The sequence below is a fragment of the Leucoraja erinacea genome, chromosome 18 (assembly GCF_028641065.1).
Source record: "Leucoraja erinacea ecotype New England chromosome 18, Leri_hhj_1, whole genome shotgun sequence".
Lineage (NCBI taxonomy): Eukaryota > Metazoa > Chordata > Chondrichthyes > Rajiformes > Rajidae > Leucoraja > Leucoraja erinaceus.
The window spans coordinates 20,988,148-21,115,419 of NC_073394.1; the positions used below are offsets into that span (position 1 = coordinate 20,988,148).

General features: G+C 44.8%; 1 protein-coding gene across 2 annotated transcripts; it reads left to right on the forward strand.

The window, feature by feature from the left end:
- Window positions 1-27,500: 27,500 nt before the first annotated feature.
- Window positions 27,501-116,375, forward strand: lsp1a (lymphocyte specific protein 1 a). Of its 2 annotated transcripts, XM_055649526.1 has the most exons (14): window positions 27,502-27,904; window positions 48,412-48,576; window positions 52,075-52,507; window positions 54,443-54,582; window positions 68,441-68,687; window positions 70,184-70,324; window positions 78,729-78,770; window positions 82,146-82,189; window positions 85,900-85,981; window positions 89,227-89,358; window positions 91,955-92,053; window positions 98,336-98,428; window positions 100,208-100,310; window positions 113,763-116,375. In XM_055649526.1, the coding sequence occupies exons 1-13, from the start codon at window positions 27,846-27,848 to the stop codon at window positions 100,304-100,306; spliced, it is 1,776 nt and encodes a 591-aa protein (XP_055505501.1). In that variant the 5' UTR covers window positions 27,502-27,845; the 3' UTR covers window positions 100,307-100,310; window positions 113,763-116,375. The 2 variants fall into 2 exon arrangements, with proteins under 2 accessions (XP_055505502.1, XP_055505501.1); XM_055649527.1 differs by lacking the exon at window positions 91,955-92,053 and having other exon boundaries at window positions 27,501-27,904.
- Window positions 116,376-127,272: the final 10,897 nt, after the last annotated feature.

Genomic DNA, 127,272 nt, shown 5'->3' on the forward strand with positions numbered 1-127,272 from the left:
ACCTCCAGGTTCAGGGACAGCATATTTCCAGCTGTTATCAGGCAACTGAATCATCCTATCATCTGACCTCTCATCTACCCCATAGGATGGACTATCTTTAATCAGAGCTTACTGGACTTTATCTTGCTCTGAATATTACACCTTTTATCCTGTATCTGTGCACTGTGGGTGGCTTGATTGTATTCATGTTTCAGTCTTTCCGCTGATTGGATAGCATGCAACAAAAAAGGCTTTTCACCTATATACGTGACAATAATAAGCGAAAACTAATAAATCAGTGGCAGGCAGCTGAGGCATTTGCATGTGAATTTTCAGTGACGTGTATCACATGTGAGTCCAATCCTTCCTTTGCCACCGTCCTTGCATGTCCAGTTAACGCCTGAGGTCAGACAAGTACAAGTGAGATAGGAACTCTGCTATTTGGTTTCCTAGCTAGAGGCATTGCATCACACAACCGCTGCCCCACTCTCTCTCTCTCACTCACTCACACACTCTCTCTCTCTCTCTCTCTCTCCCCACATTCTCTCTTTCTCTCTCTCTCCCTCGTCTAATGCTGCTCCTATGACATGAACATGAACTTATCATTGGGAAGATTAAAATGGCTGCCTGCCATGAAAATATTTGCAACCACTGAGTAAAGACAATGGACAGCCAACTCATGCTTGAATTCTGATAACATTGAGTGCTAATATATTCTAATCGCTTTAGGCACCATAGAATTTACACTGCAGTGTAAATAATTCTGAAGTAAACTCTTCTATAGTGAAAGTTAAACAAGGACAGGACGTTCACAGTGAACAGCAGGGCCATGGGGAGTGTTGTAGAGCAGAGGGATCTAGGAGTACAAGTTCATTGATGGTGGTGTGATGAAGAAGGCTTTTGCCATACTGGCCTTCATCCATCAGGAGATTGAGTGTAGATGTTGACATGTTATGTTACAATTGTACAAGATGATGCCTGACACCGCACTTGGAGTATTGTATTCAATTTTGGTCGCCCTGCTATAGGGAAGGATGGAAAGAGTGCGGAGACTATTTACGAGGAAGTTGCCACAACGTGAGGACCTGCGCTAGCTATTAGGAGAAGTTAGGCAGGCTAGGGCTTTATTCCTTGGAGCACAGGAGGATGAGGAGTAATCTTATTCAGATTCAGATACAGATTCAATTTTAATTGTCATTGTCAGTGTACAGCACAGAGACAACGAAATATAGCGGTGTATAAAATCATGAGGAGAATAGATAGGGTGAATGCAGAGAATCGTTTTCCCAGAGTCGGGGAAATCAAGAACCAGAAGACGTAGGTTTAAGGAGAGAGGAAAAATATTTAGTAGTAACAAGATTGCAATTTTTTCACACAGAGAGTGGTGGGTGTATGGAACGAGCTGCCAGATGAGGGAGTTGAGGCAGGCACATTAGCAACATTTAAAAGATATTTGGTACATGGATAGGATAGGTATAGAGGAATATGGACCAAATACGGGCAAAGGGGATTAGCGTAGATGAGTAGATCGTGGTCGGCATGCATGTGTTGGGCCGAAGGGCATGTTTCCGTGCTGTATGACTCTGATCCTAACTTACACTCCGGAGCATCAGGAGCTCTAGTAGTTTACTGAATGGCTGCAAAATGGAATAGGAAGGAACTGCAGATGCTGGTTTCAACCGCAGATAGACACGAAAAGCTGGAGTAACTCAACAGGTCAGGCAGCATCTCTGGAGAAAAGGAATAGGTGACATTTCGGGTCGAGATGCCTGGAAAAGGGTCACCCATTTCTTCTCTCCAGAGATGCTGCCTGTCCCGCTGAGTTAAATCCCTGTCTCATGGTGCGAGCTGACCCACGAGGTACCCTGTGTTTAAAACAAATTTTACTCGTGTTAATCACGTACAATTAACTCTAGCTTTCTGTGTCTATCTTCAACTGCAAAGTGGAAGCAGACCCGCGCATAAAAGAAGCCATTAGTTTTTCACTGGTAATGAATCTGCAGAGATTGCTATAACAAATGCATTTTGTGGAAAAAAAGACACATTTGTTTGGCTCAATGTGAAAATTTCCAAAACTGATGCACTTTGCAACTCTGACTGGAAATTAGTCATTTGAGACAGTTTTACGTCAATAGCTGGGTTTGAAAAGGTCAACTAGGATAGAGAACAGTGAATGTGTGGCTATTTCTCTACACTGGCCGGGTGATGCCCCATTAGTAGCTCTCGTCCTAGAAATTGGCAGCATTCAAGTACAACCAATGAAGTCAATTCACACTCTATTATAATGTTACTTTTGAGTAGAGCACTTATTAATCTTGGTGAAGCTCAACAATCAGTTGGATATGAAGTCCTGCGTTCAAACAAAAGGAACGAACATGCAGGAAATAAATGCCATAAAATTTTATCGCTGAAGAAAATAATTAGGTGGGTTCTAAAGCACTTTAGTTTAATTTAAAGCTGTTCGAATAATTTTGATTATTTTCTTCAGCCAGAAGTATGAAGGGTCCTGGAATCTTTCCATGGACTTCTTGGCAGTCTTAATGAATAAATACGGCCAACATCTGGAATTGATGAAAGGCAACTGAACAGCTTCCTTTCTTATTTAGTCTACAACTGTAGCCGAACATTGTCTGTCACCCTTACCCCCCGTAATAAATTCGCATTTCTACTTGCGCTCACTCCCAAGGGATTTGTAGACTTGGATGAAGTGTTCTCAAGATGGCCGCACAGCGCCCAGCATCCCTCCCCTCTCCCCTCCAACATTTACTAGCTATCTTCTACCAGGTTAGAGTTGAGGCAAGGGACCTTCATGTTCTTTCAAAGTTTCAAACCACTACTCCACGTATTCGCTGGGGTAAAATCATTAAAGAGGCAACTTCTTTACACAGAAAGGTGGTAGGTGTACAGAACGAGCTGCCGAAGGAAGTAGTTGAGGCAGGTACTGTTGACTTTAGACATTAGACTTAGACACAGCGGCTCAGCGAGTTCAGGCGAACCAGCGATGCCCCCCCATACATCAACACTATCCTACACTCTAGGGATAATTTACAATTTTTCCCGAAGCCAATTAACCTACAAACCTGCACGCCTCTGGAGTGTGGGAGGCAACTGGAACACCCGGAGAAAACCCATGCAATCACAGGGAAAACGTCCAAACTCCATACAGACAGTACCCATAGTCAGAATCAAACCCGGTATATGGTGCTGGGGAATGTTGGGCAGAAGTGCCTGTTTCCACACTGTATGACTCTATGACTCCGTGACTCTATCTGCAGTTCCATGTGTCTAAGACTGGTCTTGGGTGCTGTCCAATTGTAGAGTTTGCACGTTCTCCCTGTGACTGCGTGGGCTTTCTTCAGGCGCTCCCATTTCTACAACACTTCAAATACATGCAGGTATGTAATTTAATTGGCTTCTGTAAATTATCCCTAGTGCGTAAGATAAAATGGGTGATTATTGGCTGGAGCAGACTCGGTGGACCGAAAGGCCTGTTTCCATGCTGTTTCTGTAAACTAAACCAAATTAATCTGAACTAAACTAAACTAAACTAAACTGAACTAAATTGAACGAAACTAAACTGAACTAAACTGAAGTCCGTACAGCTACCTCCAATCAACCTCTGTATCTAATGTCTACTCAAATAGACACAGACCATCTGGTCCATGCTGGTTCCCAGAGGAACAATCCCAGAGGTCCCATCCCACCTCTCCTTATTTCACTGAACTCCTGCATCTTTCTCTCACACATGCCCTTCGTTCCCCTTTTTCATTCTTTCTGTCATTCACCTCCACTGAAGAGTAATTTACGGTGGCCCGTTAACCTACCAGCACGTCGTTGGGTCTGGGAGGAAATTGGAATACTCTGAGGAAACTGAAGCTGTCACGGAGAGAATGTGGTGCTTACAACTGAATGTTTGTGTTGCCATAAATAAGCAGGGTCGCTGAATCATACTGCACGAGAACAGCCCCTTTGGCCCAACTCGTTCATGCCGACCAAGATGCCACGTCTAAGCTGGTCTCATTTCCCCATGTTCTGTCCTTATCCTTCTGAACCTCAGATAGCCACAGCGTCTATGTTTAAAAATGACCGGCGGCGTTTCGAGTCGGGACCCTTCTTCAGACTTTTTCACCAGGGTGTGAGACTGACATCTTAGAACAGCTCACCCATTAGAAAACCTGTCGCCACAAGGAACTACAGATGCTGGCGTCTTGCATAGAACCCAAAGAGCTGGAGTAATTCAGCGGGTCCGACAGCATCTGTGAAGAACATGGATCGGCGAAGAACTGGAGTACAGCGTAGGTTCACGAGATGAATTCTCAGGATGGCGGGACTGTCATATGATGAAAGAATAGTGCGACTGGGCTTGAATTCACTGGAATTTAGAAGGATGAAAGGGAATCTTACAGAAGCATTTAAAATTATTAAGGGATTTGGACACGCTAGATGCAGGAAACATGTTCTCGATGTTGGGGGAGTCCAGAACCAGGGGCCACAGTTTAAGAATAAGGGGTAGGCCATTTAGAACTGAGATGAGGAAAAACTTTTTCACCCAGAGAGTTGTGAAGTTGTGGAATTCTCTGCCTCAGAAGGCAGTGGAGGCCGATTCACTGGATGCATTCAAAAGAGAGTTAGATAGAGCTCTTAGGGCAAGCGGAATCAAGGGGTATGGGGAGGAGGCAGGGTCGGGTACTGATTGTGGATGATCACATTGAATGGCGGTGCTGGCTCGAAGGGCCAAATAGCCTACCTATTGTCCTATTGTCAATATATTGCACCTATTGTCTATGTATCTATGCGACCATCCCATCCTCATCTGCCAGTCCAAAAACTCTTCATTTCAGGGCTATACGTTCCCACTCCCATCCACCTATCACTTGACAGGATAGACACTAAATGCTGGAGTAACTCAGGTGGGACAGGCAGAATCTCTGGAGAAAAGGAATAGGTGCCATTTTGGGTCAAGGCCTTTCTTCAGACTGGAGTCTCAACCCGAAACATCACCCATCCCTTCTCTCCAGAGATGCTGCCTGTACCACTGAGTTACTCCAGCATTTAGTGTCTATCTTCGGTGTAAACAGGCATCTGCAGTTCCTTCCTATCACTTACCAGTCTTTGTCCTGCCCCCACCTCTCTTCCAGCTTTCACTTCTTCCCCACAGAGTCAGTTTGGAAAAGAGCTTCCACCTAAAATGTCACCTACCCATGTCCTCCAAACATGCTTAAACAGGGAACTACAAGGAACTGGTTAACAAAAGATGACTCAAAGTGCTGGAGTAACTCAGCAAGTCAAGCAGCATATCTGGAAAACATGGATAGATTACGTTTTGGGTCGGGACCCTTCTTCGGACTGAAGCAACACTTTGTGTCTTCCTCCAGAGATGTTGCCTGACCCACTGAGTTACTCCAGCTCTTTGCGTTCTACCCATGATAAAAAAAAACTGTTCATTTTTCTTCACCGGGATGAAGTGACATCACCAACAACTCAATCCTCAGCAAATGGAAGGAGGTCACCGATTACGGAGGAGTTGACTGACTTTGCCCAGCAAAGACAAACAAGAATTGTCTTTGCTACTATAAACTTGCTATACAGGAATAGTCATGTTTTATGAGACCCTCACTTTACATGACATTCGATACCCTTCCATTAGAAGTCTGGCTGACCCACGCAAACCAAGCTTGTCCCTTGCTTCCCTCCCAAACAGATGCTCTTGTCTTGGACTTACAAAGCATTTGAAACAGCTTGAAGCAGATTTAAAGGTTTCTTTAGAAAGGAAATGTTTTCCCTGCAATGTATTTAATGTAATATGCCCCAGGTGAAGTGCTATTCAATTGTCTCCTTTTGCTTGGTATTAATCCATCATTACATTTGTGCTAAAGTCTGCTTTCACTCGCGATCCTTGCTCAAATTCCAGCAGCTGTTTTTATTAAGGGTTTAGTCTGGCTTCCCCTAACATTACTATTTAGTTTTAGAGATACAGCATGGAAGCAGGCACCCACTGAGTCCACACCGATCATTGATCATCTGTTCACACGGGTTCTATGTTATGCCACGTTCTCATCCACTCCCTGCACACTAGGGGGCAACTTACGGAAGGCCAATTAACCTACAAACCCACACTCTTTGGGATGTGCAGGTTGGTAGGTTAATTGGCCCCTCTGTAAATTGCCCCCTAGTGTGTAGGGGTGTGTGAGGAAACCAGAGTACCCGGACTAAACCCACACGGTCACAGGGAGAATGTGCAAACTCCGCACAATCAGCACATGAGTTCAGGATCCAACCCGGGTCTCTGGCGCTGTGAGGCAGTGGCTTTACAAAGTTATGCCTCTGTGCCATTTCATATTCTATAACAGAATGTATCCCTACGACTGAATCCAAAAGTACAGCAGTAATGAGGTCCTGTCCACCAATATCCAAGTGGTGTCAGGAATATAAATCATTCAACATCTGTGTAGTGGACTAATGGCTGTATATAGATCCACACAATGGGTTCTTACTGACTGGACTCAGCACAGGAACAGGCTCCCTCGACCCACCATTGAAACATAGAAACATAGAAAATAGGTGCAGGAGTAGACCATTCGGCCCTTCGAGCCAGCAGCACCATTCAATATGATCATAGCTGATCATCTAAAATCAGTACCCGTTCCTGCTTTTTCCCCATATCCCTTGATTCCATTAGCCCTAAGAGCTAAATCCATCTAGTAAATTGGCCTCCACTGCCTTCTGTAACAGAGAATTCCACAGATTCACAACTCTGGATGAAAATATTTTTCCTCATCTCAGTCTTAGATGGCCTACCCATTATTCTTAAATGGTGTCCATTCCGAACATGATGCCAAGTTAAAATAAGAATATAGACACAAAATCCTGGAGTAACTCAGCAGGACAGGCAGCATCACTGGAGAGAAGGAATGGATGACGTTTCAGGTCGAGACCCTTCTTCAGAAGTACCCTTTCTTCAGAAATAATCTCCTCTGCATGTTCGTATGTGATCAATATCCCTTCATTCCCTGTATATCCACATGCCTATCTAAAATGTTGTAAATAACACTTCCTATAGTCCATCACGGGCACACAGAGTCTCTGCTTCATAAAGGCAGCCAGCATCATCAGAGAATCACACCACCCTGGCCACACTCTCATTTCACTTCTGCCATCAGGAAGAAGGTACATGAGCCTGAAAACTGTTAACGTCCAGGTTCAGGAGCAGCTTCTTCCCTACAACCATCAGGCTATTAAACACTACAACTTGCAAATAGGCTCCAAAGTATATAGACTTGGGGGCGTTGTTGTGCTGTTGCAAGTAAGAATTTACACTCTTGACTATCGTATCTGCCTCCACCACCACTCCAGGCAACACATTCTAGGCAATCACCACCACTGTAAAAGGACTTGCCCCACACAACTCCGTTAAACTTTTCCCCCCTCTTCACTTTGAAGCTGTGCTCTCTAGTCTTTGACATTTTCACCCTGGGAAAAAGGGTTCTGACTGTCTACCCTATCTATGCCTCTCATAATCTCTATATTTCTATCAGTGCTGCATTGTTCTATGTTCTATGTTCTGTATCCAACTATCACTTTCCAGGCTTTGTCACACCCCACTCCTCCAACCTCTTGTAGCTTTTCCCCCCATATGAAGATGGGTCACCGACCTAAAACGTTATCTATCCATTCCCTTCACAGGTGCTGCCTGACCTGCTGAGTTCCTCCAGAACTTTGTGTTTCGCTCAAGATTCCAGCATCTGCAGTTCTTCAAGTACTCATATGGTTCAAGATTTAGCTGCTGATATTTGTCAAGAATATATAGTTAGGGATTATGATTGAGGGGGTGGCACAGTGGCATAGCAGTAGAGTTGCTGACCAGCGATCACCCTGTCCACCAACACTATCCAACACACTAGGCACAATTTTACAACTTAACGAGTCTAATTAACCTACAAACCGGTGCGTGGGAGGAAACCAGAGGACCTAGAGAAAGCCCACACGGTCACAGGGAGAGTGTGCAAATTCCACACAGACATGGTCAGGATCGAACCGGGGTCTCTGGCGCCATGAGGCAGCAACTCTACCGCTGCGCCACGGTGCCACCCTAAGTTAATATATACTCTCAGGAGAAAAAAATAGATTCCCAATGAAGTGAAGACTCATTTGTCATTGAAGATGATTTATACCAATGGGAAGAGCATTATGTTCTTGTTGCGGTTTACAAGAGAGGCAAGTGGAGATATGGTGTTGGAAAAGAGAGGACAGTAATCAGAAAGTTCATGTCAGGGTTAGCTGTTTGAGAAGATAAAGCTGTGACTGAATGCATTTGTGGCAGGAATGTGAATCAGTTCAATCCTTTGAAAATAAATGAGCAGGATTTTGGTCTGTGACAAACAAGGAAAGTGTAAATTGGCTCTGGCTCAGTGTTTACATGAACATCGGTCACAGGATAATCCATTTTTAAAGCAGGAATTTGGTGGTGATTATATTACGTAATGTATCTGAGGACAGAAAGGTGACATCATTGAAAATATATGCAATTAAATCAAGATGTAGAAATAAGGAACTGCAGATGCACATTGACAAAAAAAAGACACAACGTGCTAGAGTAACTCAGCAGGTCAGGCAACATCTCTGGAGAACATGGATAGGTGACCTTTCAGGTCTGGACCCTTCTAAAACTTGGCATTACATTGGAATTGTGGGCTGAAGGGCCTGTTCCTGTGCTGTACTGTTCTATATGCACTCTAAATTTGAAATAAAACATGATAAAGTTTTTAGCTCAAAAGTCTTTTACCCCAGACACATCAAAAACATCAGAAACATCAAACGTATGGGATCAAGAAATATGGGGAGAAAGCAGTAACGGAGTACTGATTTTGGATGATCAGCCATGATCATATTGAATGGCAGTGCTGACTCGTAGGGCCAAATGGCCTACGCCTGCACCTATTTTCTATGTTTCTATGAATGGGTTAAAATTGGGTTAACATATGATGAATTTTTGAGATTGGGTAAACATATGATAAGTGTTGGACGGCACTGAGCCTGTACTCGTTGGAGTTTAAAAGGATGAGGGGCCCCCTCATTGAGACTTACCAAATAATGAAAGGCCTGGATAGAATGGATGTGGAGAAGATGTTTCTACTAGTGGGAGAGTCTAGGACCAGAGGCCATAGTCTCAGAATAAAAGGACATGCCCTTAGAAAGATAAGGAGGAATTTCTTTAGTCAGAGGATGGTGAATCTGTGGAATCCATTTTCACAGAAGGCTGTGGAGACCAAGTCAATGGATATTTTTAAGGCTTTGACAGCACTGGGCCTCTACTCACTGGAGTTTAGAAGGTTGATGGGGGACCTCATTGAAACTTACAGAATAATGAAAGGCATAGATAGAGTGGATGTGGAAAGGATGTTTCCACCGGTAGGAAAGTCTAGGATCAGAGGTCATAACCTCAGAATTAAGGGGGCGCTCATTTAGAAAGGAGGTGAGGAGGACCTTATTTAGTCAGAGGGTAGTTAATCTGTGGAACTCATTGCCACAGAATGCTGTGGAGGCCAAGTCAATGGATATTTTTAAGACAGAGAGTGACAAATTATTGATAAGATGGGAGTAATGTCGGGGGTTTTGGGGAGAAGGCAGGAGAATGGGGTTAATAGGAAAAGTAGATCAGCCATGATTGAATGGCGGAGTAGACTTTATTTTATATCTGTGCACTGTGGATGGCTTGATTTAGTCAGGTATAGTCATTCTGCTCACTGGATAACGCGCGACAAAGGGTTTTCACTGTACCTCGGTACCCGTGTCAATAACGCAAACTAAACTAAAGGAAGAACAAAAGTTATCTAAAATAAACCCTCCTGCTGTATTAATGTTTGTGCTGGCAGTTGACGCCATTCTGCAGTAGCAAGATGGCGGATAAGATCTTTATTGAATCGTCAATCACAAATTCATTCTCTGGAGGAAGCAAAGATTTACAGTGCATTTGAGTTCGAACTAAGCTTCATTTCATGGGATGACTTTATCATTATTATCTATCCCAGATGTGCGTTGATTGTGTGGTAGCTCCCCGCTTGTTCATACAAGTCAGCTATGTTTTGATGTATCCCCCCCTTGTCTGCTCTTGGACGGTGATGCTATCTGTCTTCCCCAGTACATGACATCGGTACTTCAAGTAGTCCAGTTGCTGGCTAAGAAGTGAGTTCAGGTTAATCCAGCTTTAATTTTAAATATCTTTCATCTTCCATAGTTTAGAGTCATAGAGTCATACGGTGTGGAAACAGGCCCTTTGGCACAAGGTGACCATGCTGACCAAAATGTTCCATCTACACTCGTCCCACCTGCCTGCATTGGGCCCATATCTTTCTAAACTTATCCTATCCATGAACCTGTATATGAAGGAACTGCAGATATTGGTTTAAACTGAAGATAGACACAAAATGCTGGAGTAAATCAGCAGGACAGGCAGTATCTCCGGAGAGAAGGAATGGGTGACGTTTCGGGTTGAGAGGGGCATTTCGTGCAGTTTGCGTTGCCCTCTTATTGGAAGGGTGTTGAAGTTTTGGAGCGGATATATATTTAGATAGACACAAAATGCTGGAGTCTGAAGAAGGGTCTCAGCATTTGGTGTCTATTTATCCATGTACCTATCTGAATGCTTCTTAATCCTTGATAGCACCAACCTCAACTACCTCCTCCGGCAGCTCGTTTCATACCCCGTGTCGAAAATAAGTTGCCCCTCAGGTTCCTATTAAAACTAGTTTGTTTATTATTGTCACATGGACCGAGGTTCAGTGAAAAGGTTTTTAATTGCGTGCTATCCAGTCAGCAAAAAGACTATGCATGAATTCCAATCAAGCAGTCCACAGTGTACAGACACAGGATAAAGGGAATAATGTTTAGTGCAAGATAAAGTCCAACAAAGTCCAGGATAGTTCAGTTGCCTGATTATATATGAGAAGAAACTGTCCCTGAATCTGGAGTTGTGTCATGAACACTGACAAAGGGTGGGGTTTGACAGGATGTTACCAGGCTTCTGAATGGTCCTTCCATAAGCAAACGTACTGTCCAAAGCACCTCAACCCTTTGTGGGCTTTGGAGTGTCAAAGGCCTGTCCCACGAGCATGCGCCTGCATGCAGCAAGCGTGACCAAACCAGAAGCGGGGGCCGCACGGAGGTCGAGTGAGTGACATGAAGTTCTAGCCAAGTCCGCGGGAAGTTAGCGCGTGACGTACGGCGTCGAGGCGGCTGCGGGCCGGCAGGCCATTGTCGCGCAGAATTTTTGAACACGGTCAGTTTTTCGGAGCCCCGCGCGATGTCGGGACCAGCTCCACACAACTCCATACGGCTCCGGCGATCAAAGTGGGACCGGCCCCACGAGGCCGTATGGCTCAAGCGACCACGTTAGGTATGCTTGCCGCATGCAGGCGCATGCTGGTGGGACCAGCCCTTTAGGTCGTGCTTGCCGCATGGATTCGCATGTTCGTGGGACAGGCCCTTAAGGACAGCACTTCACATTGTTATTAAACCATGACTTGTTTTCCTCTTAAGTATAATGTAAATATTGACAGTCTTTTCCAATGTGAGGACATAAAAGCCCGATCTTAACCCACATCCACTTATTCTGGAAGTGACCCTTTGATTGATTTTTGCCTCACAGAACCAATTATCGATACAATTTCACTGCCAACCCTAAGATTATCTCACAGTACAAAATAGTAACCGAGGCATACAGCACAGAAACAGGCCCTTCGACCCAACTCACCCATGCCGACCAAAATAGAGTGGATGCAGAGAGGATGCTTCCACTAGTGGGAGAGTCTCTGACCAGAGGGCACAGCCTCAGAATAAATGGAGGTACCTTTCAAAAAAAGTTGAGGAGGAATTTTTTAGTCAGAGGGTGGCAAATCTGTGGAATTCATTGCAACCTATGGCTGTGGAGACCAAGTCAATGGGTAATTTTTAGGCAGAGATTGACATATTCTTGTGGGTGTCAAGGGTTACGAGGAGAAGGCAGGGGAATGAGGTTCAGAGGCAAAGATAGATCAGCCATGATTCAATTGCAGAGTTGACTTGATGGGCCAAATGGCCTAATTCTGCTCCTATGCCCTACAAACGTATACCAATCTAGTACACAGAACTAAACTGGTCAGTCTGCCTTACAACACGATGCCACTAAACCATGAGTGGGCTTGTTTTATTGGATTTGTTTTACTGAGAAGCCAAGCTGTTCCATTATTCTGTGTCAGAAACAGTCCAGGGGGCACATCAAGGTGTGTCACCCTCCCAGTCAAAAATAATATGAGCTCCATGAGTTATTTAAAGCCTCTTAAACGCTACTATTCTATCTGTCCCCACCAAAACAGCAGCAGTGGTGCAGCGGGTAGAGTTGCTGTCTTACAGCGCCGAAGACCCGGGTTCGATCCTGACTATGGGTGCTGTCTGTACGGAGTTTGCACGTTCTTCCTGTGACCACGTGGGTTTTCTCTCGAGTGCTCCGGTTTCCTCCCACGCTCCAAAGACGTGCAGGTTTGTAGTTAATTGGCTTTGGTAAAAATGGAAAATTGTCTGTAGTGTGTAGGATAGTGCTAGTGTACGGGGTGGTCGCTGGTCAATGTGGACTCAGTGGGCAGAAGGGCCTGTTTCAGCGCTGCATCTTTAAACTAAATCCATTGCTGCCTATGATGATTAACAGGGCCTCATTCTCGAACAATTTGGGCTTTCCGCGCTGGTAGTGGGGTTTCTAATTTATTGATTTCTCTTTGTTTATAATCTTATCTATGAATATTGCGTTTATAGGCGTCTTATGTTGCTGCTAGAACAAAGTTTATTGTTCCGTTGTCGATACACATGACAATTAAACACCTCCTGGCTCTTTTGGCTCTCAATTACTCTTGAATACCGTATTAAAAATAACTCAGTCCAAAGCATTGAAGAACACATCAATATTGTGCCCATTTAGTCATGCATGGTCGGGTATTCGCTCTTCAGACAGGCACCATTGGGAAGATGGATGAGCCCCCTGGAAAGGCCTAATCATCCATCAGAGAAACCCACACAAGCGGCTGAGGTGATATTTGATTAGTTTGTCCTCGGGTCCCCTGTTAGCAGTCAAGGGGCAGCCTTTATCTCATTAATCCTGGGCCTGGAGGCGACTGCTAAGCGTATAGCCATCATGTGCGGGGCTCAGGTAACAAGGTCTGACTGTGTTTCTGCTCTCTGCATGAGGTTTTCCCCTTGCATTCGTGGAAGCCGCTTTGTTTACATTATCAGGGTTTAGCAGCAATGAGCCCACCCGAGAACAGGCACAGGGTAAAGTTCAAGGAACATTAACCAAATAGTCCAGGCAGCATTCGGGCAAGAATGTCATGGCACCACGCTGTGCCTTTTTGAGGATAAATACAGCTAAGCAATTCTCCTAATAACAAGGGTGCAGCTGGTAGAGCCACTGTCTCACAGAGCCAGAGAACCAGGTTCGATCCTGACCTCGGGTGCTGTCTGTGAGTGTGGAGTTTGCACGGTCTCCCTGTGATCGCGTGGGTTTCCTCCGGGTGCTTCAGTTTCCTCCCACATCCCAAAGACGTGTGAGTTTGTAGATTAATTGGCCCTCTGCAAACCACCCCTAGTGCATAGGGAGTGGATGAGTTAACGGGATAACATAGAACTAGTGTGTGAACAGTTAATCAGTGGACTCGGTGGGCCGATGGACCTGGTTCCAACCTGTATCTTTCAAATTCAAATTTAAATGTATTGAATTTTTAGACTTTATTTCCAGCAATGGTCGTCAAGGACTCAGCGGATCAAAGGACCTGTTGCCATGCTGTATCCCTAAATTGAAGTAAAACTGAAACTTTAAGGAACTGTTTTTTGAACTATGATTGGACAAATCTCTGTATGGTTTTGGTCAAGCAACATCCTATTTCTGCAATGTGTTTTTACTTTAAATCCTTACATTTGTTATGCACATCCTAGTGAACATTACACTGAATGGAAATGGTTAAGTACAGGAAACATTTTTCCTCTAAAATGTAACTTGATCTCAAAGTAATGCTCATTTCAAACAAAAAGCCTGGATGTTATTGAAGGATCGTTCATTCATGGTCATGCTCCTAAATACCGAATTTGATCATGTTTAAGCATTCTTTCATATCTGAACTGGTGGGTAAATAAAACATTACGACTAGTGACCAGGGAGGGCATCGCAATGGCGCAGCGGGTAGACCCGCTGTTTCTCGGCGCCACAGATCTGGGTTCTATCGTGATCCCGGGTCCTGTCTGTGTGTGTGGAGTTTGCACGTTGTCCTTGTGACAGCGTTGGTTTCTTCCAGGTGCTCCGGTTTCCTCCCACATCCCAAAGACATGCGTGTTTTTGTAGGTTAGTTGACCTTGGTTCAGGTCTTGTTTGTCAGCAGGGGGCTGGAATTTGGTCAAATGACCATTTTACACACTGCCTGGCCATGTGCATGACGTTGGTGAGGCCACACTTGGAGTATTGTGTTCAGTTTTAGTCACCCAGATATAAGAAGGATGGCATTAAGCAGGAAAGGGCGCGGAGAAAATTTACAAGAATGTTGCCAGGGCTTGAGGGTTTGAGCTACAGCGTGAGGTTGGGCAGGATAGGACTTTATTTCTTGGAGCGCAGGAGGACGATGGGTGATTCTACAGAGGTGTATAAGTTCAGGAGGGGAATAGATAATGTCAATGCACAGTCTTTTCCCCAGGGCAGGGGAATCATAAACAAGATGATATAGGTTTAAGGTGAGAGGGGAAAGATTTATGGGATCCTGAGGGTGTAACATTTTTACACAAAGGGTGGTGGGTGTATGGAACAAGCTGCCGGAGGAGACAACTATGCCAACTTTTAAGAAACAATTAGACTGGTACATGGATTGGGCGGGATTAGAGGAATATGGGCCAAATGCAGGCAGGTGGAACTAGTGTAGATGGGGCATGTTGGTCAGTATGGGCAAGTTGGCACAAAGGGCCTGCTTCCACGCTGTATGACTCTATGACTCCATGACTCTAGGAGGTAGTTGCCACAGATGAACTCTATAGCTGACTTCATTAAAGGTGTGACATCTAAAGAGTATTTTGTTTGTGTATTTGATTCTTCAGTATAACTCTCCAAACCCCACTCATACACAGGGATTCCCTGCACATTTCGTCATCTGAGAACTGATGTATAAATAACATCAGAACGTAGACCTATCCCACCAGAAGCATTTAATGAATGACCACAGTAAGGAGTTTGTCTCTCAGTAATTGGGTCTGATGTTGTGGGAAGTAAGGGGCGGGCACTGTGTGCAGCTGGTAGAGCTGCTGCCTCACACCGCCAGTGGTCCACTTCCTTCCTGACCTCGGGTGCTATCAGCGTGTGGAGATTGCACGTTCTCCCTGTGACCACGTGGGTTTCCTCCAGGTGCTCCGTGGGTTTCCTCCCACATCCCAAAGACGTGCAGGTTTGTAGGCTACTTGGCCTCTGTAAATTGCCCCCTAGTGTGTAGGCTTCTTGGCCTCTGTAAATTGCCCCCTAGTGTGTAGGAGTGGTTGAATCTGGGGGGAATAGATGCTGATACGGAGAGGAAAAAGGTGGATCAGGTTAGTGTAGGATTAGTATAAATGGGTATTGATAGTCATTGTGGATTCCATGCTGTATGCCTCTATAAAATTGGCAGACATGTGAAGAGTAGTGTGCAAGTGGTCACTTGGATTTCCTGGAAAGCTTATAAGCAATAGAATCAAAGAACTGCAGATGCTGGTTTACAAAGAAAAAAGAAGCAAAACGCTGGAGTAACTCAGCGGGTCAGGCAGCATCTATGACGACTATGGATAGGTGACGTTTTGAGTCGAGACCTATCGTCAGTTATGTTTTGGAAAGGCAGCCAAACACAATTTTTTTATTCTCTACCTCCCATAGCCTCGCAGTTAATACCGTTTCCAGCAATTCCCCTTCAAAAGCTAGCACTAAATTTATGCCCATCAGCCTTAAGATAACACTCTTTGATATTATTCCGAAATGAGTATGTACTTAAATCTCTGAGTGGTACTTGAAAATAAAACCTCCTTTCTCAAGTGCTGAGATTATTTTAAACTGCCATTTAGAATAAATGGACTTCCTATATTTCATTGAGCCAGAAGGTTGCTTGCAAAATTTACCATAAGATGTTTAGTCTCAGATTCTATTCAGTATTTCTTCCCAGGACAGATGAATGCTTAATTAAACCTTACAACACATTGGAATAACTAAATTGTTCTAGCTATCCAGTTTGCTATTGCTGCATATTTCTACCTCACAGCATCAGAGTCCCAGGTTCTACGGGTGCTGTCTGTACAGAATTTGAACATTCTCCCTATGACGGTGTGGGTTTTCTCCGGGTGCTCCGGTTCTCACCCACATCCCAAAGACGTGCGGGTTTGTAGGTAAATTGGCATCTGTAAATTGTCAGAAGCGTGTAGGATAGAACCAGGATGTGAACGTGTAATCGCTGGCCAGCACAGACTCGGCGGGCAGAATGGCCTGTTTCCACACTGTATATATAAACTAAACTGAGAAGAGTCTCAACCCGAAATGTCACCCATTCCTTCTCTCCAGAGATGCTGCCTGTCCTGCCGAGTTACTCCAGCATTTTGAGTCTATCTTCAGTCTAAAATAATTTGAACTAAACTAAATTATATAAATGTCAGGAACAAAAAAGACCTGAAGGGATTGGAAGAAAAGTAGGCGGCGCGACTCTCGTCAGCTGCCGGTGGGCGGCGCGACTCTCGTCAGCTGCGGCCTCTGCAGCCCGTCTGCGTTTTTATTATTTTTTGTCTATGTTTCTATGTAGTTTTTTGTTATTTTTTGTGGGGGTGTGTGGTGGGGGTGGGGTGGGAGGGAGGGGGTAACTTTTAAATCTCTCCCTGCACGGGAGACCTGACCCTTTCTTGTCGGGTCTCCGTTGTCGTTGGGGCTGCAACGAGGAGCGGCCTCCAACAGGAGAAGTCCGGGGACTCTGGTGCCGAGGACTCACCTCACCGTCGCGGAGCTGGCCGAGTCCAGAGCGGGTGGAGCGGTGGTGGAGCGTTGCTGCTGCTGCTGCTGCGGCCCGACCTCTGGAGATTCGGAGGCTGCAACTGCAGGTCTGGCGGACGGCGGCTCCGGGAGCTCGCGGGTCCCTGGAGGGAGACCGCTTTTCAAGGCTCTCGCAACGGAGACTTCACCCGCCCGAGTTGCGGGGTCGAAGAGCTCCTGGAGCGGGGCCTGACATCACCGCCCCGCGCGGCTTGGAATGGCCACAGTACTCTGCCGGGGGCTCTAACACCAAGACCCGGTATGCGACCTCGCACCACCCGACGTGGCTTTAATGGCCGCGGGACAATCGCCATCGCCAGCCGGGGGCTTTGACTTTGACTCTGAGATCGGGGGGGGGGGGGAGAGTGCAGTGGAGAGATAAGTTTTTTTGGCCTTCCATCACAGCGATGTGATGGATGTTTATGTAAATTATGTTGTGTCTTGGGTCTATTTGTTTGTAATGTATGGCTGCAGAAACGGCATTTCGTTTGGACCTCAAGGGATCCAAATGACAATTAAATTAAATTAAATTGAATTGAATTGAATTGAATTGAGATTGAAATTGAAATGGGTGTTACAATTTTTATTATACCAAAATATGGAAATATACTTTCTGAAGAATGGTCTCAATTTGAAAATCTGCCCAACCATGTTCTCCATCAAAGCCCTTCAAAACAGACCTTTAAACAGGTTAAAATAACTCACTCACAAACCATCTGCCTATAAAACAAATCCCTCACCTGTATTAACCTATCACTCGCCAGGCTTTTGGGGTCAAGACCCTTCTAAAGACTGATGTGTTACTCCAGCACTGTGTCTCTTTTTGTAAACCAGCATCTGCAGTTCCTTGTTTCTCCTGTTAAACATGTATATCAAAACTATAACTACTAATCATTAATTTTACATCTAAAGCAACATTTTCTACAATTGTACTGTGGGGGTGGGGCTTCTCACTCGTGGGAATCAAAGTGTCCCATAAACTGCACTTACAGTCTGTAGTCCACCAAGACATTTTACGAGCTACATCCGATAATTTGACATGGGTCACTTATTTCAGTTGAGACAAATAACTGGTACTTAGTGTTCAAGAGAAATAAAAGCACACACACGCATACACGCACACACGTACACGCACACACGTACATGCACATACACACTCTGACACCCACACTCACACTCATGCATACCACTCACATACGCGCGCACACACATACATGCACACACACAACATACGCACACACACAGATGCATATACACACTCACATGCACAAGCGAGCACACACACTTGTACACACACATGCACGCACATGCCCTCACACACACACATACACACACCCACATACATGCCCACACACATACACAAACACACGCACGCAAATTCACACATTCTCTCACACACACACAGACGCACACAGACACACACACACACACACACACACACACACACACACACACACACACACACACACACACACACACACACACACACCACACACACACACACACACACACACACACACACACACACACACACACACCACACACACACACACACATGACCAAGTATGAGAAAATCAAACATTGCTGCACACTCTTAAAGTTTTCTATTCTTGAATAGAATAGATTTGGACATTTATTTTACAACAGTTTGTATTTGATGTTCAAGTAACTTTATGTAAAGAGTTTAAACATTTCATCATATGTTTGTTTCGATTGATTGAAAGTTACAGCTTGGAAACAGGCCTTCAGCCAACTGAGTCCACACTGACCATCGATCACCCATTCACATTAGTTCTATGTTATTCCACTTTCTCATCCACTCCCGCACACCAGAGGCCAATTAACCTACAAACCTGCACATCTTTGGGGTGCGGGAGGAAACCGGAGCACTCGGAGGAAACCCATCTGGTCACAGGGAGAACGTGCAAACTCTGCACACAGACGGCAGCCAAGGTCAGGATCTAACCTGGGTCTCTGGCGCTGTGAGGCAGTAATTCTACCAGCTGTACCACTGTGTTCTTAAAGTGAAAGCAGTTGGTATTTTCCCACTGTGCTTTTAACCAGGTAAATGAACAAAGTAAATGGTGGGAGACAGGACCTTTGAATGAATGCACTTTTAAGAAATCTTCTTATGAATGGGCTTCATTGTACTTGTGAATCTTTCTTTGGCTACAAGCCAGGAGGACAGTATCAAATTTAAAATTCCACGCATTCCTTATCGCTGTTAAAGAGACTTATTGCAATCTATTAGGAGAGTTTGCAGGTAGATTCATTGCACGGACATATAAAGGCACGGTCTCAGTTCAGAGTTTTTGGGATTGAGTTAGGGTCTATTAAAGAAGCATTTTTGTCTCATTAGAAAGTTTCAGTCTTGGCATACTTCCAGTGAAATGTGCAGACTGAAGACGATGCCACAGAGGTTTAGAGGGAGTTGATCCGGTAAAAGTCTCCATTCATTGGGGGATCTTAGATCAATTCAGTTCCTGTTCAAGAGAGGGTCCCAGGCGAGTTAGGAAATTTTTAGAGCTATTTTGTTCCTACCGAGAGGCCAGGATCATCTCAAGGGAGATTTTGAAAAAGAGCATTCAGCTCTTACCTAACCGTCAGTTTACGATGAGAGTGAATCCAAAAGGATCATGAAGCAGTCATTTTCTAAATAAAAATTCTTCAATGTCCAAATAAAAAGAAATAGGGAGGAATTACATTGTGGTTACTTTTATATGTTCAAGATGTCAGAAAGTCACCAGAATAATCCCAGGAATGATTGGGTTAACATATATTGAGCATTTGACTGCTCTGGGTCTGTACTCGCTGTTGTTTAGAAGGATGAGGGTGGACCTCATTGAAACTCACCGTATAGTGAAAGGCTTGGATAGAATGGATGTGGAGAAGATGTGTCCACCAGTGGGAGTATTTAGGACCAGTGGCCATTGCCTCAGAATAAAAGGACGTACCTTTAGAAAGGAGATGAGGAGGTATTTCTTTAGCCAGAGGGTGGTGATTCTATGGAATTAATTGTCACAGACGGCTGCAAGGGCCAACTCATTGCGTATTTTTGAGGCAGAAATTGACAGATTCTTAATTAGTAAGGGTGTCGGGGGTTATGGGGAGAAGGTAGAAGAATGGGATTGAGGGGAAGATACAGTAAGTCAGCTATGATTGAATGGCAGAGTAGACTTGATGTCCAAATGGCCTAATTCTGTTCCTATGAACTTATGAACTTATGAAAGTCGTTGACATGCAGTAAAGTACTTTTAAGGCAAAGACTCACAAACTTTTTCCAACACCAGGAACTGCAGATGTTAATTTAGTTTAGTTTATTATTGTCATGTGTACCGAGGTTCAGTGAAAAGATTTTTGTTGCGTGCTAACCAGCCAGTCAGAAGAAAGATTACACATGATTCAAATCAAGCCGTCCATATTGTACAGATACATGATAAAGGGAATAACATTCAGTGCAAGATAAAGTCCAGTAAAGTCCGATTAAAGAAAGTTGCTGGAGCCTCCGGAGCTCAGAGGCTCCAGCAACGCAGCTTCTGTGGACTGTGATATCGGGAGCTCGCGGGTCCGGGTGGGAGGCCGCTTTCCGGAGCTCCCGCAACGCAACTTCTCCAGCCCGTGTCGCGGGGTTGGAACGACCCGGAGCGGGGCCGTACATTAATGGCCCCATCGCCCGGCGCGGCTTTAATGGCCGCGGGACATTCCAGCACCCGCCAAGGACCTCCAACTTTGTGACTTTTGGGCCTGGAGCGGGGCCGTACATCGCCCGGCACGGCCTAAAACGGCCGTGGGACTTACCATCGCCCGCCTGGGGCTTCAACATAGGGCTTCAACATCGGGAGAAAAATGGAGAGCAGGGGAGAGAAAAGACTTTGCCTTCCATCACAGTGAACCTCCTCCTCACTGTGATGGATGTTTGTGTGTCTGTGTGTCTATTGGTTGTGTGTCTAGTAGGAATTGTTTTTTGTTTGTATGGCTGTAGAAACAGAGTTTCATTTGAGCCTCACTGAGGTTCAAATGACAATAAATATTGTATTGTATTATTGTATTATTGTATTGTATTGTAAGTCGGAGGGTCTCCAATCTGGTGGATGGGAGGTCAGGACCGTTCTCTAGTTGGCGAGAGGATGGTTCAGTTGCTTGACAATAGCTGGGAAAATAACCGTTCCCAAAATAAAACAAAAAGTGCTGGTGTAACTTAGCAGGTCGGGCACCATCTTTGGAAAACATGGATAGGTAACGTTTCATCAGAAGAAGGACCCCAACCCAATTCGTCACCCATCCATGTCCACCGGAGGTGCTGCCTGACCCGCTGCGTTACTCCAGCACTGTGTATTTTATTTCCCCAAACTTTCTCATCCGTGGCTGAAAACTGATCAGATATTTGCACTTGGAGCCCATATTCAAGGGTCAGGATGGTTTTATTTTCATATGTTCCTGGCAGGACAATAAAATTTTTACGTAGCAGTACAACAGAATATGTAAACATGGTACCCTGTAAACTATATAATGAACTAAAAGAAAAAGTTCAGTGTATAGCTGTAAAAGACATCGAGCCAAATTAATTGTTAATTCTGTCAAAATTATTCGAGTTTTCAAAATCTTTTTTTTTGCAGTTTATTAAATCACAAAATTAAAGCATGAAATTCAAAGCAAATTAAATTGAAAACAAAAGTAAAGCATGGAAGGACAGAGTCAAGATGAATATTGTGATGGCATTGAATGCTCATATTCACCTGTCCCTTGCACGCTGATACTTGCTGCAAGGCAGCGTGTCCAAAAGGAACTGCAGATGCTGGTTTTTAAAAAAAGGACACAAGTGCTGGAGTAACTCAGTAAGTCAGATAGTATAAGGTACTAAGTTCATATTATGGACTGTGGACTCCTGTGGACTCCTATACTATATATCAGCGAGACCTCGGCGATAAGCGCAAGCTCGGGGATCATTTCACTGAACACCTCCACTCCATCTGACTAAATCTACATGATCACCCGGTTGCTAAACACTTTAACTCCCCCTCCCATTTCCATACTGATGTTTCTGTTCTGGGCTCCCTTCACTGTCAGAGTGAGGCCCATTGCAATTTGGAGGAACAGCACCTCATATTTCACTTGGACAGCTTACACCCCAATGGTATGAATATTAACTTCAAGTAACTCCTGTATTCCCTCTCTCCATCCTTCCCCCAACCTAGTTCTCTGACCAGCCTGACTGTCCTCCTGATTAAATGTTATCTATGTATGCTTTATTGTCACTGTCCCCTAGCTAGCAATGATCTATTCTACGTTTTCTTTGAACTTAGATGTCTCGTTTTCACACCTTATCTTTCCATATCTCTGTCTCCCGCTCCCCTGACTCAGAAAGAAGAAGGGTCTCGACCTGAAACATCACCCATTCCTTCTATCTGGAGTTGCTGTCTGTCCAGCTGAGTTACCAGCATTCTGTGTCTATCTTCACAGTATACACACACACACAGGATAAAGGAAATGCTTAGTGCAAGATAAAGTCCAGTAAAGTCCGATTAGAGATAGCCTAAAGGTCTCCAATGAGGTAGATGGTAGGTCAGGACTGTTAGGATCATTCATTACCTGATAACAGCTGGGAAGAAACCGTCGCTGAATCCGGAGGTGTGCGTTTTCACACTTCTGTACCTCTTGTTTGATGGAAGTGGGGAGGAGAGGGAGTGATCAGGGTGAGACTGGTCCTTGATGATGCTGGTGGCCTTGCCGAGGCAGCATGAGGTGTAGATGGAATCAGCTGAAGATAAAGTACTGCGGGTCATGCAGCATCTTTGGAGGGCATGGGACTAGCTGAGATGGGGCATCTTGGTCAGCATGGGTGAGTAGGGCCGAAGGGCTTGTTTCTATGCTGTATGAATCCATGGCTATGATTTTCTGTTGAACAAGGCTGAACCAGGAAACACACGAAAGAAATAAATAAACCTCAAATGTCACAAATGTTGGGAAGGAAAGATATAATTTTTTTGTTGATTCAGTATATTTGCACAGTGGTTCAGGGATCAATGTTACAATCTAACGGAACATTTTAGGGATTTTATAGCACAATTTAACAGCCCAACTGCAGTTTAAAAATAATGTTTTATTCCAAAACAAAGGCCGGCACAGAAGCGCAGCAGTAAGCAGTAAACCTCATGCTTTACAGCGCTGGACACCCAGGTTTGATCCTGACCTCGGGTGCTGTCCGTGCGGAGTTTTTACGTTCCCCCTTTAACCCCTGTGGATTTTCTTCAGGTGCTTCGGTTTCCGCCCACTCTCCAAACATGTGCAGGTTTGTAGGTTAATTGGCTTTGGTAAAAACTGTAAATTGTCCATAGTGTGCAGGATAGTGCGAGTGTATCGCTGGTCAGCATGGACTCAGTGGGCTGAAGGGCCAGTCTCCATGCAGTATCTCTAAACTAATCTAAACTAAACAAAACTAAACAAAAGAAATCTGGAGAGTGCAGTAAAGAAAAATACGACTCTGGAATGTGCCGTGACTGACCCAATAGATCCTGTGGTCTGATAAGACTCACATTCTTACTGTGAAGACTCAAGACACCCTTGTGGGTAATTAGGTAATTATTGATCCTGTAGTGCACCCCCTGTCTCACAAACATAACCCCCTCCATTCAGAAAAGTCAATTTGATGAAATCAATCCCTTCTGATGGGGTGAGGAAAACTACATCCAGTTTCTCTTTCTTTGGAAAATAGTTATGTTTAGTTTAGAGAAACAGTATGGTAACAAGCCCTTTAGCTCACCGAATCTACGACCATCAATCACCCCATACACTAGTTCTGTCACCCCATACAATTTACAGAGAGCCACTTAATCTACAAAACCGCACGTCTTCGGAATGTGGGAGGAATCCGGAGCACCCGGAGAAAACTCACGCGGTCACAGAGAGAACGAGCAAACTCTATGCAGACAGCAGCAACAGTCAGGATCGGACCCAGGTCTCTTGTGTTGTAAGGCAGCAACTCCATCACTGCACCATTGTGCCGCCCACAAATAATCCATGAATATTTCTCCTCTGAAAATTGTGCATGAGCCATAAAGCAGTCTAACAGCACTGGATAGGTTGTTTCTAGCTTTAAATGACAGCTATTCCTGCTGAGAGATGGATGTTATGATTCTCTATGATGAGATACAGTCATAGGTCCAGTTATAGAGTTATACATCACACAAACAGGCACTTCGGCCCAACTCTTCCATGCCAACCTAGATGCCCGTTTGCCCGCATTGACTCATACCCCATTAAATCATTGCCCGCGTTTGGCCCTTGTAACCACATGTTGTATTAGTCCTAGGCAAACAAGATGGAGAAGATATAGCATGGAAACAGGCTCTTCAACCCACCAAATCAAAGGCCGACCATCGATCACCCGTTCACACTAGTTCTATGTTATCCCACTTTCTTATCCACTCCCTGCACACCAGGGGGCAATTTACAGAGGACCAATCAATCTACATACCCGCACATCATTGGGATGTGGGAGGAAACCAGAGCATTCAGAGGAAGCTCATACGATCCCAGGGAGAACGTGCAAACTCCAAACACAGAGAGTACCCGAGATCAGGACTGAAACCGGGTCGCTGGCGCTGTGAGGCAGCAACTCTACCGCTGTGCCAGCATGCCACCCTTTGTGTATATATATATATATATATAAGAAACCTTTGTATCAGTTTGAAGAAGGGTCTTGACCCGAAACGTCACCCATTCCAAGGTATAGCGAAGTGTGAGATCATGGAGGAGGTTGTGTGAAGGGGGTAAATCCCCAATCTATCTCAGTGCAAGATACTGAGTTGGATGATCAGCCATGATCATATTGATGGCGGTGCAGGCTCGAAGGGCCGAATGGCCTACTCCTGCACCTATTTTCTATGTTTCTATGTTTCTCTCCAGAGATGCTGCTTTTCTCACCGAGTTACTCCAGCTTTTTGTTTCTATCGTGTGTGTGTGTGTGTGTGTGTATGTGTATGTGTGTGTGTGTATATATATATATATATATACACAAACAAATAAACAAACAATAGTGGTGCGTCAATGTACTTTGGAGCCTATTTGGATGTTGTAGTGTTTAATAGGCTGATGGCTGTATGGAAGAACCCAGGTCTCTGGTGTTTTGAGGCAGCGACTCTACCAGCTGTGCCACTGGGCCAATGACCCAGGTCACGACCTTCCTGAGCTGGACATCGAGCCACCGATGGTGCCTCCATCCTGGATTTGGTCTCCCTCTCCTCAGGCACCTTGACAAACGTATCCAACGCTATTTCTTTGTATGTTCACATACTTGGCTAATAAATTAATTACAATTACAATTATTAGACTGCTCTAAAAAGTTACGACACACGCACGATTTTCAGCAGAGAAATATATGTGAATTATTTTCCAAAGAAAGAAAAAAAACGATGTAATTTTCTGAGCTGAACTGAATCATCATAAGGGCCTCTCCCCAGAGATCAGAGCTGCCAACATCATCGGGCTGGAGAAGAAAAATATATTATTGAACAAAACAACAAAAATCACAAGGCTTTTTAAAATACTTTAATCTCGGCAGGATTTCCTGCATTTTGTGCTTCTTTAGTTAGGAACAAGAGTGATTGACATCAGTCCTCTTGTCTTTCCTTATTTTCCTTATACAAAAGCTGCATGTCGGTAAGGTAATTACACCTTAAGTCTTAACGGAACGAACCAAACTTGGAGAGGGGATGAGAAGCTAATGATGCAGATGCAGGAAAGCTGCAATGAAAACAATCAAAATGCTGGAAATGCTCGACAGGTTCATATGGTCACAAGTGATAGGAGCTGAATGAGGCCATTCGGCCCATCAAGTCTACCCTGCCATTCAATCATGGCTGATCTATCTCTCCTTCCTAAACCCATTCTCCTGTCTTCTCCCCATAACCCCTGACACCCGAACTAATCGAAAATCTGTCAAATCTCTGCCTTAAAAATATCGATCGACTTGGCCTCCACAGCCTTCTGTGGCAAAGAATTCCACAGATTCCCCACCCTCTGACGAAAGAAATTCCTCCTCATCGCCTTCCTAAAGGAATATCTGTTAATTCTGAGGCTATGACATCTGGCCCTAGACTCTCCCACTGGTGGAAACATCCTCTCCATATCCACTCTATCCAAGGTTAGGCCGCATTTGCAGAGTAAATGCAGAATTAATATTTCAGGTTAACTCATTCAAAACGAGGACGTTGCCAGGACTCGAGGACCTGAGCTGTCGAGAAAGGTTGGGCAGGATGGGACTTTATTCCTTGGAGCGCAGGAGGCTGAAGGGTGATCTTATAGAGGTGCATAAAACCAATCGATAGGGTGAATCCACAGTCTTTTACTCTTCTGGTTTGGAAACACTGAATTAGGCTGTTTGCCGCAAGCAGCGTTCATCGCCATTCATCCTGCAATAATTTTCAGGGCAACGTGCTACATTCAAGTAAATTACTCAAATCGATCCAAGAGAAGGGTAATCAAAAATCAGAGGGCATAGATTTCAGGTGAGAGGGAAAAGATTTAATGGGAATCCGAGGTGTGGCTCTTTCCCTCAGAGGGTGGTATGAATACAGAACGAGCTGCCAGAGGAGGTAGTTGAGGCAGGTTCTATCACAACATTTAAAATACATTTGGATGGGTACATGGATAGGAAAGGATTTACAGGGATATGGACCAAATGTGGGCAGGTAGGACCAGCGTAGATGGGGGATTGTGGTCAGTATGGGCAAGTTCAGCCGAAGGGCGTGTTTCCTTGCTGTGTGGATTTAATAAGAACTGGGAAAAAAATTAGTAATGAGAGAGTTTTCAGTTAGAGTCATAGTCATAGTCAGAGTCTTAGAGTGTGAAAACAGGCCCATACCGGCCAACGTGTCCCATCTACACGTCCCACCTGCCTGTATTTGACATATATATATATATATATATATATACATATGTGTGTGTGTGTGTGTGTGTCTACTGCATGTGTGTGTGTGTGTGTGTATATGTGTGTGTGTGTGTGTGTGTGTATGTGTGTATATATATATATATATATGTGTGTGTGTATATATATATATATATATATATATATATATTTACACATATATATACACACACACACACACATATGGGATATATATATATATATACACACACATATATTATTTACACATATACACACACACACATATATATACACCTACACACACACACACACACACTTATATATATAAACAAACAATAGTAATGCAAATGAAACTGCCCAGTCGATGTAGTTCAGATCCAATTTGGAGGTTGTAGTTTACACAAAAAAGCTGGAGAAACTCAGCGGGTGCAGCAGCATGTAGTGTTTAGTAGCCTGATGGTTGTAGGGAAGAAGCTGTTCCTGAACCTGGACCTTACAGTGTGAAATTAAAGCCATTTTTTCATTGTCTCCAATATTAGGAGGAATGTGGTATTGGCTGGGAGTTTTTTTTCTGTCTCCCTTTCCATGAGGAAGGTCACATGGGCTATGGAGTGTGTGGATTTGGTTGACGGGAGGGAGGGAAGCGATGCAATGTGTGTGAACAGTGTGGAATGAGAAACACATTGTGCAGGACGGAGTGTGGCGTTGCTCAGCCTGTCTGACTGCGGGACTGCGCAGAGAGAGAGCTGAAGGGATTAAAACCAAACAGAAACCTAACCCAACCAGAGGTAGACCTGCAATTGTTTTTATTTTAAAGAAGCCATTCACTGAACTTTCGAGCCACAAGGCTTGGGGTTAGAAGGAGACGCATCTATACCAAGCCAAGGAACAGGCAGAAGACCTTTTTTCCTTTGTGTTGTGCTTGTATGAATTACACTGACGAACATGAGCAGCGCAGTTTTTAGGCGAGGATCCAGCAAAGAAAGTCTGAAAAACCTCTTACGGTAAGTGAAAATATTCCTGAAAGATTTAGAGCAGTCTGCCCTCGCTGGGATTGTGAATGGAGTATTTGAGCGATATTAAATACAGCAAATGTGTTTTATCTGTTCAGTAATTTGCAATATACTGCAGTTTACTGTGACTTTCTAATGTAGATGTGCTTACATTATATTGCAGCGATTCGCAGTATTTTAACGGATGCTAGTACTTCTGGTCCACACAGATTGCTTATGTTCTTCCATGATATTAAAAGTCGTTTCAAATTATTATATATTTTTTGAAAGGGATTGATTCGAAGTGCCAGAGTTTTTACTTTTCCCTGTTGTCCAACTGGTTAACAATACACTGAGTCAAAGTTGCTTCCTAAACGGGGGATTCCTTTCCTGAATCCAAGTTAGATTTAGTTCTGCTTTTAAACCGTGGAACATAGACAGGGATTTGACTGGATCACTGTCGCCTCTGCTTCACACACTTTCAGAACGTTTGATCTGAAGGGGCCACTATGAATGGAAGCTTTTACATTCATTTATGATACTTGATATCATTTACATGAAAGTACATGATGATATCGCATGAACCATCGGAACAAGAATCGCAGGCAATACTTGATGTAGAAGGAAATCTGAAAAGGCACATACTCAAGTGTTTGTCTTTTCCCAATTTTTAGATCACGTTGGCTATAATCCTGTTTATCTCTCTCGGTGTTTCTTTTTCTCCTTTTCTCTCTCTTTTTCTCTTTTTTTCTCCCATGTCTCTCTCTTTCTTTCTCTGTTTTTCTCTCTCTATGTCTCTCTCTGTCTCTCTCTGTGTCCCTTTCTGCCCTCTCTGCCTTTCTACCTCTATCTCTCTCTCCATCTCTGTCTCCCCATTTCTCAGGGTCTCTCCTCCCCCCTCTCATACACTCTCTCTCGCCCCATTTCTCAGATTCCCTGTATCTATCCCGCTTTCTCTCGCTGATTGCTTTGTTAATAGCCATTGCCTTGCCAATGATTGAGACTTGTTGATAAACGAATCCAAGATGTTTCACAAGGTGCTACTCCGACCGGCTAACTGTTCAATTTGAAGATATCGCCATAAAGAGGCACCCTGGGACTGGTGTAAATGGGTCCTGTTAGTCGGCGTGGGTCAAAGGGCCTGTTTCCATGTCTCTATGATTCTATAGGCAAGACAGAGATAAGTTGGAGGGAAGGAGCTTAAGCCTGGCATCTACAGCAATGATGCATGACCTCGAACTGAATAAAACATCTTTCCAGGAAATGATGGTTGCTTCAATGCAACTGTTGTGACCGTGAGGAGGACATATCCTCACCAATCCGTCACACACAGGAAAGCTGGTCGTTTCAATTTGGTGGTTATGCTCATTGTATGACTCAGACTATACCAGTTTACCTGCCCAGACTAGGTTTTACTCAGCACCCTGCTGCCTGACCCACTCAGTTACTTCAGCACTTTGTATTTTCCTGGAGATTCCAGCATCTGCAGCTCTGTCCCTGTTTACTGCTCTACTGCGAAATTAGTCTGAAGAAGCCCCATCCTGAATCGTCACCTATCCATGTTCTCAGAGATACTGCCAGAGCCGCTGAGTTACACCAGCACTTTATGTATTTTTTTTTGTACACCAAGATCTGCAGTTCCTTGTGTCACTTTTGATGGGATGGGGAGGGGAGGGGGGGGGGGGGGGGGGGGGGGGGGGGGGAGATTTGCAGATAGATGGAGCAAGTGACAAAGGGTAAAGGTGAAAAGGAGACAAAAGGGTGTTGGAACAGGTAAGGGGAGGAGTGAAATGTAAAGCCAGGGTAACGGTTACAGGTGGAAAGGGAAAGGGAAGAGAAATGAGTGTTGCATCCGAATGGAGGATGCAACACTCAGGGAGGAGAGGGGGTTAGAAAAGTGGGTGCGGTGTTAACTAAAATTGGAGAATTCAATGTTCTTACCATTGTGATGTAAGGGGCAGCACAGTGGCACAGTTGCACAGCCTTACACTGCTAGAGACCTGGATTTGATCATGATTACGGGTGCTGTCCTTACAGAGTTTGTACGTTCTCCTTGTGACCGTGCGGGCTTCCCCCGGGCGCTCCGGTTTCCACCCACACTCCAAGGACGTGTATGTTTGCAGGTTAATTTATTATTGTAATATAAATTGTAAATTGTAAATTGTCCCCAGTGTGTAGGATAGTGCTAGTCTATGGGGTAATCATTGCACAGTGTGGACTCTAAGGACCTGTTTCCGCGCTGTGTCTCTAAAGCCTAAAATCTATCCAAGCAGAATACGAGGTGCTGTTCCTCCAGTTTACTTGTGGCCTCTGCTAATGGAGGAGGCCCAGGACCAGAAGGTCAGTATGAGAATGGGAAGGGGAGTTAGCACCAGGACTCTAAGCTATTGCTGAGTCAGTGTTAAGCCTTTGTGAACACTGATATATTTAGCATTGTTTAACAGCGAACCAATAAGACTTCAACAATAGATATAAGGTGCTGGAGTAACAGCGGGCCAGGCAGCTTCTCTAGAGAAAAGGAATAGGTGATGTTTCAGGTCAAAACCCTTCTTCGGACTGAAAGATAGAAACGACCAGAGCTATAAACAGGGCTGGGAACAGATGACCTCAGGAAGGGTGGAGTCCATAATGGTCCATGGATGGCTGGGGAAGGTGTGTTAACAACACGTATACAAGGATGCGAACAGTGGAACTAGTAGAGCAACTAGGGTGGGGGAGAGAGGAGAGGGAAAGTAAAGCAGAAGCTACTTGAAGTTAGAGAAAGGTCTCAACCCGAAACGTCACCCATCCCTTCTCTCCAGAGATGCTGTCTGTCCCGCTGAGTTACTCCAGCTTTTTGTGAAATCAACGTTCATACCGCTGGGTTGTAAGTTGCCCAAGCGAAATATGAGGTGCTGTTCCTCCAGTTTCTGTGTGGCCACACTCTCGACAGTGGAGGAGGCCAGGACAGAATGGTCAGTATGGAAATGGGAAGAGGAGTTAAAATGTTTAGTGGTACACAAAAATGCTGGAGAAACTCAGCGGGTGCAGCAGCATCTATGGAGCGAAGGAAATAGGCAACGTTTCGGGCCGAAACCCTTGGGTTTCGGCCCGAAACGTTGCCTATTTCCTTCGCTCCATAGATGCTGCTGTACCCGCTGAGTTTCTCCAGCATTTTTGTGTACCTTCGATTTTCCAGCATCTGCAGTTCCTTCTTGAACAATAAAATGTTTAGTGATCGGCAACAACTTGCGTCTATGTAGCACCATTACGGAGAGGGAAGCGTGGTCTCATGGAAGAGCCAAGTGAGTGTTTGCTTTGTTTGGTTTGTTGGCTTTAAAATGGTATTTCACAGCATCAAATTGCTAATCGCATTAGTTTGAGAAGCTGAAAATGTTAAATGCTGTGCTAGGAAAACGGGGGGGGGGGGGGGGGGGGGGGACTATAGTAAAGTTTAGTTTAGCGATACAGCGTGGAAACAAGCCCTTCGGCCCACCGTGTCCGCGCTCTCTGGAGAAAAGGTATAGGTGACATTTCCGGACGAGACCCTTCTTCAGACTGCGAGTCAGGGAAAAGGGAAACGAGAGATATGGACATTGATTTAGAGGGATATAAAACAAATGAAGGAAAGATCTGTAGAAAAGTAATGATGATTAAGGAAACAGACCATTGTTAGCTGTTTGTTAGGTGAGAATGAATACAGACAATGAGACTCAACAAGATAACTTTGAAGCTGGTATGACTTGGGTGGGGGGGGGGGGGGGGGGGGGGGGGGGGGGGGGGGGGGGGGGTGGAGAAAGGGAATGCAGGGGTTGCTTGAAGTTAGAGAAATCAATATTCATATCACTCGGTTGTAAGCTGCTCTAACATATGAATATCGAGGAAACAAAAGGGAAATAAAGTCAACAAATCAATGCTTAATGGTATATTTTTTTAATGCAATGAGTCTAGGAAATAATTTTAGTTTAGTTTATTATTGTCACGTGTACTGGGGTACAGTGAAACGCTTTTTGTTGCGTGCTAACCAGTCAGCGGAAAGACTATACATGATTACTATCACAGTGTACAGATAGAAGATAAAGGGAATAATGATTAGTATAAGATAAAGTCTTATAAGGTCTGATTAAAGATTGTCCAAGGGTCTTCAATAGAAACATAGTAACATAGAAAATAGGTGCAGGAGTAGGCCACTCGGCCCTTCGAGCCAACACTGCCATTCAATATGATCATGGCTGATCATCCAAAATCAGTACCATGTTCCTGCTTTCTCCCCATATCCCTTGTGCTTTAACCCTCAGAGCTAAATCTAACTCTCTCTTCAAAACAGTAATAGTTGTACCATGTCATACTTTCCTGTGAACACCAGTTTCCTGTGAACGATTCTAATCGTCTGCCTTATGTCAAGGACCAGTCTCACCCCGGTCACTCCCAGCATCAATGAGGTAGATAGTAGCTCAGGACCGCTCCATAGTTTGTGAGAGGAACGTTCAGTTGCCTGATAAGAAAGCTGGGAAGAAACAGTCACTGAATCTGGAAGTGCGTGTTTTCACATTTCTACACCTCTCCTTACCTTGGAGGACTTAACACAGTTCCCGCTGCATCAAAAAATCCCAGAGTACTATAAAGGACATTTCCCACCCCGGACACTCCCTGTTTGAACTGTTGCCGTCAGGCAGACGGTACAGATCTACAAGGACAAGGACAAACAGACTTAAAAACTGTTTTTACCCCACTGCTATAAAGGCACTAAATGTAGCCGCCAAGGAACGCAGGGGCGATACATACTAAGGGACTGTGGTACACTGTGAAATCGACAGAAGGATGGAGGGTTGGGTGTTTATGCATGCTATTTTCGTGATATTTATTTTAGTTGTTTTATCTTTTTTTAATATTTTACCTTGTATGTATCGTTAGCTTTTAGAAATGTTTGAATGGTGCACTGACTGGCTGACATTTTAAAATTTTGTTGTACATGGTTCATGTTACAATGACAAAAAAGAAACTATTCTATTCTATTCTATTCTATGGAAGAGGGAGTGACCAGGGTGAGGGTGGTCCATGAAATAAGGCAAAGATAGGACACAAAAAGGTGGAGTAACTCAGCAGGACAGGCAGCACCTCTGGAGAGAAGGAATGGGTGACGTTTCGGGTCTAGAACCTTCTTCAGATGTCTCGACCCGAAACGTCACCTATTCTAGATATGCTGCCTGTCCCGCTGAGTTACTCCAGCTTTGTGTGTCCATCTTCAGTATCTTTCCTACACACTTGAAATAAGGCATGCATTACTGATACATGCGGGTAACTCAACATTCCAAGTTAACTAGTTTTCAGATGACGTAGAGAGGGAAAATAAAAGGAGAAGAGGCAATGTTGTGTGAGGAAGCACATGCTGTAGTGAGGAAAGATGATATGCTAGAATCGTCAACACAAGAGTGGCACAGTGGCGCAGCTGGTAGAGCTGCTGCCTCGCAGCGCCAGAGACCCGGGTTCAATCGTGACCTTGGGTGCTGTCTGTGTGTGGAGTCTGCATGTTCTCCCCGTGACTGCGAGTACACTCCTGACCTTTTGAGAATCACTGAACTCTGCTTGAATCTGAAGAAGGGTCTCGACCTGAAACGCAACCTATCCATGTTCTCCAGAGATGCTGCCTGCCGCGCTGCAATACTCCAGCAGTTTGTGTCTTGTTTTTGTAAACCAGCATCTGTCGTTCTTTGTATCTGTCTTGAACTCAATCAGAACAACATCTGCCTTCTGAGGTGGAGAATTACAAATATTAAAATATCTAAAATAAATTCTCCTTGCCTCAAATAAAGAGGAAATATTAAGGAACTTGGAGTTCTTTACTAATAGATAAATTACTGTGTTGGAATAAATTGTGTTCTCGGCTGTGCAGGGAGGAAATAACAGTCTCTGATCATTTTTTTCCTATCGTCAGATAACTATCTCAGTGCCGAGGTACAAGTTTATCAACATGGTGTTGCTTTTTACAAATAAGGAAACGTGATTGAGCAAAAAAATATAGACTATTAACAGCAGGAACATTTGGTGAAAATTCTGGGGGTTGGTTTAAGTGGCACAGGGGTGCAGCGGTGAAGTTGCTGCCTTACAGCGCTGGAGACCCGAGTTTGATCCTGAATATGGGTGCTGTCTGTATGGAGTTTGAATGTTCTCCCCGTGACTGTGTGGGTTTTCACCGGGTGCTCCGGTTTTCTATTCCACCATTCCAATAACATATGCATATGTCGGTCAATTGCCCCTGGTGTGCAGGGACTTGATGAGAAAGTGGGATAACAGAACGTGTGTGAACGGGCGATCGATGGTCAGCACAGGCTCAGTTTCCACGCTGTATCTCTAAACTCAATTAAATTGCCTTGTAGAAATGTAGTGAGGAGGATTGAAGAAGAAGGAATATTTGATGTAGTCTCTATCCAGTACGATATTCAGCCTGCGCATCCAGTAAGTGCAAAGACTAGTCATGATTACAATCGTGCCATCCGCAGTGTACAGATATGGAATGAAGGGAATAACGTTTAGTGCAAAATAAAGCCCAGTAAAGTCCGATTAAAGATTGTCTGAGGGTTGCCAATTAGGTAGATAGATGAGAGATCAGGACAGTTCTCTAATTGTAAGAGGACAGTTCAGTTGCCTGATAACAGCTAGTAAAGGGCCTGTCCCACTTGGCAATTTTTTTGGCGACTGTCGGTATTATAGATTGATGTATCAGGTCACCGAAATAGTCGTGGCGTGATGCGGCGTGACACGGCGACGATGACGTATTTACGCGTGGTGTTTCCTCAAGTGTCGCAACAATTTTTTGTCGCCGCTGGATTTTGAAATGTTCAAAATCTTTCGTCAATGACGCCGGCAGTTGCCGAAAAAATCGGCAAGTGGGACAGGCCCTTAAGAAACTGTCCCTGAATCTGGAAACAAATAAAATATTCAAAGAGTCAAAAATATCTAACTCGGCAGGTTTGAAAATGCAGAGGCACGCTGTACATGTCTCAATCCCAAATGATACAGGTTGACTTTCTTTCACTAGGGAAATAGCATGTTTGGATTTTAAAGTTTTCATGCCAGGTTCATTGTTGCAAAACTTGCCATACAATTGCAGGGTCACTGAAACTCTGACACAGTGTGACGCAAGCATATAGCATCAAAATAAAAGGTTCAACATTTCCACAACCCACTGACAAGTTGGGCAAAGTTGATTTTTTTGTTGCGATGTTTCACATGGCGCTGACGCAAAAGCTGAGGTTTACAGCCACTGGTTTAATCTGGACTGTGGCAGAGATTGTCTAGAATAGCCGCTGTAGGTCTGCACAGTGGCGCAGCGCCTGAGCCCTGGGTTCGATCCTGGCCACGGGTGCTGTCTGTATGGAGTGACCGAGTGGGCTTGTGTCTTTTTGTATATCTCAATTGTTGGTGAAAACCAGTATCAGCAGTTCATGCAATTGAGTCTGAAGAAGGGTCCTGAACCAAAACATCACCTATTCCTTCTCTCCAGAGATACTGCTTGACCTGCCGAGTTACTCCAGCACTTTGTGTCTATCTTCGTTATAAACCAGCACATGCAGTTCCTTCCTACACATTTTGTCTCTAGCTCTTTGTTAGTACACATTGAGTCATGAATGTTCACACTTAAATATGTCTCTCCTCCCTTTCACCGCACGTACACACATACCCTCAAATGTACTTGTATAGCAGATCTTCACAGCAATATAAACATATTGGCATTTGTCTGGAAACAAGGAACTGCAGATGTTGGTTTGCACAAAAGGGACACAAAATGCTGGAGTAACTCAGCAGGTCAGGCAGCATCTCTGGAGATAGTCTGGAGATATGTGACTTTTTGGGTTGGGACCTTCTTCTGGAGTGTAGCATTTAAGAAACCTTTGGATAGGCACATGGATTAGCAAGGAATTGATAGATATGGATTAAGTGCAGGCAGATGTCTCGGCATCATGTTCAGCACAGATATTGTGGGCCGAAGGGCCTGTTCCTGTGCTGCACTGTTCTACCCTCTAATGGTTACACAGGGAACTGCAGATGCTGAAACCTTGAGCAAAATACAAAGTGCTGGAGGAACTTGGCTGGTCAGACAGCATCTGTGGAGGCAACGGACAGACGACTTTGGTTTCTGATCGGGCCATTTCTTCAGACTAATGGAAGTTACAAGTGCATACAACCACAACGGTGAGCATTATGAAGGAATATAGGTGGAAGGGGAGGGGGAAAATAGGTGCAAGTCCAGGGCACAGAAAAGCGAGGGGGGGAATGGGGAAATGGAAATGGAAATGGGTGAAGGGAGAGGTTATTTTCTGCAATCAGTTTTCATGCTGAACTATGTTGTTATCTTTTTCCATGACTGTTACAGAAATCATTTTAAGGATGATACAATAATGCAAATACAACAATGTCATCCCTGGAATCATTTGGATAATTTTACATGTACCAAGCAGTTATATACCAGCATTGAAGTCCGCATCCAAAGAGATTTGGAGCTTTTCTGAACTTGCTATCATCTAGAATTAGCAAAATATTCTAACCGTGGGAAGGAACTGGGGTTGATCGCTGAAAATTTGAGAAGAGTCATCTTAAAAAAAGAATATAGTTCCAATAGCTGTGAGGCTGGTAATTAAATATACCAGGAATATAATGTTAAGAATAATGGGAAAATGTCGTAGTTGTAATTGAAATAAACAACAGCATTAAGAAACTAGAAATGAAGTCATACCAAGCATATGTACCAAGTGTAGACTCAACGATCACTTTGCTCAACACTTTGAGTTGTAGACTCATAGAGCCGTAAAACTGGTCCTTTGTCCCAACTTGCCCATGCAGACCATCATGCCCCATCAACACCAGTCCACTTACCTGCGTTTGGCCCATATCTTTCTCAACCTATCCTATCTGTGTACCAGTCCAAATTTTTCTTACATGTTATGATAGTACCTGTCTCAACTACCTCCACCAGCAGCTCGTTCCATACACCTAGCACCCCGTGTATTAAATAAACGTTGCCCCTCACGCTCCTGTTAAATGTTTCTGTGCCTTTTGTAAATACAGTAGTCTCTGTGCATTAATCCTATCTATTCCCTTCATGATCTTCTGCATCTTATATACCTCTATAAGATCACCCCTGAGCCTTTCGCACTCCGAGGAATAAAGCCTTTACCTGCTCAACCTCTCCAACATTTTTCCAGCTTAAGGCATCCTTCCTAACGTAGTATAGTTGAATGAGGGTGGCATGGTGGCACAGCGGTAGAGTTGCTGCCTTACAGCGGCAGAGACCCGGGTTCAATCCTAACTATGTGCTGTCTGTACAGAATTTGTACGTTCTCCCTGTGACTGCGTGGGTTTTCTCCAGGTGCTCCGGTTTCTTCCCACACTCCAAAGAAATACAAGTTTGTATAGGTTAATTTTGTAGGATCGTGTTAGTATGGGATGATTGCTGGTCGCCGTGGACACTTCCTGTGCTGTATTTCTAATGTTTAAAGTCTAAAGAGCGAAAACAGCAAGAGAGAAAGCAACGTAGCCCGTGTCAAAAGGAAAACAGAGCCATTAATTAATAATTGTGGAATACATCGTCCGGAAGGGGAAAAACTATAAATATAAATGTAACAAAGAAGAATAGTTTATGTCAAAGGATGAGTCAGGAAATGAGATAATTAAAAAAAAAATGATATTAATAGGAGAAACAAATAATAAAAATAGCTCGGGAACAATAAATGCACAGCAATTATACTGTACAATGATAAGATTAGACAGGCACATGGAATGCCAGGAAAACTGTGGATGAGCAGAAAGCCCAATAGAAGAGCTTTTCGAAGCACAATGATAAACAAAGATGCAAATGAAATGCAATCTACTGTGCAGCGCAAAGTGCTGGAAGAACTCAGCGGGTCAGGCAGCATCTGTGGAGGGAATGGATAGGTGATGTTTCAGGTCGGGACCCTTCTTCAGGCTGATTGTAGCTGGTACCTGTAGATTGTAGAAAGCTGGAAGAGAGGTGGGAGTGGGACAAAGCCTGGTGAGTGATAGGTGGATACAGGTGAGGGAGGTGGTCAATTGGCAGATGGGTGGAGTAGATGATAAGGATGGAGTAAAAAAGGAGACTAAAGGGTGTCAGGTAAGGAGAAAAGAGAAGATAAGAGAAGAATAGGGAAGAGAAGAATAGAGAAGAGAAAAAAAGAATAGAGTAAAGTTGAAAGGAGGTTTATGGGTGAAAGGGGATCGGAAGGGGGGGGGGTCATGATAGTGGCTATCGATTGCAAGAAATTACAGTATTGGAGAGGTTTTAAGGATATGTGTGGAGGAGTTTTTTACACAGGGTGGTGGGTGCGTGGAATGTGCTGCTAGGGTAGTGATGGAGACAGATAAGTTGCGGTGATTAAGAGGCTTTTGGGTGGGCACATGGATATGCAGGGGATCATATGCAGGCAGAGGAGATTAGTTTATCTTGGCATCATGTTCAGCGTAGACTTTGTGGGCTTTAGGGCCTGTATCTGAACTGTACGGTTTTATATTCCAAAAGAAAATAAATGATATTGACAAATAACCTCAAAGGACTTTTTAACATAAATTCACATTTCATTGAAATTGATTGAAAGACACAATGTGGAAATAGGCCCTTTAGAATAGTGAGCCCACTCTGACCATCGATCATCCGTTCACACTCGTTCTATGTTATCCCACCTTCTATTCCACTCCTTACACTCTAAGAACAATTTACAGACGGCCAATTAACCTACAAACACGCCCGGCTTTGGGATACAAGAGGAAACTGGAGCACCCACGCAGTCACAGGGAGAAGGTGCAAACTCCACACCGACAGCACCAGAGGTCAGGATTGAGCCAGGACTATGACGCCGTGAGGCAGTGGCTCTACAACTGCTCCACTGTATGGCCCTAAAATTGTCAACAAATTAAACCGAAGATAGAGTCAAAATGCTGGAGTAACTCAGCAGGCCAGGCAGCATCTCTGGAAAGAAGGAATGGGTGATGTTTCGGATCTGAAGAAGGGTCTTGACCCAAATCATCACCCATTCCTTCTATCCAGTGATGCTGCCAATCCCACTGTCTTTTTTATGTAAAGCACTTTGGTGTCAATGTGAGTTGACTTAAAACGTGCTATATAAATAAAACTTACTTACTTACTTACTTGCTTACTTACTTACTTACTTACTTACTTACTTACTTACTTACTTACTTACTTACTTACTTACTTACTTACTTACTTACTTACTTACTGAGTTACTCCAGCATTTTGTGTCTGCCTTCAGTATAAACCAGCATCTGCAGTTCCTTCCAACACAAGCACAAATTTTTGAAACATTTTTTAAGGCTGTGAAGAACAAATTAAATATCTGAAGGAATAGGGCAAATGTATTATAGTTCATTTTCACTTTATTAGCTGTAATTAGCACTTCTCAATTCTTGGAACTTCCAACAATGATATAACTTCCTTTGCAACATGTTTAGATCACGTATACAACGTATTAAAAAAACAATTGCATCCTTTCTGGTGAATTTCAGATGGCAAGTTAGACCACAGGCTGATATTGGAATAGTGATAATCACAAAGGTGCCAAAAAAAGACGGTAACGTTGTGGCAGTAACATTTCACTGCACTCGTGTTCCACACCCAAAGTTACTGTAACTTCTGCAGAGGAACAGTGACAGTTTCCACTGGCCCCTTGGCTACTTTGAAAGCCAAGTCTGTTCCATGGTGAAGATTCGCTGAATCAGACTGACCTGCTAACTCGTGTGTCAACAAATGGTAATGTTGTTAAAAAGACAGAACGCATGATCAGTTACTGTTGCACAGAAAATAAGCAGCGTACTTTCTATCTTTATCAGATAGATAGTTTACACTTACTAAAGCAATCACGCACCGTTAAGTTGCAGACACCAACTCTCGTTTGTACCTCACGTTTTTGTGTGTCACAAAGTGCAGGAGTAAGGTGGGCACGGTGGCGCAGCGGTGGAGGCGCTGCCTTAAAGCGCCAGAGACCCGGGTTTGATCCTGACTACGGGTGCTGTCTGTATGGAGTTTTATGTTCACCCCTTGACCACATGGGATTTCTCCTGGTGCGACCGTTTCCTCCCACATTCCAAAGACGTACAGGTTTGTAGGTTAATTGGCTTTGATAAAGATTGTAAATTGTCCCTAGTGTGTAGGGTAGTGCTCATGTATGGGGTGATCGCTGGTCGATGCGGACTCAGTGGACCGAGGGGCCTGTTTCCACACTGTATCTCTAAAAGTCTTTCAATAAACGTAGCGGGCCAGGCAGTATCTCTGGAGAACATGAATGGGTGGCGTTTCAGGTCTAATTGACTGAAATTCTTCAGACTGATTGCAAGTGGAGGGAAGAAAGATCTAGGGACAATTTACAATTGTACCAAACCAATAAAACTACAAGGTACACAAAAATGCTGGAGAAGCTCAGCGGGTTCAGCAGCATCTATGGAGCGAAGAAAATAGGCAACGTTTCGGGCCGAAACCCTTCTTCAGACTTTCTTCAGACTTCAGGCAGGTTTCGGCCCGAAACGTTACCTATTTCCTTCGCTCCATAGATGCTGCTGCACCCGCTGAGTTTCTCCAACATTTTTGTGTACCTTCGATTTTTCCAGCATCTGCAGTTCCTTCTTGAACACAATAAAACTATAAACCTGTATGTCTTTGGAGTGTGAGAGGAAACCAGAGATCGTGGAGAAAACCCACACAGGTCATGGGGAGAATGTACAAACTCCATACAGACAGTACCCATAGACAGATTTGAACCCAGCTCTCTGGCACTGTCAGGCAACAACTATACCGCTGTGTCCTAAACCTTTCAAAGGATTTTACTGCCTTTTTAAGTCCAGCCACTATTTTAGTGTAGAAGGCCTTTCTATTTGTGTACAAGTGAATCCCCTAAACAACAGTGTGATAATTACCGCAATCTGTTTTAGATTTGTCATTTGAGGTATAAACTTTAGTCAGGTCGCCAGGAAGGACTCCTTTAATCTTCAATGGAGAGTGTCATTAAAGGTTTTTACATCTGTGACTGTGCATCTCTCTATTTTCTTTAATGCAGAAGAGCAATGGGGAATTGTTGCACACAGATCATTAACATTTATTGCACGGGGCCGTATTTAACTTAAGGAAAAATAAACAATTGATCCTTATCTCAGGAAGCTGAAACATAAATCTGAAGAAAGATACCCTGAAGCTTAGCGAAGCAGCCTGTGTAGCCTTGGCTTGCATTCCTTTGGCTGTAGGCACCAAAATGTTGAGGTCTTTGACACAATAAACTGAAGGAATAGATAGGGCGGCATGGTGGCACAGCGGTGGAGTTGCTGCCTGACAGCACCAGGGACAAGGTTTCGATCCTGACTACGAGTGCTGTCTGCACGGAGTTTGCACGTTCTCCCAGTGACCAAGTCGATTTCGCCTCGGTCTTCTCCCACACTTCAAAGACGTACTGTACAGGCTTGTAGGATAATTGGCTTTGGTAAAAATTGTAAATTGCCCCTAGTGTGTAGGATGATGCTTGTGTGCGGGGATTGCTGGTTGGCACAGACTCGGTGGGCCAAGGGCCAGTTCCCACACTGTATCTCTTACCTAAATTAAGCTAAACTTAAAACAGCACAACACAGGGTCAGGCACTTTTGCCCACAATGTCCATGCCGAACATGATGCCAAGTTAAACTAATCTCCTCTGCCTGCATGTGATCCCTATCCCTCCAGTCCCTGCATATCCGTGTGCATATCCAAATGTCTCATAAAACACACTGCTATTATCTCTGCCTCTACCATCACCCCTGGCAGTGCATTCCAGCCACCCACCACTCTGTGTAAAACTAAACTTGCCTCACACATGACCTTTAAACTTTACCCCTTCTCATCTTAAATCTATGTCTAAGAGTCTTTGACAATTCCACTTTGGAGAAAAAATGTTCTGACTGTCTACCCTATCTATGTCTCATAATGTTATATACTTCTATCAGTGAAAACTACCCTCAAACACTGAAAAAACAATCCAAGTTTGTCCAACCTCTCCTTATAGCTAGTACCCTCTAATCTAGACATCATTCTGGCAAACCTCTTCTGCACCCAGTGATCAAGGAACCTGGACATAAAACTAATGGTTAAGACAACTAGGAATGAAATTTGGATGCATTCGTTCATAAAATAATTTAATTAAAATTGTAAGTACTTTTTCCTAAAGGCAGTGGACAACTGAATGTTTCAAGACTCGAGTGATGGGATTAGATTTAAATATAGTCGGTATGCAGCAAAGAATTTAGATAGAGTTTTTTACATATCATCCATGATCCACCCGAACAGATCACATCGAGATGGAGAGTCTATTCGTATTGACGTCATAGTGACGTGCAGCATGCAAATGGGCCCTTCGGCCCAACTCGTTCAGGGCGACCAAAATGCCCCAACTATGCTAATCCAACCGGCCCATGTTGGGCCCATATCCCTCTAAACCTTACCTATCCATGCACCTGTCCAGGTGTGTTTTAAATATTGTTGGAATCTCTCCCTTAATTACCTCCTCTTGCAGGTCGTTCCGAATCCCCACCTCCCTCAGTGTGAAAAGTTACCACTCAGGTTCCTATTAAATCTTTCCTCTCTCACCGTAAACCTATGTTCTCTGGTTCTCGATTCTCCTACCCTCGGTAAAAGATTCTGTGCATTCATCCTATTTATCTATTCCCGTCATAATTTTAAACTTACGGAAAAGATTGCCCCTTATCCTTCTGAACTCATAAGAAAAATGTCCTAGCCTGCCCAACCTCTCCATATAGCTCAGGCCCTCAGGTCCCGGCAGCATCCTCATAAATTTCTGATCCAGTAATGGGAAATAGTCTGGAAAAAACATTAGGCTGCCAGAGTAGGAACTTTGCATCTTCAGTTGATGCAGAAATATCTCTGATGTCAAGTGTTGCACACAATGGTCATATAGAATGTGGAACAGTACAGCACACGATCAGGCGCTTTGGCCCACGATGTCTGTGTTGAACATTATCCCAACACCAACTCATGCACATGATCCTTATCCCTCTATTTCCTGCATATCCATGGGACTTCTAATCTGCCAAGACCCAAAGCCCATCAATGTTCTGACGTTAATAACCCTTTCTGGTGTTTTTTGATGCTCTCTTTTGCTAGCTATGGCTGAGTTGGAAGCTGTCAGCTTTTGTTTTTATGCATGAGTCTCTGGGTGCTACTTAAGGGCCTCAGGTATAATAATCAGGCCAACACACGTTGATCAAGTGATGAGTGTTGGCGGCCTCATTGGTGAAAGAAAGTGTTAAATTGATATCCCTTTCTCCATTCCATTGGGTAAATATCATAAATCTTCAAAGAAGAGCACAAGTGACCAATTTTGTTCTGTTCAACATTTATCCCCCAGCCTGCTTTAATTAAAACCAAATGGTTTGGTTGTTAACTGATGCCCGATGCAAGACACAAACTTCCCAGAGTCGAACACAAAGCGCTGGAGTAACTGAACGAGTCAGGCAGCATGAAGATAGACACAAACTGCTGGAGTAACTCAGCGGGACAGGCAGCATCTCTGGAGAAAATGGACCAATGACGGTTCGGGTCAGGTCCCTTCTTTAGACTGATTACAGTAGTGGGTACAGAAAGCTGGAGTAGAGTGGTCTTTCTATCCACTATTATGACGGGCGGCACAAGGATGCAGCAGTAGACTTGCTGCCTCACGGCGCCAAAGACATGGGTTTGATGCAGACTATGGGTGCTGTCTGTATGGAGTTTGCACATTCTCCCTGTGACCACGTGGGTTTTTTCCGGGCGCTCTGGTTTCCCCCCACATTCCAAAGACCTTTGTAGGTTAATTGGCTTCTCTAAATAATAAATTGTCCCTCGTGCGTAGGATAATGCTAGTATACGGGGTGATCACGGGTCGGCGCAGACTCGTTATACCAAAGGGCCTGTTTCCACCCTGTATGTCTAAAGTCTAAATCCCTAAACTCTAAAGAAATAGACATGAACGCTCATCACAACATGTGGGTGGTTGGATTTAAACATTTCTGACCAAGATTGAACTTACACTGAAATACATTGTTGATTTAAATAGAATGCATCTTTCTGGAGATCCCAAAGAGTGGGGCATTTGTGAGCAAGGGGACACAATAAACATCAATACCACTCTACTTGATAGAACGCAGAATACAGCACAGGAACAGGCCCTTCGGCCCACAATGTCTGTGCCGAACATGCGTTGTTGGAGAATGTAAAAGAAGGGGGTTGAGAGGGCAGAAAGATCAGCCACGATCGAAAGGTGGAGTAGACTCGACGGGCCGAATGGCCTACTACTGTTCCTATGACTTGCGAACTTATGAAGCTGCCACATTTTGTGCCGCAGTCTCCTGCGTTATTTTTCTGGTTAAATCAGCCTTTCTCCGAGCCACATAATCAAATACTTATAGATAGTGTTAATTGAGAAAACAATTACCACTTCAGTCACAAATGCTGTGGTGAGAATAGTTGGCAACACCAAATGACGAATCTCAAATTACTAATACATCGTGGAATTTCCTGACAGCTGTTAAGGTCATGAAGTTAATAAAAACTGAGCCATTCAGTGTCACTAACTAACTCCTCCACCTCTTTCCACCTCTGTCACTGCATGCTGGCCATGACTTGTATCACTCCACAAATCAGATAGCGTGTACTTGAGGGAAACTATTCTACATATTGGCACTGAGGTGTGAACTGCCATTTCTTTCAGTTTATCTCTGGCCAAGGCTATGCATCTGCACCACCAAAGGAGATGAAGTCACTGTTACCATATTTATACCAATACAAGGTCCAAAGAAATGAGGTCATTTTAAGAAATGCAATGACTCGAATGTGAATAGATTTGCATGTAAGGCAGACACAAAATGCTGGAGTAACTCAATGGGTCAGGCAGCACCTCTAGGGAAAGTAAACAGGTGACGTGTGGATAATAAAACATATCCACGTGCAGGTTAGTAGGTTAATCGGCTTCGGTAAAATTGTAAATTGTCCCTAGTGTGTAGGATAGTGCTAGTGTACGCTGGGGTGGATCGCTAGTCGGTGCGGGCTCGGTGGGCCGAAGTGCCTGATTCCACGATGAAATCTCCTTTAAAAGGTCCTCATTGTTATTTGAGATGGAATGAAAGATGAGGAGCCTTCCCATTCTTGTCATTGTGTGCGTGGTGTTTCTGGAAGTTAATTCTGCCACAATGGTGTGATGACAAGCTCTTTACTGTTTCTGAATGTTTACTATTATAAGTAACTGATTACTTTGTACCAAAGGAATCTGTCTCCCTGTGCGCATTCACAAAATTGCTACCAAACCGCAAAATTCCATCTAGCCTGTACAAAAGTAAAAAGATAGCCAAGAAAATATTGATCTGTGAAGCCTTTGCACTATTTGTGTCGGAAAATGCATTTTAAACTAGGTTTTATGTAGTTATGTTTGAAATCTCCAGGATAACATACAGGCAAGGGGGGTTTAGAATGATGCTACAAGGAACTGCAGATGCTGGTTTACGCAAAAGGACACAAAGTGCTGGAGTAACTCAGCGGGTCAGGCAGCATCTCTGGAGACCAAGGATACATGACATTCTGGGTCCCTTCTTCAGGCAGATTGTAATATTGGGGTGGAAGCTAGAAAAGAGGTGGGTTTGGAATTAAGCCTGGCAAGTGTTTTGTTTAGTTTAGTTTAGTTTATTGTCACTCGTACCAAAGTACAGTGAAAAGCTTTTTGTTGCGGGCTAACCAGTCAGTGGAAAAAATTTACATGATTACAATTGAGCCATCCATAGTGTACAGATACATAATAAAGGGAATAGAGTTTAGTGCAAGACAAAGTCCAGTAAAGTCCAATTAAAGATAGTCCGAAAGTCTCCAGTGAGGTAGATAGTAGCTCAAGACCACTGTTCACTTGGTGTTAGGGTGGTTCAGTGATAAGTGATAGGTGGGTACAGGTGAGGGGTGGGGAGGTTGATAGGCAGATAGTTGGACAAAGGACAGAGATGAAGAGATAGAAAGTGTGAGATAAGGAGACACGGATAGAAGAGACGTGAAATGTGAAACCTGTTGAGCTGCAGTTTGTTCAGGATTTGTTCACCGTGAGGCTCCTGTCTCAAAGTAACAACAGAGAGGCCAACATTTCAAGTGTTAACACGTTAATGTGTCTTGCAGCCCAGTTACCAACTTCCTCTGCAGGCAAATCCAGCTTTCCTTTAAACATCCTTCATCTTCACTAGTTTCGAGTCATAGAGTCTTACAGCATGGAAACGGGCCCTTCGGCCCATCTTGCCCATGCCGACCCACGTGCTTCTTCTACACTAGTCTCACCTGCCTGCGTTTGGCCCATACTAAACCTATCCTATCCATGTACCTGTCTAAATGTTTCTTAAACGTTGTGATAGTCCCTGCCTCAACTACCTCCACCGGCAGCTCGTTTCATACACCCATAACCCTTTGTGTAAAAAACAAAGTTGCCCCTCATGTTCCTATTAAAACTAGTTTAGTTTATTTTTGGCACGTGTACCGAGGTGCAGTGAAACACTTTTGTCAGCATGGTATCCAGTCAAAGACAAGACTGTAAATGAGCACAATCAAGCCATCCGAAAGATCCAGATACAGGATAAATGTTAATAAAGATATCAAAGAGTATGATGATTGAAATGAACGATAGCAGATCCTCTTCTGAGACCAACACGCAGAGAGTTGCCACACTCTGGCACCGTTACATTTGATTAGTTTAGTACAATCAAAGTGTTTTTGTTGCGTGCTGTCCAGTCAGCAGAAATGGAATGTCTTTAGAGTGTGAGAGGAAACTCCATGCAGTTACAGGGAGGATGTACGAATTCCATATGGACAGCACCCGTCGTCGGGATCGAACCCGGGTCTCTGACGCTATGAGGCAGCAACTACATCGCTGCACCACCGTGCCGGCCCAAGCTACAAACAAGAATTTACACACAATTGCATGTTGATGGCGCTAGTGGAGTCTCATCTCGGTGGTCTTGATTAGATTAAGTTAATCCTTGATGTTCCAAAGATACACATTGTTTGTAGTGCTTAAGTGAATACAGAGAATTATTTTCCCCAAATACACATGTCTGCTTGTAATCTAAACTGTTGGGCTTGGCTGGTTTATTTCAGTGAAATGAAGTGGAGCCAATTTCCTCATCTGATGAAGCCATTTTGAATGTGGTCTCTTTCTGAAATTAATCTTGCACTGAAGGAGACTGTATGCACTTCCATCCTCCCCAGGAACCTGTGTTGAAAGCTTGGCATATGAATTGCAAATCCAGTATGAGAAGAGGTACACAGTGTTTCTGTGTGGTTTCTCTGATTCTCTGCCAAAGGTTTCGTAGGAGGAACCCCTTGTGAAAGGTTCATTCACCTGTTTCCAAGCAAAGACATTCACGAGCTGCAAAACAATTGTATCCCATCTTCATTATGGTGCCAGGAAGATCGAGGAACTGCAGATGCCGGAGTCTTGAGCTAAACACAAAGTGCTGGAGGAACACAGCGGGTCAGGCAGCATCTGTGGAGGGAATGGAAAGATGGCGTTTCAGCCCGGGACCCTTCTTCAATCTCAATCCGCAAAGTCGTCGGTCCGTTGCCCCTCACACACAGATGGTGCCTCACCTGTTGAGTTTCTCCAGCACTTTGTGTTTTTATCATGGTCACGTTCCGATAAGGAGAGGTCTATTGACATATGACACAGAGTCATAGAGACATGTAGCACAGGAACAGGCCCTTTGGCCCAACTTGTCCTTGATTCCCATCTGAACTGCTCCCATTTACCTGCATTTGGCCCCGAACCCTCTAAACCTTTTCCTATCCATGTAACTATCCAAGTATCTTTTAAATATTGTTATAGTACCTGCCTCAGTGGCATAGCAATAGAGTTTCTGCCTTACAGCGCCAGAGTCCCAGGTTCCATCCTGACTACGGGTGTTGTCTGTACAGAATTTACATGTTCTCCCTGTGACCGCGCAAGTTTCCTCTGGGCGCTACAGTTTCCTTCCACATCCCAAAAACATGCGGGTTTATGGGTTAATTGGCTTCTGTAAATTGTCCCCAGTGTGTAGGATAGAACTAGTGCGAATGGGTGATCTTTGGTCAGCGTGGACCCGGTGGGACGAAGGGCCTATTTCCATGCTGTATCTCTGAACTGAACTAAACTAACAACCTCCTCTGGCAACTTGTTCCGTATACCCACCATTCTCTGCATTGTGGGCCTGGTCTTGTGCTCGACTGTTCTATGTTCTATGTCTCCACTTTACACTCAAACACTCACATATATCTATGCATATACACACAAATATATACAGTATACACACACACACACATATATATATATATATGTCTTGTTTATCTAAGATAGATATCTTAGATCTTAGATATTTATTTAGACCTACTGTAAATATCGAAATGCTATTTAGATAGCATTAATTATCATCGCTAACTAAATTAATTGCCGGCCGCTGTGAGGAGGCTGGTGTAATTTTGTGTTGCTCTTTTCCGACAGGTTGACTGCACAGCGGAGCATAGAAGATGAGGAGGAGATAGCTCGGGAGCGCCGGAGACGGGCGCGTGAAACGCGTCGCTATGACGATGACGAGAATGGGTCCTACGCCGGCAGCACCCCATCCACGCCTGCATTTGAAAGCCACCGAACGACCAAGGAAAACCAGTAGGTCCATCACCTTGCATGGTTTATAAAACCTCTCTAGCAACTCTGAGATCTAGTTAACACACTGATAGACATTATGACACCAATAGAAGACACAATGGGACAGAGTAACTCAGCGACTCAGGCAGCATCTCTGGAGAACAAGGATAGGCCATGTTTTGGTCAGGGACCTTCTTCAGACTAAGTTGCACCAGCATTTTGTGTCAATTTTCAATACGTGCATTGTTTCGGGTCTGGACCAATTTACCTCGGTGTTCTGTCTGTCTGCGGTTTGTAGCTTAACCGGCCTCTGTAAATTGTCCCAGGTGTGTAAGGAGTGGATGATAAAATGGGATAGCATACATCTAGTGTTTAAGAAGGAACTGCAGATGCTGGAAAATCGAAGGTAGACAAAAGTGCTGGAGAAACTCAGCGAGTGAGGCAGCATCTATGGAGGGAAGGAAATAGGCAACGTTTCGGGTCGAAACTTCTGAAGAAGGGTTTCTAGTGTGAGCAGGTGATCGATGGTCAGAGTGGGCCAGGGTGGGCTGACAGGCCTATTCCCATACTGGATCTCCAAACCGCCATCCACTAAATAGTGCGCACAAGACCAATGTGGTCAGATTGTGAGATGGGGCCACTGAACCTTACTGCTGCCTGTTCACCTTATGGAAGTTCAAAGATTCATGATTCCTGTTGATGGGCTCTGCATTTACTGAGCCTGGTGTGCAACATATAACATAGAACAGTACAGGAACAGGCTGGTTTGACACACTATGACCCTGCTGAACATGATGCCAAGTTAAACTAATCTCCTCTGCCTGCACTTGCTCCATATCCCTCCATTCCCTGCATATCCATGTGCCTATCTAACAGCCTCATAATGTTACACAGATAGCACCCGAGGTCAGGATCGAACCTGGGTCTTTGGCGCTGTGAGGCAGCAGCTCTACCAGCTGCGCCATTGTGTCGCTCCATTGGGAGTCTAAACCTCAACCTGAATGCCAATCAGTCACTATATTGAAATTGCTGTTCCATTTACACAACGAATGTGATTTACAAATATCTAGCATCCATTTTATACAACATGATTGTGATGCAGAATGTATTGCTGACTTCTTTGCTGTTTAAGCCAGAAGATAGAATGGAAATGAGAAAGAATATCACTAGAATATCATTTTTTAACTAGATGTTACCTGGAAGCAATTTTGGAATCTTATGTGATCCTAGACTCTCCCACCACTGGAACCATTCTCTCCACATCCATTCAGGCATCTATTCAGGCCTTTCATTACTGGGTAGGTTTCACTGAGATCCCCCCTCCCCCCTGAATCGTTCTGAACTCCAGTGAATGCAGGCCCAGAGCAGTCATAGAGCAGGTTTTTGCTGCGCAACCGTGAGTGTATTAAGGTATTAATCTTGAATTTATTGGGTGTATTAATCCCAAGAATATTGGGTGTATTAATTAGGAATGTATCCAGTGTATTAATTGGGAGTGTATTGAACATGCTAATTGTGAGTGCATAGAGTATTAATATTAATCGCGAGGGTTGGGTGTGTATGCGTGCTTTGTCTGTGATTTTTATTTAGTATTAATTGTGTGGATTGAGTATAGTAATCGGGAGTGTATTGAGTATTATTTGTGAGTGTATTGGGTGTATTAATTGTGAGTGTGTTGAGTGTAGCAAGGAACACATCTTTGTGAAGGGGAGATTGTAGCCAGCTTGCCTGGATGGAAAGTGCAGAGAGTAGTGGCTGTTCGGGCCTGATCCCGGAGAGCTCCCGGCTTCTATAGGAGCACGCTCCAACACACGTCAGCTTTGCATTTGAAAAAACACAAGCTACTCTACAGTCGAAATGTTGTGATAGTTCCTGGAAAGCGACATAAATGTTGAATTACATTTACTGAAAGGTACAGAGAGCCAGAAGTGAATGCAAGTATTCACAATGCCCTTTGAGTGCTCGCGGGATGGTTGAGTTTGACTGAGACCTAACGTGTGATCTCAGTTTACAAAACGTTGATGCCGCATAAAATGTCGTGGCAGCTTCCCAATCTGCGATGACAGATTATGCAAGGAATTAGCAATACATCTTGTTTCAATGAATCTGCTTTACAAAGAACACAGTGGCTACAGTGAGTTGACTCGTATTACTGTCCAGGCAGTTGAAGAAAGACATTAAACTACACAATAGAGGAAACCGCACTGTTAATGTTAACTTTCTTTCTGAGCCAAGCTTTTTGTTGGCAAGAAATCATCAACCTAATTAAAAGCAGGATGAGTATTTTTTGTACACACCGTTACAAATGTTTTTGGGAAGTGCCGGAAAAATTCAATGTTAGTTCTTCGTGGTCGTTCAGCATGGCTTTAGTCCATTGGTGACCTTCAGAGACTGCAGTTGGTGCAACCTAAATTCTTTGGAGAAAAACTTCCTTTAGTTGCAGTATGACAGTGGCACCACAATTTCAGGAGGAAAAGGTTTAGGTTTAATATTGTCACGTGTACCGAGGTATAGTGATTTGCTATCCACACAGATCAGATAATACCATACATCAATACAACCAAATCAAACTCAAGTACAATAGGTGGGGCAACGGGGAAGATACAGATTGCAGAATATAGTTTTCCGTATTGTAACACATCAGTTCCATAGACAAAGTGCAATGTTTACAATGGGGTGGATGTACCCTAGCTTATGGGCTATTTCCAGTAAACAGTCATCTCGACAGTGACACAGGGTATGTTACTGCTGTATTTTGTCAAAGTGGGTCTCTGTGGATGCCTTGCAAGATTAAGCAACCACTTCTGGCACCACGTAAAGGTTTGTTACATAAAACACTGGCTCAGGGGATTAGAATATAGCATTAGTGTGGATGAAATTCAGCAAACAGAGAGCAAGGATAACTTCTTTAAGTAAAATAAGTTATTAAGTATTATCAGCATTAAGTTAAAGCAAGGAACTGCAGATGCTGGTTTCCCAAGGAAAGACATAAAATGCTGGAGTAACAGCAGGTCAGGCAGCATCCCTGGAGAACTTGGATAGGTGACATTTTGGCTCAGGGCCATTCTTCAATCCGAAGAAGGCTCACAACCCAAAACGTCACCTATACATGTTTTCCAGTCTGAAGAAGGGTCCCGACCCGAAACATCACCTATCCATAATTTCCCAGGAATGCTGCTTAACCGTGCTGAGTTACTCCAGCACTTTATGCTTATCTAGGTCATAATCAAGTTGGCAAGTTGTTAGGAAGCAGTAAGATGTAGACACAAGGAACTGCAGATGATGGAATCTTGATTGGGACACAAAGTGCTGCAGTAACTCAGCTGCTCAGGCAGCATCTCTGGAGAACATGGGTAGGTTATCACTTCAGGTCTGAAGAAGGATCCCGACCTGAAACGTCGCCTATCCATGTCCTTCAGAGATGCTGGCTGACCCGCTGAGTTACTCCAGTACTTTGGGTTCTGCGTTAATAAATAAGAGTTTATTAATTAATTGTTTTTTCTTCTTGGTTGATCACAGATATGACTTGAACTGCAAGTCGACCAATTCTGCCCTGGATGAGGATGAGGGCTTCAGTGACTGGACTCAGAGAAGAGAAGAGCGTCGGCAGAAACGGAGGGAGGAGCAGGGATTGTCGGAGGAAGGTCACGTCACCGACTCCACCGTGGGGCTCAGCTTCACCGTGAGAGAGAGAAGGGAGCAGGAGGACCAAGAGAAGGCAGGGATGGGCAAACTGAAGACGTGGCAGATGGAGGAGGAGAGCAGGATGCACCAGAGGAAACAGGAGCAGGCGGAAGAGAGCCGTCAGTGTGAGCGGAAGCTAAAGGAAAAGGAGGAGGTGGAGAGAGCTCAGATGGAGGACAGACAACGATTGAAGTATCTGAGAGAAGAGGGAGAGAGATTGGACCAGGAGAAAATGGAAAAAGAGAGATGGAAGGTGGAGATTGAAAAGGTAAGGGGAAAAAATCGAGTCACTGAGTCATGTAGTACGGGAACAGGCCCTTCAGCCAAATTGCCCATGCTGACCAAGATGGCTAATTGGACCAGTTGGGCTGAAGGGCCTGTTTCCGTGTTAGATGACTCTTTGACTTTACTTTAGTTTAGAGATACAGCACGTAATCAGGCCTTCGGCCCACCGAGTTAACACCAACCAGCGATCCCCATACACTCGCACTCTCTAACACACTGGAGCCAATCTATGCAAACCTGCATATCTTTGGAATGTGGGAGGGAACTGGAGCACCCGGAGAGAATTCACGCGGTCACGGAGAGAACCTACAAACTCACAGACAGCCATAGTCGGGATCGAACCCGGCTCTCTGGCACTGTAAAGCAGCAACTCTACCGCTGTGCCACCCTGCTGCCCAAACTTGAACTTGTAAACAAGTTCCCATTGGCTAATCACCTGGCAATGATTTGCCATTAATAGATGAACTTGATCGATCTTACCACAAGCAATGGTTTGAATCAGCCAGATGGACAAAGTGCAGCTCTGTGTATGTCACTGAACTCTAGTTTGTCTAAATAAAGAGAGCTTTACCCAGTGTCTGATCCAACGGTGTGCGATGTTGATGTGGGGAGAGGAATAACTAGCAGAGTTCCACACACCTATACTAACCTAGAACACTGATGCAAGGAACAGGCCCTTCGGCCCACAATGTCTGGGCTGAATATGATGTCAAGATAAATTTATCTCATCTGCCTGTACGTGAACCATATCCCTCCATTCCCTGCAAATCCATGTGCCTATCCAAACGCTGCTAGAATGCCACTATCATGTCTGCCTCCACCACCAACCCTGGCAGCAAATTACAGACATCTCCTTTAAACTTTGCCCCTCTCACCTTAAACACTGCCTCTAGCGTGGCTTGGACACGCTAGAGGCAGGAAACATGTTCCGGATGTTGGGGGACTCCAGAACCAGGGGCCACAGTTTAAGATTAAGGGGTAAGCCATTTAGAACGGAGACGAGGAAACACTTTTTCTCACAGAGGGTGGTGAGTTTGTGGAATTCTCTGCCTCAGAGGGCGGTGGAGGCAGGTTCTCTGGATGTTTTCAAGAGAGAGCTAGATAGGGCTCTTAAAAATAGCGGAGTCAGGGGCTATGGGGAGAAGGCAGGAACTGGGTACTGATTGGGGATGATCAGCCATGATCACATTGAATGGCGGTGCTGGCTCGAAGGGCCAAATGGCCTACTCCTGCACCTATTATCTATTGTCTATAAAGCTATCACCTCTCGTCATTGCTATTTTCCATCCTACAACTGTGTACCCTTTCTCAACACTTTAGATACTTCTTTCTATCAGGTCTCCCCACAACATCCGGCATTGCAGAGAAGGAACCCAAGTTTATCCAACCTCTCCTTATAGCTAATAATGCAGTCATCATTGTGGTAAACCTCCTCTGCACCCCATCCAAAGCCTCCACATCCTTTCTGTAATGAGGCAACCAGAACTGCAAGCAATACTCCAAATGCAGCCTGACTAAAGTCCTATAGACAGACACAAAATGCTGGAGTAACTCAGCGGGACAGGCAGCATTACTGGGGAGAAGGAAGGGATGACTGACGTTTAGGGTCAAGATCCTTTTAAGTCTGAAGACTGAAGAAGGGTCTTGACCCGAAACGTCACCCCTTCCTTCTCTCCAGAGATGCTGCCTGTCCGGCTGAGTTACTCCGGCATTTTGCGTCTGTCTTCGGTTTAAACCAGCATCTGCAGTTCCTTCCTGCACACAAAGTCCAATAGAGCTGCTTCGTGACTTCCTGACTCTTATACTCAATGCCCTGACCTACGAAGACAAACATAACATTTGTGAATTAAAAAATGAATCAGATTGATTAATGAATGAATGAATTCATGGAGTTCATGTTTAATTGTCTGTTCTTCAGAGACCAAAAGAAAACGAGATGAAACTTTCCATCGCACCCAGGTCATGGATTGGAGATCTTCATTATGAAGAGGAAAATGACTGTGTGCAAAATAAAATGGCAGCGTATCAGAGCTACAGAACGACCAAGATAGTACAGAGGTAATGTTCTGGATATCAAGGCAGGAAAAGTAGAAACATATTTCCAATTTGTTGCAACTAAGTATGTAGGTATTAGGTTTAGGATTATTATTATCATGTGTAGCAAGGTCCAATGAAAAGCTTTACTTTGCATCATATCCAATCAGATCAGATAATACCATACATAGACACAATCAAGTCAAACTCAAGTGTAATAGGTGGAGCAAAGGGGTGACACAGAGTGGAGAATATAGTTCTCAGCATTGTAGCTCAACAGCTCCAGAGCCAAGCTCCAAAGTCCACAATGGTAGTAGAATTGAATCGGGACAGTGCCCCCAGCTTATGGAAGGACTGTACAGAAGCCTGATAATGTAGGGGAAGAAGACGGGATATCATAGAGTGATACACAATGTACTCAAGAACATTGGGAGGTAACCACTGTGTATGCAGTGCAGCATGTCATAGTCATACAGCACAGAACCAGAAACAGGCCCTTCGCCCCAAGATGCCCCATTTGCACTAATCTCACCTGCCTGTATTTTACCCATATCCTTTCCTATCCATGTTATTTAAACCTTTCCCATAAATGTTATTATCCAAGTGTCTCTTGAATGTTATTATTGGACCTGCCTCATCTGTTCCGTATACCCACCACTCTCTGTGTTAAAAAGTTTCTCTCCCTGTTCCTATTAAACATCTTATCCCTCTCACCTTAAAGCTCTGTCCCCGGGATCTTGATTCCCCTACCATAGGTAAAAGATCATGCCCTACCCTATCTCTCCCCCTCATGATCTTATATACCTTGAGTTCTTGATTCCTCTACTCTGGGATAAAGACTCTATGCATTCACATTATCTATCCCCCTTGTGATTTTATACACCTCTATAATTATACCCTTTACCACTTCAACAACTAAAGTCCTAGCCTGCTCAACCTCATCCTGTAGCTCCGGGCCCTCGAGTCCTGGCAACATCCGAGTGAATGTTAAATTGAGAGTGAAATTCTACATCCCACACGGGGGATTTTGGTCAGGAAAATACTTTTATGCTTCTTTCTTCACCCTCCCCCCTCCCCCCTCCCCCCTCCCCCCCCCCCTCAAGTTCAAGTCCACCACCATTCCAACTCTGCTTTATAACAACATTTGAATCTGACATTTTTTAAACCACTAGAAATGAAATTGCTTTCAAGTCAGTTAGTTCTGCTATTGTTTGAGGCAAAGATACCACGGAAGACATCGTATGGAAATTATTATATTGTAATTGAAAACACGTTCTCTGAGAATAACCAGTATCTCTTTGAATGTCATGCAATTTCCAAATAAAAATGTTACAGCTGCATTTATCCAAACTGCAAGAAAAGTATAAATCCTGAGGCTTCAAATAGTGTCAGAACATAGAATAAAAATCTGTACAGTTTAGTTTACTTTAGAGATACAGCATGGAAACAGGTCCTTTGGCCCACCAAGTCTATGCCGGCCATCTATCAGCCATTCACACTAGTTCTATGTTATCCCACTTTCTCAGCTGCTCCCTACACATTAGGGTCAATTTACAGAGGCCAATTAACCTGCAAACTCACACGTGGTCACAGGGAGAACGTGAAAACTCTACATGCAGACAGCACTCGAGGTGAGGGTCGAACCTGGGTCACTGACGCTGTGAGACAGCGGCTCTATCAGCTACACCACTGGGCTTCCCCAGGGATGTTAATAGGGCAAAATATCCCAAGAATCTCAAAGGAACAGGAACCGAAAATAAAAACATAGATCAATACAGCACAAGAACAGGCCCTTCGACCCCACAATGCATGCACTGAACATGATGCTAAAACTTTGTGTGAAAGTAAACAGCTGTAACCCGAGCTGATTCCCTTTGAAGATAGACGCAAAGTGCTGGTGTATCTCAGCAGGTCAGGCAGCATCTCTGGAGAAAAATAAATTGACGTTTCGGGTCGGAATCCTTCTTCAAGCCCTTTGAATCCAACTATTTTCCTTTAATTATGTTTAATTGCACTCACAATTTTGTTGGAGGTCTTCACCTGAGGAAATGCAGCTGTGCATGAGCAGCAAGATGTCAAGGACCATAAGATAGGTCACTCTTTAGTCTCTTTCTTGCATCGTCTGCTGGGGGAGTTGGATTGGGTCAGGCTGAATGTTGAGAGGTTGGCTAGAGATCGGGTTATCCAGACTATGTGATGAATGGAGGAGGGATCAGGTCAAGGAAAAGCTGCCATGGAACGTGAGTTGTTGGGGAGGGGAGAGGGGAGAGCAGGCTGGGTGATTGGGGTGTAGAATCAATAGTTGGTGGGGAGGGGTAGACCAGATTTGGAGGGAATGGATTTGGGAAGGAATTATACCTATTGGAACATAGAACAGGAACAGGCCTTCAGCCCACAATGTCTGTGCCGAACATGATGCCAAGGCCAACACTGATCTGCCTGCACATGATCCGTTTAGTTTAGTTTATTGATATGGCCCACTGGGTCCGTGCCGACCAACATTCACATGGTCATTAGTTTTATCCCACACACTAGGGGCAATTTACAGCAGCTAATTAACCTCCAAACCCACCCTTCTTTGGAGTGTGGGAGGAAACCCGAGCAACCAGATAAAACCCACATGTTCACAAGGAGAACGTACAAACTCTGTACAGACAGCACCTGTAGTCAGAAACTAACCTGGGTCTCTGGCGCTGTAAGGCAGCAACTCTACCGCTGCGCCACTGTGCCATCCAGTTGATGGATGTCAAAGCAGACTCGAAGTGCCAGAAGGCCGATCCTTTCTCTGGATTCTTGCATCCTCCCGTTACAACATATCACTTCCCTTCCAACGGTTACAGTGTGGTACATTGACGTTCAGCTAATAGGTAGTCTTGGAACAATGATAGTTTGCTTATGGGATACAATGACCTTCAGCTAATGTACAGGTTCTGGTACATTGGCATTTCAAGAATTCAGTACACTCAACCTTGTTAATGGATACATTGTTTAACTGTAATGAGATGCATTTCATTCAGTTGCTTACCATTGACTTACTGCCGTTAAACATGGATATCCTGCCAGTAGCCACAAGTACAATGACATCTCTCTCCAGCCACTACAAACAATACGTTGGCCCTTCTCCAGGCCCTGGTTGACAGTGAGCCACGTTCTGACCTTGTCGTGTTGGCCAATGATCTGAAGTGGGTGGTAGATGCTGTTGATTCCAGCCACAAGCCTGGCTCACCTGAGACAGCACGTGTCTGGCACCGAGTGCCATCTGGCACCTTCCACGTCCTCAAGGCCGGCTGTGGGAGGCGCTGCAGGGACACAAAGGCTGAAAGTGGCCGGGCGAGGAGTGGGCACAGAGGCGATGGCTGGACTCGAGCACGGACTTTTGGAAATGGCGCCAAAACTTCACTCCGCTTGCATGCCGTCTCAGTGGACTATTTCTATACACTTAGCACTATCAGAGATTGTGATTAGGGATGGCAACACTTTACTGAACTGCATGCAAAAAAATAATTTCACTCAACGTCTGTGGAAGTGATAATGAACAACTATTGAACTACCCTAGGTAGACACAAAATGCTGGAGTAACTCAGCGGGTGAGGCAGCAGCTCTGGAGAGAAGGCGTGGGCGGCGTTTCGGGTAGAGACCCTAATCATTTCTCCGTCTCCCTGCTCCCATCCTCTCAGAAGAAACAGAAAATTAAAATCACACGCCACCAGACTCAGGAACAGCTTCCTCGCCTCCATTATCACCTAGAGAGTTGTGAATCTGTGGAATTCTCCGCCACAGCAGGCAGTGGAGGCCAATTTACTGGATATATTCAAGAAAGATAGTTAGATATAGCTCTTAGGGCTAACGGAATCAAGGGATATGGGGAGAAAGCAGGAACGGGGTACTGAATTTGAATGATCATCCATGATCATATTGAATGGCGATGCCGGCTCGAAGGGCCAAATGGCCTACTCCTGCACCTATTTTCTATGTTTCTATGTGCCTTCTGAATGGTTCTTCCATAAGCTAGGGTACTGTACAATTCACCTATAACGCATTCCAGACATTGGACTTTGTCTATGGAACTGATGCTCTACAATGCTGAGAACTATATTCTGTACTCTGTATCTCCCCCTTTGCTCTACAAGCACATACTTACGTTTGACTTGATTGTATTTATGTATGGTATATTATTGGATAGACTTTACACTAGCACTATCAGACACACTGACGACAATTTACAAATTTTACTGAAGCTAATTAACCTACAATCCTGTACGTCTTTGGAGTGTGGGAGGAAACCGCAGCGCCCGGAGAAAACCCATCCGGTCACGGGGAGAAGATACAGAGTCCGTACAGACAGCACCCGTAGTCGGGATCGAACCAGCGCTGTAAGGCACCAACTCTACCGCTGCGCCACAGTGCCGCTTACATGGAAAACAAAGCTTTTCACTGTACCTCAGTACACGTGGCAATGTTAAACCTAAAACTATGGTGCATGCGAACATTTTGAGACTTTTGACGATTATGAGTCACCTTAATGTTGCCTAATACGCATGCTTGGTGCATGGGTGGTCTAGCAAGTGACATGTTACTGCATTGCACTGTGTTTATAAGCATGATGTAATGCACTAGGACCTGGCTATGCTCCAGTGAGTTTGAATCATCTAAGTACAACATTATGAATGTAATTGAGCATAACTCATGGGTCTTTGAGTCAGTGTGGGGCCATTTCAGAATACAGCACCCCAGCTGAAAGTATAAATACAGAAACAAGGAACATTACAGTCGGTGGTTTATAATTAAAAAAAAGACACAAAGTGCCTGACTAACTCAGCAGGTCGGGCTGCATCCCTGTAGAACATGGATAGGTGACGTTTTGGGTTGGGATATTTCTTCAGATTGAGCGCTGGATGGGGGGAAGGAAGCTAGAAGAGTATACAGGAAGGACAAAGCATGGCAGGTCATGCGAGTCATGTGACACATAGATAGGATAGACAGTCAGAACCTTTTTCCCAGGGTGGAAATATCCAATGCTAGAGGGCATAGCTATAAAGTGAGAGGGGGAAAGTATAATGGACAAGTCTTTTTACACAGAGGGTGGTGGAGAGCTTAGAATGCACTGCCAGGGTTGGGTGGTGGAGGCCGATATGATAGTAATGTCTATGAGGCTTTTAGATGGGCACATGGAAGTGCAGGGGATAGAGGGATATGGATCATATACAGGCAGATGAGATCAGTTTAACTTGTTCGGCATCATGTTCGGCACAAATATTGTGGGCCGAAGGGCCTGTTCCTGTGCTGTCCCATTCTATGTCACCATGGCAGAGCTTTACCAGTTTTCTTACCCTCCCCCGGCAATCAGTCTGAAGAAGGGTCCCGGCACGAAACGTCACCTATCCATGTTCTCCAGAGATGCTGCCTGACCCGCTGAGTTACTCCAGCACGTTGTGTCTTTCCGAAAGTGTAAATGCAATGGTTGTGCCCTTTCTATGTTTCTATGCTTATTTCCAATAACTCTCGGGTCAGGAGGAGTGCTGACATTGAAGAGGAGTTAGCTGTGATACAGAAAGGAAGCATGACATCAACGTCTTCACCCACGCTTTTCACAAAACATCTGCCACAGTGACTCACCAACTGAGCTCTGACTTTGGAGCATTTCTCCTACTCCTTGCTTAATAATGTTCATCACCAAGGGTTTAATGAGACCATGATGAGCAGAGTCTTGAGGCTTTCATCCCTTACACTCTACAAGTAGCATGTTTATAGTATTGGTGCAATTGCTGCCTCACAGCGCCAGAGACCCGGGTTCAATCCTGACTTTGGGTGCTGTCGGTACGGATTTGTACATTCTCCCTGAGACCACGTGGGTTTTCTTCGGGTGCTCTGGCTTTCAAAAAGTGTCCAGGTCCGTAGATCGATTGGCTTTGTTAAAACATTGTAAATCGTTCTTAGTGTGTAGGATAGTGCTAGTGTATGGGGCGATCCCTGAACGACGCAGACAGTGGGTTGAAGAGCCTGACTCCATGCTGTATCTCGAAAGTAAAATCTAAAGTAAAGACATTGCCATGGGGGAAAGTGGGTGAGCATTTAGAGCATTGCTTGCAAAAGGACGAGCTAATTGTTTGAAGGGGAAGATATGAGTCAGTGGATCAATGCATGAGCCAGATTTCACATGCGTGTGATTACCAGATGTTAGTCATCACCCTGAATGTCACTGTTACAGCATGGTCCTGGGTCCTGTGTATGCCAGATTGACCATTGATAACTAACCAACCATAGTGAACTCATGTTGCAGCTGTATAAAGGGCCTGTGCCACTTGGCTGTCATTCGCTCGCCATTTACGCGACCTGCAAGCGTGTGGGTAGCGCGTGGGTAGCGCGGGACGGGCGCATGGAGTGGTGTGGAGGAGTGTGGACTTTGTCCTGAATGAGATCTTCGTGCGCCACTGGCCTGTCGCGTAACTGCCGGCCAAAGTGGGACAGACCCAAGACCCTGGCGCGGTGCAACGTCTCACCTCCAACAGCAGCAGAAGCAGGCAAACGATCGAGGCTCACGGCCGTTGCGGATCCGGTTCCGCCCCCACTCTTACTCCCAGAGCAGGGCCAAGACAATTGGAGATAGACACAAAATGCTAGAGTAACTCAGCAGGATCGGCAGCATCTCTGGAGAGAAACAATGGGTGACGTTTCGGGTCGAGACCCTTCTTCAGACTGTGGAACTGATGCGTGGCAATGCTGAGACCTATATTCTGGATTCTGTATCTTCCCCTTTTTCAATTAACGTACAAACCCGCACGTCTTTGGAATGTGGGAGGAAACTGGAGCACCCAGAGATACCCCACGCAATGGTCTCCTCGTTCTGCGCTCCAAGCAATAGAGTTCTAGCCTGCTCAACCTCTCTCTACCTACATTTACCTTCACATAATCCATATCCCTCCATTCCCTGCATATCCATGTGCCCACCTCAAAGACTCATAAAGACCGCTATCATATCTGCCTCCACCACCACCCCTGGCAAAGTGTTCCAGGCACCCACTGCCCTCTGTGTGTAAAAAAAACACCTTCAAGCTCTGCCCTTTAGCATTTGACATTTCCACCCTGGGGGAATTAAGGTCCACCCTATCTAATCCTCTCATAATTTTATATTCTTCTATCAGGTCTCTCCTCAACCTCCGACATTCCAGAGAAAAGGGGAAATAAGAAAATAAAATTGTGTCATGAAATCCTTCTTGAGATATTAATAGTCAGATTCGTAGTGCATGAGAGGCTGCCTCGTGTTCGGAATATGAATAGAAGAATATGTTAACTATTTTCTTTTACTAATATCATGAATGCAGTTTTTCATGAGTAACTCAAAGACATAGTGTTAAACTCAAAAAAAACTTTTAGAACCTGCAATTCACTTTGAAAAATTCCAAGAAAAATTTGCTCCTTTGGTAAATATTTTTAATTGCATTGACTTTGACTTAAGACTTTAGAGATACATTGCGGAAACAGGGCCTACGACCAGCGATCACCCCATACACGTACACTAGGGGCAATTTTCAATCTTTTATACTCAAGCCAATTAACCTACAAACCTGTATGGCTTGAGAGTGTGGGAGGAGACCGGAGCACCCAGAGGAAAACCCACGAGGTCACAGGGAGAACATACAGTTGCTGGAAATGGGTTGGCGACAGTCCTGTTGCAAATAGAAATAATTCCAGAGCTAAATTTCACGTAAACTTTTTGCTGAGGACGGGTCCCAGCCCAAAATGTCGTCTGACCATTCCCTCCACAGATGCTGCCTGACCCACTGATCCCTTCCAGCACGATGTGTATTTGTTAGAAATGTAGTTTGTGCTGTTTTCAATGATGTTGACAGCAATATCTGGAGGATTTAAGAGTTAGGAAGAGAGGAACAGCATGGTGCATCACAGTGTTGATAGTGGTCTTTGAGACTCTTAATCTTTGAAGACCTTTTTTAACCTCAGATATATCACAGTTTAAGTTTTGTGGGGAGAGGTACCAAGGTTGGTAAGAGAAGAGATACATGCATTCAATGGTTGTGTTGTGTTAAGAATCGTAGCTTATGACCAAGCAACCTGTGTGTTATTAGTCACAGTCATACACCATGAAAATGGGCATTTTGGTCCAATTCGTCCATACCGACCAAAATGGCCCAACTAATCTAGTCCCAATTGCCCATATTGGGCCTATATACCTCTAAACCTTCCTGAGGTCATCTGTCGCCGGCCCAGATTTGTCCTAACCTTTTCTCGCCTTTAGTTTGTTCCACCTGTCCCCCCCCCACCCCACCCCACCTATATCCACACCTCTACTTTCATTCTGGAAAAGGATTCTGGCCCAAGCGTACACGTGACAATAAACTAAACTCAAGCTCCAACATCCTTGCAAGTGCTCTCTGCGTGTACCATGAGAACACCCCTCAGCTTCCTGTTGTGTGAAGAGTTAACATTGTGGCTTTCATGTACTGTGGCTATATTGCTCAGTTTCCTTCCTGTGCAAGTCCTTCTCTATTTGCTGGTGTTGCATTGAAGCAAAAGCTAACTTGGTTTCTCTGATGGCTGAGGTGCAGGAACATTCATCGCGACACTCGTCTCTCAGGTAACACAATCCCACAGAATCTTTGCTTCTGATCCAGAGTTGTGCTGGCTGACTTCCATGTGGCACCAATTCTTAGATGTGTAGATAGGGAAGGGAGTTTTCCCAAAATCAAATACAAGACGGTATAGTTTTAAGGTGAAAGGGGCAAAGTGTAAAGCAAATGTATGGGGCAAAGGCTTTTTTACAGAGTGGGTAGTGGGTGCCTGGAATGTGTTGGTGGAAGCAGATACATTAGTGGCAGTTAAGAGGCAGGTCGATATGCAGGGAATTTTGTTGCATGCTATCCAGTCAGTGAAAAGACCATACTTAGGTTAGTTTTGTGTAGATTATTGCCACGTGTACCGAGGTTCAGTGAAAAGCTTTTTTGTTGCATGCTATCCAGTCAGCGGAAAGGCTATACATGGTTACAATCAAGCCACCCACAGTGTGTAGATACAGGTCGAAGGGTAAAGCATTTAGTGCAAGATATAGGCCAATAAAATCCCATTAAAGATAGTTTGAAGGTCTCCAGGGAGGTAGATGGGTGGTCAGTACCGCTCCCTAATCCAGTTCAGTTGCCTGATAACAGCTGGGAAGAAACTGTCTCAGAATCCAGTTATACTTTTTCAAACTTCTGTGTCTATTTCCTGATGGGAGTGGGCAGACGAGGGAATGACTGGGGTGAGACTATTCCTTGATGATGCTGGTGACCTTGCCGAGGCAGCGTGCAGTGTAGACGGAGTCAGTGGAATGGAGGTTGGTTTGCAAGATAGTCGAGGGCGGCTACGTCCACAATTCTCTGCAATTTCTTGCAGCTGTTCCCAAACCAAGCTCTGATGCAATGCAATAAAATGCTTTCCACGGCACATCTGTAGTTGGTGAGGGTTGTTGGGGTTTATACTGAACCTCATAAGTCTCCAAGCTATTAGAGGCGTTGGTGAGCTTTCTTGGCCATTACTTCAATGTGGCTGGTCCAGGACAAATATCTGATGATATTTCGTCCTAGGAACTTGAAGTTTTCAACCATCTCTACTTTGGTGGCACCAATGTATACCAGGGTGTGTGAACGGAACTCGATTACAATCTCCTTTGTCTTGCTGACATTGAGGGAGAAGTTGTTGGCTGGGCACCAGGTTACAAGGTTTGCAATCTCCTTCCTGGATTATGTGCAGGCAGATAAGATTTGATGGCGACATCATGTTGGGCATGGACATTATGGGCTGAAGGGCCTGTTCCTGTGCTGTACTCTTCTATGTTCTATACTCTAAATGATGCCAGTGTGTGCAGTGCAATGTGACTGTAAAGATTATGCGGTGCCTTCCTTCCTCCAGTTCCGCCCAGCTGTGTCATTGCTGATCTCCTGAGGTGACCACAGGCTTTTGAGTTTATACGCCCATGAAAGAGCTGCCGGTTTAATGTGAAATTGCAGTAGATGCCACTTTGTGAGGGTGAACCCTTCCACAGTTCCCCAACGATCACCTGTACATTAGTTCCATGATATCACAGTTTTGCATCCTACACACTAGGGGCAATTTAGAGAAGACAATTAACCTACAAACCCGCCTGTCTTTGGAGTATGGGAGGTAACGGAGCACCCGGAGAAAACCCACGCAGGCACAGGGAGAACGTGCAAACTCTGTAAAGTCAGAACTCATCATCAGGATTGAACCTGGGTCGTGGTGTACTGTTGAAAGAAATTTGTTTAGTTTAGTTTAGAGATACTGAGTTGAAACACGTCCTTCGGCCAACCGAGTCAGCACTGGCCAGTAATCACCCGAACACTGTTTCATATTCACCGTTCATATCTCAGTCTGAAGAAGGGTTCCGAACCAAAATGTCACCTATTCCTTTTCTCCAGAGATGTTCCCCGACCCGCTGAGTTACTCCAGCATTTTGTGTCAATTTCCCACACCCTAGGGAAATTAGGGTAATTCCCACAGAGGGCCAATTAACCTACAAACCCGCACGTCTTTAGGATGTGGGAGGAAACCGGGGCACCCAGAGAAAACCCACACTGTCACAGGGAGAAGGTACAAATTCCACATAGATGGCTCCCGAGGTCAGGATCGAACCTGGGTCTCTGGCGATGTGATGCAGCAGCACTACCGCTGTGCCACTGTGCCGTAGTGTTGGGAGGGGACTCTGGGATTTTGACCTTGACGTTGAACAAAGTGCTGGTGGCCAACACATTGGGATAGGGTGTGAGTCGCTGGGGGGACGAGGTGATGCAGCTCATTTGATCTTCCTTCTTGTCCATACTGACAGGAGAGGACGTGCAGCCCGGAAATGGTGTTGAAAGATACGTGGCTTGTGGTGTAATGTATCCTGTCGATAATGCACACTGCAACCTCTCTGCATTGGCTTTTGGTGGCAGAAACACACAAAAAGCAAACTGTGTTGACCAGGCGCAAAGCACACGGACTGCAATTAAAGCCCCATTCTGTCCTCAATAATGCCACTGATCAGCAAAGTTGCTGATTAATCTGAAATGTGATTGTAGGGAATTAACATTTAGTGTTAGTCCAGATTCAGGGACAGTTTCTTCCCAGCTGTTACCAGGCAACTGAACCATCCTATCACCAACTAGAGAACAGTTCTGACCTCCCAGCTACCTCATTGGAGACCCTTGGACTATCCTTATCCAGACTTTACTGGACTATATTGCACTGGACATTATTCACGTATCTGTACACTGTGGAGGACTCGATTGTAATCATGTACAGTCTTTCCACTGACTGAATAGCATGCAACAAAAAAAAGCTTTTCACTGTACCTCAGTACACATGACAATAAACTAAATTGAACTCGTTTTTAGATTTAGAATGACAGCAAGGAAACGTGCCCTTTGGCCCACCACGCCGACCATCGATCACCCGTTCACACGAGTTCTCTGTTATCCCACTTTCTCATCCACTCCCTACACACTAGGGGCAATTTATAGAGGCCAATTAACCTACAGACCTGAGGTAGACACAACATGCTGGAGTAACTCAGCGGGTCAGGCAGCATCTCTGGAGAGAAGGAATGGGTGATGTTTCGGGTCGAGACCCTTTTTCAGAATGATGTCAGGAGAGGGGGCAGGACAAAGATAGAATGTAGTCGGAGACAGTAAGACTAGTGGGAGAACTGGGAAAGGGAAGGGGATGGAGAGAGAAAGCAAGAGCTATCTGAAGTTAGAGAAGTCAATGTTCATACCGCTGAGTATGAGCAAAATATGCGGTGCTGTTCCTCCAGTTTGCGCTGGGCCTCAATCTGACAATGGAGGAGACCCAGGACAGATAGGTCAGATTGGGAAAGGGAGGGGAGTTGAAGTGCTGAGCCACCGGGAGATCAGGTAGGTTAAGCAGAGCGGAGGTGTTCGGCAAAACGATCGCCGAGCCTACATTGGTCTCGCCGATGCAGAGAAGTTGACCTGGAATGAGGTTGGAGGAGGTGCAAGTGAACCTCTGCCTCACCTGTAAAGACTGTTTGAGTCCTTGGATGTAGTCGAGGGGGGGAGGTAAAGGGATAAGTGTTGCATCTTCTGCAGTTGCAGGGGAAAGTACCTGGTGGTTTGGGTGGGAAGGGACGGGTTTACCAGGGGGTTTCGGAGGGAACGGTCTCTGTGGAAAGCAGAAAGATGTGGAGATGGGAAGATGTGGCCAGGAGTGGGATCCCACTAGTCTTATGGGCCTGTCCCACTTACGCAACTTTTTCGGCGACTGCCGGCACCCGTCATAGGTCGTTGCAGGTCGCCGAAAATGTTCAACATGTTGAAAATCCAGCGCCGACCAGGAAGACGCTATGACTCTGTGGGCGACTGAGGAGACTACTCACTACTCACGACATGTCACGGGGTGAAGCCTGTATGACCGTGCGTAGTTGCCCAAAGAGTCGTACCTTGTTCTGGTCGCCGCTGGATTTTCAACATGTTGAAAATTTTCGGCGACCTGCAACGACCTATGACGGGTACTGGCAGTGGCTGAAAAAGTTGCGTCAGTGGGACAGGCCCGTAACTGTCCCCAACTACATTCTATCTTCATCCGGCCCCCTCCCCCTGACATGAGTCTGAAGAAGGATCTCGATCTGAAACGTTACCCATTCCTTCCCTCTAGAGATGCTGCCTGTCCCGCTGAGTTACTCCAGCATTTTGTGTCTACCTTCGATTTAAAATAACATCTACAGTTCCTTCCTACACAACCTACAAACCTGCATGTCTTTGGGATGCGGGAGGAAACTGGAGCACCCGGAGGAAACGCACGCGGTCACAGGGTGAATGTTCAAACTCTGAGCAGACAGCTCTTGAGGTCTGGATCAAACCTGGGTCTCTGGTGCCGTGAGTCAGTGGCTCTACTCAATGCGCCACTGTGCCGCACAATTGTTGCTTGTATAAAGTATAGAACTCTGATGAAGTCTTTTGAAGAAGGGCCCCGCCCCGAAACAGCACCGATCCATGTTCTCCAGAGATGCAGCTTGACCAGCGGAGTTACTCCAGCACCTTGCGTCATTTTTCATTAAACCAGCATCTGCAGTTCCTGGTGCTCCACCTCGGCTGATGAATTGCCTTTCCTGGTTCAGCAATGTTTAGAGCAGTTGCAGCTGGTTTGGTCTTCCTAAACTCAGACAATGAAACGCAGATCCAGGAAGTGATCCAGTAATCTCTGGCATTCTTGTCATCTTTCCCACACAATGCTGACAACTCACATGATATTGGACAAGCTGGCCTGGGCTTTGTATTTCCATTCACATTACATCTAGCCAGGAGATCAGACTAGAACATTAAGATTAGCTTTTCCTTGTATATAATCTTGCAGTCACTTGCTTTCCTTAGCCATATCCCTCTTCCATATTTATGTCGCATGTGCAGGTAAAATTAACCAAATCCCCCTTTCACTGTAATTTAATCTGTGTGTCTAACAGTTTTCCATGTTTAATTCAATTTAGTTTAGAAATACAGCGCGGAAACAGGCCTTTCGGCCCACCGAATCTACACCGGCCAGCGATCCCCGCACACTAGAACAATTTACAATTTTACCCAAGCCAATAAACATACAAACCCACATGTCTTTGGGATGTGGGAGGAAACCGGAGTACCCGGAAAAAACCCACAAAGAGAACGTGCAAGCTCCACATAGACAGCACCTGAGGTCAGGATCGAACCGGGTCTCTTGTGCTGGCTGTGAGGCAGCAACTCTACTGCTGCACCGCAGATTACTGCAGGAGCAACAGTGAAGCTGCATTAATTTTGGGGCAATGTTTATGTCGAGCGCTTCTTGAGTTGATGTTGTCGGTAGATGTTTGATCTCGCTGTGCTCTGCCCCCCCATTGCAGCGAGTTGCCGGAAGTGGAAGAGGATGGAGAGCTGGCACGGCTGGAGGCGGAGCAGAAGCTGGAGCAGATCCGCCGGAGTCTGGACGAGAAGGAGACGCAAGAGTACGAGCGGCTGAGGCAGCGGGGCCATGACAACGAGCTGGAGCTGGAGGAGCTGAATAGTAGGAGGGAAGAGCGGCGCAAGGCACGAGAGGAAGAGGAGCAGCGGCGACAAGTGCAGGAGCAGGAGCTGCAGGCCAAGGAGGAGGTAGGCACCACTCCCCGTCTTAATGGCAATTCCTATAGTTGTTGAGTCATGACACCAACTCACTAGGCGTTGTTTTCACTGGAGCGTCGGAGGTTGCAGGGAGACCCAATAAAAGTATACAAAGTTATAAGAGGCATAGATAAGGTAGACAGTCAGAACCTATTTCCCTGCTAAGTGCTATAATTGAGAGTCTCGGCCTCAGTTGAATAATTTTCAGTCGCTAGCTTTGGAAAGTCATTCTGAGTGTGTGGGAATAAGAATGCCTGGTCTTCCCATGGGATTGCAATGTAGGAATCTTCCAATAAATAATCTTTATTGTTTAGACAATAGACAATAGGTGCAGGAGTAGTCCATTTGGCTCTTCGAGCCAGCACCGCCATTTAATGTGATCATGGCTGATCATCCCCAATCAGTATCCCGTTCCTGCCTTCTCCCTATATCCCCTGACTCCGCTATCTTTAAGAGCCCTATTTAGCTCTCTCCTGAAAGTATCCAGAGAACCGGCCCCCACTGCCCTCTGAGGCAGAGAATTTCACAAACCCACAAATCTCTGTGAGAAAAAGTGTTTCCTCGTCTCCATTCAAAATGGCTTACACCTTATTGTTAGACTGTGGCCCCTGGTTCTGGACTCCCCCAACATCAGATACATGTTTCCTGCCTCTAGCATGTCCAAACTCTTAATAATCTTATGTTTGAATAACATCTCCTTTCATCCTTCTAAACACCAGAGTATATAAGCCCAGCCGTTCCATTCTCTCAGCATATGACAGTCCCGGGAATTAACCTTGTAAACCCAAGAATGTATTTTCTCAAATTAGGGGACCAAAAATGCACACAATACTCCAGGTGTGGTCTCACTAGGACCCTATACAAATGCAGAAGGACCTCTTTGCTCCTATACTCAACTTCTCTTGTTATAAAGGCCAACATGCCATTTGCTTTCTTCACTGCCTGCTGTATCTGCATGCTTACTTTCATTGACTGATGAACAAGGACCCCCAGATCCCGTTGTACTTCCCCTTTTCCCAACTTAACACCATTTAGATAGTAATCCGCCTTCCTGTATTTGCTACCAAAGTGGATAACCTCACATTTATCCACATTAAACTGCATCTGTCATGCATCTGCCCATTCACCCAACCTGTCCAAGTCACCCTGCTTTCCCATAGCATCCTCCTCACATTTCACACTGCCACCCAGCTTTGTGTCATCTGCAAATTTGCTAATGTTACTTTGAATCCGTTCATCTAAATCATTGAGGTATATTGTAAATAGCTGCGGTCTCAGCACCAAGTCTTGCGGCACCTAGTCGCTGCTTGCCATTCTGAAAGGGACCTGTTATGGCTGATCATCTATAATCAGTACCCCGTTCCTGCCTTCTCCCCATACCCCCTGACTCTGCTATCTTTAAGAGCCCTCTATAAATTACAGTTCAAATTGTTGTAAGTTATATTGGGCGGGGACCTCCAACAACATTACATTTGGTTCTCGCGCAGGAGGAGAAGAGAAGAATGAGGGAAGAGCGAGAGAAGCGAAGGATGGAGGCAGCAGAGAAACGGCAAAGGGTGCTGAGTGTTTCAGGTAGTGAGATGGAGGACCCATTTGTCCCACTCAGCCCAAAGAGCCCAACTCTTAAGGTAAGAACGGCAGCGGTTATATTTGCTTTGGCAACGCATGTGTAAAGACTGAGTTCCATAAGGCTAACAATGCCATATAAGTCCTGAGATGGTATGTGGGAAAGAAGACAATGCAAAGACCCGACATGCCAACAAGGTATACTACCAAGATAGACACAAAATGCTGGAGTAACTCAGTGGGACAGGCAGCATCTCTGGAGAGAAGGAATGGGTGACGTTTTGGGTCGAGTGTACCAATTTTAGCAATATTCCGTGTAAACCAGCATCTGCAGTTCCCTCCTATACAAAATATGCTCCCTGTGATTGTGGCCACCCCATTACAGGAAAGGGTGCAGAGGCGGTTCGCCAGAATGATGCCTGGATTAGAAGGTATTAGTTACAGGGCTAGGTTGGACAGACTTGCACTTTTTTCTCTTGACTGTCAGAGGTCGCAGGGAGACCTGATTAGATTTATATAAAATTATAATAAAGATTATAGATACGGTAGACAGTCGGAATCTTTTTCCCAGGATGGAAATGTCAAGGAGAGAGGTGCCATGTTTAAAGGAGATGAGTGAGGAAAGATTCTGACACAGAGGGTGGTGGGGCCTGGAACATACTGCCAGGAGTGGTGGTGGAGGGATATACGATAGTGGTGTTAAAGAGGCATTTGGATAGGCACATGATATGCAGCGAATGATCACGTGCAATAGTTGGTCTTGGCAGTAAGTTTAGCTTTGACATAGTGGGCTGAAGGGCCAGACAGACCCAGTGCTTTACTGACCTATGTTGCCACGACCTGGGGGCCTGCACTATAGGGAGAGGTTGGGCAGGCAATGCCTTTATTCCTTGGAGCGCTGAGGGGTGATCATATAGAGGTGTATAAAATCTCTTCCCTTCATGAAGAGTGGGAGGCAGCCGGAGAAAACCAACGCAGTCACAGGAAGAACATACATACTCCGTCCAGTCAGCACCTGTAGTCAGGACCTCACACGGGTCTCTGGCGCTGTTAAGGCAGCAACACTACCGCTGCGCCACTGTGCCGTCCGACTTGCATTATTTTAAGAATGAATGCTCTGCAAAATGCACTGCTTGCTGCACAAAAATGTTTGTGATCCTAAATAGTGTCGGCCTGATGCATTTGTGGCTTTTGGTGAATGTCTAGGATAACATTATGGTGTGCCAGCGGTGATTTCAAGCTAACCATCGTCACAATAGACCCAATTGTATGATATTCCTCTAAACTGTCCATGTGTTAATTCCTGAGTTCCAATTGATTTTTTTGGTGAGCCAAACTTCCAAATCGTGTTTGTCACACAGTATTGAATGTGTACTTGTTTGCTCTCTAAAGCTGTTTGAAGTCTTGAATAACCCTTTAGCCGTCTTAATTAGAGCACCAACCTTCCTGTTCATCGTGGTGTGTGTCTGTATCACCTTGATTTTGCACCGTGTGAATTTCACTCAGACAGCGCCTTCCCCGCATGCCCCGGTCCTCCGCCTGTATAACGGGCTGGTGAAGGAAGCGATGTGTATGTGATCCACTATGTGTCAGTCGCCGTTCTAGTTGCCGGTTTTTCAGGCGACTGTCGGCAACTTGACAGTCGCCGGCAGTCGCCTGAAAAATCACCTAAGTGGAACAGACCCATAAGGAGCACCTTTTTCACTCAGGGTAGTGGTTATATGGAACGAGCTGTCAGAGATAGGTAGTTCCGGCAGGTACAATTATAACATTTAAAAGACACTCGGATAGGCACATGGAAAGAAAGGGTTTGGAAGGATGTGGGTTAAATGATGCAAATGGGACTAGTTTAGATGGGGCATCTTGGTCTGCATGGAGGAGTAGGGCCAAAGGGCCTGTTTCTGTGCTGAATGACTCTATGACTGATGTACAGGCCAGGTACGAAGACATGGGGGACTAATATTTTGATTCATGGATCCATAAATAGACAAGGAGGTACTTAAAAAGAGACCAAATCACAAAGTGCAGGATTAAATCAGCAGGTCAGGCAGCATCTCTGGAGGAAATTACACATTATTAATAATGACACAATATTACAAAGTTTGCAAACAGCATGAAACTCTAAAACACAGTCATCATCCTGGGGGGGTAACATGCCTCGGGCAGAGGTTGCCTGGATTCTGACTCTTTCACTTCAAAGGATATCTCTTTGATATGCAGCATTCAACTTTACTGCCTATAACTGCATGTATTAACTTGGCAATGTGTGGCGTTAGCAGTGCTGCCAGCACGATGTATGGTTTTTTTTAAATCAGTTTCCATCTCCAATGCATGCAGACCATTGACCAAGTGAGTGCCTATCCCGTCGATGTGCATAGTGTAAGCTGTTTGAACATTTGCCTCGCTCCACCCCCTCTCCCTCCTCCTCCCTTCCACCCCCCCCCTCCCCCCCCTTTCTCACTCTCCCCCACCCTCCTCCCCTCTCCCCATCCTCCACCCCTCTCCACACACTTCCTCCCCTCTCCCCACTCCTCCCCTCCCCCTCCACTCCTCCCTCCCCTTTCCCTATTCCATCTGCCCCCCTCTCCTCACCTCTCATTCCTTCTCCCCTCCTTCCTCACTCCCCACCCCTCCCTATCCTCCCTAACCAACTCCCTCTCCCCTTCCCCTGACATCGCGCCTCGACTCCCTCCACCCTCACCCTAATCTACGCCGGCTCTCCCTCCTCCCTTCCCCGGCCTCGCCCCTCCCCTTCCACTCCCCCCCCCAACTCCCACCATCACCCCTCCTCCCTCCCTGACCCAAACTCCCCCGTTTGGACGCGTGTTGTAGCGGACACGATAGAGCACGAGTTAACTCGCAGCTGCCAGTAAGGTTTTCATTTATCTACCAGATGGTGCATTAACAAACCCCAGCATTACAGTGTCACTCACACTGTGCATTGAGCAGCAAGATGTAACTAACCTAATGTTCATTGTAGAAGGGACCTTACCTCACTTACATACAACATAGAACATTACAGCACAGGGACAGGCCCTTTGGCCAACAAAGTCTATGCCGAACATGAGTCCAAGACTAACCCTTATCCATATCCCTGCATATCCACATGCCTATCCAAAATCTCTTAGACACCGCTATCGTATCTACGTTCACCACCACTCCTAGCAGCTTGTTCCAGACGCCCACCACCCTCCGTGTAAAAAAATACTTGTCCTATACATAGAAAGGAAATAGAACAGTAGAGCTCAAGAACAGGCCCTTCAACCCACAATGTCCATGCCAAACATGATCCAAAACACTCTCTTATCTGCCTGCACATAATCCATATACCTCCACTTCCTGCATTTCCATGTATCATATGACAACAAAACACTCTTGACTCGTGACTATGTTATCCCACTTTCTCATCCACTCCTTACACCTCTGGCAATTTTACAGAGGGTCAATTAACCTGACTTGCGCATTGAGATTGTGTTCCTCTTTTAATGAAGGAGCTGTTTGTATTGCTGGTTGCCTGGGCAACTGAAGCACCTGTTTCCTATTTCCTGACTCCATTTTCCATTCACCAGATGGACAATATCCTTCACTTCCTTAGTTGCAAATCCTGTAAAACAACACTGCAGATATAAAATGTGTGGAAATGATTGTTGTCGTGCTTGTAAAACAAGTCTTTATCAGTAGTTTATTGGAGTAGTTTAGTTTGGAGACACAACATGGAGATGGGCTCTTCTGCCCACTGAGTCCACACACACACACCATCGATCTCCCGTTTCTACTTCCGACACATGAGGGAGAATTTTCACAGAGGGCCAATTAACCTACAAACCTGCACGTCTTTGGGATGTGGGATGAAGCTGGAGCACCCGGGAGGAAACTCAAGCGGTCACAGGGAGAACATGCAAACTCCACACACAGGCAGCACCCGAGGTCAGGATCGAACCAGGTTCTCTGGCGCTGTGAGGCAGCGGCTCTACCAGCTCCACCACTGTGCCACCCATTGGCATTATCGTTTCAACAAAAGAAAACGTCTAGTATGTTATATTATCAAAGCGTGCTCCTCTCTGGCTCCTCACTGCTAATATGCCAAAGTTAAAATTATACATACATTTTAAAATGAGACATTATTAAACATAGAGCGTCATAGAGTCGTACAGCGTGGAAACATGGAAACATAGAAACATAGAAAATAGGTGCAGTAGTAGGCCATTCGGCCTTCGAGCCTGCGCCGCCATTCAATATGATCATGGCTGATCATCCAACTCAGTATCCTGTACGTGCTTTCTCTCCAAAACCCCTGATCCCTTTAGCCACAAGGGCCACATCTAACTCCCTCTTAAATATAGCCAATGAACTGGCCTCAACTACATTCTGTGGCAGAGAATTCCAGAGATTCACCACTCTCTGTGTAAAAAATGTTTTTCTCATCTCAGTCCTAAACGATTCCCCCTTTATCCTTAAACTGTGACCCCTTGTTCTGGACTTCCACAACATTGGGAACAATCTTCCTGCATCTAGCCTGTCCAACCCCTTAAGAATTTTGTAAGTTTCTATAAGATCCCCCCTCAATCTTCTAAATTCTAGCGAGTACAAGCTGAGTCTATCCAGTCTTTCTTCATATGAAAGCCAACATGCACCTTCGGACTAACTCGTCCATGTCTGCCCATGCTTTAACCCATATCCCTCTAAACCTCTCCTGTCCAAGTACCTCTCTTGAAATTTGGACAGGTACAGGAATTGCCAATAGATAATTGACTGCCTCAACTACCTCCTCTTGCACTTTGTTCCATACACCCACTACCCTCTGTGAAAAAGTAGCCCTTCAGGTTCCTATTAAATCTTAGGTACACAAAAAAGCTGGAGAAACTCAGCGGGTGCAGCAGCATCTATGGAGCGAAGGAAATAGGCAACGTTTCGGGCCGAAACCCTTCTTCAGACCACATCCTATTAAATCTTTCTCATCTCACCTTAAACCTTCATCCTCTGGTTTTTGATTCCCCTATCCTCTGCAAAAGACCGTGCATCCATTGCCCTCATGATTTCAGATAACCTCTCTAAGATCACCCCTCAGTCTCCTGCACTACAAGGAATAAAGTCCAATCTGTTCCCTATAGCTCAGGCCCTCGAGTCCTGGCAACATCCTCGTAAATCTCTCCTGCACTCTTTCCAGCTTAACGACACATCATATATTTTTTGTTATAGTGGAGAGAGGAAGTGAAGCAACATTGAAGTGGTGCAACAGAAAGCTATGCACATTGTATCTAATTTCCCAATGATCAACTGCCAATGATTTATCTATAGCCACCAGGTAGTGATATGACTACTTGTGAAAGTTGAACACAAACACAGGCAATTAGCTTTTGAATTAGGAGCTGCAGTCTGCATAAGCTGAGAAGATGGACTCCCTTTTACAATTCTGAGTGTGCAACGGAGATCTTTAAGGCTGCTATCTCATTTAACGTAATCTATGCAATTACTTAGTAATGTCTAAAGAAAATGAATTTACAGAATTTCTTAACTGTGAAAAACACACATATATATATATATATATAATATACATATTTAAATATTAATATATGTTTTACGAGGATGTTGCCAGGACTCGAGGGTCTGAGTAAAATGGAAAGGTTGATTAGCCTGGAACTTTAGAGTGCAGAATAATGAGGGGTGGTCTTCTCAAGGTGTATAAAATCAGGAGAGGAAAGATCAGGTAGATGCTCAGAGTCTGTTGCCCAGAGTAGGGGAATCGAGAACCAGAGGACATAGGTTTACCATGAAGGGGGAATGATTTAGGGGGAATCTGAGGGGGTAACTTTTGCACACAAAAGGCTGGTGAGTGTATGAGACGAGCTGCCCGAGGAAGTAGTTGAGGCAGGGATTATTGCAAAGTTTAAGAATAATTTAGATGGGTACATGCATAGGACAGTTTTGGAGGGATATAGGCCAAATGTGGGACTAATGTAGATGGGACATGTTGCTCGGTGTGGACAAGTTGGGTGAAAGGGCCTGTTTCCACACTATGACTTTAATATATTATATTAAAAAATTCTCATCCAGGGATGACAAACGAGTGTCACAATGAGTCAAGTGTGAAAACGTCATGTGTTTTACTAAAGTATTTCTTGCTTCTAGTCATTTGATGTAGATTGGGGAGTTTCCTCAGGGCAGATTTAAATTGTGGTGTACTCTTTTCAGTGTGGCTGTCTTTGACTTAGCAGTTACATGGAGCTACAGTGAGGCAATTCAAAAAAACAAATGGGGCAATTGTTTAGCTTGATCCCGTAAATTAGACTTTTTAGATACAACGTGGAACAGGTCCTTCGGCACCCTAGGAACAATTTTCAAAAGGCAATTAACCTACAAACCTGCTGACATTGGGAGGAAACCGGAGAACCCAGACAAAACCCACGCGGTCACAGGGAGAACGTACAAAATCTGGAACTCCAGGCCAGCCGGAGACAACGGATCTGCTCCCATTGCCGACTTCTGAAGCCGACTTTGCGGGCCGTGACCGCTGTTGATCAGGCAAAACGAATATTGTGACAAGGCTTTGGAACCAAAGGTGCCAGAAAACCAGTGGTGAACCTGTATTTCGTTCTAGGTCCTGCCAACACCCTTCCATTCAAAAAAGTAATTGCTTTGCGCAAAGCACTGAATCAATTTGATACTTAATTTTCTTTTCGATCCTATTTTAAAATTGTGGGATTTTGCAAAACAATTGGCCAAGATTGATGTAGACTACACCAAATGGGCTTGTTCCAGTGCTGTCCTCTTCCAAGTTCTTTGCTCAACATTGCGGTTATGCATTGTGCAAGTTTAAACTATTAAGTAATGCATTCAGATGTGGGCACCCACTTGTAGAGAGGATGTTAGTGCAGAGTTTGACAATTGGTCGTTATGGCAACCTTAAAAAAAACATTTGCTTCCCTCAGCAAATAATAAAGTATGATGTAATTGATGTATTACATTATCTTGTACTCTCATTTGGTAAATGGTGCCCACAAGCTAGTATACATGTAAGGACATAGAACAGTACAGCACAGGAACAGACCCTTCAGTCCATAATGTCTATGCCCAGCATAATGCCAAGATGAACTAATCTCAGTCATACAGAGTGGAAACAGACCATTCAGCCCAACTTACCAACACTGACCAACATATCCCATCGACACTAGCCCCACCAGCCTGTGTTTGGCTCATATCCCTCTATACCTGTCATATCCATCCTGTCTAAATGTTTCTTAAATGTTGTGATAGTACCTGCTTCAAATACCTCCTTTGGCAGCTCAATCCATACACCACCACCCTTTGTGTGACAAGTCAGCAACGCTACCACTGCGCCACCGTGCCGCCCTATGTAGCAGGTCCTCACAGTAATATCATAAGGAAGCCCCTTGTATGAAAGATTGCAGTAAAGGCTTTAAAAACTAATGTTTGCCGTGAGTTGGTTTAGTTAGAGTCTGAAGAAGGATCCTGACCCGAAACGTCACCTGTCCACGTTCTTCAAAAACTGAGTTACTCCAGCACTTTGTGTCTATCTTGGTTAACCACCATCTGCAGTTCCTTGTTATAGTTTAGTTTAGTTTAGAGATACAGCTAAGATTGAATAAAAGGATCAGCTCATCAAAGCTAATGTCCTTTTTTTGTTTAGCTTAAATTTAGTTGAGAGATACAGCTTGGAAACAGGCCCTTCAGCCCACCGAGTCCATGCCGACCATCGATCGCCTGTGTGCATTAGTTTTATGTTATCCCACTTTCTCATCTACTCCCTACACACTAGGGGCAATTTAGTGAAGTCGATTAACTAACAAACCCGCACGTCTTTGGGATGTGGGTGGAAGCCGGAGCACCCGGAGCAGTTGCGCGCAGTCACAGGGTGAATCCACACTGCACACAGACAAATATATACACTACGCGTGAGTGTGTGTGTGTGTGATTGTGTGCGCGTGCATGAATCAATGATTGCTCTCCACTGTGCCGCTTCGCTGGCTATTCATATTAAATAAGTAACTGTCTTAATTGTCATTATCTGATTTATGATTGTTCCTGGAATGTGCATATCCTTCATAAGCTGAGATGGTATGGAGGGAGATTAGACCATGGTCTATTCCCAGACTTCCACAAGCAGTTTTAACAAGGAATGTTTGCATGCAGGTAGAAATAGAGAAACTCATCTTAATCTTTCATGCCTCTGCTTGGGAAACTACAAGATCAATTGCATTAAACATGACTACCTGCTGCATTCTGTTCTGTGATATGGAAACAAGTCGGGGAGAATCACAGGTCGCCATGTTTTTCATTTGGTTTCCCCAATGCCAAATGGAATTTCCCATTGCAGCACTGAATTCTATCTTGGAGTCTGCCCTGTAAACCCGCCAATGACACCAGCAAAATACTTGGGCTGTTACTGTGTTTTCTGTTCTTTTCCATGGCATTTCTATCTCCTATCGCCTGTGTCTGTAATTTCAGAAAGAGTTTGATGACGGGATGTCTTCAGAAACAACTTGCCTGGTGAGTCAATCGAATGTGCAGTTAAAATGAGGCACCTCAACCTGTTCCTTCTCTCCCTTCTCCCTCCCAATTCCTAGATGGCGTCCAAGCCAGGCGAGTCTCTGCGTGCTGGTCCCAGAGGCGGATTTGCAATCATACATTACAATCTCTCCAATCAGACATTACAATCTCTCCACTCTTTTAAACCTCTACTCCCTTTATCCTGTATCTGTACGCTATGGAAGCCTCGATTGTAATCATGTATTGTCTTTCTGTTGGCCGGAGAGCACGCAACAAAAAGCTTTTTATTGTACCTGGGTACACGTGACAATAAAGTAACCTGCAAACTTCAAAACCTTCAAACTTCAATTAACTCCAAATGGGATCTAATCTGACCTATTAATACCATTTAAAGATACCATTTCAAATATTAATGTGGTAGAATTATTAGCCGTGTACTAAGTAGGAAGTGTTTAGAGGGACATGGGTCAAATACAGGCAAATGGGTCTAGCCCAGCATGCCAACATGGACAAGCTGAGCTGAAGGGCCTGTTTCCTGTAGCTCTACGAGTACAATTTGGCACCTGGACTTTAAGTGAATTTGTTTAGTTTAGAGATGCAGCATGGAACTCTTCGGCCCACTGAGTCCATGCCGTCCAACGATCACACCACACACTAGTTCTATCCTACACACTAGGGGCAATTTACAGATGCCAATTAACCTACAAACATGCGCGTCTTTGGAGTGTGGGAGGAAACCGGAGCACCTGGAAAAAACCCAGTTTATCACAGGGAGAATGTACAAACTGCATACAGACAACACCCGTGGTTGAGATCAAACCCACATCTCTGGCACTGCAAGGCAGCAACTCTACCGCTGCGCCACCGTGCCGCCCCATTTGTTAGTTTTTTACTAAGTAGAAAGTGTGGGAAGTGGGTCAAATGCATGCAAGTGGGACTAGCCCAGTAGGCCAACTTGGTTGGCATGGACAAGGTGGGCCGAAGGGCCTGTTTCTTGTTGCTCTAAGACTCTGTGAGTTCAATTTGATACCCGTACTTCAAGTGAATTTGTTATCCAAGGCGGACAGTTCTATCTTCCATCTTATGTTCTTCTGTTGTCCTGTGTTCCATTATATTACCATGTCTAGTAATGTGCCTTGAATCAGCTAACTGGGCACTGAGAGAAACAGATATTTGAGCATGTAATGGGCCATCTCTTCGTGGAAGGCTTGGCCTCTTGCATCCATTCTTTGCTCATTTAATGAAGAAAATATTTGTGGCAGTATTTCCACATTTAAAAGAAAATCTTTCAAACTTCCCCTCCCTTAATTAGTTCCCTCCTCTGTAATGGCCTGTACCAAGGAGATGTCATCATCTCTGGTCAAAAGCTGAATGCTCCAAAGCATTGAAGTTACCAAATGACCCGGCACAGTTAGTGGACATCGGATTACTTTTTGATGACCACAGTTGATTATTCTACATTTTAAGGTCCACATTTCATCTTTGGAATTAATATCCTAATTCTCTCTACACATTGAGTTTCTTTTTTTTTGATGTCTGCAAACATCCAAAATGTTTTGGGTCAGGGCTTTTCATCAGACTGATTGTAGCAGGGAGGGAGAAAGCTGGAGAAGAGGTGAGTCTGGGACAAAGCCTGGCAAATGCGTGGAATAACACCTCATATTCCACTTGGATAGTTTAAAACCCAATGGTATGATCATTGAGCTGTCCAACTGTAGGTAACAACGTTCCTTTTTCTCCCATCTTTCTTCCCTAGTGCAAACCCAATTCTCCCACTATCTCACCTCCCCCCCCCCCCCCCCCCCATCCCCTTCCACCTGTATCCCTCACTCTGGTTCACATTTCACTCCTCTTGACCACCAGGGGCGCCGAACGATTGACAGCCCCGCTAACAGTCTGTTTTTTTTAATTTCTAGTGTGTTTTATAAGTTTGTGTAAATGTTCTCCTATTTGTTTCATGTGGGGGGGAGGAGGGGGAGGGGGGAACTTTTTTTTTCAGTTTCTTACCTTGCCGGAGATGCAATGTTTTCGGGTCGCATCTCCGGTTGCTCTGCGGCCTGCCATCAATGTAGCTGGAGGCCTCCTCAGGCTGACCTTGGGCCCCACTGCATGGCGCGGACTTAATATCTACCATCAAGAGTCCTGTGGATCAAGAGTCCTGCGGAGACCAAGGCTGTGGATGTCGGGAGCTCCAACGAACGCAGAGGCTTGACCAGCCCCGATGTGGGGTTCGATCACCCGACGCGGGGGACCTAACATTCCCGAGCTTGATCGCCCCGACGCGGAGGGCCAAAAATGCCGCTGGCTACGGGAGTCAAGATCGTCCAGTCAACGGAGACCTTGAGGCCCCCGACTGCGGGAGAGCAAAAGGAAGAGATTGCATTTTTTTTTGCCTTCAATCACAGCGAGGAATGTGGAGGAGTCACTGTGCTGGATGTTTATGTTAAAATGAGTTTTGTGTGTTCTGTTGATTTTATTTGTATGACTGACTTGGCAAATGAAATTCCTCATATGTTGCAAAACATACTTGGCTAATAAAGTATGATTGTGATTCTCTCCCTATCTGACACCCTTTTGACTCCCTTTCATCTCTGGCCTTTGTCCACCCATCTGCCAATCAACCCTGCTCGCCTGCACCCACCTATCACTTACCAAGCTTTGCCCAACCACTATCTCTCTTCCCCCTCTCCTCCAATCAGTCTAAAGTAGGGTAGACACAAAGTGCTAGAGTAACTCAGCGGGCCAGGCAGCATCTCTGGAGGAAATGGATAGGTGACTTTTCAGGTTGGAACCCTTCTTCAGTCTGAAAGTAGGGTCCCAACCCAAAACATCACCTATAGTGTCTGAAGAAGAGTCCAGGCTCAAAAGATCACCTAGTCATTTTCTCCAGAGATACTGCCTGACCCGCTGAGTTACTCTAGCACTTTGCGTCTTTCTTCAGTATAAACCAGCATCTGCAGTTCCTTCTTATTACATTATAACATTATAATCCGAAAAAGGGCCCTGACATGAAATGTCACCTCTCCATGTTCTCCAGAGATGCTGCCTGACCCACTGAGTCACTCCAGCAATTTGCATCTTTTTTTGCAAAGCCGCATCTACAGTTCTTTGTGTCGCCTTTCCTCGGAATTAGTTTGATGTTTTGAATGTTGTTTATCATATCTATCTGATGAATGCACCCTGTGACTTTTTCCTCTCCTGCTGTCTTCATTTAAGACACATGGCTGAATTAGGCCAGCGGGGTCACCATGGTAACGCCCAACGAGTAATCTGTTTCTCAGGGATGTAAAGCCTTGGCTCAAGTCAAAATTGGCCAGCAGAAGTGTGTTGCCATGAAACACTAAGACTAATCCCTGCTATGCTTCTGATTTCCAGATCAGTGAGAGGACGGAATCCCTGAACCGCTCACTAAAGAAAAGGTAAGAACGCTCAGCAGTGGCACTGTTGCTGTGATCAGACCCTGAACTGTCCCTTTGTTCTCACCCAGCTTCGAGCTCCCTCAGTTTCCCTCTGATCGCTCCCCCGCACCACCCCTCAGTTACTCCACTCCGATAAAGCCCACATCACAACACTTTTGAAAGGGCCATTGTGTGCAGAGTGGCACAACGGTAGAGTAGCTGCTTTACAGCACCAGAGACCTGGGTACAATCCTTCCCTCGGATGCTGTTTGTACCGAGTTTGTACGATCTCCCCGAGACCTCATAGGTTTTCCTTCGGTTCTCTCCCACACTCCAAAGACGTTCAGGTTTGTGGACTAATATATGTAAATTGTAAATTGTCCCTAATGTGTAAGATAATGCTACTGTACAGGGTGACCACTGGTTGGCGCGGTCTTAGTGGGGCAAAGGGATCTGTTTCCACTCTGTCACTCTAAAGTCTGAAGCCAGTGCCAAAAGTCAGACTTCCCAGGGACCTGGTTGCCCAATTTGGTTCAGATTTAGTCTAGCTTCATTTAGAGGCAGACCATGGAAACAGGACCTTCAGTCCATCTTCTCTTTGTCCATACTACCTCACTACCTTCCATTCTCTGAACCCTTGCCTCTCATTCCATGTTCTTTGCAATTCTAAACCTAACCAACCATGCTGACCATCGATCACGCATTCACACTAGTTCTGTGTTAGCCTACTTGCTCATCAATTCCCTACACACTAGAGGGGCAATTTGCAGTGGCAAATTAACCTACAAACCTGCACGTCTTTCGGATGTGGGTGCAAACAGAAGGACCCTGAGGACACCCATGCAATCACAGGGAGAACGTGCAAACTCCACCCAGGCAGCATCTGAGATTAGGATCAAAACTGGTTCTCTGGCGATGTGAGGCAGAGAAGATTTACGAGGATGTTACCAAGACTCGAGGCTCTCAGCTATAGGGAGAGGTTGTGGAGGGTGGGAATTTATTCCTTGGAGTGCAGGAGGATGAGGCGTGATCTTATAAATGTGTACAAAATCATGAGAGGAATAGATCGGGTAGACACACAGAGTCTCTTGCCCAGAGTAGGGGAATCGAGAACCAGAGGACATAGGTTTAAAGTGAGGGGGGGGGGGGGGGGGGGGGGGGGGATTTAATAGGAACCTGAGGGGTAACCTTTTTTACACAAAGGGTGGTGGGTGCATGGAATGAGCTGCCAGAGACATTTGGCACAGGCAGTGACATTTAAGAAACATTTAGATGTGCGTGGATTGGATTGGGATTGGTATTGAGGCATATGGGCCAAAGGGAGGCAGGTGGGACTGGTGTAGTTGTGACATGTTGGTCGGTGTGGGTAAGTTGGGCCAAAGGGCCTGTTTCCACGCTGCATGACTATGAATCTATTGCTATGACTCTCTCTAGTACAACCTCTCTGCAGACCTACAGAAGGAGAAATGACTTTGCACACATTCATGGCCATAACCTCAGCTTCTCCATGCAGATCAGATTTTGTGGTCTTGATCCCTTGCATGACACAGATGACCACTTCCTTCATCCCCAGCCATCAGAAACTTCCCGTTGTGGTTTAATCATTCTTTGTTCTGTTTTCTTTGACAAAGCGCCTCTCAGTGTTATGTGTTTCTATCACGTCTCCGTCATTCAATCATGGCTGATCTATCTTTCCCTCTCAACCCCATTCTCCTGCCTTCTCCCCATAATCCCTGACACCCTCACTAATCAAGAATCGGTCAATCTCCGCCTTAAAAATATCCATTGACGCCCTCCACAGCCGTCTGTGGCAATGAATTCCACAGATTCACCACACTCTGACTAAAGAAATTCCTCCTCATCTCCTTTCTAAAGGTACGTCCTTTTATTCTGATGGTATGGCCTTTGGTTCCAGATTCTCCCACAAGTGGAAACATCCTCTCCTTCACTCTATCCAGGCTCGAATAGCCCACAAGATGTGCAGTTCCAGTCCCTCCATTAGAGGAGGGCTGGGGAAGCTTTGGAATGGATGCAGAGGAGGTTTATGGAATGATCCCTGGATTTGGGAGTATTAGCTATGGGAAGAGATTGGACAGACTTGGATTGTTTTTTCCAGAACACTGGAGGTTGGAGGGAGACCAAATACAGATATCTAAAATTATGAGAGACATGGATAGGGTGGAGAAAAAGGACGGGTGACGTTCCTGGTCGGGACCCTTCTTCAGACCAGCATCTGCAGTTTTTGTTTCTACCTTATCAAACTTTACTCACTTACCCCACTTCTCGTCTGAGCAAAACACAAAGTCCTGGAGGAACTCAGTGGGTCGGGCAGCAGGGAATGGATGGACATGGATCATAAGGTCATAAGGTTATAAATGATCGGAGTATTCGGCCCATCGTGTCTACTCCGCCATTCAATCATGGCTGATCTATCTCTCCCTCCCAACTCCATTCTCCTGCCTTCTCCCTGTAACTTCTGGCACCTATACTAATCAATCTCTACCTTAAAAATATCCACTGTCTTGGCCTCCACAGCTTTCTGTACCAAAGAATTCCACAGATTCACCACCATCTGACTAAAGAGATTTCTCCTCATCTCCTTCCTAAAAGAACGTCCTTTAATTCTGAGGCTATGACCTCTAGTTCTAGACTCTCCCACTAATGGAAAAATCCTCTCCACATCCACTCTATCCAAGCCTTTCACTATTCTGTATGTTTCAATGAGGTCCCCCCTCATTCATCTCAACTCCAGCGAGACCAGGCCCAGTGCTGACAAACTCTCATCATAGGTTAATCTACTAAATCCTGGGATCATTCTTGTAAACCTCCTCTTCATAGAACATAGAACGGTACAGCACAGGAACAGGCCCTTCGGCCCACAATGCCTATGCCGAACATGATGCCAAGACCAACTCTTCTTGTCTGCCTGCACATAATCCATATCCCTCCATTGCAGGGATCTGAGATTAGTTTAACTTGGCATCATGTTGGTACATTGTAGCTGAAGGGCCTGTTCCTGTGCTGTACTGTTCTATGTTCCATCAATGAAGAGAATGGACAGGCAACATTTCGAGTGAGTGGGTGTGGAGAGTAGTGGGAGAGTCTAGGGCCAGAGGGCACAGCTTTAGCTTTCAAATTACATATCTTCAGAAAGGAGATGGGGAGGAATTTATTTAGCCTGAAGGTGGTGAATCTGTGGAATTCATTGCCACAGATGACAGTGGAGGCCAAGTAATTGAGTATTTTTAAAGTGGAGATTGATAGGGTTCTTGATTAGTAAGGGTGGCAAAGGTTATGTGGACAAGGCAGGAGAATGGAGTGGAGATGGAAAATATAGATCAGCCATGATCGAATGATGGAGCAGACTCGATGGGCCGAATGGGTTAATTCTGCTCCTATGTTTTATGGTCATGGTGAGAACCTCTCTCCGACTTCTTTTGCCTACTTCTGTTTAAGCTTAAATCCCCTGCCCCCTTCCACTCTCATTTCAGAGAGGATAAAAGGAAATCAGCTTTGATTTATCACGGAGCAAGTTGATCATTGAATTGCTGCATCTGCTATCTGTTTCCATTCACCCATAGCAACAGTTCTACGTGTTAGTAAACTATGAGATTGACAGCTGGAAAATAATGGTTCCTCTTCTGATGTTTCCATATGATTGTGTTACTTTTGAATATTGCTTCTTTTTGTGTTTTGTGTTTTAAAAAAAAATCACTTTTTTTCAACAACAGCAACAGTGTTAAGAAGAGCCAACCGATCACGAACATATCAAAGATTGACGATCGATTGGAACAGTATACTAATGCTATTGAGGTAATCTGATTCATTTTCTCTCAAGGTGCATTTGGGTATTGAGTTTTGAGTTTAGTTTATTGTCACGTGTACCGAGGTACAGAGAAAAGATTTTGTTGGGTGCTATCCTGTCAGTTGAAAGACTATACATGATTAAGCCATCCACAGCGTACAGGTACATAATAAATGGAATAACGTGAATAACATTTAAGCAGGATAAAAGTCCTGTATCATCTGTTCTAGGAGTCTGAGCATCTGAAATCACCTTGCTGTTTTCTTATGCGAATGCAAGAAATCTTGAGCTGGAATCTTGAGCGAATCCCAAGTTTGAAGTGCTGGAGGAACTCAATGGGTCAGGCAGCATCTGTGTAGGGAATGGACAGGTGACGTTTCAGGTCGGGATCCTTCTTCAGGCTTGCTGGGAAAGTGGGATTGGCTGCTTGGGAATAGTTGAGGTGAACCGTCTATAGAACGGTTCGGAACCGTAACGTCACGGCCAATACCAGTCACACATGACCCTGCCTGACCCGCCGAGTTACTCCAGCACGTTGTTTTGTTGGTTATTCTCTGAGTTTTATTCTTATATCCTATCTATGTAATTCTGGAATGAAAGATGGAACAGGACTAGGAGCTTTGGCCCTTCATTTTGGTTTGCACTAATATTGGATTTTCTTATTAATTGAACTTTATTTGTTTGTTTATTGTGTTATCTATTGGGTGCTGTGTTTGCAGATCTGCTTTGCTGCTGTAAGTAATAATTTGATTGTTCTGCTTTGGTACATATGACAATTGAATACTCTTGAATTTTTTCATTGACCTTTCCAACCTTAGCTAGTCCAAGGATAATGATGTTAATAGTTTAAGGTGCACAAAAATGCTGGAGAAACTCAGCGGGTGCAGCAGCATCTATGGAGCGAAGGATATAGGCAACGTTTCGAAACCCGCTGAGTTTCTCCAGCATTTTTATATACCTTCGATTTTCCAGCATCTGCAGTTCCTTCTTAAACACAATGTTAATAGTTTAGTTTAGCTTAGTTTATAGTCACATGTACCAAGGTACAGTGAAAAGCTTTTGTCGTGTGCTAACCAGTCAGCGGAAAGACAATACATGATTACAATCAAACCATCCACAGTGCACAGATACATGATGAAGGAAATAACTTTCAGTGCAAGATAAAGTCCAGTAAAGTCCGATCAAAGATAACCTGAGGGTCTCGAACGAGGGCAGACGGTAGCTCAGGACCGCTCTCTAGTTGGTGAGAGGATGGCTCAGTTGCCTGATAGCAGCTGGGGAGAAACTGTTCCTGAATCTGGAGGTGTGTGTTTTCACACCTGTACTTCTTGCCTGATTGGAGAGGGGAGAACTGGGAGTGGCTGGGTATGACTGGTCCTTGATTATGCTGGTGGCCTTGCTGAGGCAGCTTGGAGTGTAGATGGAGTCAATGGAAGGGAGGTTGGTTTGTGTGATGGCCTGGGCTGCGTCCACAATTCTGTGCAATTGCTTACAGTCCTGGATGGAGCTGCTCCCAAAACATAATGTGATGCTTTCTATGGTGCATCTATAGAACTAATGATGGAAGAAGTTGTTATATCCTGTTAATAATTGATCCAGATTTGAAACAACTTTTCATTCAACTTTGAACCAACATATTACCATATACCAAATCTCTCCTCCACCCTACACATATCAGGCTTCAAGTCCTTAGCTCTCACTGTGTGAATGGATAGGTGTTGAGATCGACCGATGGGAAATGTTTCGAGAAAGCTAAAGGCCCTGTCCCACTTTCCCGAGTTTTCTCGAACTCTCCCAAGATTTCCTCTTGATTCGAACTCGGAGAGTTACGGTAATAGCCGTTCGTAGGTACTTGAGGCTATTTTTTTAACTCGTGGACATTTTTCAACACGTTACCTGATGCCCCGGGTTTCTACGGCTGGCATTACGAGTCGCTACGAAACATCTACGGACTCCTACGGGCTCGCTACCGACATTACCTGACATTCCCAGAGTTCAAATCAAGGGGAAAACTCGGGAGAGTTTTTGAGTAACCTCGTACAGTGGGACAGGGCCTTAAACAGGATGTTCAAGCCCTTCTTGATCTCTGCACTTCCCACTGCTTTCCACAGCGAGTGTAGCCCATTTGAAAGTGTTTCAGAGTTGTAACATAGGACATAGGGAGGGAATTAATGGTAAAACTTGCTCATGGAAAATGCCACAGCTGTTTCTGCATTACTAATAAATTATTGTCTTTCATTTCTCTTTTTCAAAGCGGAACATCTCACATGTTACGTGTACTTTATTAAGTATTAAATTTACCCCACCCTTTGCAATGATCTGTCATAAAATTACTAAATTCTCAGGTTTTAGCCTAAGGTGCCTTTGATTCACCTTGAACCCAGAACTTGAGTGAAAGCAATATTGTTAATATGAGTCTTGCATTGTACACCATGGATACAGGCCCTTCGCACCAACTCACCAATGCCAACCAAGATGTCCCATCTAAGCTAGTCCCACTTGCTCACGTTTGGTCCATATGCCTCTAATTTTTAAAGGACACAAAGTGCTGGAGTAACTCAACAGGTCAGCCAGCATCTCTGGAGAACATGGATAAGTGACATTTCAGATCATATAGCCATAAAGCATAGAAACATGGTGTTAAAATGCTGCCTCTGGGGTTGTTCCTCAAAACTAACAGAGTCAGAATCCATACAGCATGGAAACAGGCCCTTTGGCCCAACTTGCCCAAGCTGAGCAACATGCCCCATCTACACGAGTCCCACCTGCCTGCATTAGGACCATATCCCTCCAAACCGGTCCTACCCATGTACCTTTGAAGTGTCTTTTACATGCTGTTATAGGACCTGCCTCAACTACCTCCTCTGGCAGCTCATTCCATATACCCAACAAACACTATGTGAAAAAGTTGCTCAGTTTACTATTAAACCTTAAACCTATGGATGTCATCTAATCTTTGATTCCCCCACCCATGTTGAAGGAGCCCGAATTTTGAAGAAGGGTCCCGACCCGAAATGTTCTCCAGAGATGCTGCCTGACCCGCTGAGTAACTCCAGCACTTTGTATCTTCATCCAGGAAAACTACATTTGTTCATTAACCCTATTTACCCTTTCTATTCACCTCATGCTAGCTCAAAGTTATGCCAGCAAATCGTTGCATTTTTGTCGACAGTTATTAATTTTGCTCTCACTTATCCCCCTCTTTTTTTCTTCTTTCTCCTTCTTTCTGCTTCTCGCACGCATGCTTGCGCAGAGCACGACGAAGTCACTGCGGCACGCGTCGGTGGACATTCCGAATCTGTCGGAGGATGTGGCCACCATGAAGAGCCTGTGGGAGACCGGCGACCCGGCGAGTAACGCAGGCACCCGTGGGACACCGTGCAAGGTAAGGGGTAGCTCCTCCCGCTGCTGCATCGCTTGAGACCATTATTCCGAAGTGTTGCACACTGACCCCGTACCCCTGGCCTGAAATCTACACCTGGATGAATTAGAAACCCAATCATATAGACAGACTTTAGAGATACAGCGCAGAAACCAAGTCCGCGCCAACCAGCGATCACCCCGTACACTGACACTATGCTACACACAAGGGACAATTTACAATTTAATTTACATTTAACCTACAAACCGGTACATCTTTGGAGTGTGGGAGGAAACTGGAGCACCCAGAGAAAACTCACGCGGTCACAGGGAGAAAGTACAAACTCCGTACTGACAGCACCTATAGTCAGGATCGAACTCGGTACTCTAAGGCAACAATTCTACTGTGCTGCCCTATCATTCCAGTGGCACTCATCCAATCTTCCATCTTAACGTTGAGAATCTAAGATTTTGTCAGCTGGCATCTCCTGAAACTGCAGACTACTTCATCAGTTCATAAGTTACAGGATCAGAATTAGGCTATTTGGTCCATCATGTCTGCTCCGTCATTCAATCATGGCTGATCTATCTTTCCCTCTCAACCCCATTCTCCTGCAGACTCTCCTAAAGCATTTGGTTTAGTTTAGATGTGATAGAAAATGAACTGCAGATGCTGGTTTATGCCAAAGATGGACACAACATGCTGGAGTAACAGCGGGTCTGGCAGGATCTCTGGAGAAAATGGATAGGTGATGTTTCAGTCTGAAGGAGAGTATATTTTGGGTGGTCGTTGGGAGTCCCAGTTCAATGGGCTGCTTTGTCCTGAACTAGGTGAATGTTATTGGACTTGTGCACAATGCTTCATTGATCTGTGCCGTTTGGACGGAGGAAAGGCTCCAGGTAGTCTCTTGCTACCTGATACTCAACCGGAACACCCGGAAGAAACCCATGTGATTACAGGGAGAACGTGCACACTCCACACAGACAGCATCCGAGGTCAGGCTTGAACCTGGGTCTCTGGCGCCGAGAAGCAGCGGCTCTACCAGCCGTACCACTGTGCCGCCCTCTGTACAACAAAACATCATGGAAAGCTGCTGTGAGTGGGAACGGCAAATCTGTAGAGAAATGGGAAACAATATCTAGATTTTTTTAAACGTACGTCATTGCCAGAAGTAGGTGGAATAAACCTGCAGGCACGTCATGTCTAGCCAAGGAATAACTGAAAGCATTTTTAAACTTTAAGTGAATTGTTTCAAAGCAAGTCAGAGGCAGCACGGTGGCGCTGTGGTAGAGTTGCTGCCTTTCAGCGCCAGAGTCGCGGGTTCAATCCTGACTTCGGGTGCTGTCTGTACGGAGTTTGTACCTTCTCCCTGTGACCACATGGGTTTTCTCCGGGTTTCCTCCCACACTCCAAAGACGTGCAGGTTTGTAAGTTAATTGGCTTCTGTAAATTGTCCCTGTAAAGTGTGCAGGATAGAACAAGTGTACGGGGGTGATTGCTGGTCGGCATGGACTCGGGCCGAAGGTCCTGTTTCCGCACTGTATCTCTACACTAAACTTAGCTAAACTCTCTGAGTGCTCCTGGTTTTTGCGATATTGAAACTGATGATGTCTGAAGAAGAATCCCGAGCTGAAATGTCACCTGCCTATTTACTCCATAGATGCAGCCTGAGTTCTTCTGGCACTTTGTGCTTTGCTCAAACCACACAGACGCTAGGGTTATAGGAGTAGGTTACAGGTTGAGTATCAGGTGGCAAGGGACTCCCTGGAGCCTTTCCTCCATCCAAACGGTACAACTCAATGAAACATTGTGCACAGAATGGATACATACATCTCCAATAATGTACATGTACTTCCAGACAAATTGGGACCACAGTGACCACCCAAAATCACCACCCAAATCAAAGGTGCTATGGTAGCAGTATGTGGACTCCAGAAGGTGCATTGCACCAACTTGGCAAGAAAAGACACAAAGTGCTGGAGTAAGTCAGCGGGTCAGGCAGCATTTCAGCAGAACAAGGATAGGTGGCGTTTCTGGTCGGGACCCTTCTTCAGGCTGATCGTGGTGGAGGAGGGGAGAGAAAGCTGAGAGAGAGGATGGGCAGGATAAAACCTGGGGAGTGATAGATGGATCCAAGTGAGGGATCGTTTGATAGGCAGATGGGTGGACAAAGGCTAGACGCGAAAAGACAAGGCGTGAGACAAAAGAATTGAGGAGGTGCGAAGGGAGCTGAAAGGGAGGAGGGCCATTGTGGGCTCCATCTTCCCCTGATCATCATTGCAGGCTTTGATTTGTCCTTTTGAATACCTTTCATTCGTTTGTTCTTTGAACCTGTTCATATCTCTAGTTTCCACCTCCCCTGCCCGTTAGTCTGATGCATGGTCTTGACCAAAAACGCCACCTATTCCTTTTCTCCAGAGATCCCGCCTGACGCGCTGAGTTACTCCAGCTTCTTGCGTCTTATCTTACGAGCGGTTACAAAGCCTTTCCAGGTGTATCTCTAAAAACAAAACAAAAAATTCCCGCACTTCGAAATCCAAGACAGGAGATTGTGACATGGTTGAAGATGTTTCAGTAATAAAGTTGTTTTCTCTTTCCAATGTTACTTATCCTCATCCAGGATACTGATGGGTTGAAAGTTGGTGTTTGTGACCTCATCAACCAGTGGGTGAGCAAGACCCCTGAGACCGGTGCCAAGTCCAGTCCTTCCAAACCCTCTGTAAGTAAAACTTGGTACCCTCCCTGATCGCTCACTAACTTTAATTCAGTTTAGTTTAGTTCAGAATAACAGCGCGGAAACAGGCCCTTCGCCCCACCGAGTCCGCGCTGACCAACGATCACCCCGTACACTAGTACTATCCTACGCAATATGGACAATTTACAATTTTTATCGAAGCCAATTAACCTACAAACCTGGATGTCTTTGGAGTGTGGGGGGAAACCCACGTGATCACGGGAAAGCACATACAAACTCCGTACAGACGCACCTGTAGTCAGGATCAAGCCCGGGTCTCTGGTGCTGTAAGGCAGCAACTCTACTGCTGCGTCACTGTGTTGTCCTTCTAATTCCAATGGAAAATGTTTATCACAAAGTTAATTCTTACACAGTACAGATTTGATTCTGCATCACATTTTTGTATTGACTCTATTCTCATGTGTTTCGAGCATGTTTTAAATAGAAATTAATGTTAAAAGTTTTTTTTTAAGTGCAAGTGATATTTATAGCTCATACAACATAAACTGATGGTTAATTTGCCTTTATTATAAGCAGATCAGAACTCTGATACACCACAAATGTCAAGTGCCGGTAAAGATCTATTAATTACAAAAACATTGTTGCATTATTGTAATATAGGTATTATAATAATAATAATAATGGATGGGATTTATATAGCGCCTTTCTAGATACTCAAGGCGCTTTACATCGCATTATTCATTCACTCCTCAGTCACACTCGGTGGTGGTGAGCTACTTCTGTAGCCACAGCTGCCCTGGGGCAGACTGACGGAAGCGTGGCTGCTAATCTGCGTCTACGGCCCCTCCGACCACCACCAGTCACTCACACACATTCACACACATTCACACACAGGCAAAGGTGGGTGAAGTGTCTTGCCCAAGGACACAACAACAGTATGCACTCCAAGCGGGATTCGAACCGGCTACCTTCCGGTCGCCAGCCGAACACTTAGCCCATTGCGCCACCTGTCGCCAGCACAGTGGCCCAGCGGGTAGGGTTGTTGCCTCACAGCGCCAGAAACCCGGTGTGATCCTGACTACTGGTGCTGTCTGTACGGAGTTTGCATGTTTTCCCTGTGACTGTGTGTTTCCTCCGGGTGCTCCAGTTTTCTTCCACATCCCAGAGACGTGCAGGTTTGTAGGTTTAATTGGCTTCTGTACACTGTCCCTCGGGTGTAGGATATACGGCTGATGGACACAAAATTCTGGAGTAGCTCAGCGGTTCAGGCAGATCCTTGGAGAAAAGGAATAGGCGACGTTTTGTGTCGGAACCCTTCTTCAGACTGAAATATGGATAGTGTATATGAGATAGTGTATGGATGATCATTGGTCGGTGCAGACTCAGTGGGCCGAAGGGCCTGTTCTCTGAACTCAAGTAAGCTCAATGAATTTATTTCATTGTTTAGCATAAAAAGGAAGCAATTTTCAATCCAATTTAGAGGTCTTAAATCTATAGAACAAAACAATATTTTATTTCATCCCGTATCTATTCATTCTTTTTCTTCTCTTCAGGCTCCCTCCAAACTCTTGGATTTACTTTGCCTTTGGCTCTGATTATCTCCTGCTCTGCTACATATCTTCTGTGCCTTTTCTTAAATCTCCTCCACACTGGCTTCTCTGAAGGTAATTGTCCCGTGGTCTTGTAACCACAAGGCATGTTGAAAGATGGCCAGTTTGGCATGTGTGACGAATGAAATCCCAGAGACACGACCACACTAGAGTTGAGCGTGCATTCTTTTCTATTCATTCAGGTTTCCTGGGGGGTTTTGCTGCGACATACCCCGAGGACATTCTATTCAACACCACTGCGGGCCCTTTCTCAGTCTTCAATTCTCTGGGGATTTTCTGGGTCAGTTTGTTGATCTTTCTCGTTGAACCCCCCGTGAGTTGTGATCTCCCATCATGTTTCACGTTAGAAAAGTGAAGAGGATTAATAGCGAGATTATTGTATGTGATAGAGAGAGAGAGAGAGAGAGAGAAAGGAAGAGAGAGAGAGAGAGAAAGGGAAAGAGAGCGGGAAAGAAAGTGAGTGAGAGTGGTGGAGAGTGCGAGTGAAAATGTGCGAATGAAAGTGTGCAAGAGCGCAAGAAAGTGTGTGTGAGCACGAGAGAGCGTGTGAAATTGAGGGAGTGCGAGTGAGATAGAGAGCATAACAGAGAGAGTGAGGGAGACTGGGCGAGAGAGGAATACACAGAATATTATTTGTGGTAGGGGGCAGGGGAAAGTCCATTTTACCACTATTTCCCTCATTTTCTCGATCAAGTAGCATTCTCCAGGGTAATCCAGCGAACCAGGCAGCATCTCTGAAGAAAAACAATAGGCTGTGTTTCAGTTTGAGACCATTCTTCAGACTGATGGGCAGAGAAAGCTGGAAAAGAGATGGGGGCGGGACAAAGATTGTCAAGCGATTGGTGGATTTGGTGGGGCGGTATGTGTATGAACTATTTTGGCTAGTGTGTTGGTCACTAGAGGCTCGGTTCGATCCTGATCTCCAATGCTGTCTGTGTGGAGTTTACACATTCCCCAAAACGTGCAGGTTTGTAGGTTAATTGGCTCTCTGTAAATAGCCCCTAGCGTGTAGGGAGTGGATGCAATAGTGGGATAAAGTAGAACTGGTGTGAAAGGGTGATCAATGGAGCTAATGGGCTGAAGGGCCGGTTTCCATGTTATATCTTTAAAATTAAAACAAAGATTGCAAGGTCTGTCTTATTCTCAGCTGGCAATCTATTGTGGATACTTCATAGAATCATAGTCATACAGCACAGAAACAGTCCACACACGCACGCACGCGCACACACACACACAACACACACACACACACACACACACACACACACACACACACACACACACACACACACACACACAATCAGAACACAGACATATTCTCTGTCTCACACACAAAACAGAGTCTCTCACTCCCTCTCATACATATAATACACAAACACTCTCTCACAAACAACACACTCTCTCACAGATACAAATGCTCACACACAAACACACACACGTACCTCATTGAAACATACAGAATAGTGAAAGGCTTGGATAGAGTGGATGTGGAGAGGATGTTTCCACTAGTGGGAGAGTCTAGGACTAGAGGTCATAGTCTTAGAATTAAAGGACGTTCTTTTAGGAAGGAGATGAGGAGAAATTTATTTCGTCAGAAGATAGTGAATCTGTGGAATTCTTTGCCACAGGAAGCTGTAGAGGCCAAGTCAGTGGATATTTTTAAGGCAGAGAGATTTTTGATTAGTCAGGTGTCAGAGGTTATGGGGAGAAGGCAGGAGAATGGGGTTAGGAGGGGAGACTGATCAGCCATGATTGAATGGCGGAGTAGACTTGATGGGCCGAATGGCCTAATTCTACTCCTATCACTTAGGACCTTACGACACACACACATACAATCAGAACATAGACATATCCTCACACACACACACACACACACACAAAACATAGTCAGTCTCTCCCTCTCATACATACAACACACACTCTCTTGCTCTCTCACACACAGACCCCCCCTCCCTCTCTCTCTCTCTCTCTCTCTCTCTCTCTCTCTCTCTCACACACACACACACACAAACACAACACTCTCACACACATACACACATACTTCTCGTCACCTGATGATCATAAATTATTTCAAAATATCAAAGTGAGAATGTTACATTGTGCAATTCAAAGTGCAAAATATTTTGCTTCCAAAAGCAAAACCACAACATAATTTTCAGTTTTGGAAGACTCAATGACCTGAGTCAAAAAGATGAGGTTCATTGCAAATCGCCCTTTTGAGGCAGCACAGGAATACAAAATCTGATCCTTCTCATCAGCCCTTTGTGGTGAGCTATTCCAGCTGGAAGTGTTCCCAGTGAAAACCACCCCACACACAGTGTCAGCCTGGTATGTGGCTGTGGGACAACACCACCCTCTACTGGCCATGTATACAGACTGCAGGTGGACAACCAAGGCAGGTTCTATGGCGATACAAGGAACTGCAGCGGCTCGAATCCTAAGCAAAAGGCGCTTGAGTAACTTTGCGGGTCAGGCAGCATCTGTGGGGGGAATGGATAGGCGATGTTTCGGGTCGGGACCCTTCATCAGGTTGTTTGTTTGTAGTAGGGGATAGAAAGTTGGAAAAGGCACAGTGGTAAAGATGTTACCTTACAGCGCCAGGCACCAGGTTCAATCCTGACCAGGGGTGCTGTCTGTACGGAGTTTGTACGTTCTCCCTGTGGCCACTTGGGCTTTCTCTGGTTTCGCCGGTTTCCTCCCACATTTCAAAGACGTGCGGGTGTGTAGGTTAATTGGTTTCAGTAAATTGTCCTTGGGTGTAGGTTAGAGCTTGTGTAAGGGTGATTGTGGTCATCGTGGACTCGATGGGCAGAAGGACCTGTAATATCCCCCCCCCCTCACCCCCTCCTCTCCTGTCACTAGCCAGCTCCTTTCACCACTTAACCTCCCACCCCGTCTCCTTCCAACTATCTCCCTCCCTCCAACTTTACGTTTCACTTCTCTTCCCAGGCACCCCTTTGTCTCCTTTTTATCTCTAGCCTTTATCAAGCAAACCTCTCTCTCCCCCCCCCCACCCCACCCTCAGCTGTATCCACCTATCACTTGCCAGACTGTCCCACCCCTCTTCTCTCTTCCACCTTTCTCCTCTCTACTCTATCAGTCTGGTGTAGGGTCCCGACCTAACAAGTCATCTGTCCATTCCATCCGCAGATGCTGCCTGACCCTGAGAGTTCCTCCAGCACTTTGTGCCTTGCTCATGTTCCATAAATAGCTGCCCTTGAAGCCAGAGAGACAGTTGTCAAGAGTAAATTGCATTTCCTATTCCAACAACTGTATTCGATTAGCTTTGGAATCTGATCTTTCTGACTCATTGTGACATTCCTAGAGTTTGCCACGACAGCGCTGACTCTTGCAAATATAGTTTGTTTGATGTAAGAAAAATCCGAATCGAATCCCAATGGATTAATTTTTTTTGCTTTTCTTTAGTTTAGTTTAGAGATACAGCGCAGAAACAGGTCCTTCGGCCCACCAGGTCTGTGCCAACCAGCCATCACCCTGTATACTAGCACTATCCTCCACACTCGGGACAATTTACAAATCTTACAAAGTCAATTAACCTACAAACCTGTACATCTGTGGGGGGTGGGAGGAAACCAGAGCACCCAAAGAAAATCTACGCAGTGACGGGGAGAATGTACAAACTCCATACAGACAGCACCCGTGGTCAGGATTGAACCCAGGTCTCTGTCGCTGACAGGCAGCAACTCAACCGTTGCGCCACCGTTCTACCCATATCCCAAAATAAATTATCTCCATCAAAACTTCCAAATCGTGCTGGATTAAACAAAGTCATTTTTGCTTTCCTTTCTTCTGTTACTCAACTTCAAATAGTAAAACTAGAAGAGTCATTGAAGCAGCTTTAATGTAGCCCATAATGTAGAGCATTTTAACGATGTGTTACTTCAACATGCTTTAAAATAAAATATCAACTGTCATGTTGTTAGCCCTAAGAGCTAAATCTAACTCTTGAAAACATCTAGTGAATTGGTCTCCACTGTCTTCTGTATTTGCAATAGGTATCGTGATATGAGTTTTAAGTATTTTCTATATTCTGAATGCATGAATGTCCATGAAAATATTGGATCTGTCATCAGTTAAACTCCATTAACATATCTGAAGTAGGGTTCCCACCCGTGGGCGGCATGGTGGCGCAGCGGTAGAGTTGCTGTCTTATAGCGCCAGAGATCTGGGCTCGATACTGACTACGTGTGCTGTCTGTACAGAGTTTGCACATTCTCCCCATGACCTGCGTGTGTTTCCTCCCACACTCTAAAGATGTATAGGTTTATAGATTAATTGGCTTCAGTAAAATTGTAAATTGTTCCTGATATGTGTCAGGTAGTGTTAATGTGCAGGGATTACTGGTCGGCGTGGACTTGATGGGCCAAAGGGCCTGTTATCGCGCTGTATCTCTAAAGTATAAAAGTAAAGTCTAAGGGACTTTCTAACTAATGGATCTTGAGTAACTCTTCAAAATAGAGCACAATGCCTTTCATCTTAATGTAACTGAGCTATTTCTCCCCTTCTATAACAAAATTAGATGCCTGTTTGCAAAGTTTTGAGTCATGGCATTTCAGAAAGTGAAAGACTCAGAGGGTGACACTGCATAGAAACAGGCCTTTTGGCCCAGCGAGTCCACACTGACCATTTCAGATTGTCACAATTCATGATATATCGTTCATTTGTATTTCTCTAGGAGATTAAGCCCGGGGATGTGAGGAGCAAGAAGAATATTTGGGAAACCAAATCTGATTCCCCTTCATGCAACAAATTATCAAATGCTGGAAAGGTGAGTAAACTATCTATTGCCTTATTTTGGGAATAGAGTTGAGCGATACAGTGTGGAAATAAGCCCTACAGCCCACCACTTCCATGCCGACCATCCATCCACCATTCATACTAGTTCTGTGTTATCCCACTTTCTCATCCGTTCTCCACATAGTAGGGACAATTTTACAAATTAGCCTACAAACCTGCACGTCTGTGCAATGTGAGATGAAACCAGAGCACCCAGAGGAAACCCTCGCGGTCACAGGGAGAACGTGCAAACTCCACGCAGACAGCACCCGAGGTCTGGATTGAATCCAGTTGCATCTGCATTTAACACACCTTTTACCACAATCGTAGAAACATAGAAAATAGGTGCAGGAGTAGGCCATTTGACCCTTCAAGCCAGCACTGCCAGTCAATATAATCATGGCTGATCATCCAAAATCAGTACCCCGTTCCTGCTTTTTCCCGTATCCCTTGATTCCGTTAGCCGTTAGAGCTAAATCTAAATCTTGAAAACATCCAGTGAATTGGCCTCCACTGCCTTCTGTGGCAGTGAATTCCACCATCCAGAACTAAGCTGGTAAATGTTCATTCCCTCTTTTGTGAAAGGTCCAAAAATGGACCTTAATCACGAGTTGCAACTTCTTTAATTAAGTTACCTCTGAAAATAGATTTATTACGTTTTTTATTCAAACGTACGAGCTAAAAGTTCTGAAATCTCCTTTGAGTGGAACTAACTGATGCAAATACATTTTTGGTGAGAATCCAATGTTTTCTCAATGCCACTCTTGTCTGGGTCTCATGACCAGTAGATTATCATCTGTTAGCTGATGGCAACGGCAAACTCACAAACAAATGGCATCAATGTGGCTGCTCCAAGATCCATAATCAATGTAACACTTCATTGCAAAACTACCATTAACTCACCTCCGCTAAATCATTTCCTACCATTAACAAAACTACCATTAACTCACCTCCGACGTCATTTCCCAAATCACCTCAAATATCTAAGGCTTTCATGGGAATTGTGCAGGGAAGTTATAATTTTAAACATATTATGCTTAGATTGAAATATCCAACATAGAAACAATCCCCCTACAATCCCCTACAAACAAAGTCCCCAACCCCCACCCACCACACCCGCCCTACAATCAGTTTGAAAAGTGTCCTTTCCCAAAACGTCACCTATCCATTTTCTTTAGACATGCTGCCTGACCTGCTGAGCTACTCCAGCGTTTTGTGTCTATCTATAGAAACTGGCCCTTCAGCCCATTGAGTCCACACCAACCATCAATCACCCTTTCACACCAGTTCTATGTTATCCCACTTTCACATTCTCACCCAGAGTTAGGTTTCTTACTGTCACAGATATGGTGATAAGCTTTGTGTTGCAAGCTCTCCAAACAGATCAGATAAATACCATCGACTCATACTCACGTACAAAAGTACTGGGGGCAATTTACTGAGGGCCAATTAACCTACAACGTGCACACGTCTTTGGGGTGTGGGAGGGAACTGGAGCACCCGGAGAAATCCCACATGGTCACAGGGAGAACGTGCAAACTCCGTACAGAGAGTACCCGAGGTCAGGATCGAACCTGGGTTTCTGGCACTGTGAGGCAGTGGCTCTACCAGCTGAGCCACTGTTAGAATCTTCAACACAAAGATGTATTATTGGAGAAAAAAATCATTCTGAGGCTATTGTAATCTCAACAGCGAATGTTTCTGTGTAATTGTCTCTACAATATGTAGAGCAAGAGAAATAATCCTGTTGTTTCCTTTACTTTTAAATCAGCCGGCAAGTGCAAGGTACAAGTTTGTGGTAACTGGTCACGGCAAATATGAGAAGGTCCCCATTGCTGATGAAGAGCCCGGTGCTGATGCCAGTAGTTAATCAGGTGAGTGCAATCACACTTGACTTTAAACTTTAGAGATATAGTGCGGAAACAGGACCTTCGGCCCTCCGAGTCCGTGCCGACCAGCGATCACCCTGCACACTGGCACTTTCCTACAATGTTACCAAAGCCAATTAACCTACAAACCCCGCACGTCTTTGGAGTGTGGGAGGAAGCCGAAGCACCCGGAAGAAACCCACAAGGTGACAGGGAGAACGTGCAAACTCCGTTCAGACAGCACTTGTAGTGAGGATTGAACCCGGACCTCTGGCGCTGTAAGACAGCAACACTGCCGCTGTGCCACCGTATCTTACTGTGCCATTGATGTCAGCAAGGAGGATTTCAGTTACAATGAACTTTAAATGGTGTGAAAATGCTGCCAATGGGGCTGTTCCTAAACCTAATGGGAGTCATACAGCGAGGAAACAGGCCCTTTGGCCCAACTAGGCCTTATTGACCAACGTGTCCCATCCACACTAGTCCCATCTGCCTGCGTTTTCCGATATCCCTCTAAACCGATCCTATCCATGTAGCTGTCCAAATGTGTTTTATCGTTGTGACAGATAAGTGCGGCACAGAGACATGGTTATCCTATTCTTCATGGCTCTCCCTCAGACCTTTCTAGGGATAGAGTGTGGCCTCTACTCCAACGGAAGTTGACAAGTGAAATAACAATTGGGTTTCTATCTCAGTCATTGGAGAGGAGGTTGGTGCAACTGGTGGAGCTGCTGCCTCACTGCATCGGCGATCTGGGTTCGATCCTGACCTCGGGATGCTGTCTGTGTGGAGTTTGCACGTTTGCACTAGCATATACACCAGTATCTGGCCATCGACCGGTCAGACTCTCTGACGCATTTTATGGTTTGAGCGAAACAGAAAAAGTTGCAGTAGTTCAATGGGTCAGGTGGCATCTGTGGAGGGAATGGACAGGTGACATTTCAGGTCTGTTCCCTTCTTTAGACAGACTGTCCACATTTTGGCTTGGACCCTTCTTCATATTTCGCGAGAGGAATAGATCGGGTAGACACAAATGATCTTGCCCAGAGTAGGAGAATCAAGAACCAGAGTACATAGGTTTAAGGTGATGGGGAGGTGGAATTTACAGTCTGACATATGAAATCTCCAAACTTATTAGTTCTTCCAAACCCACTACCTGCTCCCTCGACCCTCTCCCCACTCCCCTGCTGAAGTCCTGCCTCCCCGTTCTCTGTCCCTACCTCATTAATCTCTTCAACTCCTCATTGTCCCAAGGAATTGTCCCCTCTGCTTTCAAAACTGCTGCTGTTACACCAATCTTAAAGAAACCTGGTCTTGATCCCTCCTCTCTCATTAACTATCGCCCAATCTCAAACCTCCCCTTTCTTTCAAAAACCCTGGAGCGTATATTCGCGTCACAACTTCATTCCCACCTCCTCGCGTATAACCTATTCGAACCCCTCCAATCTGGATTTCGCCCCCTTCATAGCACAGAAACTGCTCTCCTCAAAGTCCTCAACGACCTCCTCACCTCTGCTGACACTGATTCCCTCAACATCCTCATCCTCCTCGACCTGAGTGCGGCCTTCCATACCGTGAACCATAACATCCTGCTTACCAGACTCAAAGACCTTGGCATTGAAGGTTCTGCACTCAGCTGGCTCCGTTCCTACCTTTCCAACCGATTCCACTTCATCTCTCTCCATAACCACACCTCTGCTACAGCCACTGTCACTCAAGGCGTTCCCCAAGGCTCTGTTCTCGGTCCCCTCCTCTTCACCATCTACATCCTCCCGTTGGTCATATACTCCATCACTTCAAACTGGACTTCCATTGCTATGCTGATGACACCCAGATGACACCCATATCTATCTCAGCACCAAGTCCTCCCACCACTCTCCCATATCAACTCCTGCCTGTCGGCCATCAAATCTTGGATGCAACTCAACTTCCTTAAATTAAACTGTAACAAAACAGAATTTCTCCTCATTGGCTCCAAATCAACACTTACCAAAATTAACAACCCACTCTCACTATTGACGGCACCACTGTCTCCCCATCTCCTCAGGCCCGCAACCTTGGCGTGATCTTTGACTCAACCCTCTCCCTTGAGCCTCACATCCGCCATGTTGTCAAAACATAATTTTTTCACCTCCGCAACATTGCCAAAATCAGACCCTCTCTCACACCCCCCGTTGCTGAAAGACTCATCCTTGCCTTCATCTCCTCCCGACTGGACTACTGTAACTCTCTTCTCTTTGCATTAATTCCAGCAACCGACTCCAACTGGTCCAGAATGCAGCCGCCCGACTCATTACCCACACCAAATCCTGGCACCACATCACCCCAGTCCTCAAAGAACTTCACTGGCTTCATTTCCCACCGGATCATCTACAAAATCCTGATCCTCACCTACAAAGCCCTCAACCACTTGGCCCCCCCTTATCTCACTGACCTCCTCTCCCCCTACCAACCCTCATGGTCCCTCAGATCCATTTCAGCCGGTCTCCTCTCCATTCTGAAATCCAACCTCTGCACTTTTGGAGACAGAGCCTTCTCCAGGGCAGCTCCCAGGCTGGAACTCCCTCCCACAATTGGTCCAAACTCCTGAGTCCCTCACCATCTTCCAGTCCCGCCTCAAGACCCATCTCTTCACCTCTGCATACCCTTAGTCCCATGTCCCCCTCCCCTTTGCATCTCTGTGTTACTGCTCTATTTTGTTTTGTTCTTGACTCACCATGTAAAGCGACTTTGAGTCCTTGAAAAGCGCTATACAAATAAAATGTATTATTATTATTATTATTATTATTATTATTATTATTATTATTATTATTACTATTATTTGCTTTGTTGGTTATCATGGATTTGTTGTCAGGAGTAGGTTGGGCCAGGTTGGACAACTATTTGTCCTTGGTTAGACCAAAATAGTTTTAATACATCTGCTGTATTCACCTGGACATAAGGAACTTATTTAAGAAAAAGACACAGAGTGCTGGAGTACTCAGCCAGCATAGAACGTTCATCTCCGGAGAACGTGGATGGGTGGCATAGTGGTAGAGTTGGTGCCAGAGACCCGGTTTCGATCTTGACTACAGCTGCTGTCTGTATGGAGTTTGTACGCTCTCCCCGTAACTATGCAAATTTTCTCCAGGTACTCCAGCTTCAGCCTTGGACTGAAGAATTTTGAGGTGTTCTTGAGTATCATCATGTTGCAATTGAGACACGCAAGGAATTGCAGATGCTGGAGTATTATGTAAAAGTCAAAGTGCTGGAGGAGCTCGGCGGATCAGGCAGCACCTGTGGAGGATACGGATAGGTGGGAAAAGAGTCTGCACCTAAAACGCCTCTGTCCATTTCCCTCCACAGGTGCTGACTGACCTGCTGAGTTCCTCCAGCAATGTTGCATTTGGCACCAGAAAGCCGATACCAGTTTAGGAGTCTGATGAAGGGCCTGCGTCACCGTGCTGCCTTATTTACAATAGGTTTTGTAGTCCAACATCATTGTTGCACAGCCAACAGTCCGGGGCAGCACAGTGGCGCAAATGGTAGAGTTGCTGCCTTCCAGCGCCAGAGACCCGGGTTCCATGCTGACCTCGGGTGCTGTCTGTACGGAGTTTGTCCATACCCTCTGTGACCGCGTGGGATTTCTCCAGGTGCTCTGGTTTCCTACCACACTCCAAAGACATACAGGTTTGTAGGTTATTTGGTTTTGTGGGCCGGATGGCTTGTTTCCACGCTGTATCTCTAAAGTCTGTATCTCTAAAGTCTGTATCTCTAAAGTCTGCATCTCTAAAGCCTGTGTCTCTACAATCTAACGTCTAAAGCCATCAGTTCCTTCATATGAAATGTTTCCCAGTTTAGAGGTTGTTGATTCTCTAGTCATTATCTGGCTGGTCTGCCCGCTAGATTAGGGATATACAATTACTGATGGAAACTGTCAGAATTAAGAGCCGCTGTCGATCGGACCCAACTGCCTTTTGTTTGTCAAGTTATTCAAAAGAAATGTGTGTTGTGGCTTTAGAGTGATTCATGAGCGGAATGCATGCACAGATCCGGCAGTTCAACAGTCGATAATGCAACAGAGGAATTAGCAAAGACGACATGCCTGGGATACGCAAGTTATGTGGAATTCAGCCCTATGTATAGATTCGTGCATCTGGGGCATATTTCATCCTCACTTATTTATAGGACTGTGCTGGTCAAAGCAACATTTTAAAGCAGTCTGCTCTTTTTACACTGCCACTATCCTTCTGGATTCATTGTTTAAAAAACCCAATACTGATTTCCAACTTGGTAATGTCATTTTCTTAATAATAAAGCAGGAATAAAAGATAATCAGAGAACTGCTGACAAAATGTGTAGGAAAGAAATGCAGATGCTTGTTTAAATCGAAGGTAGACACGAAATGCTGGAGTAACTCAGTGGGACAGGCAGCATCTCTGGAGAGAAGGAATGGGTGATGTTTTGGCTCGGGACTCTCAGTCTGAAAAAGGGTCTCGACCCGAAACATCACCCATTCCTTCTCTCCAGAGTTGCCGTCTGTCCCGCTGAGTTAATCCTGCATTTTGTGCCGACCAAAGAACTGCAGATGCCGGTTTACAAACAAAAGGCACAATGTAATGGAGTAACTCCGCATCTCTGGAGAACATGGATTGGTGACGTTTTGGGTCAGGATCCTTCTTCAAGCTGATGTTGGGGTGGGGGGATGTGATTGGAGAAAGCTGAAAGAGAAGAGAGGCAGGACAACGCATGTAGGGAAAGAATGGAGTGTCAAAGTGGATTCACAGAGCAGACACAAAGAACTGCAGATGCTGGTGTACAAAAAATAGATGGACAGTGCTGGAGTAACTCAACAGGTCAGACTGAATCTCTGGAGGACATCTCTGAAGAAGATCACGTATCCATGTTCTCCAGGGTTGCTACCTAACACGCTGAGTTACTCCAGCATTTTTGTCCTTGATACATAGTCATACAGCCCTTCAGCCCAGCTTGTTCATGCCGGCCAAGTTACCCCATCTACATTGGTCCCACCTGCCTTTGTTTAGCCCATGTCCCTCTAAATCTTTCCTATCCATGCACCTGTCCAAATGTCTTTTCAATGATTTGTTTGTGTTATGGATCCATTTCAGCATTCCAATGGTCTTCCATGTAATTGGGGACAACCAAGTAATATATGTTTCTACGTTTTTTGTTTCTGCCCCCAGTTGACTCTCCTCTTGCATATTTGAGTAATTTCCAGGTCTTATTGCTTGAAATTATACGTGGAAGGACTCACTGCCACAGACAATATTTTGAGCCAACACTACCTGAGGGATCCAGTTGAATTCTCAATCCATTCTGGTGCAATCAATAGAGTGAATGTGAGAATCAAGAACCAGTGGACATCGGGGGTTTAAGATGAGATGGGAAAAGATTTAATCGGGACCCGAGTGCCAACTTTTACACTCAGAGGGTGGTGGGTATATGGAACGAGCTGCCAGAGGAAGTAGTTGAGGCAGGTACTATAACAACATGTGGGCAAATGGGACTAGCTTAGATGGGGCATATTGGTCAGCATGGACAAGTTGGACAGAAAGGTCTGTTTCCATGCTAAATGACTATGACTCAATGTTAGACTTTCGAGAGACAGCGTGGAAACAGGCCTTCAGCGCACTGAGTCCATGCCGACCAGCGATCACCCCATACACTAGCATTGTCCTACATACTAGGGTCAATTTTTACTGAAGCCAATTAACCTACAAACTTGCACTTCTTTGGGATGTGGGAGGGAACTGGAGCACATGGAGAAAACTTATGCGCTTACTGGGAGATTGTGCAAACTCCATACAGACAGCACCCATCATCAGGATTGAACCCAGGTCTCTGGCACTCTAAGGCAGCAACTCTATCGCTGTGCCACCAAGGGGCATCTTGTTAGCATGGACAAGTTTGGGCCGAGAGGCCTGTTTCAGTGTTGCTTGACACTGATTATCTGTTGCTGTTTCTTTGCATTTGAAATATAATTTAAACATACTAGATGTGTTACTGAACAACAAGGGATTAATTACTAATAACGGGGTAACATCTGTTGAGTGATGATGAAAGAACAGGAAGTACCTGTTCCCAATTTCCTCAGAACTTCCTGTTTTACTTCGAAAGCTGTTTTGATGATAAACTTGCATTGAAACCAGCGAATTACAGAATTGAAACCCTAATACAAGTTATAGAAGTAAGCTTCATCATTAACATGATTTATGTTGTCAAGTATCCATCATATTTATATTTTGTTTTCATGCTGTCCATGATCAGACCAACTTCCATGAATATTCTCCAGTAAATGAAAAAGCAACTGGCAGCCAAATTAAAGTGCGGTTTTATTTTTGTACTCTATGTTGGGCTGTCAACCAATATTTCAGACCTCAAATGGATATCCTCAAGCTGCTTCTTTTAAAAATAAATCCCCAAATTGCTGCACGCAAGCGTGATTATTCGAGGCACCCCAATGCAATTTATTTTTCGTTTGAGCAGTGGAGTAACAGTTCCAAGAATGATGACACACCACCAGCTCTTGGTTTAACTCCATCCGCTGCTTCTGGCAACAGTTCCCCTGCCGCGCCCTGCATTCTACACTCCCTCCGCCATGTGCTGGCACCAGCAGGCTCTCGCTCTGTCTCTCCCACATCTCCCTCCAGGCCTCACTCACCCAGACCTGCAGTGGACCCCAGCTTTACTTCATTCTACAAGATCCGTGAGGCTGAAGAAGGGTCCCGACTCGAAACGTCACCTGTCCATGGTCTCCGGTGATGCTGCATGACCAGCTGAGTTGTTCCAGCACTTTGTGTCTTTCTGTGATAAACCAACATCTGCAGCTCTTTTTTTTTTACATTAGTGGCTTCTATCCACACAGTCCCTCATCTCTCACGGTCCTATCAGAACTAATTGGAAAACTTGTGAGCAAAATTTGGGGACAAAATAGGAACTGCTGTTTACATATAGAATAGTCGGCAAATGAACGATAAAATATATTTTTGTCATTGGATTGAACACCCTTAATAGATATAAATGCTACCATCTCAGTTCTGGTGGAAATGTTCTTCACACTTGATCTGTTGTAAATATCCATCCACTTGTGAATTCCTTCAGTTTTTAACTTTGAATCTCATCTGGCAAGTTCAGGCACTGTGGAAGTTATTTTATCTTCTGCAGATGATTTGAAAAATGATTGATATTTCATTATTCCTCCATTATGCAGTTCTCATTTCATTTATTGGCAAGGACTCTCTGGTAAAGGAAATAGGGTGAAGTATTTAAAGAACTGTTGATCCAACATTCCTTTAGTTAAAGTTTATAGTTTTAGTTGAATTTAATATTGTCCTGTGTTCAGTGAAAAGATGTTCTGTTTCATGTTATCCAGTCAGCTAAAAGACTATACAGGTGCACAACCTTTTATCCGAAAGCCGCCTTGGGACCAGACACTTCTCGAATTTCCGAATTTTTCGGATTTCGGAACGGAAGGTTTTTAGCGTAGATTTTAACGGGTGGCTCAGTGGTAGAGTGCTCGGCTCGTGGCGGCAAGGTCGCGAGTTTGCGCCTCGATCCCGGCAGTTACTCGGTGAGGGAGGTAGCGCGGGCGGCTGGGAAAGTCTGGAGCGGCTGCCTCCTCCCCGGAGACCGGGGCACTCGTAGCCCTCAGTAGGCCGCGCGCCGGCCTGGAGCAAATCGCAGGCTGACGACCTGGCGAAAGCCCGCGTCCCTGGGCTGACTCCGCGGCCCCAAATCCAGCTGCTGGGAGGCCTGCGCCCGCGCGTGCAGCGCTCCGCGATGCCTTGGAGTTCGGCGGCGGCGCAGCGCTGGGCTCTACCATCCTGGAGCGGTTCAATGCCTTCCAGGGGTAAGGCATTGCCCGCCTCCCTGGCGGTATCCCGAGCCGCTGCAGCCGTTAGCGCTTGGCGACGCCGCAGACTGGTCCAACATCGAGGAGCAGGGCCTCGACGCGTCGCTAGCTTCGAAGCGCCGCGAGCACACGTAGGTTGGCGGCCACAGCATTGGAGGTTTCGCCGGGCAAACCAACCGCCGCTCCATTTTCAATGGTAGGCCGCGAGGACGGGCTGAAGAAGCAGCTTTGAGGGATGTCTTGCCTCTCCAACCAGGTAGGGACTAAGAATTAAGTTTCTGTTTCTACTCCCCCACCCTCTCCCCCCCCCCGCTCCAGTTTCCCAGGCCGCGAGGACTGTGGGTTGAAGTAGCTAACGTGGACGCGAGTACCTGGGTTGACCCGGTGGGTTGTTTCCGTCAAGCTTTTGGCGCCAAACGCGAACTTTGGTGTGCAGGCGACATCCTGGAAAAAATGTCCGGTTTTCGGAGCTTTTCGGTTTCCGGAATTTCGGATAAAAGGTTGTGTACCTGTACATGATTACAATCAAGCTGTCCACAGTGTACAGATGCAAGATTAAAGGGTATAACATTTAGTGTAAAATAAAGCCCAGTGAGGTCCGATTAAAGATAGTTGAAGGTCTCCGATGAGGTTGGAAGGTCAGGAACACTCCCTAGTTGGCGGGAGGATGGTCCAGTTGCCTGATGACAGCTGAGAAAATCTGTCCCTGAATCAGGAGGTATGTGTTTTCAAACTTTTGTACCTCTTGCCTGATGGGAGAGGGGAGAAGAGGGAATAACTGGGGTGAGACTATTCCTTGATTATGCTGGTGGCCTTGCCGAGGCAGCATTAAGTGTAGATGGAGTTAATGGAAGGGAGGTTGGTTTGTGTGATGGTCTGGGCTGCGTTCACAACTCTCTGCAATTTCTTGCGGCCTTGGATGGAGCTGCTTCCAAACCATGTTGTGATGCATCCTGATAAAATGCTTTCTACAGCGCATCATTCTGCACATTATATTGCATTTTATAAACATGAAATAATGCTGCATAAAGAAAAGTAATTTTGGGTTGTGAGAGTTTCTGCCTACTGTTGAGACGAACAGCTTCAATTATGCAAGGTGAGCTGCTTGCTGCATCAAACTTCTCTCCAAAATGTCCCACCAGGTCACTGCACCATCAGGGAATCCAAATGCCTTATTCCTCCTCTATCTGGATACATTCAATGTGTTTTTTGTAGCTACCTTGTGGTAGTAGTGTTCATATGCACAACAGTACATATGGGCTGAGATAAGGTCGTGTGTAAGGACTTGTAATATGGTCAGAGTCATACACCGTGGAAACAGGCCCTTCGGCCCAACTTGCCCACGCTGACCAACATGTCCCATCTACATTAGTCTCACCTGCTCGTGTTTGGCTCATATCCCTCTAAACCTATCCTATCCACGTACTTGACAAGATGTTTTTTTAAACATTGTGATAGTACAGGCCTCAACTACCTCCTCTGGCAGCTCATTCCATATACCTACCACCTGTAAGAAAGTAGCCCATCAGGTTCCAATTAAATCTTTCCCCCCTCACCTTAAACTTATGTCCTCTAGTTTTTGATTCCAAATACTCTGGGTAAAAGACTCTGTGTATTCACCCAATATATGATCTTATACACCTCTACAAGATCACCCTTCAACCTCCTGCATTCCAAGGAATAAACTCCTAGCCTGCCCAACCTTTCCCGATAGCTCAGTCCCTCGAGCATCCCAAAGATGTATAGGTTTGTAGGTGAAATGTCCTCTGTAAATTGCTCCTAGTGAGCAGGGAGTGGATGCTGAAGTGGGATAACGTAGATCTAATGTGAATTAGTGATCGATGGTTGGCGTGGACTCGGTGTGCCATGTCTTTCAATCAATCGACCGATCATTCGATCAGCCATTCAATCGATCAATCATTCGATCAACTAATCAATCAAAAATGGACCCGCACACCAATGGAAGCATTGATGCTTTGAGATCTGAATAATTATTGGAGCAAATTAAACATAATTCACAAGAATGGAATATGATTAAAATGTATTTTTATTACATTTGGTAACATGTTGTAAGTATAAGAATTTAATTTAAAAAAAAACCTAATCCATAAGGGCAGCGTTGATGTTCCTCTAATTCCCTTGTGTTGCCAGATCAATAGGTCTGGTTTCCGTGGACTATTTTGGATTGCTAGTTTGTATGCTCAGGCTGCTGCTTTTGTTGGCCAGCCTTTTGCAGTACGGTTGAAGTCCTTGAGTTCTTCGTTCGTCGATCGCTTTGCGATGCAGCACCCCGACTCCATCAACCGTGCTACTGACTCCTTAGATGCTTGTTAGGCTAGCTGATTCCTTCAGGTTGCATCGACGGGAAAATGCCATCTTCTGTCTGGTTTAGACTCTGCTCCTGAGCTCCTGACTCCGGCGCTTCGGATTCCGGCACAGGGAATTTCGGGGGCTCATCTTCCACCACCATATGCTTCTTGAGACGGCTCCAACCACTCATCTTGCTCCTTGGAGCTTTCACTCTATCGATGGTTTTCAGCGGAGCTGCTGCCATCACAACTGACTGACCTTGGTTAGCTGCCTTGGCCACAGAGTTTGATGGCCTGGGTTCAGATTCTATTTTGCTTTTCGCCACGGTGAACATCTCTCTATGATGGACTTCTACATTGACACTCACAGAGTCATCTGTCAGAGCATTCTTTTGCATGGCTGACATATCGGACGCCTTGTCCATGTGACTGCCATGAGGCACCCCATGGGTAAAAGTCTTTTCCCTTGGGATTTCAAAGGTTGGAGTCTTCACTCTTGGAGGTTCATAGGTTGGAGTCTTTACCCATGGGAGTTCATAGGTTGGAGTCCTTGCCCTCGAAGGGTCGTAGGTTGGAGTTTTCACCCGTGGAGGTTCATTGGTTGGAGTCTTTACCCTCAGGGGTTCAAAGGTTGGAGTCTTTACCCTCGGGAGGTCATAGGTCGGAGTTTTCACCCTTGGAGGCTCATAGGTTGGAGTCCTTGCCCTCAGAGGTTCTTCGGTTGGTGTCTTCACCCTCGGAGGGTCGTAGGTCGGAGTCCTCACCCTCGGAAGGTCATAGGTCGGGGTCCTTGCCCCCCAATGTTCATAGGTTGGGGTCTTCACCCTCGGAGGGTCGTAGGTCGGAGTCTTCACTCTCAGAGGTTCATAGGTCGGAGTCTTCACCCTCGGAAGGTCATAGGTCGGGGTCCTTGCCCCCCGATGTTCATAGGTTGGGGTCTTCACCCTCGGAGGGTCGAAGGTCGGAGTCTTCACTCTCAGAGGGAGGGTCTTCACTCTCAGAGGGTCATAGGTCGGAGTCTTCACCCTCGGAAGGTCATAGATTGGAGTCTTCACCCTCAGAGGTTCGTAGGTGGGTGTCTTCACCCTGGGAGGGTCATAGGTTGGAGTCCTTGTTCCCCGATGTTCATAGGTTGGAGTCTTCACCCTGGGAGGGTCGTACGTGGGAGCCTTCACCCTGGGAGGGTCGTAGGTTGCTCTGTTACTCTGGAACACACCCATCATGGCAACGTCAGGGCCATTGGAGAGGTAGGGTTGAGCAAGGTGAGCACCAGGAGCAAGGCCAAGGGGTTGCCCGGTGAAAATGTTTGTGGCGGGAATCTCCGTGCCCGGCTGGGTGTAACAACTTGGGGAAAATCGCGGCGGCATTCCAAGCATGGGCGATTGGCGTGCGCTGCTGCTCGGTTGAACACTTGAAAGAAAGAGGGTCTTTACCGGAACCACAGGATGGAGTGGTGGACCAGAGACATGGGTCAGGCCTCCACCCGCTACCAGTGAGCCACTTGTCTGTGTTTTGGTGAGAATCTCGATTTTGCCCTTGTAAAAGGTCTTGCGAATGGGATACAGGCTTACGCCGTGCGTCGGGGCTGCAGGTGTTGGGTATTGTCTGAGAGACGGCAAAGGGGATGGGAGGGAGCGCATCCTCCGCTCACTGTGCTCCGGAACGGGACTTCCCTCGCTCACGGGCGACAGGGAAGCCCGGAAGGGTTTGGACAGGTAAGTGTGGGATTTATCTGCCCCATCCTCCGGTGATGAGAAGACTTCTGCACTTTGACGCTTGGCAATCCGCTTCAGGATCTTCTGCAGCCTGACGTTGGCTTTGTCGGGCTTCGGTGCCGGGGGTGGAGGTGGCGGCACCGTGCGTGGCGACACGCAGTGTTTCATGGTCAGTAACATTTTAATTCCCTGCAACAAAACAAAAGACAATTTTATTTAGCCACGTAGGTATCACACACCGCCAACTCGGGTTTGATTCCCAGAAGAAGAATCTTGATCAGGAAGGAGCTGCAGATGCGGGTTTACACCAAGGATATACACACAATGCTGGAGGAACACAGCGGGTCAGGCAGCATCAGTGGAGAATGGGAGAAAAGGAATAGGTGACATTTCTGGTCACAATTCTTCTCAAGCTGAGGGTCTTGACCTGAAACATCACCTAGTCCTTTTCTCCAGATATGCTGCCTGACCCGCTGAGTTACTCCAGCGTTTTTTGTCTTATCTCTGGTTTTATTTGATGTGTTTGGATAGCATGCAAAGCAAAGCTTATCACTGTACCTCGGTACACGTGACAACAATAAACCTAAACATGCTTGCAATGTGCAAGGCGGTTGATGGTTCCTGAGCCACTCTTTCTGCCTGACGACCGCCTGTAGATTTAAGTTGGGCCACATGCAGTGTGTGTAAGGTGAGATGTCAGCAGGCAAGATCATTACTTCTATCCTTGTCCCAGCCTCTCATAATTTACAGGGCTAGTCCTGGGCATTAAGCGGAGTCAGCCATTCCTGGTCCCTCCTCACTTCTCTCCAGAGTTCAACCAACATAAGATAGCTACACACCGCTCCCCAGAATAAGACCAGGCTAATGTGCAAGTCAGCAACAAGTAATGCCATTAACTTATAGGTAGAAACTGCAACAGCTTACTGTTTATGGGAAGAGGGAAGTGTTTCCTAATGAGAATTCTTCCCGCATGTTTGTGTGTTACCTTTTGCAGGAGATTGACCCTATTTGGGAGAGAAAATCTCTCTCTCTCACTCTGCTGAAAGAATGATTTTCATGAGGGGGATAGACAGGTCAAATGCACAGAGTTTAGTTTAGTTTTGAGATACATCCCAGAAACAGCTTTTCACTGTACCTCAATGCTTGTGACAATAAGCTAAACTAAGCTAAACTAAATTAAAACCTTGTCTACTGTCTGTTAAGGCAGAGATAGACCGTTTCTTGATTATTATGGGTGTCAGGGTTATGGGGAAAATGGGGTTGAGGGGAAGAGATAGATTAGCCATGATTGAATGGCAGAGTAGACTTGATGAGCCGAATAGCCTTATTGTGCTCCTAACACTTATGAATTTATGAACACACCAGGGCAATGATTGTTGTTTATTGGAAGCCAGAGTTCTGGAACGCAGTATTTTATGGGGCACAGTATTTTATTTTGTATGTGGAATATCCTGTTTAGAGGTGTTGAGTTTTTGTCTCCTAACGAAAATACTATTTGAGTGCTCATCACAAGCACTCAAAAATAAATGGAACCCAATCATAATGTACAATTTACAATAATATTCCTTTCTTTCTTTCTCAGCTGCTGTTGAAAATTGTGATGAGAATATTGAAGAACTGGAGCCAAGAAATGGACCAAGAGCTTTTGAGCGTATCAATTTTATATATTAATTTGTTTACTTATACACATGTTATTGTCACTTATATCATCATTGTTATGTCTTTCACCACTGATTCTGCTGTAGCTTACACGACAAATGTACCTGGAGAATAGAAACCATTCACCGAACTAGACAATCCATATTTTCCATTAAATTCAGCTTTTACAATTAATTCTACTCTCAAGGAAAAATAAAAATATGGAGTGTTAAATGCATAACCAACCTTCCCAACTCGTGCTTAATAAATACCAACTTATCATTCCGATATCTCTCAACTGCAAGTGGAGCTGTAGGGAGTGCAGCAGTCTAATAACTCTGGTGACCTGGGTTCAATTGTGACCTCCGCTTCAATCTGTGTAGACTGAGATCGCTCTCCCTGTGGCCAACTGGTCCTCCTTCAATAAATATAGAACATAGAACAGTGCAGCACAGGAACAGGCCCTTCGGCTCACAATGTCTGTACTGAACAAGATGCCAAGACCAACTTTTATCTGCCTGCAAATAATCCATATCCCTCCATACTCTGTATATCCATGTGCCTATCCAAAAGTCTCTTAAATCATATCTGCCTCCACCACTACCCTCGGCAGGGAGTTCCAGGTACTCATCACCCTCAGTGTAACAACAACTTGCCCTGCACATCTCCTTTTAACTTTGTCCCTTTCATCTTAGTTATGCCCTCAAGTGTTTCATGTTTCCATCCTGGGAAACGGGTTCTGACTGTCTACCCTATCAATGTCTCTCATAATTGTTTATACTTCTATCAGGTATCCCTGTAACCTCCAGTGTTCCAGGGAAAACAATCCAAGTCTGTCCAACCTCTCCCTGTGGCTGACACACACTGATCAAGGCATCATTTAAGTCAACCACCTCTGCACCTTATCCAAAGCAATTACTCTGAATGTAGATGGGTGGTTGGAGAATTGCGATGTTACTGGGAATGTGTGAGAGAATGGCTTACAAAGATATATGAGGAATTGGGCACAAAGTGCTGGAGTAATTCAGCAGGTCATCTCTGGAGGACATGGATAGGTGATGTTTCGGGTCGGGATCTTTCTTCAGTGGAATAGGATTGATGATTGCTCGGAGTAGGATAGACTCAATGGGCTGAATGGCCTCCTTCCATAAGGAAATGTGGATAATAAATAAATCTAAGTGATATGTCAAAGATACAATGAACTTGTTTTAAGAAACATTTAGTCAGTTACATGGATAGGATAGGTTTTGGGGGAAAGGGGCCAAAAGCAGGCTGGTGGAACTAGTGTAGTTGGGACATGTTGGTCGGCACAGGCAGGTTAGGCCGAAGAGCCTGTCTCCACGCTGTATGGCTCTCTGACTAAATGCAGGAGCTGCCATCTTGAGTGAAAAAAAAAGTGCTGGAGGAACTCAGCGGGTCAGGCAGCATCTGTGGAGGGAAATGAACAGATAATGTTTCGGCTCGGAACCCTTCTTGGTGCCTTCCTCCAGCGGTTTATTTTTCACAGCTCTCCGGTGCGGTTTGGGTGACATTGCGAGGACTATCAATGGGAGCAGAGAGTTGTGAACAGGTGTTGATGAAATGAACCAATCTGACTAATAAGGTTCTCTGGGGAAGTGTGAGGTAATCCTCTTTAGACATGAAGCGTGGACAGAGTACTTCTCAAAAAGGAATTTGAGTCTTGCAGTTCCCATCTTGGAATTCCTGCCGTGGAATTTTGAAGGAATAGCAATATTTAGTGATTCAAGTCATAATATTCTAGGATTTAGGGTGGCACGGTGGCGCAGCGGTAGAGATGCTACCTTACAGCGCCAGAGACCCGCGTTCGATCCTGTCTACGGGTGCTGTCAGTACGAAGTTTATACGTTCTCCCTGTGACTGCGTGGGTTTTCTCCGGGTGCTCCAGTTTCTTCCCACATCCCAAAGACATGCAGGTCTATAGATTAATTGGCCCTCTGTAAATTACACCTAGTGTGTAGACCTGAGCTCGCGGGGCTGTCTGTGTGGAGTTTGCACGTTCTCCCTGTGACCACATGGGTTTCATCCAGGGGCTCCGGTCTCCTCCCACATCCCAAAGATGTTGAGCTTTGTAGGTTAATTGGCCGTGTATGGGGAGTGGAAGAGAAAGTGGAATGAGTGTGAACGGGTGATCTATGGTGGGCAAGGACTTGGTGGGCTGAAGGGTGTATTTCCATGCTATATGTTTCAATCAAAGCTACACGCAATAGCTCCGTTGTCTCCCTGCTCCACATAAATTTCTGCTCCTATCCATTATTCATCCATCATGAGATATATCATATGAAGGTAACATGCAACACCGATGTATTCAGTAAGAGGAGGAAAGAGAAACCTAGTCAGAGAAACCTAGCTTTGATAAACATACATCGGAGGCTTTGCTTTAACACTTAATTGCAATACAGTATTCTCTTTAAATGTGAAATTGAGCTTGTTTTGTATACTACTGTCAAGCACAAAAAGGAAGGTGTCTGTTCAAAAAGGAAATTGGATTTATTGCAGCTATTGACGGTTTTATTAAATGTAATGTTTTGCGTAATAAGATGTTGTCCTGTTTTTCTCATTTACGATAAATCTATCGCACTCTGCACAGAATGGAACTTTACACACAGTCCTTGTACAAATGTTAATTACGTTCCCCACAGTAACTGACAATTAGCGTGCAGGGAGTCAGAGAAATTAATGTTATGGGGCGGTCAGCCTCTAGACTGAAAACTTTCTCAAAAATGTTCAAAAGCAACCAGACTAACAGTGGAGATATAAAGAACTGCCAAGGATGGAATCCTGTATAGAACACGGCACTTCACAGAATCAGAGACCTGGGTTCTGTCTGCATGGAGTTTGCACTTTCTCCCTGTGACCACATCAGTTTCCTCTGGGTGCCCCAGTTTCCTCCCACATCCCAAAGACGTGCGGGTTTTTAATGCTAATTGGCCCTCTGTAAATGGCCCTTAGTGTGTGGAGTGGATGAGAAAGTGGGATAACATGGAACTAGTGTGAACGGGTGATCGATGGCCTGCATGGACTCGGTCGGCCAAAGAGCCTGAATCCATGCTATATCTTTAAACTCAACTAAACTAAAAGTCACATGGCAGACACAAGGAACTGCTGATACTGGATTACAAAAAAACCCACAATGTGCCAGAGTAACTTTGAGAAAGTGGTATAACATGAAACTAGTGTGAACAGGTGATTGGGGTGGACTTGGTGGTCTGAAGGGCCTGTTTCCATGCTGTATCTCTAAACTAAACGGAACTCAACTGAACAAAACTAAACTAAACATAGAACACGTGAGCGATGGTCAGTGTGGGCTCGGTGAGTCCGTTTCCATGCTGTATCTCCGAACTAAACATGTACTAAACTTCTTGAGTCTGAAGAAGGGTCTCGACTAGAAATGTCACCAATTTCTTATCTCCATAGTTGCTGCCTCACCTGCTGATTTACTCCAGTATTTTGTGTCTACCTTCGATTTAACCAGCATCTGCAGTTCTTTCTTAAACGTTAGATTAATTGGCCCTCTGTAATATTGCCCCTGGTGTGTAGGGAGTAGATGCTGAACGGAGATAACAAAGAACTGGTGTGAACGTTTGGTCGATGGTCGGCATGGACTCTAATGGTCAAAGGAACCTGTTTCTATGCAATATCTTTAAATCAATTCAATCTATGCCTAGAATCCTAACCGGAATCAATGCTTGTCTTAGAACAAAGAAACATATTTCCTGATTTACTGATGTAATCTCGTTAAAGATAGGCACCAACATTTGACAGCACATGGGACGGAGGCAGTGGCATTATCTGTCAATCAGTAACCACTGCTGTTGAAAGTCCACACTACTGTTATATGATAGTCCACCAAGTTTCCTCTAGAACATTGGCAGAAGACAGAGAAATCATATCCAATGTGATTTACTTTTTCAATTGACTTAAACATTTGAGGTTGAGGGATCATTGTTACTGGAGATGGTGGGATTTAGCTTTATCCTCAACTGTCTGTGTAGAATTCAGGTGTCTATAGAACAGTGCAGCACAGGAACAGGCCCTTTGGTCCACAATGTCTGTGCCGAACATGATACCAAGACCAACTGAGTCAGTGGCTACACAGTGGCACAGTGGTAGTTGCTCCCACACAGCGTCAAAGACCCAGGTTCTATCCTGAATAAGGGTGCTGTCTGTTCTGAGTTTGTACCTTTTCCCTGTGACCGCACGTGTTTTCTCCTCCCGCACTCCAAAGACGATCAGGTTTGTAGGTTAATTGGCTTCAGTAAAAATTGTAAATTGTCCCTAGTGTGGAGGATAGTGTTTCGGCGTACATGGATCACTGGTCGGCATGGACTTGATGGGCTGAGGAGCCTGTTTCCACGCTGTACCTCTAAACGAAACTAAACTAAACCAACTCTTATCTACCTGAACATACTGTAATCCACATCCCTCCATTCCCTGCATATCCATGTGCCTATCCATAAAACCTCTTAAATGCCTCAATTGTATCTGCTTCCGCCACCACCTTAGGCAATGCGTTTTCAGCACCCACTGCTCACTGTGCATAAAATACCTGCCCCGCACATCTCCTTTAAACTTTACCCATCCAGTGCAAAACACAGCATAGAAATAGAATTGGATCGAAGCCCGTCTGTTCTTTAGGATTTTGTGCAAATGGAACAAATATCAATCTAAATAATAAGCTGGTAAGTAATGATTCTAACTTTAAGGCACTAATTTGGAAAGAGTGCAGAAGAGATTCACCAGGATGTTACCTGCACTTGCGGACTTGAGTTGTAGGGAGCATTTGGATAGGCTGGGACTTTTTTCTCTGGCGTGTAGGAGGCTAAGGGGTGACCTTACTGAGGTGTACAAGATCTTCAGGGGAATGGATAAAGAGGCATGGATAATCACAGTCTTTTTCCCAGGGTCAGTGATTCTAAAACTGAAGGGCTAAACATTGAGGGCAATTTGTATGCTGTGTTAATAAAAGGCCATGAATTATATATCTTAGTTTAGTTTAGTTCTGTTTATTGTCACGTGTACCGAGGTACCGTGAAAAGCTTTTGTTGCGTGCTAACTGGTCAGCAGAAAGACAATACATGATTACAATCAATCCATTTACAGTGTATAGATACATGCAGTTGCGGACTGGGTCTAAAAATATTGGTTGCCAGGAGACAAAGGGGGCCACTTCATCAGGGGCCCACTTGATATAGGGGGCCCACTTCATCAGGGGCCCACTTGCCATCAGGCAAGCTAATACCCTGGCCAATCCACCACTGGATACATGATAAGGGTAAAACGTTTAGTGCAAGGTAAAGCCAGCAAAGTCCGATCAAGGATAGTCCGAGAGTCATCAAAGAGGAAGACATTAGTTCAGCACTGCTCGCTGGTTGTGGTGGGATGGTTCAGTTCAGTTCAGTCATATTTAACAATTGATACTCTATTGACCATTTTATCAGGCTGAAGTTAATTGCAGTAACACAACACTGTGCTTTGCTTTTACCTCTTTGAAAATTAATTGCTGCCATGTTAAGAAATACTTACAAGTTTTCTGCCTTTCCAAAGATAGCCAGGCATATTTTTGCTTACCATTTGATTAGATTATGTATAAATGTTATGGAGATGAACTCTCATTTGCTGCTTCTGAACACATTGGACGTCTCCATCATTCAGTGGGATGCACGATGCACCAAATCATACCTAAAAGATAAAGATAAAATTAATTTATGGATAATTCTCAGGCAGACCATGAAACTACCTCAAAGATAAAGAATGTTTGCCGCAAGCTTAATAGGGCATTGATTAAAAAAAACTGCAGATGCTGGAAATCTGGAACTAAGTGAAAATCAATCAGCAGGCCAGGCAGCATCTGTGGTGAGGGAAACAGAGATAATGTTACAGGTTGAAGATCCATGAATTGGGAAGTAGAAGATGTACATTGTTGGCATTGAGTTTGACTAACCAATGCAAAGAATAAAGTGCGAGTTAACTGCAGAATTGAGTTGGGACATCAAGCTTAATGCTAGAGCTTAAAAAATATTGTAACTTTAGATTTGGATGGCACAGTGGTGCAGTGGCAGAGTTTCTGCCTTACAGCACCAGAGACCCGGGTTCCATCCTGACTATGGATGCAGTCTGTTCGGAGTTAACATGGGTTCCCTGTGACCACGTGGATTTCCTCCGGGTGCTCCGGTTTCTTCCCACATCCTAAATACATGCGGGTTTGTAGGTTAATTGGCTTTTGAAAACGTCCCCAAGTGTGTAGTAGGATAACGAGTGTGAACAGGTGAGCAGTGGGTGACGTGGACTCGGTGGGCCGATGAGGCCTGTTTCCATGCTGTATCTAAACTAAACATAACAAACAGAACATAAAATTGTGTTGTGAAAGCAATTCTCATTGACAACTTGGCAAATGAGGCAGGTCTGAGCTAGAAAAGTTGGTTGTATTGGTCTGCTTCTGAATGCCATTCTGCCAGAAGTTCATCTCAAAGACCAAAGACATCAAAGTTGAAATCTTCCTCCTGTGGGGAAAATCATGTACTATTTCCCCAGATTCATGGACAGTCTTCGACTAAATAGTGTGTAAGAAGGAACTGTGTGTAAGAAGGAATAGCGTGTAAGAAGGAACTGCAGATGCTGATTTAAACCGAAGAAAGACACAAAAAGCTGGCGTAACTCAGCGGGACAGATAGTATCTCTGGAGAAAAGGAATTGGTGACGTTTTGGGTCGAGACCCTTCTTCAGAGGTTTCCACCCAAAACGCCACCCGTTCCTTCTCTCCAGAGATGCTGCCTGTCCCGCTGAGTTACGCCAGCTTTTTGTGTCTTTCTTCGATTGAATAGATTCAGCATTTAAGAAGCCTCTGGATTAGCACTTCAGTCACGGACGTTTAGAAGACTGTGAGCAAATGCTGACAGATGAGAATAACACTATGGATGTCACTTTGTTGCAAAGGAATTGATGGGCTGAATGGCCTGTTTCCATGCTATGACCAGACATTTCCTCTAATGATCAAACCCCCTGACACATTTATCTATTTCACTAACTTGTCAATATTGATAGACACAGGGCAGCACTGTGGTGCAGCAGTAGAGTTGTTGCCTTACAGCACCAGAGACGCAGGTTCAATTCTGACCACGGGTGCTGTCTGTACGGAGTTTGTATGTTCTCCCCGTGACCGCGTGGGTTTTCTCAAAATGGCCATTTTACTTTTCCCATTTCTGAAATGGCCTGTTTCCACGCTGTATCTATAAGGTCTAACGTCTAAGCATTCCCAAATTATCATTTTAACAAAAAAGGAAAATAAAGACCAGCTATGTTTGGCCCTTGTTGAAATAAATTCCTTCCTTGCCCTGTTGAAAGTTCCTTGAGCTAATTATAGAAGAAGCAAAGTCCCACTGCCATCTGACACTGTCACCTGTTGACAACCTTTCTTGGTACAGGGTTCAAGACTGACACAAACTCTACTCTTTCTTTTAATCATTCTTTTTTTTCTCTGAACAGATAGAAAAAATAAAATAAAATCACCAAGTGCACAATGGTTTCAGAACAGACACCAAATTGTTCACAAACTGATCAACTGCCTTGGAAAGGAGTATAATGTTTATTTGAACATGCCTCATATATTTCATTCTTATTAAATGTGGGAATTGTTGTGTCCTTAAATGCCTCCCTTTTTTTTATTAGGTCGGCTTTTAGTTGACCTTAGTTTATTTAGATTATTATTATTAACCATATAATAACCATATAACAATTACAGCACGGAAACAGGCCATCTCGGCCCTACAAGTCCGTGCCGAACAAATTTTTTTTCCCCTTAGTCCCACCTGCCTGCACTCATACCATAACCCTCCATTCCCTTCTCATCCATATGCCTATCCAATTTATTTTTAAATGATACCAATGAACCTGCCTCCACCACTTCCACTGGAAGCTCATTCCACACCACTACCACTCTCTGAGTAAAGAAGTTCCCCCTCATATTACCCCTAAACTTCTGTCCCTTAATTCTGAAATCATGTCCTCTTGTTTGAATCCTCCCTATTCTCAAAGGGAAAAGCTTGTCCACATCAACTCTGTCTATCCCTCTCATCATTTTAAAGACCTCTACCAAGTCCCCCCTTAACCTTCTGCGCTCCAGAGAATAAAGACCTAACTTATTCAACCTATCTCTGTAACTTAGTTGTTGAACTAATTGTTATTTATTGTTATTGTTATTTATTGTTAATTATTGTTGTCACGTGTACCGAGGTAACGTGAAAAGCTTTTTTGTTGCATGCTATCCAGTCAATGAAAAGACTACACATGATTACGATCGAGTCATCCACAGTGTAGCAATACGTGATAAAGGGAATTCAGTGCGAGTGCAAGTCCAGTAAAGTCTAATTAAACATAGTCTGAGGATCTTCAATGAGGTAGATGGTACTGTAGGTCAGGACCACTTTCTAGTTGGTGATAAGATGGTCCAGTTTTCTGATAACAGCTGGGAAGATACTGGGAAATGTAAAATATTGCATTGCATTGAATTTGATTGAAAGGTGCAGCATGCAAATGGGCCCTTTGGCCCTCCGACTCCACACCAACCAACAATTACCCGTTCACGCTAGTTCTATGTTATCAAACTTCCTCATGCATTCCCTATGCACTAGAGGCAATTTACTGAGGCCAATTAATCTACTAGCCTGCCCGTCTTTGGGATGTAGGAATAAACCAGAGCACGTGGAGGAAACTCGCATGGTCACGGGGAGTATGTGCAACTCGACACACACATCGCCCGAGATCAGAATCGCACCAGGATCTCTGAGAATCTCACCATGAGATAGCGGCTCTACCAGCTGTGCCACTGTGCTGCCCCTGGCCCCATCAATCTCCACTCTCTGAACAATGTTTAATTGCTTCAAAGTTTTGAAGGATACAAATCAAACGTGGGCAAATGATTCTACCTTAGATGAGGCACTTTGGTCGGTCTGGATAGGTTGGGCCAAAGGGCCTGTTCCTAATCCGTAGTTCTGAATGATATCAGAATGCCTTTATTAAGTCATTATTGGATCTATGAATACTAAACGTTCATTAGGTTATCTTTGAAATCTTTCAGCTTGGGGCTAAAATCAAGTTCAGACTGATGGAATGATATCATTACATTTGTCAATTGTGAGTTAAGCTTAGAACATGAAACATCAAATAGGAAAAGACCGCTCAGTCAAATAGATTGTCAGAACAGGAACAGGCCCTTTGGCGGCTAATGTCAGTGCTGAACATGTTGCACACGGTACACATCCCTCCAGTCCCTGTGTTTGCATGAGCCTATCTAAAAGCTTCTTAAATGTCACTGTCCTATCTGCCTCCACCACCACCCCTGACATCCATCAACGTATACATTCATTCTACGACAACTTTCATGCAACGAGTCAAGGTGCAAAGAAAATAAATTGCAAAGCTGCACTTTGTACTTGCAAAAGATATGTCTCATCAAACTCAAGAATATTGATCAAACCAACTCGTTTTTATTCCTTGATCTGATAATTCGTTGATTCCATATATATTAAACAAATATCTATTCCCCTTTAAACTAGCAACTCCATTATTTTTATAACTCTCCATTCATTTATCGCTCAATATTCACTTAATTTAAAGGCATTAATTAATCCAATATTTATAGCTTTACTTGGAGCATTATTCTATTTAGACATTGCTTCCTTCAGACTATTAAGTTTAATGTACTCATTTTTAATTCCTGTCCAATAAATACAATGTTAATGATCCAAAACTTCCATTCTTATTCAGATTCAGGTGAGATTATCATCATATCTACCAGGGTGCAATAAAATACCTAGTTTGCTCATCGAATAACCAATAAAGACAATATTGACATCAATAAATACAACCACAAATGCAAAATAGCAGGATTGTGCAAAGATTGTAGTGCAAACTGAAGTATTGTTTCAAGATACAGTGTGGAAACTGACCCTTCAGCCAACCGAGTCCACACTAACCTGCGATCACCAACACCAGTTTTATCCTACAAAACAAGGGAGATTTTACAGAAGCCAATTAACCTGCAAACCTGCATGTCTTTGGAATGTGGGAGGAAACCAGAGCACCTGGGGAAAACCTACACGATCACAGGGAGAACATACAAGTTCGGTACAAACAGCACCCATCGAACTTGGGTCTCTGGTGCTGTAAGGCAGCAACTCCACAACTCCACTACTGTGCGGGCTGATCTGTCAAGTCCATCAAAAAAATTATTGTGCTATCTAAAAGCCTCTTAAAGTGCAAGAACGGAATTACAGAATGAGGTAGAGTTAGGAGCAAAGGTATGTGGCAGCATCTCTGGAAACAGGGTTTGAAAGAGGTAAATGGTTCAGAAGTCTAATAACAATGAGGAAGAAGCTTTTCTTAAGTCTGGACATCTAAGCTTTCAAGCTCCTGTATCTTCCTTAGACTTTAGTTTTTAGAGATACAGCGTGAAAACAAGTTCTCTCTGCACTCTGTCCAGCCTTACAATGTGCTTCCTATAGCAGGGTGATCAAACCTAAATACAATATTCTAAATGTAGATTTTTGAGATGTGGTTGTACACTAAATGTCTTCCATTAGATCAGCTTTCCACAAATACCTTATTTACTTTAGACTTTAGAGATCACAACCCTTTGGCCCACCAAGTCCGTGCAGACCAGCGATCCCCGTACACTAGCACTATCCTACACACTAGGGACAATTTACAATTTTACCAAAGCCATTTAATATATAACCTACAGACCTGCACATCTTTGGAATGCTGGAGGAAACTTGAGCACCCGGAGAAAACACATTCAGTCACAGGGAAAATGTACAAACTCCATACAGGCAGCCCACGTAGTCAGGATCGAACATGGGTTACTGGCGCTGTAAGGCAATGATTTTATCACTGTGCCATTGTTGCATCCCAGAAGGGTCCCAGAGGTCGAAGAGAAAAGAGGGATCGGCCAGGGTGACGGACAGGCATCCTTGACAATACTTCCAGCCTTGCTGATGCAACGCACCACGAGGGTGGACTGGATGAGAGGAAGTGATGAGCCTGTGATGGACCTGGCTGTGTTCACACTCTCTGCAAGTCAAGAGCAGAGCATTTACAGTACTAGGCTGAGATGCATCCTGTCAGAATGCTTCATATAGTGCACTTACATGGATGAAATGATCTGACCAATTCTAACCAACTCAACTCTACTTGTCAGAAAGTCTAGAAGCTAGTTGCAGATAGAGACCATAAGATCAAGGTCTATAAGGTGTTTATGTATGAGTTGATTCGGTATTAAGGCATTGAAGTCTGAGCTGTCATCAATAACAGCATCCTGTCACAGGTGTTTTTATTGTCACGGTGGTCCAGAACTGAATGTAATGTATGAGAGATGGCATCCTCCATAAACCTAGTGTTCCAAGGCAAAACTTAAAGGCGTCTAGATTGTCAGGGATATTGACATGATCTGGTTCAACAACTTGAACGCTCACGAACAAAGGAGATTACAAAAAGTTGTGGACTCTGCCCAGCCCATCAAGGGTACTGACTTCCCCACCATCTATAGGAGGCCCTGCCTCAAAAAGACAGCCATATTCATCAAGGACCCACACCACCCTGGCCACACTCTCGTTTCACTCCTGCCATCGGGAAGAAGGTCCAGGAGTCTAAAAACTGTGACGTTCAGGTTCAGAAACAGCTTCTTCCCAACAATCGTCTGGCTATTGAACACTACAAACACCAACCAAACTCCAAACTAGGAACTGCATTGTTGCACTGGGGACATCGGCCTTTTATTTTGTTTTGCAGCAATATTGTTTTTTTTTCCTCATTGATTGAACTTCAGGAACAGCTTCATCCCTACAATAACATCCTGGAATTCATCTGGCTATTCAATTCTACGAACTCCAATTAAATTCAGAACTAGGAACTTTCTTGGCTGCACTAGAGACTTCGTGCTTCAGTTTTGTTTTTTATTTGTTGAACTTTTCTTATTTATTGAACTTTTTTTGGTCCTTTTTTATTATATTGAGCAATGTGCTTACGGGCTTGTTATGATGCTGTAACTAGGAATTGCATTGTCCTGTTTCAGAACACATGAGAAGTAAACATTCTTGTCTGTTCACATTACCAACCTTTCAAAGCGCGCCATTATGGTAAATATTAGAGCTGTGGTCACTGGGACAGGTTACTTTATTTCTCTTGGGTGCTGTTAGACCTGTGGAGAAAAGGGTTTAGGTTGCAAAGTGGCCACCTTTGGGGTAAGGATCAAAACAGATTCACCCACTTTAACCACTTACTGAAGAGTGATGTGCAGGAAGGAACTGCAGATGCTGGTTTAAACCAAAGATGGACACTAAATGTGGGAGTAACTCAGTGGGTCAGGCAGCACCTCTGGAGAGACGGAATGGGTGACGTCATCCAAACGCCACCCATTCCTACTCTCCGGAGATGCTGCCTGTCCTGTTGAATACTCCAGCATACTGAAGAGTGATCATTGATTACCCAATACTGCCATCTGCAGCTGTCTAGTTTAATTTTGGTTTAGAGATACAACATGGAAACAGGCTTTTCAGCCCACCGAGTACATGCCGACCAAAGATCACTCCGAACACTGGTTCTATCCCTCAATTTTGCCTTCAATTTTGATACAATAACACAATGGTCATGTTCGCTACAATAACACACTGGATGGACTACCATCTCAGAGATCTGGGCTACTGTTCATACACCAAGCTGATAATCTGTCGCTCTGTTATGAAGAGATTTTTATTTTCCAATTCTATCATCATTTAGCATCAAGGAGCAACAGTTGGACTTTACTAGGTTTTAACTTGCACTAAACACTATTCCCTTTAACAAGTATCTGTTACTGTGGACAGCTTGATTGGAATCACGTGTGGTCTTTCCGCTGACTGGATAGCACGCAACAAAATGCCTTCAATGTTCCTCGGTACATGTGAAAATAAACTAAACTAAACCTAACTACACCAAAGTCGTGTCAGAAGGAAATCTGCTGCCCTTATCCAATCTAGCTGAAGCAGACATGCCTAAAATATCCTAAACAGTTTCTATTTACATGTGAATATATGTACAAGATCATGAGAGGAAGAGGTGGGGTAAATGCACAGAGTCTTTTACCCAGAGTAGAGGAATTAAGACACAAAGTGCTGGAGTAACTCAGCAGCTCAGGCAGCATCGCAGGAGAAAAAAGATGGGTGACGTTTCGGGTCGAGGCCTTTCTTCAGTTTGAGTTACGCCAACATTTTGTGTCTAAATTTAGTATAAACCAGCATCTGCAAGTCCTTGTTTCTATCTTCTACTCAGTTAGCCTCAGTGCTCTTGTCTATAAACAAAGGTGGTTGAGATTTCCACTCTGGGAGTTGCCAGGCTACTGTAGCCAAAGGGGTCACAGCTGAACCTCTGCTAAGGAGGTGCCAAAATCACAGCTAATCACA

What these genes read in the sequence shown, in the direction of transcription:
- lsp1a (XM_055649526.1), top strand. Translation starts at nt 27,846, where the DNA reads ATGAGCAGCGCAGTTTTTAGGCGAGGATCCAGCAAAGAAAGTCTGAAA. An exon ending in AGCTGCAGGCCAAGGAGGAG is followed by an intron (nt 68,688 to 70,183) that starts GTAGGCACCACT and finishes GTTCTCGCGCAG; the next exon opens with GAGGAGAAGAGAAGAATGAG. An exon ending in CTTCAGAAACAACTTGCCTG is followed by an intron (nt 78,771 to 82,145) that starts GTGAGTCAATCG and finishes TCTGATTTCCAG; the next exon opens with ATCAGTGAGAGGACGGAATC.